At 43.7% G+C, this 123,373-nt stretch overlaps 3 protein-coding genes across 4 annotated transcripts; 1 reads left to right on the forward strand and 2 right to left on the reverse strand.

The window, feature by feature from the left end:
* Positions 1 to 30,098: 30,098 nt before the first annotated feature.
* Positions 30,099 to 65,098, forward strand: Metap1 (methionyl aminopeptidase 1). The gene is made up of 11 exons (XM_032897255.1): positions 30,099 to 30,623; positions 37,339 to 37,390; positions 40,303 to 40,415; positions 42,290 to 42,350; positions 46,156 to 46,247; positions 47,663 to 47,746; positions 50,402 to 50,540; positions 54,872 to 55,003; positions 56,962 to 57,105; positions 61,560 to 61,625; positions 63,535 to 65,098. The coding sequence occupies exons 1-11, from the start codon at positions 30,510 to 30,512 to the stop codon at positions 63,690 to 63,692; spliced, it is 1,155 nt and encodes a 384-aa protein (XP_032753146.1). The 5' UTR covers positions 30,099 to 30,509; the 3' UTR covers positions 63,693 to 65,098.
* Positions 65,099 to 68,611: 3,513 nt separating this feature from the next.
* Positions 68,612 to 80,972, reverse strand: Adh5 (alcohol dehydrogenase 5 (class III), chi polypeptide). 2 transcript variants are annotated; one of them, XM_032897258.1, is made up of 9 exons: positions 80,855 to 80,972; positions 78,757 to 78,858; positions 76,878 to 77,019; positions 76,158 to 76,245; positions 72,881 to 73,100; positions 72,503 to 72,763; positions 70,135 to 70,270; positions 69,524 to 69,662; positions 68,612 to 68,876 (listed from the first exon to the last, which is right to left on the reverse strand). In XM_032897258.1, the coding sequence occupies exons 1-9, from the start codon at positions 80,864 to 80,866 to the stop codon at positions 68,852 to 68,854; spliced, it is 1,125 nt and encodes a 374-aa protein (XP_032753149.1). In that variant the 5' UTR covers positions 80,867 to 80,972; the 3' UTR covers positions 68,612 to 68,851. The 2 variants fall into 2 exon arrangements, with proteins under 2 accessions (XP_032753149.1, XP_032753150.1); XM_032897259.1 differs by lacking the exons at positions 76,158 to 76,245; positions 76,878 to 77,019; positions 78,757 to 78,858; positions 80,855 to 80,972 and adding an exon at positions 75,435 to 75,533.
* Positions 80,973 to 88,565: 7,593 nt separating this feature from the next.
* LOC116896208 (all-trans-retinol dehydrogenase [NAD(+)] ADH4) lies at positions 88,566 to 104,904 on the reverse strand. The gene is made up of 9 exons (XM_032897257.1): positions 104,825 to 104,904; positions 103,523 to 103,624; positions 102,413 to 102,551; positions 100,963 to 101,050; positions 98,925 to 99,156; positions 97,363 to 97,623; positions 92,864 to 92,993; positions 91,823 to 91,961; positions 88,566 to 90,502 (listed from the first exon to the last, which is right to left on the reverse strand). Exons 1-9 carry the CDS (start codon positions 104,840 to 104,842, stop codon positions 90,478 to 90,480), a joined length of 1,134 nt encoding a protein of 377 aa, XP_032753148.1. The 5' UTR covers positions 104,843 to 104,904; the 3' UTR covers positions 88,566 to 90,477.
* Positions 104,905 to 123,373: the final 18,469 nt, after the last annotated feature.

The following is a 123,373-nucleotide window of genomic DNA, read 5'->3' on the forward strand; positions in this document are numbered from 1 at the left end:
GAGACGACATTTGCACCAACCAAAAGCCTTCTCTCTGAGTCAGAGAGTTGGAAGAGGGAGAAGCCAGTTACAGGGAAGCAGAGGAGTGACCCATTACCAGCAAAGTAGTGTCTGCTACAAAAGATGACCCCAGACAAGTGCTTAACATCATGCAGAGAAGAGTTAACTAGCCAGAATGACCAAATAAGACCTTGTAAAATGAATGATCTCGGGTAGCAACAGAGTGAAAGAGAAGGCTGTTTTCCAGGGGTAATTCGAGAACATGGGAAAGATACACATCAGTGTAGCAGCAACAGTAATGTCTGAGAAACAAGCAGGTTGAGGGGTCATGGAAAGATGCTGACATCTTGTGCTTGTGTGGGTGTTTGAAATTTTTAGAAATCTGTGGCTATATGCATTTGTAGTATATCAAAACTAGTAAACTGCAAGGCCCAAATTTCCTTCAAAGTTTTGTAGGCAGTGGTGTCCTGAGAACAGAACGGATGTCATGTGTAATGAATAGCACACCAGAATCTACAGAATGTAATGTCATGTATTTGAAGTCTTTGAAATTGAGGTGTGTGTGTGTGGGGGGTTCTACTCTTTAAAGAAGAGAACGGATAAATAATGTTCAAGTGGATATGATAGGTAAGGAGGTTCTGTGTGATCTGTCTGAGAGATTGTATATTTATACAGTGAAAGGAATTCCAGTCAGTAAAAATTTTGATGAGGAAACGGTAAAAATATTTCTTATAACAATTTTATTCATTTTTATTTTCTGTGCATTGGTGTTTTGCCTACATGTATGGGAAGGTTTTGGATCCCCTGGAACTGGAGTAGCAGACAGTTATAAGCTGCTATGTGGGTGCTGGGAATTGAACCAAGGTCTGTCGGAAGAGCAGGTAGGGCTCTTTAACCACTGAGTTCCCACCTCTCCAGCCTGTAAAAATATTACTATGGCTGATAGATCTATAGCAAATAAATTAAGTCATTGCCACAGAAATGCTGAGGGTGGAGATTTAGTGTTTACAGAGCTACAGAACAAGGCATGTTGCGAAGAGACAGGGGTGCATAAGGAAACGTGTTGCCTGGTTACTAGGAAATGACCTTTGTTTTACAAGCTTGTAGCCAGCCTGTCAGATGCTACTCCAATCTGAAACAAAATTTCACTTCAGAGTGGCTCCCTCCTTCCTTTTCCCAAAGAATCACTAAAGTGATTGCTTTTCATTAAGTGAGGGTAAGAGCCCGGGCGCCCCTTGCTTTTTATTGCGCGCCTGGCAAATACTGCTCCTCCTGGTGTTATAGAGAGCACAGAGACCCCCGGGTGAAAACGAGCCAAGACCTTGACCCTTCCTTTCTGGTAATTCTAATTTATTAGCTCTGTCTGATTGGATGGACCTAAAAGATGTGATGTGGCAGAAGAGAGCAGTAAATCCACAGGAATTCATCGCTTGGAAACAGCCATAGGGGCGTGGCAAGGCCGAGTGATTTAGCACACTGAGGACCAAAAGCCATTCACCACCTCACATCTTACTTGCCTTCCGGGATTTGCTTTCCAATATAAGTCAGAATGCTACAGCGAGACCGATCTGGCGTAGTGGCAGATAACAGCCTGGGGTGCTACTGAACGGCTTTACTTCCCCAGTTCTCTCTGACCAGCGAATATCCTGGAATTAAAGCAGCCCCTCTTGTACCAGTAAGTCTGTAGGCTTTTAGTTAATTCATGGGAAATTTAAAAAAAAAACCTCTCCTCCCCAATAATAAGTAGAAATTACCAAAATTCAGTTAAAAATAGCTGTAATTTTTGGTAGACAAAATTGAATTGTGATTTTTTTAAAGATTTATTTATTTATTGTATATGAGTACACTGTAGCTGTCTTCAGACACAGCAGAAGAGGGCATCAGATCTCACTGCAGATGGTTGTGAGTCACCATGTGGTTGCTGGGAATCGAACTCAGAACCTCTGGAAGAGCAGTCAGTGCTCTTAACCATTGAGCCATCTGTCCGGCTCCGTGATTTTTTTTTTTTAACCTAAGATCCAAACCATATTTTTTTCTGAAAAATTCTTGTCATTCCAACAGTGAAGGTCTTTCCTCTTATTACTTGTCAAAGAATAAGAAAGAATATTTTAAGATAGATAGATAGAGATAGATAGATAAATAGATAGATAGATAGATAGATAACGTATTGAGAGAGAGCAAGAGATAGAGATAGAGATAGAGAGAGAGAGAGAGAGAGAGAGAGAGAGAGAGAGAGAGAGAGAGAGAGAGTCCATATGGAACCCAAGGATGGACCTCAGATTGCCAAGTTTAGTGTCAGTAGCAAATGCCTGTGTAGACAGACATCTCATCTCATCTTACTCATTTTACTCATTTTAACTGATTTTTATCATGTGTATACACATTTGCATTTTTCACATGTACACTCTGAGAGTCAGTTCCATACACTTCCTCTTTGCGTTCCGATGTTTCTTCCTTGGCATGCAATAATCTTCATTTGTCAACCTAACAGGACTTGAGATGACCTAGGATACTCTTGTCTAAGGAGGTCTAGTCGAGGAGGAAAAGCCAACCCGAGTGGGCACGGCACCGTTCTATCATCCATGATCCAGGATTGAGGGAAAAGGAGCAAAGGAGGGCTGGCTGTTTCGATGGCTCAGCGTTTGCCATTAAACTGGCAACGTGAACTCAATGCCCAGGACCCGTGTGGTGGAAGGAGAGAACTGACTTACTCAAGTTGTCCTCTGGCTTACGACAAGTGTGCATGTAAGCATGCATGCAAACGTGTGTACCCTCATACACAGACACACTTAAAGAAATTAATTTCCAAAAAAAAAGAAGAAGAAGAAAGGAAAGGAAACAAACAAACAAAAAATGATAGAGAAAGAGAGCACCACCCAGCATTCATCTGTCTCTGTGAGCAGACTGCAGGTTTTGTGGCCAGCTACCTCACACTTCTTCTCTAGTCAGAACTACTCTCACCACCCAGCCGTCTGCCTTTGTTAGGGCTTCGATTGCTGTGAAGACACCATGACCAAGACAACTCGTATAAAGGACAACATCGGGGCTGGAGAGATGGCTCAGCGGTTAAGAGCGCTGACTGCTCTTCCAGAGGTCCTGAGTTCAAATCCCAGCAACCACATGGTGGCTCACAACCATCTGTAATGGGATCTGATGCCCTCTTCTGGTGCGTCTGAAGATAGCTACAGTGTACTCATATATAATAAATAAATAAATCTTAAAAAAAAGAAAAAGGACAACATCTAATTGGGGTTGGCTTATAGGCTCAGAGGTTCAGTTCATTATCATCAAGGGAGCATGGCAGTGTCCAGGCAGGCATGACGCTGGAGGAGCTGAGAGTTTTACATCTTGTTCAAAAGGCCAACAGGAGAAGACTGGCTCCCACATAGCTAGGAGGAGGGTCTCAAAGTGCACCCTCACAGGGACACACTTCTTCCAACAAGGCCACACCTCCTAATAGTGCCACTCTCTGGACCAAGCATATTCAAACCACCACACCTTCCCTACCCTGATGGACTTTACACATGTAAATCTGTGATTTTCAACCTTCCTAGCGCTTTAATAGAGTTCCTCCTGTCGTGCGGACCCCCCGACCCCCAACAATAAGAATATTTTCCTTGTTACTTTATAACTGTAATTTTGCTACTATTATAAAATGTAATAGAAATCTCTGATATGCGACCCCTCCAAAAGGGGTCACAACCCACAGTTGCGGTTGAGACCCTCCAATGTAAACGGTGAGACAAAGTTAACCATTCCTAACCTAAGTGGGTTTTGCTGGGTAGTTTATTATAGCAATGAGAAAAAGAAACAGTCACCTCTCTCCTCCCTCTCAGACAGAGGCTGTAATACTCCCTCACTTTCTCCAAGGCCAGCCCTGTCGCTGGCTTGCTAAGCTTTGTCCATGTCTCTAACTAATCCCTGTATTACCATTTCCCCTAATTACTCAGGTTACCATCCCCTCCCCCCCCACTTCTTGTTACCCTGATACTGTAGTGGTGACTGTAAGCAGGTAATATAGCTTTGTGGCATAGTAATTGTGAAATCACATTTTTTTTTTCATATTCATAGGTTCCATCCTGTCTCTTGGTCCCTGACCCAAAATTGCTTGTTAAGCCAATATTACGTTCACAATCAGTGGCTGTCTAGCACGTAGTAAAATATACTCTGCTGAGAAAACCTACCTTGGATTCTGTAGGAAATAGGCAATTCGAATTTTATTCTGTAGTCAACAGAGAGCAATTGCAAGCCTATGAAGAGTGCCATAATTAGGCTGGTGATATAAGAAGGCACTTGCAGCGGCTGCGTGGAGGGAGGACTGAAGCAGGGAGGCCAATTAGGCTGCTGTTGCTATAATTTAGATGAACAAAGCGATGAAGGTCCCAGAGTGCAATTAGAGTAGAAATAAGAAGGACAGGGCAGGTATCACAGGCTGTTGTTGCTGCAATAAAAAGACGCTGAGTCAGAATAGCCCGGGAGCTGCCTCAGGGGCGCAAGGACTCTTGCCGGCCCCAGACCTACCTTCTCCTGCCTTCCAGGGATCTCATCAACCTTCTCCAAGGGCTGTGAAGGAGGGACTGGAGAGGCGACTTGCAGGTTAGGAACACATACAGCTCTTCCAGAGGACCAGAGTTGGGTTCCCACTGCCTACACCAGGAGGCTCACAGAAATTACAGCTGTAAGGGATCTGATGCCCACACACACACACACACACACACACACACACACACACACACACACACACACACACACACACATCATTTTACAGGGACCAAAGAGATGGCCCAGAAGTTAAGATCCCTTGCTGCTCCTACAAAGGACCTGAGTTTGGTTGCCAACGCACATATGGAAGCTAGTAATTTGTAATTCTAGTTCCAGGGTATCTGGTGCCCTCTTCTGACCCACAGCATCAGGCCAGTGCACATAGTGAGCCTAGAGGCCAAACAATCCTACACATAAAGCAAAAATAATAACAGTAAATAAATCTTCAAAGAACTATGATTGACATAAGAACATACTAGTTACCAGTGGAACATGGTAGATAGACTTATTGCTGCTTTATAGATGCTTTTATGATATTCATGATAGTTTCCACATTAAAAATAATATCTTTAACTTCTAAACTATTTCTCAAATATAGGCTAAACTGGAGAAAAAGTAGGCAAGACCATTAGAGGTTGTGAATTCAATCTCTAAGCAAGACTGTCTGAGACGATTTCTAAATTACATGCCAAGGCCTACAGAATTCTCAAATGGACCAGATTCTCACACTGTCTCTTCCAAGGCTCACAGAGGCAATTATGCTAACAGCCCACGTTTGCAGAGCCTTGGCCGAGTGCCAAGCCCCACTGTATGCCTGCTCCAAGGATTAACTCACTTTAATCCTAACAGGCTCACTTTACAGATAAGGAAACTGAGCCTCACAGAGACTTTAAAAGGCCCAAGGGCAAAACCTAACAGGCAACAGAAAAACTGGACATATCTGGTTTTAGAAGTTGGTTTTGTGCACCGGATGTTGCAACCTGCTGCAGTGGCCATTGTGAGTAAGCATCTATCCTTGATAATATGGAACATGAAGAGATGATGGGAAGTCACGAATTCACCAGCGATATTGGAGGGTGGGACGTAAAACTCAGACTTGTACAGAATTACCCATGGATGCAACAGACCAAGTCTGATGCCCAGGTCAGAGTCAGAGAAAATCGGTTCCTACAAATTACCCCTTGACCACCACAGAACACTGTAGCATTCAACAACTGCCTATAGAATAAACAAATAAAGTTTAAAAAAATTAGAAAGTACAAGTTATGGCACAAAAAAATAATTCCCTAAGACAGACAGACACACACACACACACACACACACACACACACACACACACACGCACACACACACAAAGCAGTTAATGCAAATGTCTGTAGGTGCGTGCCATGAGTTTCTAACATCATAAACATGTGACCATTAGTCATTGTCATAGAAAATTGGGCAAAGAAATGAAATACTCAAAAGTAAATAGACCAAGGCATTGGGTTGACCTAGTGCTGATGGGAACGGTATCTGCCTGGGATGTTTTACAGTCTCTGAAAATTATGTGCACACAGACATTTCCATCTAACAAATCTTCTTATGGAATCTATTCAACAGACCCACATGTAAGAGGACACATGTATATCGCACCATTCTACCCCTTAAAAAGTTTCCTTTATCTCTCTTTCTTTTCTTTTTTTTTTCTTGTCGTTGTTGGTTTTGTTTTTGTTTTTTGTTTTGTTTTTTGGTTGGTTGGTTGGTTTTGTATCTTTGAGGCCAAGTTTCTCTGTGTAGCCCAGGCTGTTCTGGAACTTGCTCTGTAGACCAGTCTGGTCTTGAACCTGGAGATCCCTCTGCCTCTGCCCCACCAGTGCTGGAATTAAAAGCATGAGTCACCATCACCCAGCTTAAAGAAGTCTTTCTTGGGGTTGGGGATTTAGCTCAGTGGTAGGGTGCTTGCCTAGCAAATGCAAGGCCCTGGGTTCAGTCCCCAGCTCCGAAAAAAAGAAAAAAGAAAAAAAAAAGTCTTTCTTAAGTGCACGAAGACTCCAAAGTACTGGTCATAAGTTATTCTTCATCGACAAAACAGAACTGTTCGTAGTCAATTCCAAAGTGAGACAGCGCTCGGCTGGCCAGATGGCTCAGTGTGTGAAGGTGATCTCTATCCAGCCTGACCTGATCCTCAGGACCCGTATGGTGGAAGGAGAGAGCTCTCAGGAGCTGTCTGACTCTACATTCTAAATAAATACATAATAAATAAGTAAAAAGTAAAATAAACAACGATTTTAAAGAAGACAGCTGGCAGTATTTGATGGTGTTTCTTATAGATATTATGCAAAAAGCAATACAACCTAAAATATTTACAGTATATTGGAGTACATGTATATATTGGACACACACACACACACACACACACACACACACACACACAGCAGTTAGTGCATATTCCTGTAGGTGCACGCCAGATCCTCAGTTCAGTGTGTAAAGAATACCCATTCCTCGTGTTTCCCACCTTACATGCTGCATTTCTCCATCCCCCCACCTATTCTCTTCATGTGGAAGCTTGGGAATGCTGGCCGGAACAGTTACATAGTTACACCCGTTGACAACCGCTAATCAGAAAAAGATGCTCTTGCTTCAGCTCTACTCTTTAAGGGATTCTTCCCAGTGGCCCTCTAGTGGACATCCCTTTAAGGCTACTTGGGGCTGTTCAGTCTTAAACTCAAAATAGAAGGAAGATTACCAAAAATACCAGACTAGTAGGTTTCAACCTGGGGTGGGTTTTGCGTTTCTTTGCTGTTTGTCTTCTCTAGAGAGTAATCAGCAGGAAGTGGCGATTTCTTCAGCTGTTAGAACTCAGGGAAAGGTGCGCCTGGTATCTGCTGAACAGAACACAGAGATTCTATTAAACACCCTACTATGTACCACACAGTCCCTACATCCAAATGCCAACAACTTGCTGATCATTTGGTGAGCAGCTCCCACTGGGTCGTCATCCTCTGTGACTAGGATGACTTGGTCTGGCAAAAGGTCAGTTTTCTGTGCCCACAGTGTCACTGACGCTTCCCTTTCTACCTTCCTAACCTTCTCTCTCTGTCTGAGGCCAGGGTACAGGTATTGTGAGAAGACCCCCAAGGTTAGAATAAGAGGGGAGGGAGTAGATCCTCAAAAACTGAGAATTGCTGTTACTGGGAGAAAGCTAAATTTGTGAGTACAGTCCTGAGAAGAGAAAATAAAAAGAAATACTGGAATTTTCTGATTTACTATGTGTGAAGGACCCTCAGAGCTTGGGAAGAATCCAAGGGAAGCCATGCTGTGTTTTTAAAACATAGCTCCAGTCTGGAAGTTCCTCAGAAAATTGGATATTGCACTGCCTGAGGACCCAGCTATACCTCTCTTGGGCATAAACCAAAAGATGCCCCAACATATAAAAAAGACACGTGTTCCACTATGTTCATAGCAGCCTTATTTATAATAGCCAGAAGCTGGAAAGAACCCAGATGCCCTTCAACAGAGGGATGGATTCAAAAACTGGTACATCTACACAATGGAGTACTACTCAGCTTTCAAAAACAATGACTTCATGAAATTCATGGGCAAATGGAATGAACTAGAAAAATATCATCCTGAGTGAGATAACTCAATCACAGAAAAACACACGTGGTATGCACTCATTGATAAGTGGATATTAGCCAAAAAGCTTGAATTACCCAAGATGCAATCCACAGACCACAGGAAGCTCAAGAAAAAGGATGACCAAAATGAGGATGCTCCCACTCCTTCTTAAAAGGGGGAAAATATCCATAGGAGGGGATATGGAAGCAAAGTTTAGAGCAGCGACTCAAGGAATGGCCATTCAGAGCCTGACCCACATGTGGCCCATATATATACAGCCACCAAAACTAGATAAAATTGATGAAGCTAGAAAATGCTTGTGGATATAGATCTCTCCTGAGAGACACATCCAGAGCATGTCCAATACAGAGGTCAATGCTAGCAGCAAACCACCGAACCGAGAACAGGACCCCTTTGAGGGGAATTAGAGGAAGGATTGAAAGAGTTGAAGGAGCTTGCAACCCCATAAAAACAACAATGCCAATCAACCAGAGCTTCCAGGGACTAAACCACTGGACTGACCCAGGGCTCCAACTGCCTATGTAGCAGAGAATAGCCTTGTTGGGGCACCAGGGGAAGGGGAAGCCCTTGGTCCTGCCAAGGTTGGACCCCCAGTGCAGGGGAATATGGGGAGCAATAAGGGGGATGTATAGTGGGAATACCCATATAAGGGAAGGGGAGGAGAGGAAATGGGGGCTTATAGACAGGAAACTGGGAAGGGGAATAATGTTTGAAATGTAAGTAAAGAAATATATCTAATAAAAACATTAAAAAAAAAAACATAGCTCCTCTCTAAATGTAGTAGTAGATTTCTGCCGCTCTCTCTGTTGATCCAAGCTACTTCTTACTACAGTGGGTAACGGTAATGTAGACTTGTACCTGTTCAAAGTGCTGAGAATATGTAGTAGGACTATCTGTATCATACCCCCACCTCACCATGGACCGGGGAGCATCATGGAAGACGACTGAGAAGAATTAAGAGCCAGACGATGAGGACAAGTGGTATGGAATGGTGTCCTCTGGACAAGACATGGCTGTCAATGCTGTCCTCCATCCAGGACACGACTATTACACAGGACCTCCCAGCAGCTGTGGCTACCTGCCCAAAATCCATCCAAAAGCAAGCCAGTTACAAATTCCAGCATTAGTATTTAAATATATATATTTAAATCTTAAAAAATGTTCAAACTCAGTAGTTGGGGGAGGGGGGACTAGGTGTGGTGTCTTATCTCCCTCTCCTTTGATAAGTTATTTCTCTTCCAGTAAAATGAGCCAATTCAAGCCAAATTAGATTATATCAAACACGGGTTTGTTGGGAAGCTGCTCTAGGGCCAGTTCACTGGCCTGAGGCAACATGGAAGACAAAGAGAGAAAGAGCATGCGCACAGAGAGGGGTGGGGAGGGAGGAGAGAGACAGAGAGACAGAGAGACAGATAGAGCACAAAAATGTCTGAATTATATAGGAAAGAGCCTCTGGGGAAAGAGGGTTGGGGACAGGGTATGCCAGGAAGGCACTGAGGAATGCTGGGAGAACCCAGAGGCCGGTGTGGTTTGGTATGCAAGATATGTACCTCAACTGCTTGTCTCCAGGGTCTGAAACCAAACACCCTTGTTTGATCTACCTATGACTTTCCAATGAGACTTTGTTTCAAAAAGCTAAAAACAATTTTTAAACGATACATTGTTTTCCCCATTTTGGTCAATTGTGGATTTCTGTGGCAGACTCGCTCTGCTGAAAGAACAAGCTTCTGAGACACCTGGTGGTGGTTCCAGCACTCCGGAGGCAGAGGCAGTTGGATCTCTGTGAGTTTTGAGGCCAGCCTGGGCTAGAAAGTGAGTTCCAGGACAGGCAAAGCTACACTGAGAAGCCCCAATCCCATCTTGAAAAACCAAAACCAAGCCAAACAAACAAAACAATCAATTTATATGTGAATACAAGGGTAGGTATTTAGAATGTTACCTATGATTTTTAGAATGTTATAGATAACATTTTAACAATGGCTTCTTGTTCAAAATTCCCTCTCCAAGGCAGGTCATAAAAATTAGAATTTCTGTTCCCAAAGCATGTCATAGAAACGGTTACCTTGTTCTAGGCATGGTGGTGCATGCCTAATTAATCCCAGCATTTGGGGTCGGGGGAGGGCCAAAGGCAGGAGGATCTCTATGAGTTAAAGGTCAGCCTGATCTACATAGTAAGTTCCAGGACAGCCATAGCTATGTAAGGAGCTGAAAATTTTCCTTTCTGCATTGGAGTTGGTCAAGAAGAAATTCCATGGCATGTTTTATAAATTTTCTTTTTAAACTTATTTATTTAAAACTATGTATAAGAATGTTTTGCCCATATATATACATATATACCCATATATATGTATATATGTATGTGTATATATACACACACATACATACATACATACATACATATATGCACACTACATGTATGCTGTGCCCATGGAAATCAAAAGAGAGAATTCTATGGTTCTGAGCCACCATGTAGATGCTGTGAACCAAACCAGAGTCATCTGTAAGAACATGTTTTCGTTTGTTTGTTTTGAGACAGAGTCTCTCTGTATAAGAGTTCTGGCTGTTCTGGAACTCACTTTGTAGACCTGACTGGCCTCGAGCTCACAGAGCTTTTCCCTCTAAGCACTAAGATTAAAGTCGTACACCACCACGTTCTGCTGCAACGAGCACTCTTAACCGCTGAGCTGTTAACTCTCCAGCCCTCAAAGGACACATTTTTTGAGACAGACAAAAACACAGACCAACTATAATAGGTAACATTTGACAAGAACATTGTATGGCAAAGCTCTCGAGACTGGAGAGATGTGTTTGATGCCAGAACAACTGTGTTTATGAATAAGATACTGACAGAAGTCCACCTGAGAGGTGGGTGGTAGCTTGTGCATATCTGTGTTATCACCGTTAGGGTAATAATCAGATCCGAAGGATGTGGTGTGAGGTGTCCTACGTGCGTGTTTTCAAAATCCACTTAAGAAGTGGAATCAATCTCTCAGTAATTAATAAAGATGATGGTGGTGGTGGTAATGGTCGGTGGTGGTGGTGGTGGTGGTGGTGGAGGCAGTGGAGGCGGTGGTGGTGGTGGTGGTGGTGGTGCCATTGGGAAGGAGGAATAAGAAGACAGGTGATGTGTATCCTCATAGTACTTGGTTTAAGCTTTTTTTTTTTTTTTTTTTTTTTTTTTAAGGAGTTTTTGATTTTTGTGCCAGGCCCATGAGTACCAGGTTTTGCCACAAGGATGTCCCCCAAATCCTGGAACTCTCTCATTCTAAGCTCACATCTGTGGGTATCTCTTCAGTATGCACGACATTTTCACATTTCAAGTGTTTTCACACTGTATTCAAGGGTTGTAAGATGGCTTATCTGGTAAAAGCACTTGGTGCCAAACCCGACGACCAGAGTTCAATCCCCAGAACTTGCTGCGTGGAAACAGAGAACTGACTCTCCCGGCTGACCTTTGACCTCCTACTCGAGCGCTTTCAAGTACATGTAGTTCTAGATAAAACAAGTTAATCATGGATAATTTTGAAAGTCTGAAAATCCTTTAAACTTGTTTTTAACTTTGAGATTATTCATACAACAATAAAGGCATATCAGACTAGGTGTAGTGGTTCACGCACCTTTGATCCCAGCACTCAGGAAACAGAGACTGTCTGAGTTGCAGGTCAGCCTGGAGGCCCTGTCTCATATAAAATAGTGAGCTCCTGTCTCAAATAAAATAAAAAGCAAGGTACTAATCATTTATGCTTTACTATTAGGCAATTTGCTAGAGACTTTGAATGAAAAATTCCATATAATATACTCACCATAGCTCTATGAGGTATCAGTATGAGTCACATTTTCAGATAGGGAAACTGAGGCACGGAGAGGTTAAGTGCACTGGGTAGATCTGCACTGCCGACACTTGCCGAGATGTGACGTGAACACAGCTAATCCGCATCTGTAGGTGTTTTAGGGGTAAGTGTGATGGAGGAGGGAGCACACACGTAAGGGCCTGGAGAGTGAGGTAGAGATATGCCCAAGCCTGGAAAAATCTCATCTTGAGACGGGAAGGAGGAAGGATCGTTCCCTTCCTGTTCTAGGTTTGCTTGCATGTAGCCCTAACGACACTACCTCCTCCTCCTCCACCACCGGATGGCCAAATTACAGGCTTAAGCAACTGGAATTCCTCTTCATGCAAACAAAGCATTTCCAGCACCTCAGCCCCAACCAATAACATACTCGGCCCCTGAAAACCTCTACCCACTCCCCAAGGTTTATATAGCCCTAATTCACGGCGACTGAAGAAGAGCTGTTTCACTGAACTCCTTCTACAAGACCGGTTTCACTCCCTTCTCCATAAACACCACGCCCCTACTTCCCAATCACCTTCCCCCTACTTCCCTCACCCCAGACCCCTCCCACCTCCGGTCTATAGCACAGTCATTAGGTCAGACCCTTCTGGGCCAGCTAAGCAAAGGTGCCTGCATACCCCAAGGGCAGAAGCCGAGCTGAGCCTGAAGGACATTCTAGCCACTTTGTCCCACTACCTTGAAAACATTAATCAAAAACGTGAGGTCTAAGTTCTGTTTACAAATGCTGGTCGCTTGTTTGCTCCTTTTGACCGTTCATGCTATTAAAAGTACTCTTCTGCACCATTGTTCTTGTAGAGAACCTGTGTTCAGTTCCCAGCATCCATGCGGTGCCTCATAACCTCTGTAATTCCAGTTCCACAGGACCAGACACCCTCTTCTGCCCTGTGAGGACGCCAGGCATGCTTGTGGGAATATACATGCAAATGAAACCCTTATGTAGCACATACGATAAAATAAACAAATATTTAAAAAAGTGATTTGGAACATTTAAAAAAAACTTATAGACATTTTAGAAAGCAAACTGTGACACCATCTAGATATGTGAGTTTATCTGTAGTTCTTGATTTGTAATTCACTCCTCAAGGCAAAATAAACTAGAATTTCTTTTTCTTCAAAGCAGGCCATATAAGCTATAATCTTCTCTCCTGCATTGAAGTTTGCCAAGAAAAAAAAAAGAAGAATTACTTTCTCTAACCTCTCCTTCTCCTCTTTCTCCCCTGCCCCTCCCCACGTTTGCAAGGTTTCCTTGTGTAGCTCTGGTTGGCCTGAAACTCACTATAGAACAGAATAAACTAAAACTAGAATGGATCCTCCTCGCCTCTGGCATCTGAGTGATGGGATTACAGGCATATGTCCCCCATGCCAGGGTAAACATTTTATAATATATTCTTAGGTCTTAGAGACAGGTGGTCTTATGTAGCCCAGGATACCCCAAAACTCATTTTGTAGCCAGGATGGCTTTGAACTCTTGAACCTCTGCCCTCCACTTCCTGACTGAAGGGATGTACTACCACGACTAGCCCTAGGACTGTTTTGATAGTGGATGTTAAAAGCTTCCTTTGAAAGCTGGGCAGTGGTGGCCCAGGACTTTAATTGGGAGACAAAGACAGATACATCTCTGAGTTTGAGGCTAGCTTGGTCTCAGAGCAAGTTTCACGATCCAGGGCTACACAGAGAAACTCTGATATTTCTGAAGCAAGAAAGAAGGAATGTGGGAGAATCTGCATGGGAATACTTTACTAAGACTTATCGGCGTTAGCTTTTTGGGGTTCAGGAAATTGGCACAAAGCAAGGAATCTTCGTTGAACACACACTATAATACTGGACGTCTAGGACCACAAGAAGGAAAAACCTGATTGTGGCACTAGTCTGCTCTCAGGGTAGACTTTTTATATGAGAAACCATGCTCAGACGTTTAAAGGGCAGGGAAGGGATCAGTTGTCTTCCTAGACAAAGGATTATCAGCTAAGCTTAAACTCATTGGTCCTGAGTAAGGTAAGGGGCAGATGGGTGGTGAACAGGGGATTTCAGAACACTGAGATAACAGAACATGAGTATTATAACCATAACTCTTGGCTTATTAGTAGCCAGAGTCAGCCACAAAACACCAAGTGAGCTCCCGTGTAGATGCAGGAAGGGCTGCCCAGTGGTCAGCTCTGAGTCAAGTTATTTTAGACATAACGGTTCATACTGACCTTTGATTTGACAGTTTTACATAAAGCTTTATGGAATTTCTTAAGATTAGCAGCAAACCCCATACAGAACATTCAGAACATGCAGAACAAAACAGGGTGTGTGGTCAGCACTTCCTCGAGCCATCTGTGTCAATGACTGGCAGGGGTGTTACAGTGAGAATACGAAATAGCTGGCGGGCATGGAACAAAATGGCTACAGCTATGCTGGGGGAGGGGGTCAGACCATAAGAGTTCATACCTCTGTGTTTGGTCATCGTCTACATAGTTGTTTGAGCTTCAGTCAGTCAGGACTCTGAGACTTTGCAGACTGCTAATACGTGGAGAGATGTGCCAGGATGACGTTGCCCAGAGATCTCATGGAGGAAGCTTCACGACTCTTCCTGTAACCACCCAGCCCCATGCAATTCTTCTATTCCATTCATAATTATCCCGTGTAATGAACCTATAGACGTTGAAGTGTTTGCCTGCGTTCTGTGAGACACTTGAGCAAACTACTTGATGTTCAAGAAACCCCAATTTATGATCTGCCAGAAGCACAGGTAACAAAACTCAGGGCTGTGATGGGCCTTGGAAGTTGAGGGGAGGGCACGCCTTGGGAACTGGTTTCCTTCACTGTAGGATCTGCCACTTTCCCAGTACCCAGTATGGTGTAAGCACTGAGACAGATGAGAGGACACCCAGCTGGCATTTGCTGCTGCAGAATATATTGTTGGTGTTGTATGTGAGAATACCCGTTGTTGTAAAAATATAAAAAATAAAACAGTCTTTTTATCCCCCACTAGGTCCGTCACCACAGTGACCCAAGATGTCTGCTAGATCTCTTAAGTCTCAGTCACCAAAGCCTGACTGCTCCATCTTATATCACACTGCCAAAGGCCTCTGTCTGAGCCTGGCAGCAATCTCTCTACTTATCTAGTTCTCAAAGCAGGTTTCCATGCCAGAAACACACATCCCAACTCCACGACGGCCCTTGTCTCTCGCTGCCGCACACTCTCTTACACTTAAATCACTACATGAAAGAACACACAACACAATAACCTTTGATCCAATTGGTAAGATATAATTGCCCACCTAAACATACAAAGCCCTGTACACATCCGTCCCTTCAGAACATTCATAACAACCTGTAAAGGTACAGCATGGAATCTTAACATCAGCTTCCACATTGTCTCCGCCACGGCTTCTCTCCTTCCTCCTCTCCATTCCCATCTCCTCCTCTTCCTTCAAACTTTTCTCCTGCCCATCCTTCTTCCTTCTCGTCCAGTGACAGGCCTCATTCTATCTTGTACCTGCCTCACCTGTGACATCACCTCACAGATCCCTCTGTATTAGTCAGGGTTCTCTAGAAGAAGAGAACTGATAGAATGAAAAAATATATATTCATATATAATATATATAATCACTCGGTGGACCCCGAGATTACATACTGGAAGAAACAACTGTGTTTAGTTGTGTTGTGGCTCAACCCTACCCACACTCCTTTTGATTGGGTCCAAGAATTGCTGAAGAATGACACTACAGACACAAGTCGTACGCAAAAGCAAAGAGCATTTATTCAGCTGAATTTCCTGCACGCAGGGATCTCCCCATTTGGGAATGAAGACCCCTAGTGGGTCTGCAGGCCCAGCTTTTATTGTCAGGGGAATTCCAGTGAGGGTATGTTTTTACCTTGATTTTACCTTGATTGGTTAACTCTGTCTCTAGGGGTCTGACTGACTCTCCAATTGGTTAGGCTCTGGAGACCTCCCTGGGGGGTCACTTACTCATTCTGGCTACCTATTCTTGCTTCAGGCCAAATGACAAGGTGTTCTTGGATTGGCTGCCTGAGGCTGTGGTTGGGTGACCACAGATTCCTGGATCCAGGTTCTCATTTCTGGGAAACAAAAACTCAGGCCTGGTCTCTCAAACTGCCAGTTTGCAACCTGTCATGAAGTCAGTCTGGCTCTGACTGACTCAGTCCTCTCACTTTAATTCAAGAGTGTTGCAAGATATTTTATCTCACTGAGAGATCGTATCCTGGATAAACCCTTTACTAGTTGTGGGTTGGCTCAGCCCTAGCGCATACCTTTAATCTGAAGGTTTTCTGTTTATTGTGAACAAGATGGAATAAAGTCAACCATAGGTTAGGAGGAGGAACAAGCAACCAGTTGACAGGAAGTGAACATAGGGAAAAAAACAGAGAGTGAGAGGAAGTCAGGAATATGGATAGAGATGAACTGAAAGTAGAAAGGAGGGACAATCCGTTGGAAGGGTTTTGGGGACAGTGTGGAGAATAAGAACTGACTCCTTCCTTCTGAAAGGATGGTGGAGGAGGACGGCCAATTGGGTGTTTTCTCTGCCTCTCTGAGCTAGTGGGCTTTCACCACAGCGTCTGGCCCCCTCCAAGTCTTCATTTGGTAAAATTGAACATTTGGGATTTTGTTTTATAAACAACATATATGTATTTCTCTATAGCTCAGTGCATGAGGCCAGGTGTCTCAGCTGGCTTTCAGTACACCAGAACCCCACAGAAGTAGGCTCTAATGCTAGAGAATGGACTTTACAAAGAGACTGAGAACAAACAGGAAAAAAACAAAGAGCTTCCTTCTTCCATGATTTTTATATAAGTTGCCAGCAGACATACAGCCCACAGTAAAGATGGATTTCCCAACCTCAAAAGATCTGGATTGGAAGTGAGTTTTCCCACGTCAGACTCTTTAATTAAGAAAAAAATCTCTCACAGGCGTGACCAACTGCTTGGGTTTTATTAGTTCCATATAGCTATTATACCCTCCGAATATAGTCAGAGGTGGTCTTTGTAATTGAGAATATAGATGAAGAAACAGTCTGGGTTTGTTCTTCCTATATACAAATAAAAAGTGCTTCTCTGTAGAGGAGTTTTAATTCATCAGTGTGGCTGCTCTGGCAAATTATCATAGCCAAAGACCCCCTAGGTCTGTGTGATCTGCTGGAACGACACACACACCTTTCTTTAATCCCTCTGGCTGGTATACAGGCATGTTCTCAAACAATGTCAGTAAGGTTAGTTTGTAGAAGGAAGCAGTCATGTTTGAAAGTGAAGTCTGAATGAGGGGCAGATAAAGTGACAAACCAGAGAAAGTTTTTGACAGAATGAGTCAAAGGAGATAGGGAAGGCAGTTTTACTGGGAGAGTTTTACAGAGATAGGTTGCAGGTGAAGACAGAACAAGCCAGAGAATGAGAGGGGAGCCAGAGATTGGAATAAACGGCCAGAGTTAGAGGTCAAGCAGAGCAATTCAGTGGGAAGCTGAGAGAAGCCAGGTTGAATCAGTCAGCTTGGAGAGGAGTTGAGCCAGAACAGCTGACTTGAACCAGCCAGCCAGAGTTCAGAAAGAACTAGAAAGGATGAGCTTATTTAGTGAATAAAGTTACTTTTACCTTTTACAGACAAGAACTATTTAAACAATACAGACTAAAACCGTTTAATCAGTTGGAGTAGTTATTTATTTTAATCAGACTTAAGGTTAACTTTCACTTAGTTTGTAATGAATTGTTCTTGAATCACCAGTGAGCACTTTTGGTAATTTCATCCAAACTTCCCCACTGTCCCATTTAATTTTGTTTAGTTTGGGTAAAATATTCTAGGAAAATCTCATTTAGTCAGTTTCTATGGGTTATCATGGCATAATCTTTCTTTTCCTTTTCCCTTCCTTCCTTCCTTCCTTCCTTTCCTTTCCTTTCTTCCTTCCTCTTTCTTTCTTTCTTTCTTCCTTCCTTCCTTCCTTCCTTTCTTTCTTTCTTTTCCATTAACTATTGACAGCTTTCCAAGTCATTCGAACATTCCAGTGCCAGATGCCTTTGTTGTGAGGTATGCACCAGAAAAGACTACTTAAACATGGGTTAAGCCCATAGAAGGTCTTTATTAGCCAGCCAGCAATTACGAGGAATGTTCAGGACTCCACTGCAGTCCTGAGCCTTTTTTAGGGTTAGCTTTTAAGCCAAAAACCCACATCCTGTGTTGGCACATCAGTTAGCAAGAACAGTTAGCTACAAGCAGAACTAAAAAAAGACAAAAGGCAAGGTTAGTACGTTCAGGGGCTTTCCAGGAACTGTGGACGTTGATGGATTACGTCTTTGTTCCGGCAGATGTTGCTGCCTCTGTGCTGTGTTCCAGAGACTGAATGGTGTTTCCACCTTGACATTAGTCTTGCTGAGGTCTGGGTCCTTTTAAGGCCAGGGACCCTGCAACAACTTATTTGTGACAGAATTTGTACAAATTTGCTGAAAATTGACGAGCCTACAATATTGTACTGAATTGAGTAGGTAATCTAACAAACATAGCAGAATTTCTCCAACTTTCATTCCAGAAGGATCCCCCTGTGTGCATGTGAGTGTGTGTGTGTGTGTGTGTGTGTGTGCGCGCGCGCGCGCGCGCGTGCGCATTTGTGCGGGTGTGCAGCGTGCAAGCGTGCTGAAGGTCAGTGTGATCAGTGTTTTCCTTAACTGCTCTCCACTTTATCTTTGGAGTCAGTGTCTCTCAATGAACCTGGATCTCGCAGATTGGACTAGACTGCCTAGCCAGGAAGCACCAGGGATTCTCCTTCCCCTGCCTGCCCGGTGCAGGGATTGTGAGTGTGTGCTGCTCCATCTACCTTTTAATGTGGAAGATTGCATTTTCTACTTTTTATAGTTATTATTATTATTATTATTATTATTTTATTTGGTTTTTTTGGGACAAGGTTTCTCTGTATAGTCCTAGCTGTCCTAGAATTCACTCTCTAGACCAGATTGGCTTTAAACACCCAGAGATGTGCCTGCCTCTGTCTCCCAAGTGCTGGGATTAAAGGTGTGCCCCACCACTACCTGGAATCAGATTCAATTTCTCTGCTTAGAATCCAGAACCTGACTACTGACCACTAATTCATCTGCTTTAAAACTTGAAAAGATGACCAGAAACGTGTGGGACTTTTTGCTACCCATCTTGATTTAAGTCCAGGGACCTGAGGGATCCTGACAAGGTCTCAGTCACACTCTAAGAATAAAATACCCCGCAGGTAGAGGGATGATGGTACACGAGTGCAGGCTGAAGTAGAACATCTTTTGTATGTCTGTGTCTGAGCCCTGAGGCTTTCTGCATTTATGCTATTAATACAGAGAAAAGACCTGAGCTGGCTTCTGAGTTCCAAATGAATCACGGTCACTGCTGTGGCCGGCTCTCTTAAACCACAAACCATATAGACAAGATAGGAGGATCTTATTCTCCCAGATCAAAGAAGACAAATAGCTGTGTTAGAGCCTGACCCTTCCCCGACCGGAGCCGACGCAGATCAGTCCAGTCTTTACCAGTGCTAGCCACTGTGCTCTCTTGCTGCTGTGAGTCTCGGACGCCGTCCTATACGGTTCTGGCAACTCAGCTACTCTCTAGAGCTGCCGTTCCTGCTGTTGAGCAGTGAACTGGCGTCCGTCCATTGTCTTTCTTAGCCCCCGCCATTCACAGTTTCTGACTACTCTTGACTTTCATTGTCCCAGAGCTTCTGATCATTGCCTTTTCTCTGGCTTTGGCCTTTTCACTTGATGAGCTCTACTCAGCTGCCTTTCTTTGTGTGTTACCTACTCAGCTTTCTAAGAGTGAATAGTGACGTGGTCGTTCCACTATGGCCACCTCAGTTAGATAAGGCTAGTATCCCAAAGCCTATGCTTGCCCTAAAAACTAAGTTGTGGCTAGGGTTGGGGCTTGCAGGGATCTCACAAGGAGATGTGTTTGCAGTTGACTCTACAACCGTGCGATGATGATGATGATGATGATGATGATGATGATGATGATGATGATAATGAAAGCAGCAGCTTTTACTTCGAGGTAATTGTGGGCCAGAATTGTTTCAAGTATTTCGTCTTTAGTCTCTTCAAACTTTGAAATCATATTCCCACTTCACAGAGGAGGAGGGGGAAAGATGACTAGCGTGGAGCGACGTTTCTGGGATTGTGTACCCAGTAGCACAACCCTAGGATTTTAGCCCGTTGATCTAGCTTCTAACCACTGCATTTCTGATGCCAGTGAACTTCCCCAAGCCTCTGCTGGAGCTTCTGTGTGTGGCAGAGAATAGTAGGAGAATGCTAAAGACTCCAGCTCCATGTTAGCTGCGTCCAGTTGTAACTGGGGAGGATTTACCCAGCTGAGGACCCTAGAGGAGGCCAGCAGATTTTACTTCCCTTTGAGGAGGATGGGGTGGGGTAGATAGGTCTGTCTGATACCTATTGCTCCTGATGACAGTGGGCAAATGAACATTTATTGAGCACTTACAATGTTAGATTAAGTGCATATCACTTTACTTTTTTTTTTTTTTCCAGAGCTGGGGACCGAACCCAGGGCCTTGTGCTTGCTAGGCAAGCACTCTACCACTGAGCTAAATCCCCAACCCCCACTTTACATTTTTTTAATGAAGTTTCTCCACATGAGGTGGGCATTATTGTTTTTAGTGTTGTCTCTTTTTTCTCCCTTCCTTCCTTCCTTCCTTCCTTCCTTCCTTCCTTCCTTCCTTCCTCTCTCCCTCCCTCCCTCACTCCCTTCCTTCTTTCCTTTCTTATTCTGATACTGAGAAAAAAATCGAGCTGCCCACCCCTCCATATTGGAGGCAAGCACCCTGCTTCTGGGCTAAATCCTAGCTGCCCTCGGTTTTTGTTTATTGTTCTTTAAAGAAAGAAGTTGAGCCCTGACAGACTCATCACTAGGTTCTCTTAGAGTCTAATAGGAGGAATATGGGTACTAGCCCGGGAACAGGCTGGTGTGCTCCGCCTGCAAGCCAAGGGGGTGATCGACTCATGCTCTGGTCTACCATCGAGACCTTATAGCCCGTCTGATTGAGATTGCAACTCCATGGCAAACCATCTACTAGTCTTTGAGTAAGGAAGAAATAAACTCTTAAAAATTTGACTATCATTTTTTGACACAGAGTCCCTATTATGTAGCCTTGAAATTCTCATGTAGACCAAGATGGTCTTCAAGTCACAGAGATGCACCTGTCTCTGCCTCCCAAGTGCTGGGCTTAAAGGTGCTTGCTGCCAGGTCCAGCAGTTTAAAGTACTAACTGTGGGCGGGACAAGTGAGCTATGCCGTCAGAAAAGCTGGTAAGGCTGAGTTAGCCCAAACGCTGTGAAATTCAGAACTGAGTATGGTAGGCAAGGGGCCAGCTCCCTGCCAAACTCTACCTGCTCTGGAACAGGTAACCAACACACCCCACTGGGAGGCCCATAGATAGCAATCAGTCACTGGGGAAACGCCTGCGCTAGCATCTCATACTGAGCCAATGGGAAGCGTCCACCCCTATCGCACCCTACTCCTCAAGGTTTATCAAATCCCCATCCACACTGAGAATCGTCTGGGAGTGGCTGTTTTACTGAGCTGTAACATTTTGGGGAAGAGTTTTCTCTCCGGAAGCATTCATCGCTGGACCTTAGACTTGCATAGTAGGCCAGCCTCTGCCATTCCTACTGCACATCCTAACCGCCCAGGATTGCCTGCTGTCTACAGCTCCTCTGTCCCCCCCACCCCCACCCCGCTGCCGCCACCGATGCCACTGCTGCTGCTGGCTTTGGCACTGCCACGGTAGCAGGCGAGACCTGGGACCCAGGCTACCAGTTAAACTCTTTTTTTTTTTTTTTTTTTTTTGGTTCTTTTTTTCGGAGCTGGGGACCGAACCCAGGGCCTTGCGCTTCCTAGGTAAGCGCTCTACCACTGAGCTAAATCCCCAGCCCCTAAACTCATTTTATGAGTAATATAATAGTTCATCGACAAATAGAGAAGTTGTAATTATGTAGGCGGTCGTCTACCAGCCCAAAGGAAGGCCTCCGAAGAAATGAAACCTGCCAACACCATAATTGCGAATTCCTGGCCTCCTTGACTGTGAGAAATAAGCTCGTGTTGGCTGAGCGTCCAAGTCGGTAGTGTTTCAGTATGGCACTGCTTTACGTTTCAACTATGGCTTTATTTTGGGCAGTCTACGCCTGCCTCCCAGGAATCCACAGACACTGATGCCCCTCCCCCAGCCAGGCCAGTCCTCTGACAGTTCCAGTCTTTTGCCTGTTGCTGACAACCCTCACAGGAAGGCTTTGCTAATAAGCCACGAATTCATCAAACGTGTTTTTTCTTGAGAGAGATAGAAGATGACAATTTGATTCTTCTAAACATTTTCATCCCACCATCCTGTCAGGATCATGTCACTTCTCCGGTCAGCGGTGTCTGTTTTTATTTCTTCTCAAATAGGATGGAAGCCCTGGAAGGCTGTCTCGTTGGTACTGGACTTTTCGGAGTTTCGCAGAAGCATTTTATCTACTCCTATTTAGTTTATAGAAATGCAGGATCAAGGGCTTATAAATAATGCCAATGGTTTAAATTAAAAATGATGCTAGGACTTACAATTCAATGCTGCTCATTGTTATAAAAGACCTCAACAGTAATGAACACAGAATCACTTGAGATTCCCTAGAGATGCATTACTGATATTCTTGTTACAAAGGCTGTTACTGAGAAAGAACGCGCCTGAACGTAGCTAGTGTTTGGTAGAGAAACACGGTTTTATTGTGAGGTGGAAAAGGAGCTTGTGTCGTATTATTCATTGTGATGTTGATGAGACTGGGCTAAAACAAAGCAAAGTGGATGGGCAATCCAAGGTTGCCCATTGCTAGCTTTTGAATCACGGTTAGATTAAATAGCATCGCATAGTCCCCAAGGCCATTCTCACAGGAGCAGCTGTACTCACAGGGCTGAAGTTGTGTTCTCACAAAGGCATCCTGACCTTGGTGGTACGCTTGACCTCTTCTTTGAGAACCTCTTGGCCAGTGCCCTACGGATTTCAACTCTTGGATGGCTTTTAGACATGCCCAGAATACAGCTGAAACACAGCCCTGCCATAGATCAATGCCTATGAATGCCTACTATAAAATCCTGATTTACATGCTACGTGGTGTGGCTGTGTGAAGCTACACAAACACTAACCAGAAAGCAACGGCCAAAGAGAACCACTTTGCTAAGACAGGGACCAACAGAAGGCAGCGAGCTCAGCACTGCCACACAGTGTAAGTCTGTGACAGAGGTGTCTGTCGGAAGCCGGCAGATGTATTTGCCAAATAGATGCTCGTCTTTCATTTCCAAGCCCATTCAGTATTGTGTGCTTATCTAATCCGTCTACTTGGAAGACATAACAGATCCTTAGTACAATTTGCAGCCAAGTTGGAAGTATGAAAACGGGTAGTGTTTCCTCTCTCTTCTCGCTAAGCCATTGCTATAAATATCCGCGGACTGTCAAGGGCTGTCAACTCTGAGTAACCAAGGGCTACCTCCTAGCAGTGTCTTCTACCCTATAGATGATATATATATCTTTCATAGTTAAAATGAGAACGTTTGGGGCTGGAGAGATGGCCCAGCGGTTAAGAGCACTGAGCGCTCTTTCAGAGGCCCCGAGTTCGATTCCCTGCGGCCACATGGCGGCTCACAAGCATCTGTGATAGGGATTCGATGCCCTCTTCTGGTGTGTCTGAGGACAGCGACAGTGTGTTCACATGCGTGAAATAAATTAATCTTTTAGAAAAGAGTTTTAAAAATTGAGAAAGTTTGAAGTTTGCATTGAATTGATGTATATGTCAAATATGTCAAATATGCTACAGTTTTGCTTAAGTCCAGTGACTCAGTTTCCCGTCTTTATTGCAAGCACTCAAGACAGAAAACCAGAGCAGGGCCGACTCTACACCTCAGCTACAAACCCACTTGAAAAATTACTTTTAGTTCAACTTGTCTGTAATCGATCTTGGAATTGTGTTGTGATATGCTGTAGACTGTGTCGTGGAGAGGAAGTAAATCCTCTGAGCCTCTTGCCAACCCAACCGGGCCAGACGATGCTACCTGCCATCTTAATAGGCTTGATGGCGTTGAGGGAAACCAGATGTGAGCCACGTATTTCCAATGAAACGTTGCCGGGTTTGACTGACATTTACTTTCAGCACTCCCTTTCCGACGACAGAGTTATCTTTAACACAAAATTCGTGTCAATCCATTTCCAGGCTGAATTATAGAACGAAGCCCCTTTTTTGTTGTTGTTGTTTGTTTGCTTGTTTTGTTTTTTTTTCTCTTTCAGAAACATACTTTCACTAAGACGCTGGATTTTCTTTTTTTCTTTCTTTCTTTTTTTTTTTTTTTTGTTTTGATGCTGGATTTTCTAATATTTTGGGCTTCCTTACTCTCTCTTTAAAGCCCCAACCCCACCCTCAATGTGGCTGCTTGCTGGTCTGATTTGCCGGTTTAAATATTATGGCGTTTTCCTTCTTTCCTATCTCTTATGGGCAGCTACAGAAGTTTACATCTTGATTGCCCTGAAGTTTTCTATTTTAAACTCTAATAAAATTGCCCTTGAGCATCTATTTGAATCTATGATTAAATTCTTTTATTAACCAGACCGAGAACTTCGAGAGCACCCAGATTTCACCTGTATCAGGAAACCCTAGAGATGGATTTACAGGCAACGCTGAGTCATCTAATGTGGGTGTTGGGAACTGTCCTCTGCAAGGCTGGTAAGCCTCCTAGCTCTGAAGTCATCTCTGCCCCCTGACTTTTTGTTTTGTTTTGTTTTGTTTTTTTAAAGTAAATGTTACCTAAAATTGTTGCTAATTGTAACAACAGCACTGTGTCATAGGTTTAGAAGTAGCACAGAGTAGACATTGTTAGATATTGATTAACTGGAACCCAGAAGGTCAGCAAAAGTTTAATGGGCTAAGTAGTCTTAGTGCTAGGCTGGATCTTAAAGAAATAGAATCAAGTGTGGTATCCCACATTTGAATTACTAACATTTGGGAAGCTGAGGGAGGGCTGGCATAATTCAAGGCCAGCCTGGGCTACAGTTAGTACAGCTATCCAACCATATCATGGAAGGACCAAAACGAGGAGCTGCCTGCAGAGATCATTAAGGTGTAGCTTTTCTGAGTCCTAACTCAGAAGAATATAACTTTACATCTCTTTTTATTTTACACACACACACACACACACACACCACACACACACAGAGTAGTTGTTTCCAGACTCACCTGAAGAGGGCATCGGATCCCCATTACAGATGATTGTGAGCCCCATGTGGTTGCTGGGTTTTGAACTCAGGACCTCTAGAAGGAATCAGTGCTCTTAACCACTGAGCCATCTCTTCAGCCCTGTGTTACATTTCTTTATGCCCCTCTCTCCCCAGTACTGGCCAAAGGCTTTTCCTGCCACTCTGAGTTTTGTCACTATTTCTCCTATGCCCTTTATCCTTTTGCCATGTAGACAAGAAGCCTCAGGTGCCAACGGTGTGGCTGTCGCCCTCTTTTCTGTTTCCCTTCTAGTGGCTGCCAACATTTACAGCTTTCCTGCCTTGTTTTTCTCTAAACTCAGGTTTCCTTTTGAGTCAATTTTTAAATTTTTATCGGAAAGACTGAGGGTAATAGAAGTAATGTATTTTCTATCAGAAGTGACCTACAGGAACTTAACCTTTGGAAGGTTACTTTTGGTTCTTTTTTTTTTTTTTTTTTTTTTTGTTTCTTGGAAGGTTACTTTTGAACCGTCACCTCCTTGTAAAATGGTGTTTCCACAAAGGACTGCACTCTTGAAACTTGGTGGCCTGGAGTGCCTGACCTGGTTCCTTATTTTCTTCATTTCCTTCTCTCTGATTGTTTGAAAATTAGACAACTTCCAAAGCATATGGGATCAGACTCCACCCAGTGGGGAAAAGACACACTACACTGGAGTTACGATAGAAACCATCACATTTCCTGCTCTGCGCTTGCTGCTTGAATGAAGCAACACACTCTTTTGTAAAAGTAAATGCTGCCTTGCCAATGGTGAAGAAGAAGGAGGAGGAGAAGGAGAAGAAAGGAATGGTAGGAGGTCAGGAGAAAAGAATGATGAAGAAACTGTAAGAATGAAACTGAAATTGCAACGTATTCAGCTGACAACTAGGCAATTAGCGATTACGAAGAGGGCCAAAGCCCAACGTAAGGACTCATGACAGAAGACGTTCACAAATTAAGCCAGAGCCATACATAAACATGTTTTGAACATTGTAGGTGACGATCTTCAATAGCTTTCTGTTTTTTGAAATATGTGAATTTTGAGAGTATAGGTCAGTTATGCTACACACACACACACACACACACACACACACACACTCCCCAGTTTTGGTTTGATATTTCCTTCTGATTAGGATCAGTTATGTATATATGCCAGCTTCTTCATGGTTCATGTAAGAAAACGTACAAAATTGATTTGTACTTTCCTGTATGGTTCACTTAGACAATGTGTATCTCCATTATAAAGTTACTCTCTTTCCTTTCCAGTGTTTTGTAGGGAATTAAGTAATGAGAAGATATGGTGAGCTGTAAAAGCTCTTTGATCCAGCAAGGGATAGAGGAGGAACACAAAGTTCTAGGCTGTTTATTGATACCTTTATAGTAAATAACAATTAAAAATAGCCTATATTTCTATTATTAGTGTATTTGGTTTAGTAAATTATTCATATACTAGAACACATGCAGTTACTAAAGTATGAGACAAAAGTGTATTAGTAACAGTAAAAGTAAGTTTACAATATAGTAAAGAAAGCAAGCAAATACACTGCATTATATGGTCTGGTTAAAAATATATTTTATAAATTTATTTATTAGGGCGGTATATGTGTGCATTTGCACTGTGGGATGTGTGGTGGTTTGAAGACGATTTGGCCACAATAGATCTAGGTGTTTGAAAGCTTGGTCCATAGGGAGTGGCACTATTGGAGGTGTGGCCTTGTTGGAGTGGGTGTGGCCTTGTTGGAGTGGGTGTGGCCTTGTTGGAATGGGTGTGACCTTGTTGGAGTGGGTGTGGCCTTGTTGGAGTGGGTGTGGCCTTGTTGGAGGAAGTACATCACTGTGTAGGCGGGCTTTGAGGTCTCCTATGCTCAAGGTTCACTCAGTAATGGAAGTTTCTTCTTGGCTGCTTTCCAATCAAGGTACAGAACTCAGCTCTTCCAGCACCATGTCTGCCTGCATGCTGCCATGCTTCCTGCCATGATGACAATGGGCTAAACCTCTGAAGCTGTAAGCCAGCCCCAATGAAGTGCTTTCTCTTATAAAAGTCTGGGTCATGGTGTGTCTTCACAGCTATTGAACACTGGCTCGGACAGGATGCATGTTGGGAATCAGAGGACAAGTTTATGCAGTTACTTCTCCCCTTCCGCCTTTACATATGTTCTGGGACTTCAAGTGAGGTTGTCATGTTTGAAGGGCCAGCAGTTTTCCCACTGAGCCATCTTGCCAGTCTTCTCAATATATTTTATACATCCCAGGACTTGAGCCTTTCCCAGTTGTGACCCTATCTACCCGACCTTAAGTATAGAGGTATATACAACGGTATACAAATCAGACATTCACTGATGGTGAATTCCAAAACATTTATTTTGATTCTTTGGGCCCAGTGAGATGGCTCTGCTAGAAAAGGCACTCAATGCCGAGTCACTTGGATGCTGTGTGTTTTCCATCACTGGGACACACACGGTAAAAAGAGAAACGACTCTCCAACTTGTCCTCTGACTTCCAAATGCCTGCCACAGTGTAGGTCAACACAATATACACACACTATTTTTTTCTGTGTGTGTGTGTGTAGGATATTTTTTAAAGAATATTTAAAATATATTTTAATTATGTGTACTTTTGTGAGTATATGTGTATATACAGATCATCACAGGAGGCAGAAGAGGAGTAGGATCCCCAGGGGCTACCTCACAAGGGTGCTGAGAATTGAATTCCAGTCCTCTGCAAGAGCAGTGAGCTCTCTTAAATGCTGAGCCATCTCTCCAGTCCCTGGAATACTTTAACATGATACTTTTTATTAAAGATAAAAGCAAATTTGCTCTATTGAGACATGTGTGCTTGTTTATTCTCCATAAAGAAATCTTGAGCTGGGGGTGGTGGCTCTTGCTTTTACATCCAGCACTCAGGAGGCAGAGGTGGATCTCTGTGTTAGAGGCTCACCTGGTCTATAGAGCAAGTTCTAGGACAGCCAGACCAGGACTACACAGAGAAACCCTATCTAGAAAAACCAAGGAACAACAACAACAATGGGGGAGAGAGAGAGAGAGAGAGAGAGAGAGAGAGAGAGAGAGAGAGAGAGAGAGAGAGAGAGAGAGAGAGAGAGAGAGAGAGAGGAAGAAGAGGAAGAGGAGAAGAGGGTGAGGAGGAGGAAGAAGAGGAGGAGGAAGAGGAAGAAGAGGAGGAAGAGGAAGAAGAGGAAGAGAAAGTAGGGGAGGAAGAGGAGGGAGAAGAAGAGGAGGAAGAGGAAGAGGAGGAAGAGGAGGAGGAAGAGGAGGAAGAAGAGGAAGAGGAGGAGGAAGAAGAGGAAGAGGAGGAGAAGAGGGTGAGAAGGAAGAAGAGGAAGAGGAGGAGGAGGAAGAGGAGGAGGAGATCTTGGCTGAATATCTGACACTATAGGTCACAAAGTATCTTTAGTTTTTCATAGCTGAGTAGTATCTTGATTTATAGTCGTCAATGCTGAGAATGCCGCTTCTCATGGTACAAAATAGCAGAAGTCTATTTTGGTCTGTTTTAAAAATTGTTGGGAATTCTGTCTACTCCAAACCAAAATCCACTGAACCATTTTTAAAAATGAAATTCAAGCCAGCGACTCAAGCAGCAATGCATGGAAACAAAGATTCGATGCTCTATTCAGAGTTTTAGCCACCACAGGATTGCTGCTATTGAGGCAGCTCAATCCAAAGATAACCGATTTGATGCACGATGAAGAATGACGGCAGGAGAATACTAGCCATCTTCGTCTTCTTTAACGAAACCACGATGCTTAAGAGCAAATATGGTGAAAGTACGGTGATTCACAGCACACACTGGTCTCCAGCAGTCTCGTCCAGGCAGTGTTTGTTGCTGCCTATGCGGCAGCACCCGCGATGCAGAGTGTACGTGCAGTGGGTTCAGAATCAAGGCTGCAGAGGCCACAACGCACAAAATCCAAGCAGTTTGCGTTTAATTTTGAAATAACTTTTGGTTGTTAGGATTTCAAAAACTTTACTATTCCCAAATACTCTGTGACTCCACATTTAGAAGTCGAGAGCCACAGTTTAGGAAGCTGGGATTTGTTCAGTTACATGTCATATTCAAACATATACACATATGTAGTCACTAATTTCCTCAATGTATACATTTTTATTAGATGTTTTTACAGTGGCTATACAGCAAAAGTTACTAAAGAAAATAAGAGCTTTTCTGGTTTATTAAGGTGGAAAAGATTAGAAAACAACAACAACAACAAAATTCACGGTCTGTTGTCTATTGATTTTGTGTATTGATGTTTGTATCTGATAAACTCTAAAAGCTTTTACTCTCCCATTTCTTTTCTCTTTTGGTTTGGTTCTTGAGACAGGGTTTCTCCTGGTAACCCTGGCTATCCAGGAACTTGCTCTGTAGACCAGGCTGGCCTCCAACTCAGATCTGTCTGCCTCTGTTTCCCCAGTGCTAGGTTTAAGGCATGTGCCAGCACTGCCTGGGTAACCCCCTCAGCTCTTGATTGGTAGAATTTTCTCAAACTATAAAATCAGATCATATATATATATATATATATATATATATATATATATATATATATATATCTCACTAGTATTGAACAATCTGGCAGTTACTACATTACTGATTTCAATGGCCGGGTGTGGAAAGAAAGGCACAAGGAAGGGCGGACTTCAGTCCCATCTCGGCCCATTGATGATTTTTTAAGAATGAGAGTATTTTTTTCTTTTTGAGGCAGGCACTGACAGAGAGAAGCGGAACTCAGAAAAAGGAAATACTTTCCAAGAAGCGCCAGGTGAACCAACCAGAGGAGCCCACGCCCTTCCCAACCACTTGCAAGTCAAGGAAACACTGAAGGCTCAAGAATTTCACTGTCCTGTCCCGACGTCACTCCCGAGGCGCCCAGTGGACAGAAGTGGGGTGTGGGGTCTCCGTGGACCCTACGTGGCATCGCCACCGCTGCAAGGCTTTGTGCGGGGAACGCAGAGCCTGCGGGAGGTTGCGGGAGGCTGCGGGCGGGGCACCACTACGCGTGCGCGGAGAGGGCGGGACTGTCGGGGGTCGGCTGGACGGGAGGGGCGGGACAGCAGGTGAGCGCGCGCTCAGGGGCGGGGCGCTGGGCGCGCGTGCGCGGAGTAGGCGGGGCGCGCTGCGTAGGGGTGGGCCCTACTCCTCCGGGTCCGGCGCCTAGGCCTAGGATCTGAGCTCCTCCCCGGCTGGGTCGCTCTCTCTCTCTCCCCTCCCTTTGGCGGTTCCTCCCTCCTCCGGCAGCCAGGCAGCATGGCGGCGGTGGAGACACGGGTGTGCGAGACGGACGGCTGCAGCAGCGAGGCCAAGCTCCAGTGTCCCACCTGCATCAAGCTGGGCATCCAGGGCTCGTACTTCTGCTCGCAGGTAGCCGCCCACCCCGCGCCCCTCCGGTCCTCCGCCTCTGGGCCTTGTCGCCTCCCGCTTGGGCCTCGGAGCGGCCCGGGCCTCGGGAGCCGGCCGCCGGGGCTCGCGGGGGCGGAAGCTGACCTGCGGCGGGTTCGGGCCACGCATCCGCGGCCCCGAGGGCGGCCAGGTGTGTGCGCAGGTAGGGACGCGCGGGAACCGGTAGCCCACGACCTCCGCCCGAGCCGGGGTCGGGTCTGGACGCCGCGGGCCGCGCTCCCGGGTCTTCTCTCCCGTGCCTGTGCAATCCCTGTCTGAGACGGAAGCGACCTGCCGGGGCCTCGGGGTGGCTGCAGTCTCCCGTAGAGGAAGAGCTAGTTTCAGCCCCACTTCTTTTGTGTTTTACTACCATGCTTTGACATTTAAGCAACTTTGAGTGTAGGCGTGGGGGGGGGGGAGAGGTCTGTGTAATTCATTCTTTTCCGTTGGCATCTCAGATTATTAATTTGAGAACTGGTAAGGTAAAGGGATGAGTCACTTCTTTTACTGAAGTTCCTACGGAGTAGAAAGGACAGTTCCCTCAAGGGTTGTGCTTTAAGGCTCCGAGGTGGACGTTTTTGTGCAAGTGAGCAAACCTAGCAGTGAGTGGGGCCCTGACAGAAGTGTGTGTTTATTGAACGGTATTTGTGTTGCGTTGTGTTTCAGGACTCAGAATAATGGCAAGGCAGCAGTAGATAGTTATTATGCTCTTAGTTACAGTTTGTTGAGGACAAGCGTATAAATACGTTGACAATAAATTGACAGGTTCCTGGGAGACGAGAGTTAATCAATAGTCTAAAGGCTTTGGCATGCTAATTCTTCTGAGATCTTGAGTAAGTGAAATTAATTTCCCAAATTCCAGTGCTACTTTTTACAGACAGAATGAGGATACTTTCCCTTCTGTATTCTATGAGATTGTGCTGACAATAAAATTAAGGAAGACACTGTAGCCCTGTAATTTATGACGTTTTGTTCTTTTAAAGGATTCCAGTACAATTTAATGCTGGTATCTAGATAAAGTTAAATAAGACTAATTATGTCATCAGTTGTAGTGACATATGCCTTTAATCCCAGCACTTGGGAGGCAGGCAGGCAGATCTCTGAGTTCTAGGCCAGCCTGGTCTACAAGCAAGTTCCAGGACAGCCAGGGCTCCTTAGAGAAACCCTATCTCTGAGGTGGGGTGGGAGGGTGGTGAGAGAATAGTTATATGAAAATAGCAAAAGAACTATTTTCTAATATAAAGTAGATGAAAAAAAATAAATGTAAGATAAAACCTATGACTGAAAGCCTCAGCATTTGTGGATAAACCATTGCAAGAGAGCGTCACTGTTGTGCAGGTCTTGCTTTTAGAGAGCATATGATCCTTGATCTTGGCTGCCATCACTTTCCAGGCATTGAACATGGCAGAGGGAGACATATTGCTTGATCTGAAAATAACCTTGGAGCTATCAACCCAGCTCAGGGCCTCTTGGGGTGTTGACATTTTCCAGTTTAACTTACTGAGTTCTGTGTGGAACCTGGATATAAAACAAAACTTGGTTATGAAGGTTGGGTGCCATCTGAACAGATCAATGTATCAATATATCCAGTTCATACAGTGTAAGTTGGGAGGTGCTGGGTGTGGTGGCATATTTCTTTAATCCCAGTGCCTCGGAGGCAGAAGCTGATAAAGCTCTACAAGGCCAACCTGGTTTATATAGTGAGTTTTAAGGCCAGCCCTTCAAACATGATGAAATTCTTATCTCAAAAAAAGGAAGAAAACAAACAAACAAACAATGGCTGGGCTGAAGAGATGGCTCAGTGGTTAAGAGCACTGGCAGCTTTTCCAGAGGACCTAAGTTCAGTTCTCAGTACCACATGGTTCTCACAACCTTCTCTGGCACCAGGCAACCTGGTACACAGGCATACTTGAAGGCGAAGGCGGAGTCCCCTTACACATAATATAGAAATGAAATCTTAAAAACAACTGGGTGGCATACATGGATTGATGTGTACTGACGACAGCTCCCAAATTGATTATCCAGTCCCAAGAGGTCAGCTCAGAAGTCACATACACATAAGGATCATTGTATGGACTGAGACAGTGATATTTATGTTTAGACACGAACATACTCACGCAAGCACACGCACACACACACACAATTACAAAGTAATAGAGACAATGGAATTAAGAGCAAGGTGGCTTATGGGGAGGGTTGGAGGGAGGAAAGAGAAGGGGGAGAGCAGCATAGTTATAAATGAAGACATTTAAATGCTTACCAGCTTCCTGTTCACCAGGCATGGGTGGCATTCTGTTGTAAAGAATAGGACATCTAAGATTGACTCAGAATGGTAGAATGAGTGTAGTCTGTACTGGGGTCTGTGTGTATATTACTAGTATTCCTGTTATCCATGTAACTAAATATACCAGAGCAGCTTCTGATGTCTTTCTGCATTCCTATTACCTCCTCCCATGGCTAGTTTGTAAATTTTGTCACTGAATCAGTTGTAGTAGAGTTCTTTTCTCCACTGTAATTCCCCACTTTATAAACACACCATTCCAACAGAACCAGACTTGATCTTAGTGTCCAAGTCACTTCCCACTGTTGGATCATGCTTTTTTTAGTAAAGAGGTTCTTTTTTTTAAAAAAATATTTATTTAATGTATATCAGACACACCAGAAGAAGACATCAGATCCCATTACAGATGGCTGTGAGTCGCCATGTGGTTGCTGGGAATTGAACTCGGGACCTCAGGAAGAGCAGTTGGTGCTCTTAACTGCTGAGCCATCTCTCTAGCCCAGTAATGAGGTTCTTACGTACTGTTTTAGGTGTTCTGACTCCACCATTAGAGCAGCTCTTCTCACACTAGGGTACCTTCTGTAGTTATGGGCTGTGTCCATATCTTTACTTACCCAAAATGTTACTTGTCCTCGAAATCACAGCTGTGGTGAGCCCCAGTAGAGACCTTGATGCAGTCACTAACTTTTTCTAAACACAGTTTACCTGGTGCTGAGCCTAAGGCTTTCCCTCGCCATTGGGCATGTTCTCTTCAGTTTTCCCCCTTCCTCTCATTCTTCAGTTCCCTAATCCTGGAACACTAGTATGCCATGCTAATGACCTGCAGTTACCCTATCCGTTAAGCAGTGTTTGATCAGGTGAGCTGTCCTTCTAGCCGAATGCTCCTTCCCTGTTTCTGTACTTTGGAGGCAGTGAGTGGTCAGCACATTTGAATGAATGAGTAACTGTCTGAGAAGGAGAGCAGGGGCTCCTCTGCCGGGTGAGGTCATGCATGTAACCTCTGGTTTTCATTATCTTTGGAAACAGGAGCACTAAGAATTCCTGTCATATGGTTTTGATAGGTAAGGCACTGACCAGAAAAGTAAACTATATAAATAATTTTAATAAAAAAATAAAATCGTTTTACCTGAGTTGTTTCATTTTAAGAAATTTTCTTCCTTCAATGGAATAAGACCCATTATCCTTAAAATTGAGCTTTCTGAAGGTTTTGTGTTTTCTACTAAGTTAACAGCAGTTCTCTTCACGGGCAAGGGTGCTGTTTGGTTTTTTGAGGTGGGAGCTGAGGTGTATTCTTTGTTGTGTTTTCTGAAGTTCCTTGTGTCAATGTGTGCTCAGTTCATTAAGCGAAGATGAAAGCAGTGGGCCCGATGTGGAAAGTGGGGTTCTACCCTTGCATCACCCTTCTAAAGGATGGATGGTACGCTAGACAAGGTGTCTGCTGACTGTGATGGCACTAGCGTTTCCTTCTCTTCCTTCTCTCCTCCCCCCCCCCTTTTTTTTTTAAAGCAGGGTTTCTCTGGGCAGCCCTGGCTGTCCTGGAACTCAGTGTGTAGAGCAGGCTGGGACTACGCAGGTGCTGGGACTGAAGGCACGCCCTCTGGGCCAGCTAAAGTTTGACTCTCTTGACTGCTGTTACGTAGCTTCTGTTCTGTTCCATCAGCCGAGAAGGACATAGTGTGCTACTGTTTGTGGCCTTCAGAACTTAGAAAGTCAGTGACTGTAGCTAAGTGAGAGGAGATGGCATTGCAGTGAGCTGTCTTCCCTGTGTCCTTCTGGGTGGATGGTGGATCCTTAGAGTTGGGAAGAGGGTTAACAAGAACATGTAACCAGTTATATACCAACCAGTGTTTGGTATATAACTTTTAGATGCTGATCGCCTTGTTTATTACTTACCATGTGTAAGCGTGTTGGGTCTGCATGTCTGTATGTGTACAGCAGGGGTGCTGGTATTCTTGGGAGTCAGGAGTGGTCATCAGAACCGCCGGAACGGGAGTTAAGGATGGTTGAGTCCCCAGGTGGGTGCTGGGAACTGAACTAGGGTCCTCCACAACCTCAACAAGTGTTCTTACCTGCTGCCCAGTTGCTTGGGCTCCAGCCTCATGTATCGAAAACAGATCTAAAGAAATAAAAATATTTGACAGTATTGGCTAGGACATTTGGGTACTTTATTTATTTATTTATTTATTTATTTATTTATTTATTTATTTATTTATTTTTTTGAGACAAATTCTCATTATATAGTTCAAGCTGGGTCCTCCCAGCTTTTTTATGCTGGGATTACAGGCACATGTCCAAATTATATTCTGGACATATTCTTTCAAAATAGCAAGGACAGAATCCTAACTGTTCAGTATGTAGATTACTAGTTCATACTAGATGTGCGTGTCAGTGAGCTGGTCATCACCCCCACGGCTCTCCCTGGTCAGTGACTCTACTGCCTCTGTCTCTCGGCTCACATGGAGCAGGCGCTGCCTGTTTGCTTCTCTCACATCCACATATGTCCTGTACCACTTCACAGAAGAGGATGGTCAGAAGGAACTGACCAACCAGAAATGAAAATAAGACAAATGATAAATGGGATAATGTTGATATGAAAATAAACTAAATAGAGAGCTGTAAAAAAAACATGTTTTTGGGGAAGCTTGATAAATGGCGATAAAGGACATTTGCAGCTCCTGCAGAGGACCTCGTTTCTAGCTCCCACAATGGGTGGTGACAACTGCCTTACAATTTGAGCTCCTGAGGTTCTCCTGTCCCCTACAAAATAAGTCTTTAAAAAATGTCGGTGATGTGGGAATTTTTACATTGCAGACTTTCCAAAGACCATAGATACGCAATCAGAGGAAAGGGGAGTGTGGTGTTCCTGTCTGTGTGTGCGTGTGTGCGTGTGTGTGTATGTGTGCGTGTGTGTTTGTCCTTGCGTGTGTGTGTGTGTGCGTGTGTGCGTGTGTGTGTGTGTGTGTGCATGTGTGTGTGTGTGTGTGTGTGTGTGTGTGTGTGTGTGTGTGTGTGTGTGTGTGTGTGTGTGTGTGTGTGCGTGCGTGTGTGTGTGTGTGCGTGTGCGTGTGTGTGTGCGCGTGTGTGTGCGTGTGCGCGTGTGTGTGTGTGTGTGTGTGTGTGTGTGTGTGTGTGTGTGTGTGTGCGTGTGTGTGTGTGTGCGTGTGTGTGTGTGTGTGTGTGTGCGTGTGTGTGTGTGCGTGTGCGTGTGTGCGTGTGTGTGTGCAATAAATGTTGCAAGTATACCATCTTTGGGGAGTGGCACCAACTCATGCTGAGGTAAAGTACTGGGTTAGGCATTCAGCAGTAAATATAAGACGGTTCCTCACCATCTTACAATGCATGAAACAAGTAGTAAGATGAACATTCCATAACTAATTCCATAGTTTAAGTTATAAAGAAGTACATAGTGCTTTGAGAAGGGAGGGATATGGGAGGGTGAGATTATGTTAATGATGAGTCTGTTCTAGCAATAATAGATACCACAAAGGCTTCAGACTAGAGAACACCTACAGACTTGAGCACTTGAGAGAGCTGGTTTCCAGATGTACCCAGAGTTAAGACCTTTTTTTTTTTTTTAAAGATTTATTTAGTTATTATATATGAGTACACTATGGCTGTCTCCAGACACACTAGAAGAGGGCATCAGATCTCATTACAGATGGTTGTGAGCCACCATGTGGTTGCTGGGAATTGAACTCAGGACCTTTGGAAGAGCAGTCAGTGCTCTTAACCACTGAGCCATCTCTCCAGCCCAAGACCTTTTTTTTTTTTAAACTTCCTGAGAGAAGAATTGTAGAGGTGGGATGGTTGTTTTTGCCTTACAGTTTAAGAAGGGATATTGTCCATTATAGCAATATATAGTAATAACTGATGGGCCAAACATGAGGTGGGCTGGTCACATTGTGTCTGCAGTCAGGAAGTGGGACCAGGCATCAGATCTCAAGGTTAGCCCCCAGTGACCTACTTCTTCTCACAGGGCTCCTCCTTAAAGGTTCTACAACCTCCCCAAATAGTAATACCAGTAGTTAGGGAGTAAGTGTTCACACAGTATGCAGGGGTGGGGCGGGGTAGGAATACTCAGGTATCAAAGGCACTATATACTCCATGCAAATGCTCTACCACTGAACTGAATTGATACTATGAGTTGATGTCAGTTATTAAGCTTTCTCTAAATATTTATGTTGCAAACCTTTGTGTTTTAGCCTCTGTGTTTGTTTGTTTGTTTATTTTTGAAGTGTAGTCTCAGTGTGTAGTCTTAGTTGGTGTAGAACTCACCGGCATGCCCCTGCCTCTGGAAGTGTGGGATTGAAGAGCTGTAGTACTGCCTGACCAGTCCTATTTCTTCTGTGTAACAGTCCTTAAAAATGTTTCTGATTAAGGAAGGCCTGACACTGATGTCCTTGTTTGCTCTTTTAGGAATGCTTTAAAGGAAGCTGGGCGACTCACAAGTTACTACATAAGAAAGCAAGTAAGTAACATTGCTTATCCTTGTGTCCATTGCCATGAGTGGGGCTTTTGTCTTAGTGTCAGGACTTCTTTTAGTTCAGAAAGTATTGTTTGAGAGTTCTGAAAGCATGATCCTGACATCTGGAATTACTATTTTTTGGTATTATGTAATAAAATGTCTGAATTATATCTGCTTACTCTTGTTTTGTGGTTTAATATGAAAACATGAGATCTTTGCTAAGGATCTAGCTAGGCCAGTACCTGATAGTGCCCTAATCTTATGACACCCTCTTGTCTTTGCTAGAAATGTTTGCGTATTATAGGCTGAGGATGTGGTACTTGTTGATTTTACTTGGCCAGATCTCTGTTGCCCTGTAGCTGATAGTGGTCTTAAATTCCTGGCCTCCCTGTTTCTACCAGGCATGTGTCACCGTCCATACCCTGCTCATTTTGGGAGGTATCTTATATGACCCCCAATGAAACTATCAACTGTGTCTTAGCTATTGTCAGCTTCACTGACGAGATGTTTATTCAGGATAGCCTTTCTGTGTCAGCTAGCTCCTCATCCTGTAAGTTTAGTCATTAGTGTGGCTGACCTGAGACAGCCTGCCACGGTGACCTGGAAATTGACAAGGACTTGCTATGCATAAAGCAGTACCATCTGATGGGATGGCTTGCCCAGGTAGTGTGTGGAGGTTGGTGTGAACTTTGTCTTAATGGTGTTGGTGCTTTGTACTCATCTGCCTGTTTCTGGGTGTTAGTTGGTCTAATAAAGCTTATTAGATTGCTTTATCTGAGGTTAGGCAAACCAACTTTGAAGGAAAAGGAAATAAAATTCTGAAAAAATATATTTTTCATGATGGTATAAAGCAGTATCTGTGTTTAGTGAGCGCTCTGTGTTATCCACAGGAGGGAATTTAGTCTGTGAGTGGGACCTACTGTAAGCGGAAGTTCACCAAAGCATAAAGGAAAAGATAAACTGCTTTTGGTTTGTTTCCTTGAATGGATGTATATGGCTTGGAGGTCATGTATTTTGGGCCTAACACTGAATGAAGTCTGATGCTCTTGGCACACTGCCTGTATCTTATGGACCTGTGGCATTGTGGTTTTTGAGAAATAGTGCAGCATCCTTTGCTTTCAAAGCAAAGCAGTTTACAAAGTTTTGCTAGCAGCCTCAGCTCATCTCAGGATATTAGTGCTTGTCTAGCATTTGGGACAGATGACATGGATCCTGAAATGAAAGCTTACTTAAATTTTCAGGTGTAAATTTCAAGTGAGCTCTGTACAGAATTAGAAAAGAACCCTGTGTTTCAGCTCTTGTCTGTCTGGATGGCTCTGTGTTGTCTGTCTGGATGGCTTTGTGTTGTCTGTCTGGATGGCTTTGTGTTTTCTGTCTGGATGACTTTGTGTTGTCCATCTGGATGGCTCTGTGTTGTCTGTCTGGATGGCTTTGTGTTGTCTGTCTGGATGGCTTTGTGTTATCTGTCTGGATGGCTCTGTGTTGTCTGTCTGGATGGCTCTGTTGTCTGTCTGGATGGCTCTGTGTTGTCTGTCTGGATGGCTCTGTGTTGTCTGTCTGGATGGCTCTGTGTTGTCTGTCTGGATGGCTCTGTGTTGTCTGTCTGGATGGCTCTGTGTTGTCTGTCTGGATGGCTCTGTGTTGTTTGTTTGTGGTCTGCTTTCAGTTCTTTGAAAATAGACTTGTAGAAGGGCAGGAGTGCAGATCAGCATGGAGGTTTGGATGTGAAAGGTTTCCCTGCCTTCCTTTTTCCTTCCTCCTCCCTGGGAGTGTGGCTAAGCGGTTTTTTTTTTTTGGTTTTGTTTTTTTGTTTTTTTTTCATTTATCCTTACATGCAACATGTGTGGAAGGAAGTCATTTTGGGGGATATGGTTTTCTTTGTCTACCGTGTGGGGTATTGGAGACCAGATGTAGGCTTGGCAGGCAAATGCTCCTTTGTACCCTGAGCCACCTCAACAGCCTTGGAATCTAGAGATGTAGCGCCTGCTGCGGCTTGAACTTCATGATCCGCCTGCCTTGGGCCCCCAATGCTGGGATTACAGATTTATACAGATTTATATAGGCTCAGCAAAAGCCTGAATCCCAATTGTTCTAATCTAGATTGAAAAAGACATATTCCCAGAGGCTCCTGTTTCAGACAAACCATCTCATGCTAATCTTACCTAAAGCAAGCATCAATTGTCATTTTGAAGAATTTTCAGTAGTACTTGAATCTAGTGACAGTGAATGGAGTCTCTTTTTGTCTTGGGGTCAGAAATAGTTTATCTTTTATTTTTTTTTTAAGATTTATTTATTTATTCCATGTATGTGAGTATACTGTCACTGTCTTTTGACAGACCAGAAGAGGCCATCGGATCCTATTGTGAGCCACCATGTGGTTGCTGGGAATTGAACTCAGGTCCTTAGGAAGAGCAGTCAGTGCTCTTAACCACTGAGCCATCTCTCCAGCCCCAGAAATAGTTTTATATTGATTAAAAACCTTCATTTAAAAGCCAGTGAATGGTTAAATTGGAAATGTTTTTTTATGTAAGTTTGCTTTGAGGTGATTTAAAGATCACTGATATTCAATAATAAGAGAATAGAATTCAGCTGTTAAGTCTGATTTCAGATGGGAAGGTATTGTTCCTATTTGATTCCTAAAATTAACTTTGTATGAGTTGATATTATAGAGTATAATACACACACACACACACACACACACACTCTCACTCACCGTTGAAAGCTGTTTTGTTTGAGACTGTACAGTATGTGTCTAGGTGGTGCTTCTTCCCTGAGATCTGAGAGTGTCCGAAAGCTTTGTTAGGTTAGATCGGATGCTTGCTGGGTTTTTGTTTCACTAAATGAAAATTAAAGTAAGCCGCTGTCTGAAGCATCCTTTCTCTTCTTCTGTTTACGTCTGTCTATCTCTCTTCCAGAAGATGAAAAGGCAAAGCGAGAAGTATGTTCCTGGACTCTAGAAGGTGATGTGAACACTGACCCGTGGGCAGGCTATCGGTACACTGGTAAACTCAGACCACATTATCCACTGGTGAGTATGTAAAGTAATTAGAATGTAACATTGTGTTTAAAGCAATTTTCAGTCTTCTGAAATTGCTGCTTGTAATTTTATTCCAGTGGTGAATTGTGAGCAGGGCTGTCTTCAGAAAGGAATGTCCATTCTAGCTTTCATGTCTTATTATTTAGGAGCTAAGAGGGACCATTGGCAGCTGTGGAAGAAGTGGAAAGTTTTTAGATGTAAAGACGAAAACTTCATTAATTCCATAGGAGAATGGTGTATGGTACTGCTTTTCTACAATTCTTTAATATGACCCATTGTAACCTAATTACAGTGGCTTAGGTACCACAACTGTTTGAGAATTTCATTCATAAACACAATGTTTTCTGTTCAGACTCTCTTCTAACTCTTCCATTGTTTCTCTACTACGTTTCCTTCCTAACATCATGGACTTTTAAAACAGTGACTGACTCCACTTAATTCTGCCTGCGTACGCATGGGTAGGGCTGCCCACCAGAGCAAAGGCAAACTGTCAGGGACTCATTTCTAGCAGGCATCAGCTGCCTAGAGCTCCTCTGCCAGGGGTGGGACTTCATGAGCCCCTCCTTCAGCCCTACTGCAGTTTCTGCTGGTTTGATCTTGTAGGAGTTGTTTGCATGCAATCACAGCTGTTGTCAGTCCTTGTGTGCAGCAGCCTCTGGTGCACAGTAAATGCTCCCTCGCTGCAGATACCCACCACCTCTGACTTGTTGGGGAAAACCTTAAATCCAGTGATAAATTGAGTCTTTTTTTAAAGATTTATTCATTTATTATGTATAGAGTTCTACCTACATGTACACTTGCACACCAGAAGAGGGCATCAGATCCCTTTACAGATGGTCGTGAGCTATCATGTGGGAATTGTTGGGAATTGAACCCAGGACCTCTGGAAGAGCAGCCAGTGCTCTTAACCACTGAGTCATCTCTGTACCCCTGATAAATAGAGTCTTTACTCCCAAAGCATTCGTGCCACTTTTGAATTGGGTACATGGAGTGAGCCTGCTCATTACTGTAGCTGGAAGGGTTCATAGCTAGCTAAGACTGTCATTATTTTCCAGAACTGTGAAAACTAGACAGTAGATGAAGCTTCCACTTCAGTACAAGATTAGTTTCTTCTTAGGACGAGTGGTTTGATGTTTGGAGACAAGGTCTCTCCACATAGCACTGGCAGTCCTAGAATTCACTTTGTGTAGACCAGGCTGGCCTCAAATTCACCTGCCACTGACTCCCTAGTACTGGGACTAAAGGCATGCGCAGCCACATCCTCTGGGGTTTTCTGGAGTTTTGAAATTTGCTATCCTTATATATTTGATTGGTACCTTTAAAAAGACAAATGTGTCTTCAATATAAAATTTGGAAGAATTCTGTATTCTCCCTCTAGGAGGGTTTACTTTACTCTGAGATGCCACTTTAATGCTATTATCTATCAGTTTGGAGCAACAGGGTCCCTGCTGGTGATTTCTAATTTCTTTTTAAAGATTTACTGCTTCTATTACTTAAATTATTATGTGTTTATATCTCTGTGTGGGTATGAGCACAGGAGTTCTGTATCAGGAGAGACCAGAGGTATTGGGTCTCCATGGAGTTGGGGTTACAGGTGGTTGTAAGCCACCTGATGAGCATGCTGGGAATTGAACTTCCGTCCTCCTGAAGAGCTGACTCTTAAACCCTGAGCCATCGCATATATGTGTCACTGAGGCTAGAAGATAAACTTAATCCCAGTGAGCGAGACACGAATGCTATGACATTAACATGTCAGCCAGAACTAACTTTATTAAAAGCTTTGACTTGAGTTCTTTAACTGTCTTCCCAGATTTATCTTCCTTATTAGTTAACTGGTGTCGAACTTATTTCACTCTTGCTTTTAGATGCCAACACGGCCAGTGCCCAGTTACATTCAGAGGCCGGACTATGCTGACCATCCCTTAGGTAAGCTCTTCTTGTAGAGTTTCCAGTGCTGGATGTAGAGTGTAAACATAGTTTCTTTTTTTAAAGCCACATTGGAGCTTTTAAGATAAAGTTTTCTCGGGCTGGAGAGATGGCTCAGCTGTTAAAGGCTAGGCTCACAACCAAAAATATAAGATAAAGTTTTCTCCCCTCATTAGGAATATATCCAATTCCGAAAACAGTGGTTATGTGGCTACTAAAGAATACATTCAGAAAAATACTGTATTTTGTGTTAAATGAGCTGCAGGATGGGAGGGAAAGGTTTGTATTCTCTTTTTGCTCTTATCTAAATTAAGGCAAATTAAGTAGATTTTGGAGGCCTGAGCAAATGCCTTACTAAAAACCGTGGGCTGTAGCAGTGAAAGGAGGACTAGTAATGGTGGTGCTAACGGTAGCTGTGATGAGCGTGATGTGACGGTGATTCCGTAATAGTAACCCATGTTTATTTTTGCTTAACTGTGTGTCAGGCACTGTGCCAAGTTATTTGCACGTGTTACTCCATTTAATACTTTGAACATTTCTGAGGTAGGTTCTGTTGTGTTCTCTGTTTTATAGATAATATTAGTGAGACATGCAGAGAGGATGGGTAATTTGCCACACAGGTCAGTGGACGTAGTCTCTGACCTTTGGATGTGTACAGTATTTAGGTTGGACTAGGTGCTAACTGGTTTTGCATGTCAGAAAGGAGGAATGGTTGAATGCCAGCAGTTTTACATGATTTATTTATTTTAAAATTTAAAACATTACAAAATTTGGTCTTGAGACATGATTTTCCTACCTTGCCCAGGCTGGCCTCACGTGTACGGTCCTTCTGTTTCAGCCTCCCGAGTGTGGGGTTACACGTCTGTGTCACCGTGTGCAGCTAGTGTGCCTGCACATATTTAGTTAGCTGCATTGCTCCTTAAACTCACGGAGCCATAGTATTATTTTTCTATATGTAATCTCAAAATTTAGTTAAATTCATTATAGATAAAATAAGGAAAAGACAGTAAGAATGATAAAATAATGTGGACTTTTGTAACTTTATTATTCTTTTGAGTATAGTAATAACTTATATTTTAAAAATGTATATAGCAAATAGAGAAGTGTTTTGCATTGAAGAGAAGCCCTGCTCCCTAGAGGCAGCTGCTTTAAGAACATCCCTCAGATATTACGGGCATACATTAAATCCAGTTAAGAACATCCCTCAGATATTACGGGCATACATTAGATCCAGTTAAGAACATCCCTCAGATATTACGGGCATACATTAGATCCAGTGCTGTTTATATGCGGAGTGAACACACCACATATACCTTCTACATTTTAGTTTTCTTTTAATGTTAATCTATTATCTTGGACATATTCCATATGAGTTCATGTAAGTGCTTTGGTTCTATAATTTTAATTTCGTCGTGTGGGTGTATCATAATTATCAACTAGGTTCCTTAATAATGAATGGTTGGATTAGATTATTTGCAGGGTTTTGCTTCTGTGAATTTGATTGTAGTTTCTATTTTTGTGTTTTCATCTTTGTCCACATGTAAGAGTTTTTTTTTTTTAAGGTTAATTATCTAAAGTAATTGTTTGAATTAAAGAATGTATATATTTTTATTTTGAGGTATTAGAAATTTCAGAACATTTTGCCAGTTATTGCCCTCATTAAAAACACGAGCATGCTTCTCTGATGGAGCATATGCTAAAATTGGAATGATTCAGTGAGGACCACAGTGACCCTGTGCGAGGGTGGTCCAGTTGAGAAAAGTAAGCGGGAGAACTGGCTTCTCTCCCACTCTCACCGTGTGGTTTTCTGTCATGTTAGTCTTGTCTTTATAGACCTGAGAGTTGAATCGTTGTACCTATATTTTGTAGCTTGCATCTTTTAATTCTAAGGCTTACCATCTTTTCATGTGTTAGAGGTTGTATTTTCTATCCTTTTGAATGTCTACTCATAGACTACTGATTCCCCACCCCCAAATTCCTAAAATATTCTTTCTACGTTAACAGTTCTCAGCTGAACACTTCTATTTTGTCATTATACATTATTTGTATTATATAATGACACACTTTCAGTGCTTGTGTATGTTAGCAAGATAAATGTATCTTGTATTATTATATTTAATTCTTACATGTCTGTGGTTGACGTTTGATTAATCTGTTTGACCAATCATGTGCCATGGCCAAAGTTGGCCATTAGGAATGTTTTCATATGTGCACACCTTGCTGCTGTCCCCTTTGCTTTTTTTCAGAATTTTCCTGGGTATCGTATGTTTCTTTTACTGTACTGTTTATAATAAGCTTGTCTTGATATCAAAAATATCTTGTTGGCATTTTTAATTAATTAGTAATACAGATTAATTTTGGAAGCATCGATGTCTTGATAATATTTAAGTGTTCTGTTTAAGAATAGGGTATGTTTTCTGTTTTATTAATCTTTTTTGTTTTTTGTTTTTTGTTTTTGTTTTTGTTTTTGTTTTTTTTCCGGAGCTGAGGACCGAACCCAGGGCCTTGCGCTTGCTAGGCAAGCGCTCTACCACTGAGCTAAATCCCCAACCCTATTAATCTTTTTTGGATTAAAGTGGAGTTTCCAGAGTTCCTTTTTGAAACTCTTACTTTTTTATTTGTTCTGGGTACTTTAGTGTTTACTAGTTTTTAGCTTGTTTGTATTCTGGTAGTTACTGATTTTTTTTTTTTTTTCTGGAGCTAAGGACTGAACCCAGGGCCTTGCGCTTGGGCTCTACCACTGAGCTAAAAATTTATTTTATTCTATGTATATGAGTTACACTGTAGCTGTCTTCAGACACCCCAGAAGAGGGCATCGGATTCCATTACAGATGGTTGTGAGCCACCATGTGGTTGCTGGGAGTTGAACTCAGGACCTCCGGGAGAGCAGGCAGTAACGTTACTGATTTTGACATTTTAACTGCTAACATGATGAATGCTGGTTTTCATCCATATGCCACATGCTTCTCTTCTTGGGCTATGTAGTATCTGGAATTGATAAAGCTTTGATCTTTTCCTGTAAGTGTTATGTTTTTCTTTCTTTCTAGTATTGCCAGAATCACACTGTGCCAGTGTTCTCTGGTGTCCATTCCTGTCTGACATTTATATTTTGAGGTGGTTGATGCCCACGTTGTGAGGATTATCATTCTGGATAGTCATTTATTTTCTAATATTGAATTAATAACCTTGTATACTGATGTGATTGGGGGCTGGAGAGCTAGGCCGTATGAAAGGACCCAGCTCCCCGTAACTCCTGTTTCAGGTGATCCAGTTCTCTCTCTGTCCTCCACGGCAGCACACACATGTGGTATGCACATAAAAAAAATTACAGAAAAATTTGTTTGGGGAGCTTTAATTTGAGAGAATGTCAAACACGATTGATTTGTTACATCCCTCTCTACCCCCAGGATTTTGAAGTAATTGCTATGTTGACTATTTCTTTTAAGTCTCTGTAAAACTTGAATTAGACTAATAAATTCATTAATGATTATTTGGGCAGTATTTTCCAAACTTTTAATTATAACTCAAGTGAGAAATGGGTTTTATGATATGATCTATGTGCATAAGAACAGTAATCAGACATTTCGCAGCAGTATTTACCTGGGGCTATGTAATAGAATCTGATACTTTCTATACCTTTATAATTTCTTTTATTAACCTTTGTGTTGAAAATACTAAGAAAATACTACCCTTCCCCCGCCCCCGCCCATGTGAACTAAGTGTATGTAGGAGAGTCAGCTGCGGCCACCTTCTGCGACTTATGTGCTGCCGGATTATACTCCTGTGTGCTGTGTTTCCATTCCAGGAATGTCTGAATCCGAGCAGGCTCTTAAAGGGACTTCTCAGATTAAATTACTCTCATCTGAAGATATAGAAGGCATGCGACTTGTGTGCAGGGTAAGAGTTGTTCTTTCTTCCTGGGTACAGCAGGGTTAAGAGCACAGACGGGGAGTCTGTGATTTGTTTACCTTGTAAATGCTTACAACCCATCCCTTTCACTTTTTTTTTTTTTTAAAGATTTATTTATTTATTATATATGAGTACACTGCAGCTGTCTTCAGATACACCAGAAGAGGGCATCAGACCTCATCATTGATGGTTGTGAGCCACCATGTGGTTGCTGGGAATTGAACTCAGGACCTCTGGAAGAGCAGTCAGTGCTCTTAGCCACTGAGCCATCTCTCCAGCCCTTCACTTACTTTCAAAGCATCTTTTTATATTTAAATAATCTATTTAAAATAAGCTAACAGCAAGTCATCTGTAGTCACGTTTTTTTATTAACTTCGTATTGTTTGCATGAACATTTACTGAACTGAAAAGGTTGGGAGATGAGCATGACTTTACTCCTCCATCGAGCTTGCATCACTATCATCATCACCACCACTTCCATCATCATCATCACCATCACCACCATCCACAACCGTCACCATCATCTATTTTATGCTTATAGAGAGGGTTTCTCTGTGTAAGAGTTCTGACTGACCTGAAACAGTCTGTAGAACAGGCTGGCCTCAAGCTCAGAGCTCTGCCTGCCTCTGCCTCCTGAGTGCTGGGATCAAAGGCGTGCACACCACACCTGGCTTTTTTGTTTTTCTTTTTTGCAGCATTATTTTTTTTTTTTTTTTTTTTTTTGGTTCTTTTTTTTCGGAGCTGGGGATCGAACTCAGGGCCTTGCGCTTCCCTAGGTAAGCGCTCCACCGCTGAGCTAAATCCCCAGCCCCTGCAGCATTATTTTTTAAGTAGAATTTTTATGCTACTTGTCATTCTGAATTTACAAATATTCTAGCACAGGACAGAGTCCAAGGCTCCCACCCACAGGGTTATACTAAAGTCTTGTGAGATACTTGGAGTATGGAGGGATGGGTGGACTAGTTAGCTGGAATCACATGCATATATTTTTCTAAAGAAGAAAAGCCTTAGATGTTCATTTATGGCTTTTGTGCAGCAGTATTTGAAAAGTGATTTAATGTTAATTACTTGGAGAGTTTTATATTTTTTCACTTGCTATGATTTTTTTGAGGAAATCACTGTTTCCCTTGATGCTCCCCATTTTAGAAATGTCAGATTAGACCTTCATCAGTTAATTGTTTACCTGATTTAAGATATACATCTTCATTAGTTTACTTATAGTAAGTCTGTTTATCTCAGCTTTTATGTAAATTTGTTTTTACATTTATATATTTCTGACAATTATTATTGCACACAAAATGACTTCAGATGACTTCATCTGACTGATGTTTTCACAGGACAAAGGCAGTACAGCGTATAGGTTCTTTTATTTCATCTTGAGTGTATTTAGTTTTCCTTTTCAGCTTGCCAGAGAAGTTTTGGACATTGCTGCTGGGATGATTAAAGCAGGTGTAACTACTGAAGAAATTGACCACGCTGTACACTTAGTAAGAACTTTACTTTCTTACTTCAGAAGCTTCAAATTATTAGATTTTTATAAACTTCATTTTATAATGCCCAGAATAACTTTTAAACTAATTTAAAAGCTTACTTTTGCATTGTTTTAAATATGAGTAGCATTCCACAGCTTTTATATTGGTAAGTACATTCTGACACCTGCAAGTGGGAAAAAATAACTTTTACATTTGTATGGACATGTTTGTGTCCTTTATTCCTCGCTACTGTTAGCTGATAGGGAGTACTTAGTGTATAGTAAGAGATCACAGTGGTGGCTTAAAGTACATGGGAAGATGTGTGTGGCTTCTGTGCGCACACTGCTGGACAAAGGACTGGCGTGTCTACAGATTTTGATAGCCAGCCAGGAGTTGAGGTGTCCAGTCCTCCACAGAGGACTTAGGCAAGGCGGGGTCTGAGATGCTGAGGTCTCAGAGGGCGCTTAAGATACCTTATTCCGAAACCTCGGCCTTTTACTTCAGCTTCTGTAGAATTGATTAACCAGTGTTTCCAACAAACCGTACTCCTATGCCAGGTATTCTGAAGTGCAGAATAAGCTGCAGGAACTGGGCTAGAAACCACCATTCCTTTTGCATACACAGAGAAAGGAAATATGCAGATCACATAGAGGGGTCCTGTCTGAGTCAGGTTCTCTTGCTGTGAAGAGACATCATGGCCACAGCAGCTCTTACAGAGAAGCATTTAATCTGGCCTTGCTTACATTTGCAGAAGGTTAGTCCATTACCATGGTGAGGGTAGGGGGGGGAAGAGGAAGAGGTGGGGGGGAGTAGTAGGGGAGGGGAGGGAGAGAGAGAGAGACAGACAGGCAGACAGACAGAAAGGGGGGGAGTATCTAGGGGAGGGGAGGAAGAGAGCCACCCCTAATGACACAGATCATCCTCCAGAATTCTAACTGGTGACTCAGCATCCAAGTATGTGACATACGAGGCTTATTCAGACCAGCAGATTATCTTTAAAAAAATCTTCACTAACAAGACAAGAATAGATCAGAAATATTTGTAGTATATATGACATGGATATATCTTTTTGTTTTAAAATAAAGATTGCTTGTTAGCATCTTTAAGATGTGGACTAGTGCATCCGTCCTATGTCTAAGTTCATAGACAGGTGAAGCAGTGTAAACATGGACGCTGGGTTCTGACAGTGTCTGTAGCCATCCATTATGTGTGAAGGAAGGGTAAGGAGGAAGCAGACATCCCTTGGCATTTCCACGTTGAAGCAAATGTAAATGGGGACAACTTTCCTGAAGGGATTTGACCACATGTCTCTCTTGAGCTTCTGAAAGTAGTTTAAAAAATTAAAAATGCTGCTGGAGTTTTTGTTTTTTAACAGTTTAGAATTTATTACATTTATTTATGGTTTGGTTTGTGTGGGTGGGAGTGGGTCAGAAAAAACTCAAGAAAGTTAGTTCTGCCCTGTCCTGTGGTCCTGAGGCTGGAACTCAGGCTGTCAGGCTGCTCCCAAGTCCCTATCTCCCAAGTCAGTTGTTATGCTGGCCTGAGGCGACTTTTGATATGGGGTATTGTACACGATGATATATCACAAGTAGGCCTTTGATCACCTCCCGTGTGGGTCAGGTACCTTCACATTTAGTCATTTGATGTCGCCAGCATCCTCAGGAAGTAGGTGCTACTGTCACCTCCATTTTATAATTATTCAAGGTCATGTGACTTACAGAGGACGGAATCTGTGACACGATAACTGCAGAAGTACTCCCACATCAGGGAGGCACCGGAGGGATGCAGTTGTTGCGGTGAGAGTATTTTCTACCTGAGGGAGCTTCAGGTAGACTGTAAGGTAGAACTTTAAGTAGACTGGCTACTTAAAGATTTCTAGAAGTAGTGGAATTGCTAGTAAAGTTATGGACTACTCAACAATTAGTATTTTGTGCAGCTGTTAGAAAGTTACTAGACTGAAAACCACACAGTAGCAGGACACAGAATTTACAGCAGCACACCGATGGCTGCTGCAGAAAGATTCAGACAGAATTGTTTTCTAAGTCCATGGAATGTAGTGATGTCAAAGTTGCAGGGGTACTTAACCGTTTCTTAATCATACACATACTCATTTCTGTTTGTGTGGATTAGTGGCCTTAATATAAGAGGCTGTTGTTGAAAGTGCATGTTAATGTGTTATTTTTCCTAAAAATATGTTTCACAAGCAGTAGTTAAGTCAGAATAGAATCTTCATATATATTTTTATTATGTCAGTTTCTCTTTAGCATGCAGACCAGTAAACTGGTTTGCATACAGCCTACTAGGCACTGAACAGATACTTTCTGCCAGCCAGGCATGGTGTCATCAGATGTGTAGATAGTCCCAGTTTCTCGGCCTATAAGATCTAAAGAAAGCTTGAGGGCCGTAACGTGTGTGTGTGTGTGTGTGTGTGTGTGTGTGTGTGTGTGTGTGTGTGTTTGTTTATGTGTTTGTACAATTCATGCACATACACATGCACACACATACATATACATGTAGACCTATCAATATTCTCAAGTAAAATATAATATCAGTTCTTTATAGTAGCATCTGTCACAAAATTCTTTAGATTTTATGATCTGATTTATTGCATATGTAGTTTTTTCTTTTGTACATTCCAAATTATTTTCTCTGTATTTTCATTTACTATAGGCATGCATTGCAAGAAACTGCTATCCTTCCCCCTTGAATTACTATAACTTCCCAAAGTCTTGCTGTACCTCAGTGAATGAAGTCATCTGCCATGGGATTCCAGACAGGCGGCCTTTGCAAGAAGGTGATATTGTTAATGGTAAGAAATGTGACATTTGTCATTGTGAGCAAAAAAAGAAAAAAACCTTTAAAATTTCAGGAGTCTGTTAATGGTTTCTGTTTTCTTGACTTGAATTTTCCCTATTTAAAACTCAAGTGTTGCTCAAAATTGAAGGAACTTTTATTTCCCTTCCTTCCTTCCCTCCTCTCCCTTCCTCCCCTCCCTTCCCCTCCCTCCCTCCCCTTCCCCTCCCTCCCCTTCCCTCCCTCCCCTTTCCCTCCCCTCCTCTCCCTTCCTTCCCCTCCCCTCCCTTTCCCTCCCTCCTCTCCTTCCTTCCCCCCTCCCCTTCCTTCCCCTCCCTCCCCTTCCCCTCCCCTCCCCTCCCCTTCCCCTCCCTCCCCCCCTTCCCCCCTCCCTTCCCTTCCCCCTCCCCCCTTTCCCTCCCTCCCTCCCTTCCCCTCCCTCCCTCCTCCCTCCCTTCCTCTTTCTTTCTTATTTATTGTATTTATTTACTTTTTCATTTACTTATTCTGTTTATTTATCTACGTACCTAGTATCTCTGTCTGTCTGTCTACCTACCTACCTACCTACTTGCTTACTTAACTTATCTATCTGTCAGTCATCTGAGACGGGTCTGTCTATACTGGAACTGTCTTTGTAGACCAGGTTGGCCTCGAACTCATAAAGATCTGCCTGCTCCTACCATACAGAGTGCTGGAATTAAATATATCCAACACTGCCACCCAGAAGGAGATCTATTTCTAAGGATTGTATTTGTTGTGTTGCCTTCAGCATATATGTAGTGTGCATTCTCTACAGCCTGTATTTCTTCGTAGCCTATTTTACATGTGATTGGTGAGTAGGCAGAAGTTGTCAATGCAGGAGTAGTGTTTGAGCCTATTACATACTTTGTTCTTTTACCAGCGTTTACTAATGATTACGCAGAGGTCAGGGTAGGTTTTCAGGAGAGATGTTGGGGAGACTCTTCGTTCAGTTTATAAAGACCTTAGGTGCAGAGGAGAGCTCCCACAGAAGGGCCTTGTGGAATGGAGTGGCCTTGGACTCCTGCACACTGCTGCTGTGGAAGCACCGCCCGTGTGGAGGAGCCACAGTAGTGTTTCCCTCTGGGATTGAGTGTCAGGGTAGGACTCCCCAGAGAAAAGCAATCAGCAGTCCCACTCAGCAGTGAGGCCCTCGAGCTACACTGTGTCTTGGCCCGGATGTGCTCTGGTGCAGTAGTAGCACAAAGGTTGTGGGAGTAACCAGCCACTTTGACTTGATTTAAGAAACAAATGCGTGATAGATAGTGTTACTGGGTCAAAGAGCCATGGCTGCCCAAGTCAGAGGCCACAGGGAGAACATACCCTCTGCTGAGTGGACAGTAACAAGTGATACCTAGGTAGGTTCCTACCTTACACCCACAGATTAGTACATCTCTCAGCTCTCATCAGGGAAGCTTCTCTCTGTAGTACATGGTGATTAATACAGAGACTCAGAGCTAGCCATCATGCAGAGACATATATGAGATTGGAGTGCTTAGCTTTAAATGGGCTATCTGTATAACACTTTCATCCCTTACCTACCCCTGCCCAGGCTCAGGGATCACGTCAGAAGAGGGGACAGAAAGCTCCCAAGAGTCAGAGGCTGTAGACATCTGCAGTGAAACAGCTTTGACTGGATATGACAGGGACATGAATTCATAGCCCTTGTGACCGTATACACAGACCTTTATAGGATCAAGTCAGCCAGAATTGCAGCAAGAGGGGCGGAGGAGACTCAGGAAGTTCCCCCCTGAGCTGAGCAGCATCGTTGGCTTCTGAGTGAGGAATGTGGTGCTGGAGATGCTACTCATGCTGCAGGAGATGGGCCTCCCCAGGCGTAGGCCGCAGTACTAGGAGGGCTCTGTGTAACTAGCACTGAGTAGGGAATGGGAGAGAGGAAGGAATAGAGCATGAGTTTACTCAAAGCACATTATATTCATGTATGATGTTCCCGAACAATAAAAAAAAATTAAAAATGGTAGGCTTCCTTAGACGTAGTTGTGTGCATATAATGTATAATTATATATGTATATAATTTAGCTTATATGTTGAAATGCTTATAATGTAAAGCTTGCATGCATGAGTGTGGTCTTTTTATAGTTTAATGTATTTTAATAGCAAACTTACAGGGACAGCACAGAAGACAGACAATATTAAAAGCATGTATTTGCATGTAGGACAACTCTGTTTGTAGAGTACAGTGAATCTACTGTATGATTAAAAAGGCTACAAACACCATTTAGTTGTCCTTAATAAGACACTTACTTATTTAAAAAATCCAAATGCTGGCATTGTCCAGAAAATTTTAACAGGTTTATTTATAATTGTTATAAGGTTGAACTGTTGAAATGTGTTCACTGAAGCATTTTGCTTGCATTAATGCTTTACATCTTGTATTTATATTAAAAATTCACACACAAATGAACGTGGAGAAACTGTCAATTCCTGATTCTGTCCCCTGTGTTTCCACTCGATATCATAGACTTAGGTACCTTTGACCTCATGGAAAAAATATATAACATCTAGAACTATTGATAACAGGAAGAAGAGGGAAAATTTTTCTGAGAATGAAATGTTTCCCCTCATAGTGGACTCTTAAGCATGTTCTCCCCGTATGTGGCGTGCTTGCTGGATATCTTTTGGCATAATTGTTTCACTTTGGCATGGATAGCACACAGATTGGTCTCTTCAAAAAGGCCAATCAGATAGGCCTCACTTGTCTCCTGCAAAGCACCAATCGCTGTACTCTGGGGCACAGGTCTGTTTTGAGGTCCTGAGCAATTTCTCGCACCAGACGCTGAAAGGGGAGCTTGGGAATCAGAAGTTCAGTGGACTTCTGATAGCGTCTGATTTCAGAGTGCCACAGTACCGGGCCTGTAACGATGAGGTTTCTTCACCCCTCCAGTAGAGGGCGCACTCTTGCGAGCGGCTTTTATGGCCAGTTATTTCCTGGGTGCTTTACCACCAGTGGATTTGCGGGCAGTCTGCTTTGTACGAGCCATGGTTTGGGCACCTCCTTACTTACCCCCTTCTTCGGCTCAAGCTCAGCAAGCGAGAGGCTGTGCTGGCGTTAGAGCAGCCCTGATGACAAGTGTGCTCTTGTCTGTGTTCACCTGTGCATACTTAATGTGCATATAGAGATGACCTTCGGATGTTTCCCTCTACTCTCCACAAAGTTGTCTGAGGGCACTCTCAACCTGGACCTTACTATTTTAAGTAGCTTGCTGTCTAGTGCATTTCCAGGATCCCCCTGGCTGCTGTTCCCCTGGGGCTGGGTCCCAGGCATGTGCTGCACACCTGACGTGATTTACATGGATGCTGGGGCAGGAGCTCAGGTCCTCATCCTTTCTCAGAAAGCACATTCTCCATGGAGCCCATCCACAGCATTTCTACTCTCAATGAACCTAGTGTTTTTAGGATCCAAAGAAGCAAAACTCTAAATGTTAGAGGCTGCACAGACTGAGTGGATTAAACATGATACTGCCTTGTTATAGTTGTTATTACTGAGTTAGGTTCCTTGTTCATAAACATTTCATAGGTTTTGAGTTCAGCCTTGATTTTCATATAAACTTACTTACTTTCTCTTTTTCTCTTTCTTATTTGCAACAGGGTCTCACTGTATAGCTTCACTAGCCTTGAATTCAAATCCTTCTGACTCTGCCTCCTCTGTATGGGATTAAAGACGTGTACCACCACACCTGGCTAACCTCATTCTTTCTGTGTTATGTGTACAGATTATGGCTTAGTGAGGAATGAATTGTCTACTCTGCAGGGTCACATGGTGCCTGAAATCTGTGATGTAAGGATACTTATTTAGTGTGTTCTCTAGATAGATAACGGAGTTTATTGTAGTGAGACCGTGTAATGCAGTGGTTTCTTTAAGCCTAGGGTGAAGATGGATGGTACTTACAGGTGGGTGAAAGACAAATGGGGCTTTAAAGATAAACTAGAACAACGTGAACTTATTCTTGTGTTCCAGGTGGAGGAAGAGTGAGCTGAAGATAAGTGGAAATGTTTTCTGTTTAATCATCAGTTCAGTGTCACTAACTGGGTTATTACTCTGAACTGCTGTCTTCTATGTAATGTCCTCTGCCACAATGGACCTCATTACTAGCATAAGGCCCTCATCTGCTTTGCACTGCGTGGCCATATTCCTGTTCTCTACAGTTAGTTTCTTGAGTTGAATCTCCACTGAGGGCTTTCTCTTAGGCAGCTACACTCACTGGTGACTTAGAGAATGCAGATGGAACTGTCCCTAGGTCACATGAAGATGTTCTGCTTGGTGAGAATACAAATGAACATGGGCTCTCTCTGCCTTCTCCTCCCCAGTGGACATCACTCTCTATCGGAACGGCTATCACGGGGATCTAAACGAGACCTTTTTCGTTGGCGATGTGGATGAAGGAGCACGGAAACTCGTTCAGACTACATATGAATGCCTGATGCAAGCCGTGGACGCAGGTCAGCCCAGCATGGCCGGCACTGGTGCTGCATGGCGGTGGGCCAGGTGCCCCAGTGTTCAGCGCTCATCAGTGACCTGGCCTTAGACTTCACTTCATTTCTCATAGGGAAAACAGGACAGGGACTGGGAGGCTGGGGACGGGCGAGCCTTCTTTTTTTTTTTTTTTTTTTTTTTTTTTTTTTGGTTCTTTTTTTTGGGAGCTGGGGACCTAACCCAGGGCCTTGCACTTCCTAGGCAAGTGCTCTACCACTGAGCTAAATCCCCAACCCCGGGCGAGCCTTCTTTATGCCTCTTCTGTTCTTTGCACGGCTCTTTGCTGCAGGCTCCTTAGTACTTTAGGGTCTGTCTCTCTCTCTGTACTCTTCTTTAAGCTGTGTACAGGGTCGGAGCGCTCAGTCTCTCTTTTTTCTTTACTTTTATCTCATGTGCACTGGTGTTTTACCTGCGCGTATCTGTGTGAGGGTGGCGGGTTCTCTGGAACTGGAGTTGCAGTCGTGAGTTGGGTGCTGGGAATCAAACCTGGGACTTCTGGAGGAGTAGCCAATGCTCTTCATCACTGAGCCATCTGTCCAGCTGTACCTCCTTTAAAACACTGTTTAAAATTAGACCTATATATGTGTGAACATGGGCGTATAAGCCACTGTAAGCCTGTGGGTGTCGGAGGACAACCTGTGAGTTCCTTCCTGTCACTTGGGCTCTGGGTTTGGACCTCAGGTCCCGAGGCTTGGCAGCAAGGGCTCCTGTCCAGTGGGGAGGCTCTGAGGGCCTTGTGCTCGCCTCGGCTCATCATCGCTGCCCTTTTCTTACCGAGTTCCCTTGGTTCATAGGCATCAGGACCGTTTAATGTTATTTTGGACATTGGTGGTTTCCTGCTATTGCAGTACTGCATATAAGTGCGTAGTCTCAGGCTTAGTCTGTATGACTGTCTTGGCCTTTTTTTGTTTGGGGGATGGCAGAACAGGGCTCATGGTGAGGCTACTGATAAAAGGATAGTTGGGAGTAATTTTCCAGAAAGTTCCACGGCCTTTGAAATTTTATATTTGTTGTGTTATCCTTCTCACCACACACTAAAACTCTGTCCTGTCATCAGCAGAGTATTGAATAGAGTGGGGTTCTTTGACCAAGGCATGGTTAAGTCTAATAACATTGGTCCTTTCGATTGGTTTCAGTGTACTGCTTGAGATATAAGAAATGATGAAGCTTTTACTGAGTCTTTAAAGGCTACATGGGTTCAAGTAAAGATGATAAGTACTTGTGTGGGGAAGTTACCTTCCCCCAAGTCTAGTCACTATTGATTACTTAGAAACTTTAGAATTTAGGTGATATTATAAGAACTTTAATGTTATTATTTATTTTATTTATTCAGTTTTCCACTATTTTTTAGGTTTTTAACTAAATAATTTGTTCAGCAATGTTGACTAAAATATCCCTGTGGCTGGTTCCTCAGACATTTAATTATATTATTAATTACATGGGGAGGATTTGTATCCTGTAGGGGAAGTTTTACTGAACCCTCTGGATGAAGTAGCTTAGTAAGCTGAGGAAGAGAGGAGGGTGTGGAGGAAGGGAGTCCTCTCTCTGCCTTCCTGTCCTCATCTGCTAGTGAGCCGTTCCTTCGCTGGCCTTAGAGCCCGCCTGTGGGATTCCAGCATACATTGAAAACCAGTTGTTCTTGGACCTCTCGTTGGTAGACGGTCATAATTGGACTAGCTGAGCGATAGTGTTTGTTCTTAGAGAAAACAAAGGGTGCTTGCCTTGGCCCTATGGTGTTCTCTTTTTTTTTGCGTTAAAGAATGTTTTCCTGATTTTGAGTCAGCTTTGTCATTTACTGGCCATCTGGACTTCCCTGGGCCTTCATCGTAGAGTGAGGCATGAAGGAATAGTGTTAACCAAGATCCTCGCCACAAGGAAACCAACCGCTCTGCCCTTCCTCACAGCTCTTTCCTTTTCCTTCCAGTGAAGCCTGGCGTCCGATACAGAGAACTGGGAAACATCATTCAGAAACACGCCCAGGCAAATGGATTCTCAGTTGTTCGAAGCTATTGTGGACATGGGATCCACAAACTTTTCCATACAGCCCCCAACGTACCACACTATGCCAGTGAGTGCTGTCCTAATGCTGGTTATTTCTATTTATGAACAAATACTCAAGTATGAGTCAGGGTCTTTTACTTGGTATTCACTGAAGTAATGTGTAAGCTGTGAGTATACCCTTTTCCTCCCGATGTTACCTGCTCAAACACAAGCTGAGTCTGTCTCGCATGACAGTCTAAAGTGGGTGGTCTTCACCTCATCTCCTCAGGTCACCCTGGGATTATCTCCTAGTAGAGGGAGAGTAAGTATGTCAGGAGAGGAGGTGCTTAGACTTTTAGTCCGCCATCTTGGGGTTGGCATAAATCACCTGTATTTGTTTCTACTTGGAGAACTTCAGTGTTAGTTATGTCGGGCTGCGGGGGACGTAAATAGGAGGTACACTCCAGTTGAGTACACCTTGAGAAATATAAATTGATTTTGGCAGTCAGTGTAGTTGTCATGTGAGTGTCCTATTTCTGAGGTGAAATCAGTTGATCTTACTTGGTTTGCTGGGAGCTGTTTGTGTATTACTTACTGGTTTAATAAAGGAGAATAAGGTATTTATTTCCTGTTGAGAGTGGTGTAGAAGAAAATCACAGGAAGTCTAAGACATTGCGTTCCAGCCATTTGCAGGCATGTGTCTGTTCTCAGTGTTACAGGAGTATATGCAGTTACACACATAATTCCTGTGTCTCAGAACTTCTGTGAGAACACTCAGTAATGTCTTTGTGTTGAGTTTCTCATCCTGCAGTAGTAGGGTATGATGACATCCAGGGATTGTTAGCGATTGAATTGATACCTGGGAGCACTTAGAATTTGGCCTGACATTTGTGACCTGGGTGTGGAATGACAGTGACGGTGATACATGTTTGGTCCTCACATTTCTATTGCATATTTTTTATTTACATTTCAATATTTTATTTATTTATTATATATGAGTACACTGTAGCTGCCTTCAGACACACCAGAAGAGGGCATCAGATATCATTACAGATGGTTGTGAGCCACCATGTGGTTGCTGGGATTTGAACTCAGGACCTCTGGAAGAGCAGTCGGTGCTCTTAACCACTGAGCCATCTCTCCAGCCCTGTCCTCACATTTCTAAACCATCACTCTCAGCGTTGCCTGTTATCCCAGTGTCGAGTTGAGCGAGGACTGTGCCTGCTGGTCAGGCAGCACCTCTGAGCTGCATCTCCAGTGTCTTTCAGCGCCTTGTCAAAGCATATGACAGGCTCATGTAGACACTGAGCCATTGCTCAGAATTAGGCAGTCCAAGGAACAAATGCCAGGGCTGACCTATGGGACCAGTTTTTTCTCCTGAGTTTAATGCTTCCCACAGTGAGGACTGAGTCCTGGGCATTAACTGAAGCATGTGGCTGCAGGAATGAGAGAGCAGTGCAGCGGAGGAGCACTGTAGACTCCGAGTTGGGACCCAAGCCAGACTTGGCTGGAGGTTGCTTGAGGACTAGGAACAGGCAGTGTGAGAAAGAAAAGGTGGGCAGGGAGGACGCTTTAGAGCTGGTTTGGGAGATGCTCTCTTAGCTGTGACACCACAGTCGAAACTTGGAACACACAGCAGATGTGACTGTTCACCTGGGGTCTGAGGAAGCTAGGGAAGAGAGCGAAAGGTGGAAAGGATGGCCTAATTGGGAAGCAGAAGAGGACTGGCACGGGAGGGGGCAGAGAGTCTAGAGGGCTGAGTATAATCAGAGTGCATCCTATAGAGGTGTGGTACTGTCATGAAGTGAGATAGGAAAATGTTCACAGACACACATGCAAATATGAATGCCACGAAGCTGTAGTTTGGGAAGACTGAATTGGCAAAGGGGTCTGGGTTGTCTTAGAGTGGAAACCATTGCATATAACTGGTCTCGTGGGCAGTGATACTGTGACCAGCTGTATCCTAGGTGCATGAAGACGGAGAATGAGAGGAGACCCCTGGCCAAAGCTGGAGTGTTGCTGTGGTGCAGCAGGCAGGGTATCCAGTCGGCGCTCACTTGTTGACCACGTCATTGCATGAGCATTGGAAATAACTAGCAACTGTGCATGTTAAATGCTGAAGTAACCTGAGTGCCCATTCTGTTCTCAATACTGAAGTACGGAGACTACAGAGAGGGAATGAAATTGTCTTTCCAAGTACAGGGGCAACAAGCTGTTTTAAGTCTGGATTAGTGAGGCTGAAGACAGTGACGTTTGTGGGAGTGGGGGTCCATAGTGGTGATGCAGCTGAGACACCTTGGATGTTAACACGTTTACATAACTATACACAAGGAAGGAGGCCTGGAGAATGGCTTCCTGGCTGAGAGCACTGGCTGCTCCTCCAGAGAACCCAGCTTGTCTCCCAGCGCCCACATGGCAGTTATTACTGTGTGAAGCTCCAGGTGTGATTCCAAATCACCATGGTAGAAATTGGGGTGACAGCGCCCTGCATTTGCATGTGCACTGAAGCTGCTGTAGAGAGGTAGAAGACACGAGCTTTTGATTTTTCGTTTTTTAAAGACAGGGTCTTTCTGTGTAGCCCTGACTGTCTGGAACTCACTAGACCAGGCTGGCCTTCAACTCGCAGAGCTCCTCCTGCCTTTGCCTCCCAGGTCCGGGGTTATAGATGCTTGCGCTATTCTCGGCTCACCCTCAGGTAACCTGTGTTTGTCGAGTGAGTTGTTATCAAAACTGGAACTTTGATTCAACATTCTTTGACGTGAATAGTGAAACAGCGGGACCGGAGTGGAGTTTCTACCTTAGCTATGCTGTAGCAGCAGTCTGAGGTGCAGAGTACTGTCACCCATTAGTAGCTGTGTTAAACGCACTCAGTGGGGTTTAACCTGGTATCCTTTGGAGCCCATTCTACTTCATATATCCTAATACTTAAAGTTATGTAAGTTATTGAGATCCACAGTACTCGCTGTCTTAGTTTTGAGTTTTGCAGTGTCCTTTACATCGAAAGTCCAGCTCTGCTGGTGTAGACAGCACAGCTGCAGGTCCCTTCACGTAGGTCCCTTTTCTGTGACCACCACACAGGAGTTCTTTTTTTTTTTTTTTTTTTTTTTAAAGATTTATTCATTTATTATATATAAGTACACTGTAGCTGTCTTCAGATACACCAGAAGAGGGCATCGGATCTCTTTACAGATGGTTGTGAGCCACCATGTGGTTGCTGGGAATTGAACTCATGACCTCTGAAAGAGCAGTCGGGTGCTCTTAACCGCTGAGCCATCTCTCCAGCCCCACACAGGAGTTCTTAACATTTTGCTTTGATAAACCAACCAATTCCTTGTAAATCAGAAGTCGTAGGCCATTTTGAGAGAAAGTTCATATTATTATAAAATCTAATTTTTACAAGTTATAAAATATATTATAAATTATAAAATTAATTATAAAACACCAATTTTTAGAGTTCTTAATTGATTTATGCTTCCAGGGCTTGACATGAGTTTAAATACAAGATTTAGAGTTCTCAATGAGTGTACTTTTGCAAGCGCAAGGCAGTGGAGCAGCAAGGCTCCTGTCCCCTAGGAAGGGCTAGAATGGGGGCGTGTGGGTGAGCTTCCCTCACACCGAGACAGTAGCCTTTGCCCCTGAGCTGGAGCAAGTACAGGTTATGTTTGTACCATGTGTTCCTGCTGCTGGGAAACCTCCCGTGGGGAGAGTCCTGTGCTTGCCCTCTGGTGGCCAGCTGGGCAAGTGTGTATGTAGCTGGTAACGTCAGCATTTTTTCATACTTTAAAAATTTAAATTTAAGCCAGTGGTCCATATTTGTCAGGGTCTTCCAAAAAAACTGTTTCTAGTTTTACATTCTGGCTTTGGAAATGGAGCAGGACTGGACACGTCTCATGGTGGCCCTGAAAAATACAGTTTGTGAACTTGGACAAAGGCCAAAGTAAATTCAGTTTGTTTTCAGATAGAAACAAATGTCTCCTCATTATTTAAACAAATCGCCTGCTATGCACAGTTTTACTTCCATTTTGATTAAAGATTGCTTACAAACCTTTGTTTCTATAATCCATGCTCCATTACACAAACACACTCCCCTTCCCGAAGAGGTGACAGGTGTCCAGTGTATGATACAAAGCACTCATCCTTCCGTCCATAAGTGGACGGGTGGGTGATGGGTTGTGTGCTTCTGTTTGACAACCGATAGCACCTCCAACATGCCCACCCGGGTGCTGGGAATTAAGGTGCACTCCCACACCCAGCACTGGGGCCTTCTCCAATCTGTATTAGCACAGAATAGGGTCGTGTATGTTAATTAGTGATGGTGATTGTTGCTGAGGCCTGTGACCATCCCTGTATTTTACTGGAGAAAGCATAGGCAGGCCTAGAGTAAACTGACTGCAGACGGTGGCTGTTGGTGGTGGCCTTTTTGCTGAATGAGACTGAGGCATTGAGTATTGGAGGGAATTAGTGGACACGTCAGCCCTATGTTGATTGAGTTCAGTGCCTGCTGGGTTTGCTGTCATTTGAGACATTTTCTTTTAATTTCAGAAAATAAAGCGGTTGGTGTGATGAAGTCGGGCCATGTGTTTACGATCGAGCCGATGATTTGTGAAGGTAGGTGTATGTGTTTCTAATGCTCTGTTTGTGACTTAGGGTTTACTGCTCTGAAGAGACCTCATGACCACTCTTATAAAGGAAAACATTTAATTAGGGCTGGCTTACAGGTTCAGAGGTTTAGTCCATTATTGTCATGGTGGGGAACATGGCAGACATGGGGCTGGAGAAGGAGCTGAGACTTCTACATCCATACTGGCAGGCAGCAGGAGGAGAGAGACACTGGGCTTGGCTTGAGCGTTTGAAACCCCAGAGCCCACCCCTAGTGACACTCTTCCTCCAGCAAGGCCACACCTACTTCACACCTCCTGGTAGTGCCATTCCCTGGCACCAGTCACTCCAACACATGAGTCTCTAGGGGCCATTCATATTCAAACCCCCGCACTTTGTAACATTTCTTTTCCCCTTTCAATGTTTATGTATCCAGTTTCTGCAAGTGCCCGTGTTGGATGTGGAGGTGTGGAGGTCGGTTCTCATCCACGTGTGGTCCAGCAGTCTACTTTAGGTTGTTAGGCCTGGGGTCAAGCCCCTTATCTGCTGACTCACCAAACCTTGCAACGTGTTGAATTTTAATGTATTTCTGCTTACTCATCAGATCAATAACTGGTTCAGTTTTCTTCAAAAGGCTTCATTCTTCCTATTGGCACACAATTGGTGATGTGTAGAGAATTGAACATCCTAAGCGCTTCTAGCAAGATGATAGTTTGTATATGGTCTTACCAAACGATGACTTATAGTAGCAAGATCCTACATCAAGCCTCTGTAGAAGTTCTTGCTTGATGTAGGAGGGTGAAGAGGAGACACAGTCATAGAAGTTAATTTCATTTTTGGAGAAGGTGTTAGAGGAAACAGATCCTTGAAGAGTGTACTTGCCTCGGTCACACAGTGGATTATGTGGCAAAATTTGCCAGACTGGTGAGCCATCACAGTCAACACTCAAGTCGTGTGGTTTCATGCTGCATCACAGGGAAGCACATCACAGACACACAGTCTCTGGTAGCCAGTCTCTTAGGATCCTCTGTGATGGCACAGGCTGTAATGGTGGGGGCATTTATCAGATTACAACTGGGAAATAGTTGGGCCAGTTCTTCAGTGGGTGTGGCAGGGCAGCATGTTGGTGCTGCGGGCAGCGAGTGCTGAGCCCTCTGTGGAAGCACACCCTCCAGGTGTGAGTACTTAGTGACCAGACCCAGATGTCAGCCTCACCTTCTGTTTTTCAGGAGTCCTCCACTTTGTTTTTGAAATTCGCCTCTCATTAGGACATGCCAATGGCTAGGCTGGCTGCCAACAAGCCCCGGGAGAGGTCTGTCTAACACCCAGAGCCTGCTAGCTTTTTACATGAGGCTGGGTATGAACCTCAGAGCCTCATGCTTTTAAGGACAGGGCTTTGCCAACTCAGCCATCCTCTCCTCATGTTTAGCCCTCAGAACCCTGTTTTTCTTTGCCACTGTTTCTCTGGTTCTCAGGGTTTTATAGTACAGTCTGTTGTCAGCCTCTAATTGTGTGCCGGTCAGTTATTTACAACCCAGGCGTGACTTGCGTTCACCCTGGATACTTCAGCTCATTATTCTGGAGAGTTGCCAGGTCAGAGTTTCCGCTCAGTTTTGTGGGAGGAGTTGTTATATGTTTGCTGAAAGGAATTCTCATACCTTTATTTTGGAAATGCCATCTTCACTTGATATTGAGAAATAAAAAAATTGTCAGGTTGATACACATGAGGAAATTCAGACATTGTTACTTCATTAGTGCTACAGATGGAATGAAGTTGGAAAGGCTTTGGCCAAAACGAGGCGTCAAGAGGGATCTGGATGGCGCGTTTGGCTCTCATTTCCTCTGGATGTGTACTTACCCAGCACTGTCTGTTCAGGAATGTGAGTGCAGAACTAAGCGACTGTTTTCACTTGTTCAGGTGGATGGCAGGATGAGACCTGGCCAGATGGCTGGACTGCAGTGACGAGGGACGGCAAGAGATCCGCTCAGTTTGAGCACACTCTGCTGGTCACGGACACTGGCTGTGAGATTCTCACCCGGAGACTCGATAGTGCTCGGCCTCATTTCATGTCCTAGTTTTCATTTCTCTCAAGATGCATAACATCCGAACACCATCTCGTACTGTGCATTTTATTGAAAGTACAGAAATGAAGTGTTGTTTTGTTTTTTTTTTTTTTAAATCGCTCGTTTTGTTTTGACTGTGGATGAGAGTGGACTACAGCATTGGGTGTGTGTCCTCAGGAGCAGAGAAGAATAAAGGAAACATTGCTTACTTCCTTCCGTGCCTGGCCTCACCCCCTCAGTTTTCTGTACTGTGTTTTCTTCTTTGCCCCTTGCGCACTTGACCTAAATCTGCCCGTCATTGCGTTGTCACTGCCACAGACCAGCCGCCAAGGGCCAGCTGCTGTCCAGGAGAAGGTGGAAGATGAGAAGTCTTGAAACTTTAGCAACATGTTGCTCCAGATTTTTATTATATATTGATATATATGGAAATATATATGCATACATTTTAAATTCCATACACGTGATTACTGAACACTAGATGACTGTCGGTCTGGGTTGATTCTGCTTTGACAGGATATCTGTTCTCATAAATGGATCCATAACTCGTTAGTGAGTAATTCCTAGTCAGGACCTGGTCTGCTCCCCCCACCATGCTGGTTATTTATCTTGTCTGTCTATAGGGAAGCCTGCAGTGTGGACGGTGTCAGTGAGGGAGTAGTTAAACTCACTTGGGAGGTTCTCAGACTTGTAAGGTCTGGTGTGTGGCAGCAGCTGTGGGGAGTTTTACAACGCACTGCTGCTTCAGACCTCAGTTTGGTCAGATGTGAGGGAAGAAGCCCCCTTTCTTCAGAAACTTGGGTTGTAAGGTACCCCTCTGGAGTACTCAGAGAAGAATGGGCTGTCCTGTGGCAGGTGAAGGGGAGGATTCCAAATGTCCCCAGTGGGAGCACAGTTGTGGGTGGCTGCGAGCTACCGTTTTGTAAATGACAGCAGTGAGAAAGGAACGAGTTGCAGTGCTGTAAGCACTCAGTATGCATGCTGCTACCCTGTGTGCAAATGCACCTCACCTCTGTAGTTGAGAGTCTCGTCAGAAATGACCGTGGTGCCTGGAATCTGGGCTCCTCAGTGGTTGTTCAAATACAAGTGGAGACACCAGATGATAAAGTTGTCATGAGAGTATCCTTGATTTCTGGTTGTCTCATGACTTTATTCCAGTATACTTTGATACCACTGACACATACTTCAAGACATCTTTCCCAGAGTGCCTCAGACCTTATTGCTTTAAGAGAATGATGATAATGTTTTCATGACTTTATTTTAATGATTTAGTAAAGTGATTGAATCTGGTGTGGACTTCTGGGTGTGTGTGTGTGTTTAAAGTTTTTATCAAACTGTAATATTTGTGAATGGAATGCCTTGTAATATGGATGTTAATATAATATGTAAAGGGAGATTAAACGTTTGAATGATTATCCCACCTCCTCTAGTTGCTTTTGTTGGGATTTCAGAGGGAATCGATGGGAGTGAGGCTAATTCTGTAATCTCACCTCATTGCCATTGGAGCACCTTTTCAGGTATATTGCTGTACCATAACTGCATGTCCTTCAGTCCAGCAAAGTGCCAGCACCACTGGAGATGTAGCTGTGACAGGGGAGCTTTAAGACCAAGAGTGTTTAGGGGAACATTTTATATTTTGACAGAATTGTAACGGGGGTGGGATCAGTACCATTAGAAACTAAAGCTCCAGGAACAAAATCTTGATGTAGTTTCGTGAAAAGATGGTTAGACATGCACGCAGGGATGCTTTCCTTGATTTTTAAACTTGGGCTCAAGTCTAATCTTGAATTAATATTGGATTAAAAGTATTAGATTTAGTTTACAAAACATCTACGTTCATTCTTGTACAACCCCAGTTAATGTATTAACTTACTCTTAATTAACTCTTTTTTTGTCAGGGCTGGGATTGAACTGGTGGCCTAATACTCTGTAGCGACACAGCGACACAGCGAGGTTAAGCTCTTCTTCCTTTTCCATCCAGTCCTTGCACTCCTGCAGTTATAATTTGAAAGACAAAAAACATCTCTGCCCTTTGTGTTAGTGCTTTTCTTGTTGCTATGACAACACTCAACCAAAGCAGCCTAAGGGGAGTTGTACCGTGGGCTGACAGTCTAAAGGACAAAGTGAGCCCGGTGGCAGAGCATCCACCTGCTCACGGTCACCTTGTGTCCCCAGGGAGTAGGCAGGTGATGTGGTGCTTGCCTGGCTTCTTCATTTCTTCCTTATATTCAGTTCAGGACCTTAGTTCATAGGATGGTGCAATCTACATTCAGCACAAATTTCTTTCTTCACCTCAGAACTCTGCAAACACTCCGAGGACTCCCATAAGTGTGTCTCCTAGGTGACTCCAAATCCATCGCATTCCTTCATTTTATATATTTTTTTTTGCTGTTAAGTAGTTTAGAACCCTTACACCAACATGTATAATACTCATCTCCCACATGTTTTAAATTATAGACAAGAAGGCTAGGGATTTCCTATTGCCAACTAGTGTTTTCTAACTCACTTCTGGTTTTGTTAAAATGGACAGAATCCTCTGTAAATCGGACTACAGAGAGCTTAGCAGCTCCATCACTTGCTTGATGCACAATCATGAGCGCCAGTGTTGTGATCCCAGCATCCATGTAAAAGCCACACGTCCCACACAAGCCTGTAATCCCAGCAGTAAGGGAGGTTGCTGGGGCCAGCGTAGGTAGAAAATGTTAGAATAAAAACTTAGAATAAAATGTTATTCTTGGTGGATTTTACCACCTTTGCTTCCCATGTCTATGTGCATACTTTTCCCTGACTTGGCCCTTGGGGTTAGGACCCGGTCTTTAAAAGGGCATTGTACTTTACCTGTCGCTACTTCAACCTGCATTTCTTTAAGGATATTTGTGCCAGGGGTATAACTAGTTGATAGAGTGCCTGACTAGCACACGAAGCTTTGTGATTTAAATCTCAGTAATTACCCCTGTAACTCAGTTACACAGACTTAGTTTCCTCTAAGTATCCTTCCCTGTTTGTCATGTAGCAGTAGTTGTTCTTGTTCTAGAATAACTCCCCTGTCCTTAGCGTTTTAGGAAATTAACACTTGAAAAATTGTGTCAGTAGCATATAAAAGTCTTAATTCTCATGAGGCTCCACTGAGAAATCTGGACGGAAGACTTCACAGATGGCATGCGGAAGACTTCACAGATGGCATGCCGCATTCATTATGTCCCACATGAGCTGTTGATCGCTTGGTGTCTACCCCTCCCTACTTTTCTTTAGACAGTGGACTGAGAGGAGCTACCTGGAGATAATACAGATATCACGCTTATGCAATGACTTCAGAATTCATTGATGTCCTTGTCTGCATTTGCCCGACAAGATGGTTTTCCCAACTCTAGCATTCTATTTCCATTTATTAACATTTTACGAAGAAGCACTAACGTATATTATCCCTTTATTTTCATTAGCGGACAGTCCACTGCTCCACCCTTAGCAATCCTCTCAACCCCAACTATCACTGTAGCTCATATTTTTGTTGTTTTGGTTTTAGAGACAGGGTTTCACTGTGTAGCCTGGCTGCCCTGGAACTCGCTCTACAGGCCAGGCTCAGAGTCTCAGACATACACCGGTCTCTGCCTCCCAAATGCTGGGATTAACCACCCACAACTCCCTACCCATTCGACTTTGCTTTTAAACCCACTGAGTCCAATTTATGTTGCCCAAGCACTCAGTGGAGGCCTGCCCTGGGGTATGACCCAGCTGCCATGCCATTAAATGACTTCATCTGTCAGCCACTCCCAAAGGCAGCTTCCTGTCCTCACATTCCTGTCCTCATGCGGTCTGTCCAGCCTGAGCTTGTCTTAGGCGAGTTGTCACAAACTGCTTTGAGTCTCTATGTGCAGATTCTAGGTTTTGTCTGGGAAAGTTTCCTTGCATCACCACCCTTGGCTCTTAAGTCTTCTATTCCATCTTCCAGAAAAGTCTGAGCCTTGGAGAGGTGTGATACGAGCATCTCATTTAGGCTGACCACTCGAGGGTGTGCAGAGGATCGAAAGGCATCCCCGTGTCCAGCTTTTTAAAACCTTGGGAACTCTTTTCTTGAGTAATGAGGTTCTTAGCTGTTAGTTATTCTTCCCTTCTCCACCTGACTCCCAGTAGTGAGCCCAGGATGTTGTTTTCAAGAACGTGTGAGTACATTAGCACTGTGATGATTTGAGAGACACACAGGACCAGACACCAGGGATCCTGGTTAGAACCAAGGGGACAAATTAGACCTTTGTGCCCTGATGTCACAGCCTAGCAACAGTTTATATGACAATATGACTCTGAAGCCAATTGCATTATGAAGAGCCAGGTAGGTCACCAGCAGTGAATTCAGGCCCTCACTGTTTAAACTTAAATCAGTGTATCTGAGAGCCAAGGAAAGAAAGGATAGGCCATGCATCCGAGCACTCTTTGTGATCCCAGCACGGCCTCCTATCTTGGGCTGTTGAGTAGTTGAATAGATTTAAGTGGGGGGGTAATCTGGTGCTGCAGACTGTGTGCCCCTCACTTGAACCTGCGTATGTCTAATGCATGTGCATGTTTACCTCACTCACGTGGAACTGTCAGTGTTCAGTTGATTGGGAGACCCTGCACTGTTTTGTTCTCAAAATTGTACTGAAAGAAGCCCGGTGGAGCAGGCACGGCTGCCCCGCTGGCCACTGGGCTGTCGTCAAGATGCTACTGCATGTTTACTGTCAAAACAACTCTAAATAAACTTAACAGACGTTTCCTGAATACTTAGTAGTATACATTTCTAAAAGGTATTTGCTGAGAAAGAATATTCTGATTTTGGCTTGTTAACTAAACCCATGTGGATCAATTCAAAGTCAGTCTTCATTTTGGGTTAGCACCGTTTCAAGACCCGGCTAATCATCTCTGTACTGGGCAGCCTCTAAGGAGATGGCGAGATGCTCGACTTTCACACAAACACAGAGTGTATTTTTATTACGTAAAATGCTGCATTGGTGAGCAACAATTATTTGTGTGGAGAGCTCAGAAAGGCACGGCGACCAGTTGCCTCATTCATGATTGCAGCCACGATTTTGCACCTTCCTTCTAGTGGGTCCTGATCTAAGTGGCAGTTAAGCTTGTAAATCCTGTCTGTTTCTATCCAATCACAGGAAAGAGTGCAGGATGGGCAGTACTCTCTTCAGAATTTACATCTTTAGAACAGTTCGAATGCTGTGAAGACAGAAGCGATAAGAATTAAAATTTGAAAGACGAACTACAAAGAAGTTACATTTATTCTCTGTGTGTATGTGTGTGTGTGTATGAATGTGAGTGAGCATGTATGTGTGTGTGTGTATGAATGTGAGTGAGCATGTATGTGTCTGTGTGTATGAATGTGAGTGAGCATGTTTGTGTGTGTGTATGAATGTGAGTGAGCATGTATGTATGTATGTGTGTGTGTATGAATGTGTGAGCATGTATGTATGTATGTGTGTGTGTATGAATGTGAGTGAGTGTGTGTGTGTGTGTGTATGAATGTGAGTGAGCATATGTGTGTGTGTGCCTCAATGTGAGTGAGCATGTATGTATGTGTGTGTGTGTGTGTGTGTGTGTGTGTGTGTGTGTATATGAATGTGAGTGAGCATGTATATATGTGTGTGTGTGTGTGTATGAATGTGAGTGAGCATATGTGTGTGTGTGTGTGTATGTGCACGCGCCTCAATGTGAGTGAGCATGCCTGTGGAGGTCAGGCCTCTTCTGCCATGTGGACCTAGGGATCAAACTCGGGTCATCAGGCTTGGCACCAGGCACCTCCTTCTGATCCCCCTCACGGTGATCAAATAGTGATTCTGGAACACACAGGTAAATTGAAACCTCACCTGTTTCCCGAGTGCATCAGATCAAAGGCTTTGTTAATCTGGTCGAAGGACAGATTGCCAGTCACAAATTCGTCAACTTTTATCTTTTTGGACATATATTCAGACACCAGCTTCGGGACACTCTCCACACTCTTCCAGCCTAAAAGAAACCACGTCCTTTTAAATATGACAGTTTCTAACTTCCTGGTGGCACGGAGGCAGTTAGGGATTATGGAGACATTCTAACACTGGTGCGAAGTGAAGGAGAGCCCGACACATCCTTAGCTGGGAAGGAGTAAACAGTTTAGAGTGACTGTTCTTTTCCTAAATTATAGTTACTTAATGCTTGCCTGATGGATTAGGCCTGAAGAGGCAGCTACACTGGAGGCCGAGGCAGAAAGGGTTGTCTCAACAACAAAAAAAACCAAATAAATCACAGTACTCTGTAGAGAGCACTTGTGGGTGTGTAACTGGCTGATTCTGAAAGCCTCTTCAAATCTCCCATGGAACAGTAATTCATGAGACCATAACAACACATGTCATGGTTTGTGTTAATACAACAATGTGAGACTAGATTTTAAATTACGCCAATGAAACAGGGTAGAGAGAAGTCTACGCATCCACTGAGTTACCTCCAAAGGCAGTGCCTTTCCACGTGCGTCCTGTCACCAGCTGGAACGGACGAGTGGAGATTTCTTCACCCGAAGCGGCCACACCAACCACCACACTGACACCCCAGCCTTTGTGGGCTGCCTCGAGGGCTGATCTCTGCAGGCATGGAGATAAGAGGCAATCACAGGAGCTCACAGCCTGCACTGAGCATCCCTCGTCCCCAGAACCCTAGCAGAGGAGGAGTGACACACACGCAGCCTTTCAAAGAAACGGTAACAGAAATCCAAACTTAATGTTTAATAATTTTAACTTTATTGAGTTAAAATATTTATATTTATCAAGCATCTTTAAAAACTAACCTATTAACAGAAATTGAGCAAATCTAAAGCTTTTATTTGCTTTCTATTTTAATTTACATCATATATGCACATCTAAATGAATGACTCTAGACTACTTCTCTTTTGTGAGTTATAGAAATCAGCTACACATAGACTCAAATGTCAGCCCCGAGACTAGGAGAAAATATAAGGAAAATATAGACATTAGATGGGGAGACATTTTTGGGGTAAGATCTTTTTTTTTTTTTCTTTTTTTCGGAGCTGGGGACCGAACCCAGGGCCTTGCGCTTGCTAGGCAAGTGCTCTACCACTGAGCTAAATCCCCAACCCCTTGGGGTAAGATCTTAAACAACATAGGAAGCAAAAGAAGAAATAAACAGATGGGGGCACAGCAGAGGGAAACAGTGCAGGGGCAGAGCACAGCATCTGACGATGGGCTGATACCCAGACTTTACAAGAAACTCCTAAAACCTTAACAACACAAGGCCAAGCACCCTGAGCAAGGGATAGAAAAACACATTTCTCAAAAACACACGGACAGCAAATGAATACACGAAAAACCGTTCAACATCACCAATCCAAACCACAACACATCAACTCGTTCCAGTACGAATGACGGCTGTCAGGCTGCAAAGGAACTTTCTAGAACTCTCCCTGAAAGAAGATGTAGCAGGAGTTGTCTGAGCTGTCCACCCCTCTGGCCTCAGCATGCTCATTGGCTACAGGAAATGAAAACCATTGACTGATTTTTTTGGGGGAGGGAGGAGGCTCAAACACAATGCCATCTAGGAAGGCCAATAGAGAATCTAAATGAGGGAGAAAGTTCGAACAGACTTCTCAAGCATCTGAGATTCTGATCCCAACAGAAGGGAATCTATGACAAGGGAGGGAACAGGCAAGTAAGGACGGCGCACCTGGGATTCGGGCCATGGCATGGACGATGGTTTCTGGAAGAGGAGGAAAGACAGAGAAAGGAGAGATGGGAGTGTACACCAGCTCTCAGTCACCCTGGAGAAGGTCCAAAAGAAAACAGCTCTGCAAGAATGGGACAATGTGAAGGCCACAGGTAAGAAAGGAGCTGGTGAGAGTGTTGGCTCTGGGATGCCAATGTATCCTCATCAGATAGGACGGGCATTCAGGCTGTGCGCATGGGTGCTAGGGTCATGGTGAACAGAGCAGCCTCAGACAGACTGAACTGCAATGATGGTTCAGGAGGAGATTCTCCAAGTCCATGGTGACAATGAGATATGGCTGGAAGGTAACACTGTTTGCTGAAGGAGACCAAGCACCAGGACTGGAGCCAGGGGATGCTGTTGGGTCAGAAGAGCTGGGCTGTTTCTATTTTTTACTCGATGAGAAGATGTTTATTTATGGGCACAATGTACAGCTTCCAAAAGTGAACACCCACTCTTCACAAGCAAGTCACACTCATCACCTAACATCCCAGCCATGCTGTCAGGCTGCCTGAGATGGGCAGAGGTGAACGACACGAAGACATGCCAATACACCACGAAACACGTGATAGAGACCATGTGTTTCCACATCAAGTTGAAGCTAAACTTCCTAAGGATAACTTCTCTTCCCATAAACTCTCCTTGCCTGACAGACTCTTCCCTGAGAAGGGAGCGATGAAAGGTCAGGTAGGCACAGCATTCATACACATAAATACATCTAGAAGTTTTTTAAAAGACTTCAGTGCAAGAAGCTGTCAGAAGTGACTGTAGGACACTCACTATTTAATGTTGGCAACCTGCTATTAGACCTGCTTCCTCTGCTTGAAGACCACGTCAGGATGCGTGTGCACATCCAGTTCCAAGGCTCATGCTCTCCACATGAAACTTTGCATTTCAGTAAGCATGCACTCAAAGACAAACATGTTTGAAATCCATCTTTCCCAGAACCCCTCTTCTGTCACTCCCCACTCAATAGTTTCAAGTAGCTATTTCCAGCCCCTGCTTTCCTCAGAAGCAATCCCTATCAAAGCGTTCCTCCCACAACAAAACCTTTAATTGTGAGGACACCGCACCTCAGCCCATGCACACGCACTCACCATGACCTTCACGTTACCGATACACTCAAAGGAGAAGTCCACTCCGCCATCTGTCATCTCGATGAGGACTTCCTGGATGGATTTACTGAAATCTTGGGGGTTAATACATTCGGTGGCTCCAAATTCTTTGGCTTTTGCGAATTTATCTTTATTGATGTCAATACCAATGATCCGGGACGCACCAGCCACTTTACAGCCCATGATCACCGCCAATCCAACTCCTCCCAGGCCAAAGACGGCACAGGTAGAACCAGGCTCCACCTACGATCAAAGACAGTCTGTCAGCCGCCTGCTACAGGCAGCCTCACAGGCCGGCCCTGGTGTGCCAGCAGTGTCTCACTGGACTGAATGAAGCCTGAGCCGGGGCCAGTCTCTCACCTTGGCAGTGTTCACAGCGGCCCCGTAGCCAGTTGAAATGCCACAACCGAGAAGGCAGACCTTATCCAAAGGGGCAGAAGGGTCAATTTTAGCAACAGAGATGTCTGCCACCACTGTGTACTCGGAAAATGTGCTGGTTCCCATGAAGTGAAAAATAGGCTTCCCTTTGCAGGTAAACCTGCTGGTCCCATCGGGCATCAATCCTTTCCCCTGAGTGACTCTAGAGAAGAAGAGGGAAAATGGAAGGGTAAACTCATTTCCTTAACACTGTAGAAAAAAAATAGTTTTAAGAATGATCAGCAAATACTCAGAGAAGTATACTAAGACAGAAGACTTCAACCGTCCTAACACTTCCTCATGCCGTGGTGACACCAACCGTAACACTGTTTTCATTGCCTTTCCGCCCTGTTTGCGACAGGGCGTCTTTACTACTGTGTTAGTAAGGCTGGGGGAGCAGCCGGACTGCTGGGTCTCCTCTTCCTATTTCCCTAGGGGCACCCTGGGAGCACACTTGTGGCTCTGCTGCAGGCTGATGTGCTTTCTGGGGAATCTGAACATTCCTCATCTTCTCAGTCACAACGTCCATCCTCCCTAAACACAATACCCAAGCTTATGCTCAGATGAGTAATCTAAAATACACACATGAGTAAATATATGAGTGAGGAGACAGTTCTTCCATACGCTGCTGTAGTAGTACAAAGTCATCTGTTCACAGTGGAGAGCTGTGTGTGTACATCTCACACCTTACCAGCCAATCAAATCACGGGAAACCACAAAGAGAAAGTAGCACGCACACCTGACACACTCACCTAAGGATGCAGCACTCATTTTAACAGCCGCACCTTGGTGTGACCTAGCACCCACCGATAGGCGAGTGAATAAACACGGGTATTTAGAGTGGAACAGGACAGAGCTAGGCAGAGTAGACTTGCACTCAGGCACTCAGATACTGCTCACCAGCTCACAGCTCAAGCCTCCTGATCCAACGACACAGTTCTACAGGGACGCTACCTGGACAATGGTGACCGCTGCAGGAGTCAGGTATTGACTTGGAAGAGACGTGAGGGGCACGGGGGCACTGTTAGGGACCTCTAACAATTTCTGGGGAAGGATCTATCCAGCAGGTATGTACGCATGTATACATTCACTGAGCTGCACATTTACAATCTGTGGACCATGGATGCTGTAGGGAAGTATGTTCTACTGCAATAAAAAAAGGTGACAAACAAGATCTACACGGCCTCAAAGGGTCTTCAAGTGGCTCGCCACACCTTACAACAACCACCCTTTCTGTGTCAGGGGGTTTGTTATCTCCCATAGGAGTCACACCAATCTTATGTGGTAACTTTTATTACTCTGATTTAATGGGCAATAAAATAGCTCATAAAAGGACTTCATTTCACTTTTAAAAAATGTCTTTTTTTGCAAATTTAGCTGACTGTTACAGAAAGAGAATGTATTCAGAAAAATCTGATTCCCTCTTCTGCCTGCTCTTCTTTGACTCTTTGAACAAGATCATACAGTCTGGGCTGGCTGCAAATCTGGGTTCTTTTCCTGAGCGTGGAGATTACAGGAACGGGCACCATGCCTGGTAACAAGCTTTGTTTTATATCTTGATGGCTGCTGATACGAGGCATGCTGTGAGATTTTTGGGGCTTGGTTTTCTCATCCCTGAAAAAGCAGAGCTTGGTAGCACTAACAGCAAAGCCTCTTTAAAGACAGATTTAAGAAACTCCTGGAAAATGGGCTGTATAAATCACTAGTTACTTGCTATGGTCTTATTTTTGTATGTGTATGGGTGTTTTGCATGTATGTATTAATGTATGTATGTATGTATGTTATGTATGTATGTATGTATGTTATGTATGTACACCATGTATGTGCCCGGTGTTCTGAAAGATGGCGTCAGTTCCCCTGGAGCTGGAGTTATAGAAAGTCGAGAGTTACCATGTGGGTGTTAGGAATCAAACCTGAGTTCTATGGAAGAGCAGCTTGCCTGAGTGCTTTTACCTGCTGAGTCATCTCTCTAGCACCATGAGCTCTAAGAAGAAAGAAGGCCAGAAGATGGCTCAGCAATTAAAAGCACTTACTGTGCAAGCATGAAGACCTGAGTTCAAGGCCCAGAAGTCACGTAAAACACCTGGCACGACTCTATAAGCTTGTAACCATAGTGCCAAAGGGAACGAGGAATGGAGCCAGGCTGACCCAGGGGCTTACTGGCCAGCAGAGATGAAATGGAGAGCTTCGGTTTAAGAGATTCGGTCTCAAAGGTATGGGCTGCTGAAGTGTAACTGTTTCCTCTGAGATTCAAACATTTCATTCTGCAGGAAGGTACACAATTCAAAAAGCACCAGGAAATCCCTGAAACTGGCCAGATTCATTAGGCTCCTCCCTGCCAGAGTAAGCAATAGAAGTTGAGAGTCCCCTGCAGACAAGAGAGCCAAGCTGCAAAGAAGACTCTCAGATCAGAGCAGCTGCCTAGAAGCAGCAGGAGTCAGCTGAGCTGCCTGGAGGAGGCTTAGATTAGCGTTACTTGGAAAGGACACTAACTTACTTGTTAGTTACAGTCCATGGCTCCTGAGGCACAATGTGCCTTCCAGTTCCCCAGAGCCCTATGTATTCCCTCAGGCAGTGAGGTATCCAGGCCGCTTTCTGTTTCTCTGTACACTTCCTTAGTAGTCAATAAAGCAAGGAAGCATGACGGGACAATTGACTGTAGCCATTAACCCTGTGTACCCTGTGTAGCCTGCAAACTTCATTGTCTCCTGGCAACTACAACTGTATTGATCCTCACAATTGCCATTATATTGTTTCTCATGAAGGCATAAAAAGCCTGATTGCTTTCAATAAAACTGCCACAGCTTCCGTTGTGTTGTGGACCCTCCAACTGGCGTGACTTAGTTTCTCAAAGCTGTACCAGGTGACCTTGGCCCGGTAAGTAAGTGCATGCTGGTGCGGCTGTCTTTGAGTAGTTCCGTTCCTCTAAGTAACCCTCACCCAGACTCCTGTAAACAACCCCAATAAAACTCCACCATTTCACCATGTTGGACTTTGGTGGTATCTGTACTTCAGTCTGTTGTGGGCTTCTATCTGGGATGAACAGACATAAGCTGAGTCTCCCCAGGAAAAGTTTTGTCACACAACTCAGGGAGCAGGGAGGAGATAAGCCTCACTGATGAACTGCTGTGGACTCTGCGTGTATCACAGACATGGGTGTATTAGATTTTTTTTTTTTTAAAAAGCTATAATATATTAAAAAATATAAGAAGACACTGACCTTATTTTCTGGCAAAGGTTTGTTTTAGGATTCAGACAGAACTTGCACTCTCCACACTGTGGGATGTATAGCGGAATGACGGTATCACCTGAATCAATCAAACGTGAAGTTATTATTATCCTGAATAGAGCAGGTAGGTTTAAGTCAGTAGTTCTCAACCTGGGGGTCGTGGGCCCTTGGCTCTTTTACAGGGGTTGCACAGCAATTATTTACACTACAAGTCATAATGGCGGAAAAATTAGTTATGAAGTAGTAGTGAAATAATTTTCTGGCTGGGGTAACGATAGCATCAGAACTGTGTTAAAGGGGTCACGGCATTAGGAAGGTTGAGAACCGCTGCTCTAAGTGAACACAGCAGAACTCTTACTCTTGTCAGCTGATACAACTCTGGAAAGAAGCAACCTCAAGGCTTAGAAACATTATTTACAGAGCATGGTTCAGACACTGACCAGCCATGCACAAAAAGGTAGTTTCAAAGTTTTTGATCTAAACAAAACTCGAAGTAATGGAGAATGATGGGGTATTTCAAAACCAACAATTCATTGTTGCATCTCTGAAAGGCTCCCTAACTTGCCCAAATTGGTTTTGGTAATATATTTAAAACTGTTCAAATGAAAAGCAGCCTGGAAGATCAGAGTTAAAACCAATCCAAATACTTGTTGTTGTCCCTTACAGAAACAAGCCAAGACCATCACAGGGTGGTTTACATGCCTTCCTTACCTGCCTTCAGCTTAGTAACCCCTTCGCCAACACTCTCCACAATGCCAGCGCCTTCATGTCCTAAGATCACGGGGAAACACCCCTCGGGATCAGCTCCACTCAGGGTATAGGCATCGGTGTGGCAAACGGCAGTGGCAATGATCTACCAGGATGGTAAGAGAAGAGGCATCTAAGCGTGCACACGCGGCTAGAGAGACAAGTCGGGTACAAGGCCCTGCTTCCTACTATACTGCAGATCTGTAGCTATGCTCCTTTTATAGATTCACTTCTCTAAAACTAGCATGTTTATAACCCACGGCACCTTCAGACCTGGTGGGCTTCCTGGTAGTGATGAGGACAGCGGTGCACTGATACACAAGGGGGTGGCACAGACCCTTTTCCTTTTTGGTGTGTGTGAGCGAGTAGCGGTAAAGCCTAAAGCCGGTGGCTTCGCGAGCACTGTGCCTTCAGTTGTAAAGAGGATCGGAACAGCTGGGGCCACCTCACTGCTGGCTTCCTAAGGGAATGCGATGCCTACAGAGACATCGTTTCTGAGAGATGCCTGTCTGTCTGGCCTCTGCCAAGACTCAGAGCTTTCAGTGGACCTTTAGTAGTCCTTTTGCTGACCTACATAACTTCTACTCACATAAGCCTTTCATCGCACTCTCGGGCTTCTAAAAATCGTGTCTTGGGGCTAGAAAGCTGGCTCGGTGACTGAGAGTGCTACAGCTCTGGCAGATGATGCAGTGTTTGGATCTCAGCACCCACATCAGGCAGATCACAACTCCCTGCAACTCCTCTGGCCCCCAGTGTCCTCTGCTCACCACGGGCTCCTGCATGCACGCAGAGTATATAATCTCAATCAGGCACTTAAACATATACATTAGAGAGAAAAGCAATTAAAGGAAAACCTTGTTCGTGTCTCTGCTTTTCTGCTTCTGCTCTATGTATCCATTCTTGCTGAAGCCAGCAGTTTCCCAGGGATGAAAGCTGTCATTGTACCCACACCACTCATCTTAGTTCCTAATCTAGGACGCACTGTCTTCCGAACACGAACATCAACACATAAAGTATTGTAAGGTTTCAGATTTTTAGCTCTTGGCTGAGAAGGACCTTGAAAAGCACTAGGCTTTGTGCTTTGCAATGGGAGGGACACAGGCTAGTGTGCACAGTGTGCCTAGTGTCGCACTGAAGTAAGAGACTCTTTACCTTCCAGGAGACATTTCCCCGGAATGTTAAGGAACAAGCACATGCACTGGTTATGACTTTAAAGCATTAACTCGGTGTCATAAACAAGCAGAGAGCAGAGAATAAAACCAAAGTTTTACAGACGTCAAGGCATCAAAGGTCTCTCCGGAATACTGCCTTCTTCCTCTCTCTATAACTTCTTAACCAAAGTGGAGGGTGAGGAGCGGCGGGACAAATGGATCAACAGAACCCTGGCCTTGTCCACCATGGGCAGGGCAATTTAAAGCTCCGCAGGTGAGGGGACTTCATTTGTTTACTGCTCTCGTCAATCAAGAACCTCTTTCCACTTTCCGAAGCAACACTGAAGACCGTGCCTATTCTTTGATTCTAATACAACGCCAACGCTCTTTGTGTGTTACGGGATTAGCAGAAAGGGGAGGGTCATATAGAGCCACCCTAAACCCAAACTATGAAAGTTCTATTGTGGCAATCTACTAATCCACAGGCTTGGCTTCTTAGCCCTCCCGAGAGCAAATACAAAAGGACAGAGAGGACTGCTTTGAGGGAGGGCAAGGGGGAAGACCGTGATTCTGTGGCTGGAAGGTTTCCAATGACACCGCCCTTTGGGGTTTCTCCTCTGCGGCCCTCAGGTCTACTCATCTATCCAGACACCCAACTAAGCCTTCTCCCACAATGCTTAGCTGGACGTTACCTTAATTCGAACTTCATGAGCCCGTGGAGGGGCCACTTCTATCTCCTCTATGGAGAGAGGCTTTCCGGCCTCCCAGGCGACTGCAGCCTTACACCTGATCACCTGAAGTGGGGGAAAACAGAGTAAAGTTTATTCTCCCAAAATAGTAATTACTTCACGGGCAACTCAGATATGATGAACGCTAATGCTAGTGCACCAGGCTGTGGAGATGGTTCCGTGCATAAGCTCCTGCTTGTTGCAAGCACGAGGCCCAGAGTTCAGCTCCCCAGCACAACACCTGGAGGGAGGGGCCTGCCTGTAATTTCAGCACCCAGATGGTAGAGCTCTGAGTTCAAGGGAAAGACCCCGACTTGATACATGGTGGAACAATCGAAGAGGACTTCTGATGTCGGCCTCAGATCTCTACCTGCCCGCTTGAGAACATGCAAGAACACACTCTCTGGTTTTAGGCTTTCATATAAATAATATAGTGAACAATGTATAGTTAAAGGGCCAGATATAGTGAGGTGAACTTTTAGTCCTAGCACTTGGGCATAGGCAAGTGGATCTCTGTGAGCTCCAGGAGGGCTAGATCTACATTTGAAGTTCCAGGACAGATAAGCCCTCATGGAGAGATCCTATCTCAAACCGTCCACCCCCAAATACCATCAACCACAACAAATATATATGTGTATGTACACACACATATATATTATATTCAATATATATAATTGAAGGGCTGAAGAGATGGTTCAGTGGTTATGGGCAACTACTGCTCTTACAGAGAACCCCAGGTTCAGTCCTATGCGTCCCTACTCTCACAACTTGTAATTCTAGTTCCAGAGGGCCTGTGCCGCCTTCTGGCTTCCACAAGTTCCTGCATGCATGTGGTGCACATAAACACACACAGGCGCACACACACATACATATTTTATAGCATGTGGAGGATGGCAGGTGGGGAAGAGGAGGAGGAGAAAGAGGAGGAAGGAGAGGAGGAGGAGGGAAAGGGGGAAGAAGAAGAGGAGGGGGAAGAAGAGGAAGAGGAGGAGGAGGAAAGAAAGAAAAGAAAGATGGGGTGTAGCTCAATGGTAGAGCACATGCCTTGAATGCACAAGGCCCTGGATTCGATTCCCAGCACAACAAAGGGAAAGCCAAGCAAAGAACAGCAAAATCCCACCCGGGTTTTGTCACTAGGTTTGAGAGTAATTCAAGGCATCACAAGTTTATTATTATGCATCCTAATAATCTTTTCCTTGGGATAGCTTATACATCATCACTTTAGTGCAATAATACTTCACAGTGGGAAGGATCCTAAGAAATGTCCAAGTGGGGGATGTGTAAAAATACCAGAACCATCTTTTATAACTGTGCTAATTAGTGCATTAGCTATTTGCCACGGGTAGAAAGAACACTAGAAAGAGGTAAGTGTGAGCTGAAATCGGGTATAATGTAAAAATTTGAAAGCTTCGAAGAGTGGAAGAAATCTCAATTTAAAAATACCGACATCGTGGAAATAATATTCTGAGTGTTAGGTTGGGTAAACATACCACTAGAATTAATTTTATGTGGTTCCTGGAAAGTTTACAATTCCATATGCAATTTTATATCGTGCACCTAAAGCAAGGAGCTGCCACAGCGCTTACACTCCTAACCACGGAACCAAACCTAATGAGAAATGCTGGGTTTTGATCAGTTCACTTGATGCTTATGAAATGTGTTGACAGGCTAAAGGTTGCAAGTCACTCAATGGGTTTACTGGAGATGGACTTGAAAGTCAATAACGTGATTTGAAGAAAACAGGTACACGGTTCTGCACATGGAAAGCGAAGGCCGAAGGGAGAGCCTAACTTTGCTTGGTAGATTTGAGCACCGCCTGCGCTCCAGATCTGATCCTGCAAGCGCGATCCCAGCAAGTTACTCCATCCCGTGGGACCCGCGCGGGCCTCTTCCCACCCAGCTCCCGCGGAGCAGAGCAGAAAGCAAAGCTGCTCCCCAAGTCGTGGGGTTGAAACAAAGCCTTCTTGCCCTCGCAGCGGCTGCGCTCGCCTTCCCGGGCGGGCAACGGCGGGCCACCCGGGCGCTCCCCGTCTCTGCTCAGGCCCACCGCGCGCCTCCATACCTGGTTCGCCATGTCCGCGAGTTAGGGATCGAGCGAGCGCAAAGGTACAAAAGTGTAGCGGAATCCGGGTATGGGCCCGGCGTGCGTGAGGGGAGGGGCTGAACGCCGGAGGCGTGGCTTGATGTAGGCGGGCTTACGTGGGGGCGGGAGGAGGTGTCTGTGCGTAGAGCGGGACTTGGTTGGGAGGCGGGCCTAGTGCCGGAAGGGCGGGGCTTGCGTATTTGCCTCTGTGCTCCGTTGCTGCAAAAGCTATAGTTTTTGTACAGGAGCAGCGAAGCTCTTTATTCCCCGTTGGCTTGTTTGAGTCTCTGCAAAGCATCTCTGTGGTATTTCCCTGTCTAATTTTACTGCAGCCTTTGTACGTTAGGAGTGAGAGAAGTATAAGGTGTGGTGACCGGAAAGCACGTGTAGAACAATCCAAGCTTTCGTGTGTCCCTGTCTGTGGTCCCCTTCACTTCCCGCGCGCGCGCGCGCGCGCGCGCGCACGCTCTGCTGAGCTAATGCAGACCCTTGTGGTTTGCGCGTCTGGGTCCAGGATGAGTCAACATTGCTACCCTGTACGACTTTGAAACTCCTGATAACTTGGAACACAAGAGGGAGATGTTTGCCCATCCTAGAAACTGCCCCAGCTCAGATTCCCGCAGTTTAAGACAGGGTCCTGGTATTTCAGGGGCCACAGGACACGGAGAGAAGTTTGAAAGAAGGTAACGAGGGAGCAGAATGGGCGCCTTTTAAGAGTAGACCAAGTACTATATTGAATAAGGGAGAGAGAGGGCAGCTTTGTCTAGTCCCTGATTTTAGTGGGAATGCTTCAAGTTTCTCTTCATTTAGTTTGATGTTGGCTACTGGTTTACTGTGTATTGCTTTTACTGTGTTCAGGCATGGGGCTTGAATTCCTGATCAGGACTTTTAACACGATGGGGTGTTGAATTTTGTCAAATGCTTCCCCCCCCCCTAGCATCTAATGAGATGAACATGTGGGTTCTTTTCTTTGAATTTGTTTATGTGGTGGGATTACGTTGATGGATTTCCATATATTTGAACCATCCCTGCATCCCTGGGATGAAATGCCTATTTGATCATGACGGATGATTGTTTTTGATGTGTTCTCGGATTTGGTTTGCGAGAATTTTATTGAGTATTTTCGCATCAATATTCATAAGGGAAATTGGTCTGAAGTTCTTTCTTTGTTGGGTCTTTTTTTTGGTTCTTTTTTTCGGAGCTGGGGACCGAACCCAGGGCCTTGCGCTTCCTAGGCAAGCGCTCTACCACTGAGCTAAATCCCCAACCCCTCTTTGTTGGGTCTTAATGTGGTTTTGGTATCAGTGTAACTGTGGCTTCAATGGGTTAAAAAAAAAGTACATCAACTGTATAGAGACCGAAGATGCTGCATTTGTCGATGTAATCCCAAATGTTGCTTGTGTTGAAATGTATCTACTAAAACACCTCATTTTCTCTCTTTTTCAAGGCTTATTTCCTGAGAACACACCTTAAGGGTTGACATTCTCCATGGTACTGTTCAAAGTCCTTCCCTCACTTCACGCTGACACACATCCTGGCTTATGTAATAATTATAAGATGATCACCAGAGTCTGTCTCCAGTCAGGGAGGCTTTCCTTTTTTTTTTTTTTTTTTTGGTTTTTGGTTTTTTTTTTGGAGCTGGGGACCGAACCCAGGGCCTTGCGCTTCCTAGGCAAGCGCTCTACCACTGAGCTAAATCCCCAACCCCTCAGGGAGGCTTTCCTAAATCCCAGGCTTGGAAGTGCCAAGCCGTGCTTAAAACTCAATTTACGGGCTGGAGAGATGGCTTAGCGGTTAGGGGTTAAAGAACACTGACTGCTCTTCCAGGGGTCTTGAGTTCAATTCCCAGCAACCACATGGTGGCTCCCAACCATCTGTAATGGGATCCGATGCCCTCTTCTGGTGTGTCTGAAAACAACTCCAGCATTCTCATATAAATAAAAAAATAAGAAGAAAAAAACTCAATTTATATAAAACTAGTTTTGTATTTTCTCCTTAAACCTTTCTCTATATCTTGGTGTTGATAGGGTCCATCTACTTGCCCCGTCAGAAACCTGAGAGTCACAGCTTCTCCGTCTCCCTTGGTCCCTGCATTTGTTCTGTCATTAAGCTTTTATCTCTCTAAGCTTTTATCTCTCCCATCTTGTAACTCTTCTCATTTTCTATAGTCCAGGAAGCCTCTTCCCTGATTTCATTTGATGCCAGATGCCTGAATCTCTAACATACCTCTAAATTAATGTGCCCCCTTGCAGTCTTTCTAAAACATTGATTGATCAATGCGTTTCCTCTCCTCCTCTCAGATTTGAGTCAGATGGGTAGCATTCGAATGCCATTACCCTAAATACCTAAGGGCAAAGGTAGGGATAAAATTCGAATTCTATGGAGATCGCCCCCTTGCAGGTTTATTATTTCAACTTTACATTTTTATTTGGACTTCCTTAAACTGACACACAACAAAAGTCCAGTCGGACTTCTGATTTCTGCTTTGACAAATATGGTGTCTTAGTCATTTTACTGCTGTGAAAAGACACCATGGCCACAGTAACTCCTAAAAAAGTAAGCATTTAATGGGGGCTTGCTTACAATTTCAGACAGTTAGACCATTATCAGGGCAGAGAGCATGGTGGTAACCATGTACTGTACTGGAGAAATAGCTGCTGAAAAGTGCATTCACGGAGGGGGTGAGGTGGGGGGAGGGAGGAAAATGTTTCTGGGCCTGTGATATACTTCCTCTAATAAGGTCACGCCTCCTAATCCTTTCTAATGGTTCCAGACTCTGGTGATTAAACATTCAAATATACAAACCGTTTTCATTCATTCAAACCACCACACATGGATATTGTAAGTTATACCCCAGTAAGAAGTTGAACAAGTTGAGGAATTCACAATTCTTACAGAAGTGACGTCACACTCGGAGAACTGATGCCCCCCCAAATTAGAGACAGGAACAGAGAGAATCAATCACAGTGCATCAAACTAGAAACTCAGTCACTGCAAGAAGCAGCACAGGAGCCGGACACTGAAGTGTGACTGACATATTGCTGGAGGGTCTTTGAGTCTGACATTTGTAAACTATGGAGGAGACGGTCATGTGGAGTGGAGGGAAGTATTCTCATACTTTTATTTTCATGATTTCTCAGGGAAGGAGGGAGAAAAATTTTCCTACGGTTTCCTTAGAACGACCCTTTCATGGGGATCACATATCAGGAATTCTGCATATGAGATTTTTACATTACAATTCACAACAGCCAAATTATAGTTATGAAGTAGCAGTGAGATAATTTTATGGTTGAGGTCACCACAATATGAGGAGCTGTGTATTAAAGAGTTGGTTGTAGCATTAGGGAGGTTGAGACCACTGCTCTCGAGGGAGTAGAAATGCAAACATTTCTGTTCTTAAGGAAGCTTGCCCTCAAAAATATTTGACCAGGGCTTAACTCAGCATGGGTTCTCCCTGTGCTCATCCAGTGGCGGACAAGGGAGATGGGTCGGCTTCAGTTCTCTGTAGCTCTAGCATTCTATACCTTTTCTGGGGCTGAGAATAATTTAAAAAAAAGAAAAAAGAATACAGCTGAGAATAACTAACATTTATAAACTCACCTAAAGACTCAGATAAAATAAAGAATTAAAAACTGTAGAATGTTTTCCCTTTTTACACAGTAAATTATATCTGTCTTTTAATTTAAAAAAATTGAAAGGCACACAGAAAGGCAAACCACAGTTTGAATGAACTTGGCAAGCCTCAAAACCAGATGCAGGGGCTGGAGAGATGGCTCAGCGGTTAAGAGCACTGACTGCACTTCCAGAGGACCTGAGTTCAATTCCCAGCAACCACATGGTGGCTCACAACCATCTGTAATGCGATCTGATGCCCTGTTATGGTGTGTCTGAAGACAGCTGCAGTGTACTCATATATAATAAATAAATAAATCTTAAAAAAACTCCAAAAACCAAAAAGCCAGATCCAGAAGATGGCAGGTGTGCTGGAATGATCAGATCATGGGTTTTACTTTTTCTTTTGTTGAAAACAGATTTTTCATACAGTACACTCTGGTTACACTTTTTCCTCCCTCAACTTGTCAGAGATCCTTCTCACCTTCCCCCAGTTTGAATCTACAACCTTTCTGTTTCTTGTTGGAAAACAAGCAGGTATCTAGATGATGATGATGATGATGATGATGATGATGATGATGATGATGATGATGATCATAAGCTGGCATAGGACAAAACAAATGAGCAAGAAGAAACAGAACCAAAAAAAAAAAAAAAAGCATGAGAAATACATATATACAGAGACCCAAATAGGAATCCCATAGAAGCAACCAGAAGCCATGATATATACACAAAGGATCTGTAAGTTAAAAAAAAGGCTGGCAAGACAGAGAACTCTGTTGGCCGTCTACTGCTGGGTATGATGGCACATGTACTCAATAGTGCTTTGTGTCCCCAGTGAAACTTTGTTTGGTCTGAACTAATTCTTCATTCGTGAGTGGTTATCAACTGGAGATAGCTTCAGGGTTAGGGGTGGGAGCTTGTGTCCACGTGCCCATCTCTCATCTGGCTCTTCCCTGAGCCCCGAGGGAAGGCTTTGATGGAGACATCCACTTAGAAGTGTTCCAGGTCTCTTACTCTCTCTGCACATCGCCCAGGTGTGGGTCTGCGTTTGTTCTCATTTACTGCAGGGGTGCGCTTCTCTGATGGTGGCTGAGCAAGGCACTCAGGTTTGAATATAGCACAGTGCTCGGAAGTCATTGTATGGCGATGTTTCTTCAGCAAAGAAGCAGTGTTCGGTTTTCCCTTAGGTACCTGGGCTATCTGGTCTCATGTTCTTGGCCACCTGAGCAGTGCTATGGAAATCAACCCAAAGCTTATGTTGTTCTGTGGTTCCCACTGGCCCCTTTTGACAGCGACCCAACTATGATGTAGCTCATTTCTGATACTTCATTTGATGCTGAGAGATGTCCAGTTGGGTACCTGTTTCCTCTGTAATTTGGTGATTTTATTTAGCTCGCCTTCATATATGTATATATTTTAGGAAGCTTCTACTGTAGTGAGTTTCCATACAACCACTCAAATGGCCCTTAGTTTTAGATACCCTTCCCCCTATTTCCTCCCACTCCCCATGATCCTCCCATCCATGTATCCTCCTGACCCCCATCCATCCATAACTATACTGTTTTCCCTTCCAGGAGAGATCCATCTTTCCCCTTGATCTCAATTCATATGGATAAACAAAGAACCCAGGGTGGCTAAAACAATCATTTAGAATAAAAGATCTTCTGCAGATTTCACCATCCCTGATTTCAAGCTGCACTACAGAGCAATAGTAATAAAAATCACATGGTATTGGCATAAAAACAGATTGATCAGTGGAACAGAAGATCCAGAAATAAACCAACACACCTACAGACACTTGTATTTTGACAAAGAAGCCAAAACCATACAATGCAACATTTCCTATATCTATCTTTAGTTGAGTTTTATTCAAGTTTCTAGCTATTATGAATAGAACAGCAATAAACATTGTTGAACAAGTGTCTCTATAGTACAATGAAGAGTCCTTTGGGATTTGCCTAAGAGTGATAAAGCTGAATTTTGAGGTAGATCTATTTCCAGTCTCCCGAGGAACTGCCAGACTTATTTCCAAAGTGGCTGAACAAATTTAGACTCCCACCAGCAATGGCTGACTGCTCTTTTTGCCCCTAAATCCTCAGCAGAATGAGCTGTCATTTGTTCCATTGATCTTGGCCATTTTGATGTGTGTAAGATCAAATCTCAGAGTTTGATTTGTATTTCCTTGATGACTAAGTCCAGTGGTTCTCAACCTGTGGGTTGTGAACCCTTTGTGGGGGGTTGCATATCAAATATCCTGTATATCAGATATTTACATTACAATTCATTTAATCTTTTTTTTTTTTTTTGGGTTCTTTTTTCAGAGCTGGGGACCGAACCCAGGGCCTTGCGCTTCCTAGGTAAGCGCTCTACCACTGAGCTAAATCCCCAGCCCCTACATTACAATTCATAATGGTAGCAAAATTGCAGTTATGAAGTAGCAATGAAAATAGATTTTGTGGTTCAGGGTCATCAAAACATGAAGAATTGCATTAAAGGGTTGCAGCATGAAAACCACTGACTAATGATGTTGATTTCCTTAAGGGTTTCTCGGGCATTTGAGTTTTCTTTATTTAGAATTCTCTGTTTAGATCTGTACCCATTTTTAATTTTGTTACTTTCTTGTATCTAGTTTCTTGTGTTCTTTATGTATTTTAGATATTAGCCCTATATTGGGTATGGAGTTGGTAAAAACCATTCCCCGTTCTACAGGCTGCTGCTTTGTCCTATTGACTATGTCCTTTGCCTTAAAGAAGCTTTTCAGTTTCATGAGGTCCCATTTATCAATCATTGATCTTAGTGCCTGCATTAATAGTGCTCTGTTCAGAAATTCTTTTCCTGTACTGATGAGCTCAAGGCTACTCCACCTTTCTTTTCTATCAGGTTCGCTGTATCTGATTTTATTTGACCATTTTGATCCATCTGGAGTTGAGTTTTATGCAGGATAATAACTGTGGGTTAATTCGGATTCTTCCACATGCGGCCATCCAGTTGCCCAGCACCATTTGTTGAAGATGCTGTCTTCTTCGCAGTGTATATTTCTGGCTTCTTTATAAAAAACTCAGATGTCCATAGATGTGTGGATTTATGCTTGGTTCTTCAGTTTGGTTCCGCTAATCAAGGTGTCTGTTTTTATGCTAATACCATGCTGGTTTTATTACTATAGCTTTGTAGGACACATTGAAATCAGAAATGATGATAGCTCTAGCCGTTCTTTTTTTTTTTTTTTAATTAACTTGAGTATTTCTTATATACATTTCGAGTGTTATTCTCTTTCCCAGTTTCCGGGCAAACATCCCCCTAATCCCTCCCCCTCCCCTTCTTTATGGGTGTTCCCCTCCCCATCCTCCCCCCATTGCCGCCCTCCCCTCAACAATCTAGTTCACTGGGTGTTCAGTTTTAGCAGGACCCAGGGCTTCCCCTTCCACTGGTGATCTTACTAGGATATTCATTGCTACCTATGAGGTTGGAGCCCAGGGTCAGTCCATGTATAGTCTTTAGGTAGTGGCTTAGTCCCTGGAAGCTCTGGTTGCTTGGCGTTGTTGTACATATGGGGGTCTTGAGCCCCTTCAAGCTCTTCCAGTTCTTTCTCTGATTCCTTCAACGGGGGTTCTATTCTCAGTTCAGTGGTTTGCTGCTGGCATTCGCCTCTGTATTTGCTGTATTCTGGCTGTGTCTCTCAGGAGCGATCTACATCCGGCTCCTGTTGGCCTGCACTTCTTTGCTTCATCCATCTTGTCTAATTGGATGGCTGTATATGTATGGGCCACATGTGGGGCAGGCTCTGAATGGGTGTTCCTTCTGTGTCTGTTTTAATCTTTTCTAGCCGTTCTTTTATTGTTTAGGATTGCTTTAGCAATCCTTGGTTTTTGTGTATCCATTTGAATTGGAGAATTATCCTTTTAAGGTCTGTGAAGAATGATGTTGGTATTTTGGTGGGGATTGCATCGAATCTGTAGATCTCTTTTGATTGACAGAAATAGATAGCTGCATGACTTTTACTGGTTACTATCTAGAGTCTTCTCTTTAATCCCAGATAGAGCATTAAGAGACCAAGAAAATGAGTTAGCCCCAAGTGTCAAGTTGGTGAACCAATGGGTTTATTGGACTTAATTAAGTCTGTTACAGGTACACGGTCTGGGGTTGGCAACCTAGATCTTTAATTGTAACACCAAGGAGACAGAGGCTGGTGGGTCTCTGTGAGTTCCAGACCAGCGTGGTCTACATTTTGAGACAGGTTTCTAAAGCAAAGCGAATCAAATCAAAATCAAGTCAAACATCAGTCATCAAAACCAACCAAACAAAAACCGTTAAGCCAAGAGATACACCATCCTCATGAAGCAGTTGGAGGGGTAGTGTATGTGTCCCTGTAACAAGACTTACTTTAGTTAATTAAGTGCAATTCACAGGGGATTGGATGGCTGGAGGGCCTGCTCTCTGTAAGGTGCTTAGGGTTAGAAACATGGCCCTATCTTCAGGGGGCTTATAGCAGAAAGTGTTTGAGAATCACATTATATAGTACATATGAAGGGACCCTTTATAATGACAGCTTTGATGTCAATAGAAATTGCTATTCTTCCTGAGTTCTTTCTCTCAGTGAAAATGGCATCTAGGAAATGAAAAATTGAAAGGGACACCAGAGGGTGCTGTGGTAGCATTTTGAAAACGAAGGTGCCAAAGGCATAATGGCTATGTGGAAACTGTTTGTGCTTTTCAGACAAATGTGTCATGGTACTGTGATTAGATTGCCTTCTAAACTTGTCTTCCCACACTTACTAAAATGGATGGATATTGTCACTAATATTCGACCTACAAAACCAGCTTTTTGCAATAAGACATATATATGCCTTGTTATGTGGGGGAATACATATTTTGTTAGTAGGTTTAATATCCTGAAGATGGTGAATGGTATATGTGCATTAAAATTGTCACCTTTGGACTAAAGCATTTGCAAATAGAGAGCAGGACAGTTCTTTATAACAGTGGAAAGTGCATTGCCCCACAGACCATTACCATAATATTCTTGGGTTTTCCCCTTGGAGGGAATCAAGTTCTAGTCTGGTACAATGGTCTGACACTCTAGAAATGTAGTTTGTGTTGCATCTAGCCTTTCAAAAAGCAGCATTCACTAGTGAATGACAGCATGTAGGAAAAGGAGCCGCTGTCAGAATGTAGACTTTCATGTATTTTACTCATCGAATACTGCATTATTTGTATGTGATTTTTTTTAAAAACAGTATCTCAATCTGTAGTCAAGCTTGGCCTTGATTAGGGAGAAGACTAATGTAAATTTTTTTTTTAAAAAAATTCCACTCAAAACATGAAATCTGCTTCCAGATAACGTCTTCTACAGATTAACTACAGGGAGCCGCATCCATGGAATTTATGTGGTATGGTCTCCTACACATGACCTGGACAATGACAATACCTGCTGAGATTCCAGTGTAGACAAGGGAAATCTCACAAGGCACACCCCCAGATGACAACCTGCAGACAATGGCTATTAAGAGAGGAAGACCAGTCTTCTCCAGGAAAGAGTCACCCAGTAGGTTATCCAATCCCAATTGGTTGGCCAACTACTCATGGAGAACATGATTAACACTGAACAGACTGAGCGATTTCTATCTGTGTTTACATCTGTGTACATGTATGTATGCAACAGTGGAAGAAGAGAGGTCATGAATTTGAGAGTTAGGGGAAGGGATGTGAGAGGTACGGGTGAAGGGGGGCCATGAGATGGAAATCACCTAAGTACAGTGCTCATGTATAAAATTCCCAAAAATCACCACCACCACCACCAACCCCCCCACACACCCTAAACAGCAGCAAGCAGAAAGAGTGACTATATAATTTATAGTTCATTTGTGTTGATACGAAGTGTGAATACATGCTTAAACTCATAGCTTTCCTTGGCTCATCGTGGGAAGTGGGAAGTCATCCGGACAAGCCCGGATCCAATCTGATGACATTCCAAGTTCCTCCTGGCGTCTTCAAAAGGTCAGGATTGTTCGGATGCTGATAACAGTAATACAACAGTAAGTGATACTTATCTGAACATTTTATCCAAAGTCCACGGGCTGGTTTTCTTTCCACTTTAGAGTTTGATCTAGTCTTTCTTTAGAGACACCCTTTAAAAATCAGCATGATTTATGTGCAACAATGGGGCTCGGTGTGATATTTTAGGCATGTATACAACGCTCTTTGGTCACATTCACCCCATCCCCCTTCTGGCTGCACGCCTCTCTTTAACAGAAGCCCATGCATCGTTTCTTTATTGTCATCTTTCTCCATCCGTGACATCCATAATATTTGTGACCGTGTTAATACACTGGCAGGAAAGTTGGAGTTTTCTTTTCCTGTGACATTCATTCTCTGTTTGCAGCTCTTACCACGTTGCCTGTCACTTAGTCTTCTCCACTTTATTTACCCCTCCTCTTTTTGCCGTGTCTTTTAAGTTCTTTGCCCCATTTCTCTTCTAAATATCATCATTCTTGGTGTTTACCCTTTCTTCCATTAATAAAGGCTGTAAATTAACTAAAACAAGTAATCCCAGTCTTACACAGTCCCCAGACCCTTGGAAGCCCTCATTCTGAGCACCAATATAGATTAATACCTAGGAACCAACCCTGAGATGCACAGTACAGCTAAAACTGTTGGCCAAATGGATGGATTTAACAGGAGCCCTGGGACAAGGTGAGACAGTGGGAGTTGAAGGGCTTGTGTGTACCTGATTCCTGCCACTCTCTGCTCATATCTCAGCAGCTGCACGGGGCCCTGACCATGAATGCTCCTTGTCAAATCACAGAGAACAATTCTAGACATGGGCATACTGGACAGGGGAAGGAAGAAATCTTTCCTTCCAGGGAATAACCAGCTTGGTTAACAGCTGTTTGCGAGAAGGAATTCATCTATCAGCTTATGCCATTACTGTATACTGCATAGTCTATAGCACTGTGCAAAAATGGAAGCTTTTCTTTTTTTTCCAAATGGCCGTTATCTAATCTGTTAAGTGTCTACATCTATCTGACGATTTTGATGAGTCAAGAGACACCTGGCTGGCTGTTAGAGTAAATGAAAATCATAACGATGGTTCACTGGTTAGGAGTGTTTCATGCTCTTGCAGAGGAACCAGGTTCAGTCCCCAGCCCCCACCTCAGATGACTACAGTTCTACTCCCAGGGGGTCTGACATCCTATCTTGGCTTTCCTCAGGCACCTGCCTGCTCATGGTGCACACAAACGCACACAGATAACACATAAAACAAACAAACAAAAAGTCATGAACAGAAATCATAAAGGACTTCTAGTCCACTGAGTTATAAACTTTGCAGTTTACCTTTTTCCTTGGTTCATCAGGTCAATCGCGTCGTTGATTTTGTCAAAAGGTAGGGCATGGGTCACCAGTAAGTCCAGATCGAATTTCTTATTCTTGTAGTCAGTAACCAGGTTTGGGACAGAGTCTACACTTTTCCAACCTGTAATTTGGCCACAATGTCATATGAAGAATGGCACGCCATCTGACATTACAGAAATAGTTTATTTTTTCCTTTAAAGACATTTTAATGGCATTCATACATGTGCATAATGTACTTTGCTATTATCTACTCTCCCTGAATGTTCTCTCTTGTTACCTGTCCAACTCCTGCTGGTCCACCTTTTAATGTCTTTGTTTTGATCTACATAAGAGTGTTTGTTGAAGAGGTGAAATTATTAGGTCAGGTTTGGGTTGCTTTAAATACATACAGCTTCACTCTCCCCTTAATTTTATGGCTTTATTATATTTAAATGTTTTCCTTTGCCAGGTAATGGTGGTGTATTCCTTTAATCCTAGCATTTGGGAGGCAGAGACAGGAAGATCTCTGAGTTTGAGGCCAGCCTGAACTAGAGTGAGTTCCACTACAGCCAGTGCTACACAGAGAAGCCGTCTTAAAAAAAAAAGTTTTTCTTCACAAGGAAAATTAAAGATTGTTATCCACACCAGCTAAGAAATTATCTTAATTAGACCAAAGTTTCTCCTTTGTTACTCTCAGTTGATTGGTCCATTTCAATGCCACTTGATTCCCCCTCCCCCCTTTTCTTTTGAGATGGTTCTTGTTACACAGCTCAGGTAGGCCTTGAATTTACTATATGAAGACTTGTCTCAAACACCTGATCTATCTGCCTCATCCTCTTGAGAACTGGGACTATATGCTTGCATCACTAACCTAGCTGCTTAAATTGAATTCCAATTTGTAAATTATAGTCATATTTGCATATAAACTTCATTTACTTTTCAAATCCCGGATTAGTTTTTGTACACTCAATGTTTATACAAATTATTTTTTGTTTCAAAACTTTTAATAATTTCATATTATAGCAAAAAAAATTAAAAACTGACCACCAAAGAACGTTCCCTTTACAGAACGGCCCAATATCATGTCCACGGTGGATATATTCATTTCATCAACCTTTGCTCCGACCACAGTGCAGGACCCCCAGCCTAAGACGGTGCAGTCTACAGCTGCTTTCTGCAATGTCAAACAAAAGATTACCCGGGTGAGCAGAAAAATAGACATGACCTCTAGTGAGACTGTATCCAGTGCTCCAGGGGACATTAGTACTATGTTGCCAGTTACAAAATAGGATCAAGTTCAGGGTGTCAACACATCATTCAATGGACTTTGAGACTCTAGTGTTCTGTTTTGTGTAAAATGTACAAATCATTTTTAGTACATCAAAAAGATATTAAAAGGGAACAGGACACATTTTACCCTGTGCAAACACCATGGTTTGGCTGAAGCTGCAGCTTATAGCAGGGATACTGAGAAACGCGACCATAGAATTAAGAAGAATCTGTAGGGCAAGAACTTGAATCAGGAATGGTTTGGCAGTCTACCACAAACATTTACTAAGATAGGAGATTCCAGGGGCTTGTGATGAAAACACTGAGAAGTTTGAACTAAGTGATTCTGTAGAGCCTGCGAGATGAGGCACACACTGATTACTTAGATCTCAGACTAGGATAAAGATGGAGAAATGCTGTTTAAAACTGGGCAAAGATACTAGAAAATAAACTTTGTTTCCATTTTAGCCAACAGTTAGAATGTATCCTGCCTGCTATGCCTGCACTTGCTGAGATCTTGAGGCCGTGATTTCCAGCTTTCTTAATTGCCGAGTCACCACGTGGTCTTTAAGAATAGCCCAAGAGAATCACCTAGACATAAGGTAATCCTTGACTGAGACAGAGAACTGCTGTGTTAGCCTACTGTAAGTCTGGGGCTGATGGAAAAATGCTAAGAATTGAAGATGTAAGAATCAGTGTGGAAGGCCATTCCCTGTAGAAACCATAGGCAAATATAAACTTTTTGACTGATAAGGAAGACAGGTATAGACCCGGTTGGTTCCACACTGCTGAGCGCTGAGGAAGACAGAGTTGTTCTCGCTCCTGGAAGGTGACACATTCTAGAAAATTAGAATGTGCTTTGAAGTTTTTATTTTAATGTGTGTTTATTTCCTATTTTGAAAATTCCTAATGCTTGAAAATCAACTCCAAGCTGGAGATGGTGGCACATACTCATAATCCCTGCTCTTGGGAGTCTGAGGCAGGAGGATTGCAAGTTCCAAGACAGCTACATGTAAGACTCTAAAACCAAACCAAAACCAAACCAAAACCAAACCATCAAATCACCAAACCAAACTAAACAACCCTCCCAAAGCCAAACCAAACTAAACCAACAACAACATCCCCCAGAAACCCAGCGATGACAACAGAACAACAGCCCCCTCCAAACTACTACTTAAAAAGAAAAGTGAAAAAGAGAGATTAACCCTTATATAGCCCTGGATGTCCTGGGCCCCACTATTTAGATCAGGTTGTTCTTGAATTTACAAAGCCCTGCCCGCTTCTATTGCCCAAGTGCTGGGATTAAAGGCATGTGACACTGTATTCACTTTCTGTATATTTTGTATGACACAGAACATTTTTATCTTTACACACGACATAGAAGAGAGGAGAAGAGTCCGTGGGTGTCACTTTTCACTTTAAAGTCAATGCCTACAGGGACTCTTTAAACACTACTGTTCTTAAGGAGAACAGCGATCGAAGAAGACTCTTGGACTTCAACCTTAGGCCTCTGTATGCACACCCACATACATGCAACATGCATACATACATGTAAGCATATCACACACACGTGAGAAAACAGAAACAACCATTACCATGTTTTAAAGGCCTTTCCTGCACTGTGTTTGCATTTCTGACCTTTCCTCTAGTTCAGCAGTTAAGTTCCTGACAGTAAGTTAGTCTGAACGGGGATTGTATGCAAATACAGGGTTTTATTTAGTAGTCAGATGACTCTTGATAAGAATAGGTCTTGGCTGCATGTACTGGTACATATTTTAATCCCAACACTTGAGAAGCAGAGGCAGGCAGAGCTCTGTGAGTTCAAGGCCAATCTAGTCTACACAGTGAGCTCCATGACTTTGGGGCTATGCAGTGAGACCCTGTCTCAAACAAAGAATGCTTTTGTTTGAATTGGCAAAACGTTAGAAACTTGCTAATGCTATATAACTTTTGAACTCTTCTGTTAGGTTCTTTAGGCTGCTTCAGAAAATTAGAGGTAATTTAGATCCAATTTATACCTATAATTAGAAGTTGCTTTATAGGGGCTGGAGAGATGGCTCAGTGGTTAAGAGCACCGACTGCTCTTCCAGAGGACCTGAGTTCAATTCCCAGCAACCACATGGTGGCTCACAACCATCTGTAAAGAGATCTGATGCCCTCTTCTGGAGTATCTGAAGACAGCTACAGTGTACTTATATATAATAAATGAATAAATCTTAAAAAAAAAAAAGAAGTTGCTTTATAGTCCCCAAACATGATTTTTTAGGTATGGGAGGTTTTGGTTGAAGACTTAAGTATTTCATCTTTCAAGATAAATCTATCTTGTTTCATCTGAATTCTAGTGAAATTCTAATTCATAATCTAAAATACCCGTAAGTCAGCCAGTATTAGAACATGTAAATTTAACAAGTTAAAATTAACATGCTCTATTAACTGACTTATATCTCTGTTTTTATTTGAAAGATAACAACAACAACAGCAGCAACAATGACAAAAAGTGACAGTGAAATTCCCCCCAGAACTGTGGCACAGAGCTCAGACTCAGGCGAGTGTTGTAGATAACGGCTCAGGCATGCATCCTAGAGTATGGCTCAGGCATTGATTCTCCACAAAACAACAAAATCCTAGCAAACAACAGGAACTTTTAAGAAGTCTGTACTGGATAGTTTTATGTTATCTTGACACAAGCTAAAATCATCTGAGAGCCGAGAACCTCAATTAAGAAAACGCCCTCATAAGATCAGTTGTAGGCAAGACTTGTAGGACATTTTCTTATAATCGATTGATGGGGGAGGGCCCAGCCCATTGTGGGTGGTGCCATCCTTGGGCTGGTGGTCCTGGGTTCTATAATCAAGAAGGCTGAGCAAGCCTTGGGGAGCAATCCAGTAAGCAGCACCCCTCCATGGCCTCTGCATCTTGGAGCTCCTGCCTACAGCTTCTTATCTTGTTTGAGTTCCTGTCCTGGCTTCCCTCAGTGAAGTATAAGCCAAATAAATCCTCTCCATTGTGTTTGGTCATTGTGTTTCATCGCAGCAATAGAAACTAACATAATCATAAGCAAACAAATACACAAACAAACAAACAAACAAAGACTGTGGCGGGTGAGCTGCTTTTCACTGTAAAAATGAGCTGTGGGAAGTGAAGAACGTGGATGTGGGGCACTGCAGGGTGCAGGGTGGGAAACTCAAAACACTGCATAGCAGCACAGGGTAAGAATCCCTGAATGCTGCTGATGTTTAAGCCTTTCCTACCTGCAAGATGCTGTTAGGCGGGGTGTGTGTGTGTGTGTGTGTGTGTGTGTGTGTGTGTGTGTGTGTGTGTGTGTGGCCTGTGATTGCTTTTTTCCTGGATTCCATTCTCTTCCGGAGAATGCCCTACTCAGGTAAGACCTAGGGAAGGAAACACCAGAAAGTCTATTTCTTTATAGCTTTTATTCCTTTTAACCATTTCTAAGAGGAGGCTTAGTAACCAGGCTGCACGACAGTGTCACTCAAAAGGAAAAACATCACAACTCCTTCCCACTCACAGCGAAACAGGAAGAACCAAGGCAGAGAACTAAGGTGACAAATTCTTGGTCAGCGGGAAAGTCCCCTGGCTAAGTAAAGGGACCCCCAAGTTATCTCTTAGCAATAGTTCGAATCATCATGGGAAAAAATATTTGAAACTATTGTTTTCCGCCCAAGAAGAGATCCTAGAAGAGAGAGCCCATGGAAGTATGGGATATGGCTGCCATCTTGGAGGCCTGAACGCACAGAGTACACCGGCATAGGGAAAGCGCTCACGTGACCCGGACTTGGTCTGACTATGCCTTTGAGGGAGTCATGCGCGGGCCTCCTGTGAGCTGATAACTGTTGGAATCTTTAGAGATCCCTAAGGGACCACACATTCTCCCGCCATCAGACCGTTCAGGTGAGGTGATACAGATGGGAGAGTCACCCAAGTTGGCCTTGTGCTGTGTAGACTTTTTCAGCTTCCAAAATATAAGGTAAATAACCCTCTTCTCCTAATAAGCACCCCAAACACAGGTAGTTCATGACAATAACGTAAAACAAACCAGTAGAAACCACATCAGTGAGCTTCGATGGAAAGTTAGCATGGCTGAGGGAGTGGGTGGTGACCTACAGCAGACGGTTCTTTTCTGTCTGCCTTTGCAAATATTAAGAAGGACATCTACTGCTATAAACATGGCTCATTTCCCCTTGCTATTTTGGTGATTAAAGAACTTATTAGAAGTAAGAATCAAGGACTGGGGATGGGGGGAGAAGTCCACGTACCAAGGTCTGAGCTGTTCCTGCACAGTCCAGGGAGAAATCCACACCTCCACCCGTCAGTTCAGTGATGACATCTTGGACAGGTTTGTCTAGGTCTCTGGGATTAAGGCAGTCAGTGGCTCCCAGGGCCTTGGCTTTTGGGAACTTCTCACTGTTGATGTCAATAGCTATGATTCTGGAAGCACCTGCTATTTTACATCCAATTACAGCAGAAAGACCTACACACCCCAGGCCAAAGACAGCACAAGTGGAACCAGGGGTGACCTGCAGGCAGGAAAAGTACAGAGTGATTTAAAGTTGCTGATCTTAGCTTTTTCTTTCGTGAGCGAGGGCAAGATGAGGACCCAAACATGTAAATGATGTTGATGATGATGATGATGATGAGGATAATAATAGAATGCCTGTTATAAAACTCTGACTGATGTATCCAGTCATGACAACTTGCCAGTGTGAAGACAGATACTTTCCTATCAAAATTTGTAGAGTTACTCAAGGATCATTCACATATCAGTTTAGAAGGAGCAAGTCCAACTGGAAAAAATTCTCTTATTTCACCTTTTCCTTCAATGATGTCAGAAAACAATTTAAAAGTCCACACAATCTCAAAGGAGTTGTTTTTTCCCCATTGAAATTGGGTCAGATGCATGTATATTTCTGCATCTCTATATTTCTCTCTCTCTCTCTCTCTCTCTCTCTCTCTCTCTCTCTCTCTCTCTCCCTTCCTCCCTCCCTCCTCCCCCTCTTTCTCTGAGACAGGGTTTCTCTGTGTAGTCCTGCTGTTCTTGAACTTGATCAGTAAACCAGACTGATAGATAGATAGATAGATAGATAGATAGATAGATAGATAGATAGGGATAGACTGATAGACTGACATATATCTGGCGTGCTGAGTAAAGTCAGCAGGGAGAGATGGGAAGAACCCTGCAAGGCTTCAGGGATGCCTAGGAGAGCTTTTCTTTTTACCATCTTGTCCACTTGACTGTAACCTAGTTAGCCTTAAGAGATTTCCCAGGAATACATCTTGCAAGAATATACTCTCTTAAAACCGCAGAGGGATGGGAAATTGGTAAATTATTATTGATTGCGGGAGAATAATCTGTAGAATCAGGGAGAAAGTAGGGTGACTAAATGGAAATAGCGGGGGTCCTCCATTTGCTGTTGTCCCCAGATGAGCATTCATAGTCAGAGGTCATGTTTAAATGGGCTTCATATAAATCAGGGGACATCTATATAAAATCAGAGTTTTATATATGCAATATAATTTAATATATTCATACCTATTAATATTATTATTTAGAGACATCTAATAATGCACATGAAATCACAGAGGCTAAGGTAGAGATGTTAGTTCAATGGTACAGCACTTTCCTAGCAGGTGCGGGACCTGGGGCTTAATCCCCAGGACATATAAAAAGATAATCACAGAGGTGGTAAGTGATCTAGGTATTTATAGTCTCAGTAAACAACACAGCCAGAATGCGAAGACGGCGCTAACTCCTTTACACAGTATTGTCTTCCAGTGACCTCTAGCAACCTCAGTAACAGCCTAGCATTTAACACTGTACCTTGGCAGTGTTGATCGCAGCCCCGTAGCCTGATGTGAACCCACATCCAATCAGACACACTCTCTCCAAATTTGCCTCATCGTCCACTCGGGCAAGATTGGCTTGTGAAACCACAGTGTACTGAGAGAAGGAACTGACTCCCATGAAGTGGTAAATTGGTCTTCCTTTGCAGGTAAACCTGCTGGTTCTGTCTTCCATGAGCTCCTGATCAATAGTAGGGTATTTAAAGTTTCTAGAAAAGGAAAGCACACAATGGAGAAGATATGCCAGACACCATAGGTTTGTGTTATGCAATTGAATGGAAAGGCGGGAAAATAATTGATCTTTTTTCCATCCATACGTAGCATTTCTGAGTTACGCTAGCATTAATACCAACAGACCTCTGTTGAGTGCTTTCTGTATGTCAGGAGCTCTTTTAAGGGCTGTGTTATTAATTCGTTTTTTTTTTCTGATAGAGAGCTCCAATAAAACTAAAGACAGAACAGCACAATGACCCTCCAGACCCTAACCTTCTAGCTTCATTAACTGTCAAGTTTCACCTGTCACCCTCCACAACACGTGCCTCTTCTCCTATATCATATAATTTCAACTGTGCTGAAATATCTCTGCACCTGTTTCTCAAGGATTCCTTTAAGTTGGCACGGTGGGTTTACTAAGATGTCTTTCCAACTTCATCGCTCCCTTGTGGAACTGGAGTCATCAGCCCCATAGTTTCCCCCCCCATGAGTGTTGCTGATCATTCTACTGAGATCCAGGTTAACGTGCCTCTCTGTTTCAGCATTGCCTCTTAAATCCAAAATTTTTAATGAACCGTCTGATTCGGATTTTACATTTTTTTGTGGGACTACTTTGAAGGTGCCGTAATACATCTAGAGGGAGTCATGATATCTGATTATTTCTTTTTTTAATGCGATTAGAATTCACGGCCATTGTCTAAATCCATCATTTCATTAAAGGATGAATGGAATTCAGTCCTGAAAACTGACATTAGTATCTTCTTGTAGATGGAGAAACAGAGGCATAGAGATGAGCGATATGGTTTTAATTTGTTTTTATAAAAGATTTGCTTGTTATGTATGTGTGTGAGTTTATATGTGCCACATGTGTAGGTGCTCACAGAGGTCAGACGAGAGCATGGGATCTCTGGGAACTGGAATGACAGGAGGTTATGAACGCCTGTGTAGGTGCTGGTAACTGAATTCAAGTCCTCTGCAAGACCAGTGACCACTTTTAACTGCTGAGCCCTCCAGCCCAGATTTTACCTTCCTAGATAACAAGCTTCAGTCAGCATTCAGGACAAGCACACCTTCAATAAAATCAGTCTGAGGTGACTAAGATCTATCCTGTTGAGCCCGAGTGTTTGTGTTAAGAACCTGTTTTCAGGACCGGAAGTTGCCCTGGAGTAAATTAATGTGCCTTTCTCTATTCTTTTTCGCTTCTCTAGAAGTAGATGTGACTTTAACTTGGAATGTACCACTCCAGTGATGTGTTTTTACTTTTGTTACAAACACACGTAACCATAAACTCTGGTACTGTCTTCTTGGGCCATACTATATAATATGTCCTCTAGCATTTTTTTTTATTATATATAAACTGTCTTCAGACACACCAGAAGAGGGCATCAGATCTCATTACAGATGGTTGTGAGCCACCATGTGGTTGCTGGGATTTGAACTCAGGACCTCTGGAAGAGCAGCCAGTGCTCTTAACCGCTGAGCCATCTCTCCGGCCTATCCTCTACCGTCTTGCTTCTCTCCTTTAACATGTGTAAAATTAGGCTACTGTGTATATTTTAAGTCTAGCTATTTTCATTTTACGGGAGTCCACTGTGTGACTGCATAGCAGTGGATCAAGCTATTCTTTCACTGAAGGACAGACACTCCAGTGGTTTTTATGCTCTTACAAGCCACTCTATTCAGAACAGTGTCTCATAGGCACACAGAAGTAGCACCAGGAAGTGGAAGGCTTTCATTTCTTCACCTCCATTTATGTTTGGCCAGTTGTGTTCAAGACAATGCATGCCTACTGATGCTCTTACCTGAGCTTCCCACAGAGGTTCGTGAGAGGACTCAGACAGAGCTTGCACTTTTTGCACTGTGGTGCGAAGAATGGGATTACTTTGTCACCTACGAAGGAAGGCCACATGTTAGGCAGTACCTCCGATGTCGGTGTTGTGTTTCCGGAAGCACAGCTGGGCTGTGAATCAGTGGTAGAGACCTTGCCTGCTTTGTGCAAGGTCTCAGGCTTGATTCCTAGCCCCCCAAAACCTTCTCTCAGATAAACCAGTGGAAAACATTTTTTCATAGCATACATTTTTATATTCAACGAGAATATAAGCAGCAAGATTATTTTATTTCAGTAAGATTGGTGGATTCTTTCAAGTCCTGCACTTTTTTCTTTTTTAATCTGCTAGGCAGCCAGGTAGTCTGGACTGGTACTAACAGGTGTGGAGTTCTGGCTGGGAATCTGCTCCCTGAAGTCTCTGTGTATGACCGTTGTTTACTGTCTTTTCAAACACACTCTGTATGAATGCAGAACACCATTGGAGGACTCAGGAGGTGGGACATGCTAGGCTAGGACACTGCCTGTATTGTACCTTTCAGATTCACCTTTAAATCCCACGTTTTCTAGCTCCCCGTCCAATTCCCATTTAACGATGGCTTTGGTTCTCTGATGACCACAGTGGTGACAATTCACATGTGATCGGCAGTTCACGTGTGGCAGCACCGTGAGCATAATCATTATTAAATAATTTGACTTCTCACATCTGCCATTTTGGAAAAGAGACATCCAAGTCCAGTCACAAAAACCATTGTAAGTGGTACCAGTCATACAGCCAGTCAATGACACAGTCAGGACTAAAGGTTTGCACTGGTCACGCTTTCAAGGCTGCAGGTTTTTGCGCTCATACTTGGAATGAAGAAATACTATTATACCTCCTAGTTTGAATGCAGGGCTGATATGACTCACCAGATTGTACATGGCTTGCACACCAGTATGCCCTGTATATGTTATAAAATATAATGAGCCTTTAGCTTGCTTCAGGGTACTAGCTTTTATCTTATGAACGTCCAAGATGACACCTAAGCTAACATTGACATGTGTGGCGCTTTCCCCTTAAGCCTCCCTCAAGCCTTCCCTCTTTACATAGCCATAAAATAAATTTCCATTTCACTTGGAGGAAGGACCTGTGAACCACAGAAGCTCTAGTTTACATTAACCAGAGAGCTTTGCTTTACTGGACATTTCCACGGTTTGTGTAAATAAAGTGGCCTTATTTTTAGAATTTTATTAGGCTGTTCTGTTTTCAAATATCCCACTTCCTTGTTACACCATGACGGACTGTGTCAGAGCCCCTTTGGGGAAGATGAACTGGGTAAGCAAAGCGGAAAATCCCAGTCATAGCCCCCAAAGCAACGGCAGTTGTCAGGAGCTATCGTGGAAAAGGCTAGGGCTGCCTGCTTCCTTGAAATCAGGAGGTGGAGTACCTGGTTTGAAGTTGGTCACTCCTGGCCCAACGCTTTCTACAATTCCTGCACACTCATGGCCGAGGACTACTGGGAAGAGAGCTTTCTTCTTAGGATTGGTGGCATTGATGTCAGTAGGGCACACGCACGTGGCGATTACCTACGAAGGAAGGCAGATCTGAGTTGTGGTTCTGCAGTGTGTTCTTGGGTCCAGCGTTATCTCGAATTATTACAGCAGCCCTAGAAGTCAGTAAAAGCATTGCATTTCGAGGGAAAAAGAGGACATGTAAAAGGTACTAGGCCGTATATATTCCTTTCTTCCTAGCATCCAGTTTAATTTGCCGGTTTTCATCGTTTCTGGAGAAAAAAAAAATCACAGGGTTGGTGATGTCATTATCCCTAGGAGACAAAGATCAAAGATAAAAGGGAAAGAGACTAGACACCAGGCGGTGATGAGGACATAGGTCTGCATGGTGGAGACTGCATGGACTGGAGTAGAGGAAATAGACCTTCTGTAGTTAAAAGACACTAAATCGCCCTTTAACTTGTCCCAGTGTGATTCTTCAGATGTCCATGAGGCTTCTTCCCGCATCCTCACACACAGACCTGTGATGGGTTGGTCTATAGGAAAAATGGATGACTGTGGACTTGCTGTTAATGGTTCTGCTCTTTCTTCCCTACTGACCCACCCCTAATCCCCTAGTCCCTCTTTTTGGCACCCATGGCCCTATGTGGCCCTCTTGGGGAGGCTCTCCAAGTTCTTAACCTCCTTTGCTTAGGGTTTTCTCTTTCTCCTCTCTCCCTCCCTCCCTCCATCCACTTCCCTCCTCTCTCTCTCTCTCTCTCTCTCTCTCTCTCTCTCTCTCTCTCTCTCTCTCTGTAATATTTCACCATAATTAGCATTTGGAAAATAAAAAGAAAACCTAACTAATTCCAACACAAAACAAATTACTTTGCTAACACTTAGGGTTGGTATCAAGATTAAGACAGCTGAATTAGATTTCAAACCCATAGTGAAAAAAAAAAGAATGATAATGCCTCCTTTTAAATCTGGATTTTAAAAATATAACTGCCCATAGGGGAAAGTCAGTGTTCCAGGCCACGTCTGTACTGGCTCACCCACCCACTCACCTTAATTCGAACTTCATGAGCCTTAGGAGGAGAAACTTCAATTTCTTCAATGCAAAGGGGGCTGTCAGTTTTCCAGGCAATGGCTGCCTTGCATGTAATGACCTGAAGGAGAAAGGAAGGAGAGAGGTAAGGTGGACACTGAAGGCGAGGGAAGGAAGGGAGAGAGAGAAAGAAAAAAAAGTGTTATTATGTACAAAAAAGGGGTTGGTAACGTACTAACTCCATATAGACTTAACATTATTTTCAGGAGAAGAGATCTTAACAAAAAATTAATGTCTATGTTATAACAATTGTAATTTTTATATTTTGAGAAACACATATATGGAAAATTACCCCGATACTGTTCCTACATATTGGTCTCCATAACAAAGGCTCCATAACAATAAGGCTTAAGGTTTTGGTAGGTAGCCAAAGGCATTGGTAATCAGCTCGGAATTACCTGGGCTGAGGTCGGTAGGTGTGTTTGTTGATTTGCTACTCAGAGTGTGGTCTTTGGACCAGCAGGTATATCACTCTGGGGTTGTTAGAGAAGAAGTCCCATCCTAAATCCACTAACATCATCAACTAAGGTCTCCAGATGGTAAAACACCTGGGAAGTGAGGCTTACACAGTCAGTTTACTAGTAGATTGTAAGTTAAGTAAAAATTGTTCTCTCTGCAAGACTTGAATAAAAGTGCATTAAAAAATTAAACACCTAAGTTTTTATAATTAATTCCTACATTATAATTTTAATTACATTTTTAATTTAAAATATAAGTAAAGTTGAAAGAAAGTTGAAATGAAGTCTATAATTCCTTGTCCCGATCACTACCTAACTACTGTTGTAAATTTCTTTGACTATTTGAACACTTGCTTCTCAACAGTTCTTAGGCAATGTATAATTTGGGCTTAAATTGTTATTTTTATATCGCAAATGCCGTGTATATTCATTACAAGAGATTTTGAAGTGGAAGAAAAAAGCCCACCTCTACGTTTATCACTTTCTCCTTACATGGAAAAGCCTTTGTGTGTTCTCACATGGACTCTACTTTTCCCATCCCTTCACATGCTTTAAACACATTTTCTGCATGGATAAGTTATTTTCTCCCAGCCGCCCCCACCCCCTTTAAATCACGTGGGACACCCTGGACACTTTAGCAATCAGAGTTGTTTTGCCGCAGAGCAGAGTTCTAGCTTAGGGAACGCTCCTATCCCTTCAGCTGACTTCGGTCTCTGTGCCTGGAGTGTAACCCGGAAGGAAGCATCTTCAGCAAAGACACAGCAGAAGAAGCAGCCCGATGCTGAGAGAGGTTATCCGCTTACCTTTCCCTGGGTGCCCATTTTCCTTGGGAAGCTCGCTTTGGAAGTGTCCTTCTGACTCTGGCCTTTCACCTCTACCCAGAATGCTCTGTGTCCTGTGCTGTGGACTCTGGATAAATAGCATTCGTGCTGGCTGGTTCTCCAATCACAGCCCTGCCTGACTTGTGCTGTGACATTTGTACTGTCATAGTTCATCTATAAACACATCACTCCTAGCTGGCACCGAGGTGTTTGTTTTTAATTAGGTTTTTTTTTTTTTACTTTTATCACAATATATCAAATAGACAAAGTGCATTAATTGTGTAAGGCTGAGTTACAAGTAGCTACTAAGCAAAGGTCATTTCAACTGTTCTGGAACTTCCCTCCCACCCATTCGTTTTTTTACACCCTGAGAATTTCCTTACACATTTGTGGTTTTCCTATCAAATAGTTTAATTTTGTTTATTAACAAGTTTGTGTGAATAGACTCAAAATGTCTATCTCCCCACCCCTTAGTTCTGTTTGTTGATGGTTCGCAGTGCCTTTATTTATTTATCTATTTACTTACTTACTTACTTACTTACTTACTTACTGTGTTTGGGTATTTTGACTGCATATGTGTCTGTGGTACCACATGTGTGCTTGGTGCCCATGGAAACCGGAAGAGGTTGCTGGAACCCCTGTGACTGGAGCTATAGGCAGTTGAGAGCTGTCGTGTAGGTTGTAGGGTTCAGTTCCTAACCCTAATTAAGAGTGGCCAGTACTCTTAATTGCTGAGCCATCTTTCCAGTCATTCACAATGGCTTAGTTGTAGTTTATTTTCTTACCGTTGAACTCTCTACTGTATGAACCCACCATAACTCATGCACCCCCTTTCCTCTCTGGTTCTTTTCTTTCTAATCATGGAGAGTCAGCGGCTACATAAAAACTCTCTTCCTGCGCCCTGCTGCACACACGCTCCAGTTTGCTTAGGGGACATTCAGGGCTGACACAGACAGCGCATGCTAGCAAGGCAGCACTGACTGTTGGACAAGGAAGCGCTTTTGCTCAGGATGCTGAAAGCCACTGGCTCCAAAGCTGCCAGAGCTGCGTGGCCGCAGGTGGGGCACCCTTTAGTCACTGATGGAGAACAACACCCACTGTCCCTCGCTGTGGCTGAGGGGCAGCCCCAGTGGCTCTGGGTCTCGCAGTGTCCTCTAAGGACAGGAGGAGTGCTGCAGCCTGGAGGACCAGTGCCTACCTGAGCTACGTGGGGTCTGAGCACTGGTGTCATGGGCCAGAGTTCTCCAGAGTCACACGTGATGGCGGTTTGAGAAAAGGAATGTCTCCAAATGGTTATCAACTCACAAAATTTTTAACATTATATTTTATCTTTAAGTTTACAAACTTAGACCAATGCAAAAAATCATGTATCCTCTCTCACAGAGGCTGAACCACCAAGCAGAGAGCATGCATGGGACAGACCTACGCTCCCTACACATATGTGACAGATGTGTAGCTTGGTCTCCGTGTGGGACCCTTGACAATGGAGCAGGGGCTGTCCCTGACTCTGTTTCCTGCCTTTGGATCCCTTTTCCCTAACTGGGCTGCATGTCCAGCCTCAACAGGAGAAGATGTACCTAGTCTTACTGCACCTCCATGTGCCTAGGCAAATAGGCTGACACTCATGGGAGCTTCTTTCTGGAGAGAAAGGGAGGGGAAGGGGTGGGGGTAGGCAAGGGGAGGGGAGGGCCTGGTAGGAGAGGACTGAGGGGAGGTTTCAACTGGGATGTAAAGTAGATAAATAAATTAATAAAAAAATCCCTAGTTATACTTTCCAGACAGACCATTGTATAAAATGAGCCTTATATAGTCAATGTTTTGTAATATTCTTCTAAAATAAATTTTATTCATTATTTAAAAATATCATCTACCCATCATCCTAGACGGTGTGTAGAGGAGTTCGCTGTCCCCCAAGTTCCTCGTGCTGTCTCCTGCTTCAAAGTTCTGCCCCACAGTTGACTGTTTCTCTCTGAGGTCTGGCTGCCATCTTCTGACTTTATCCTGGCTGACAGCTCCTTTGTTTACTACGGGAGTTCCCGGATGTGCAACTGTGGTGGTCAGAGCAACTCATGGTTACAGAGTGACTGGACCTCTGTGACTGGATGCAGAAACCTCTGCTTAGGTCAGCAGAGTTGAATGTGATACCGTGGTGGTTTGCAAGGATGTGCAGTTCTTTGTGATCTTGATTTCCCCGATTATCACCGAGGATGAGCACTTTGGTGTCTGAGGTCAGGTCACACAGCGTATAAATGACTTAAGGGGACGACGGTGTAAAGATCGTCATTATGTGGTGTTCTTTCCTTATAGACTCTTAGCTGTTTCACATATTTAAAGTTGTTTGTCTTATTTAGTGTGTATGTCTGTGTGTGAGAATGTGTATTTGTGTGCATGCGTGCCTGTGTACGTGCATGTGTGTGTGTATATGTGTGCGTGTGTGTGTGTGTTTGCGTGTGTGTGTGTGTGTGTGCGTGTGTGTGTGTGTGTGTGTGTGTGTGTGTGTGTGAGAGAGAGAGAGAGAGAGAGCTGAAGGGCTCAGTTCTCTCCCTTAACGATGTAGGCTCTGGAACTTGAGCTCAGGTTTGGAGGCAGTTGCCTTACCTGCTGGTCCGTCTCACTGACCCTGGTTTACATATTTTGCATTTTGGTCATGTGAAGGTTCTGTATTGTGTGGTTTAAGAGTTTGGTGTATTTTTGCCCTCTTTCTTTGTTCTCTTTATGTCAGTTTTTCATCTTCTCATCGTATTCATTAGCTCTTCTCGACTTCAGTAGTTTCATACTGAATAAAGCTATTTTACTCAACTTTTCAAAGTACAATTCATGCTTTCTCTTTCACATGCTTTCGGTTTGTTTGTCTGTTTGTTTGTTTTTGAGGAAGGTTCTCCTTCTGTAACCCTAGCTTTTTTGGAACTCATTATGTGGACCAGGCCGGCTTGGAACTTACAGAGATCTCTTCTGCCTCCTGAGTGCAGATTCTTATACCATGCCTGGCCTCTTAACTCTCTTACCAGTCACCTTAATAATTCATTGGATTCCATCTTTATTTTTCTATTTAAACCTTTTTAAAAAGTTGTTACTAGTCTCCTTGTAAAACAATCAAACAAGCCAAACCTTCCAAAGACCTAGCTTTTTATAAAATTTCTCTGCAGCGTGACTTTTTCTGGAATTTATCATCTCTATGTTCTCCACCACAGTTCTTCTTCCCTCCTCCCTCCTCCCTCCTCCCTCCCCCTCCCTCCCCCCCTCCCTCCCTCCCTCCCTCCTTTCTTCCTTCCTTGTTCCATCTCTTTACCTGCTTCCTGTTTCTCATCTCTTTCTCCCCTCCCCCCCTCCCCTCTTCCCCTCCTTCTTCCTTTCCTTCCTAGCTTTCTCTGTGCTTTAGGCTGGACTTGCCAATTGCATAGTAAGAGTATGTCTCTCTCTCCCTCCTCAGGGTTCTACAGCTCCCTTGGCCAGAGTCTCTACAGCACTGAGAAGCTCCGTGCACCCCCTTTAATTTCCTTCTTCCCACTGTTGCTAATCTGCGGATAGGCTTCTCATTATGTCTTGTTTGCACTGTTGTAGCAATCTTGATACTGAGTCTCCTTTGGCACAGCTCTATCTGCAGTCCCTGTTTCAAAACGTTAGATTCATATCCATAATAGTAGTTTTAAAAAAACATTTTCACATTTTTTTTCTTGGTAGTAGTTTAAGTTAGAAACGTTTTCTTATCTAAAGGCATGCAGAGCTGTCTAAATCCTACCAAGTCAACGGTAAAACTCACCCAGACTTTCAAGGACATTCATCTCCATATTAAATTATATTGACTCTTACCCTTCAGGTTTCCTAGTTTGTGTTTTGCCCCTCACCTTCCCTTCTCTGTGACCTCCCCTGACCCTCTAGCTTCTGTGCTGATGTGACTGGAGCTGTCCGGTAGCTGTCTTGTGTACTGAATTCTGAGACGCCCTTCAGACATAACAGGCTCTGTTTCACCCACTCCTTCTTGCCCTGCTCTTTAAGAACACGATACCCTCATGAGCCCAACCGATGCCATGATCACAACCTGTTGTTTGTACCCATTTATACAATCCCATCCACTACAAGAAGAAACTTCTCTGGTGATCTATGGGTATGACACATCATTAGGATTCAAATGATATTTTAGTTATATGCTATGTCTTTCCTACAGAATCTCAGAGTCCCGGAAGACAACAGATACTCTAAATGTTGGCTAAGCTGTGTGTGTGCCTTGGGATCACACCAACACCATCAAATATCTGCATTAACACATCTTCCTGTGAGCTTGTCATAGTGCTACCTTTCCACCATCATCTTTGCTTCTGTTTTTAACGTAGCTCAGTATCTCTGGCTGTCCTGGAATTCACTATGCAGAGCAGACTGTCCTCGAACTCACAGAGATCCTGAGTGCTGGGATTAAAGGCGTGCACAACTACACCAGGTTTTCAACAGCTTCTTTGAAGTAAGTGTAAACTGAAGTTCCCAGAACTAAGTTATAGGTAGGTTGAAGGGTCTGGAAATGATGAGGATTTGATCCCTGGAGCCCATGTTCTAGGCCCATGCTTGGCACAGTGGCATTTGCTTGTGACCCAGTCACTGGAGAGAGGTAGGCTCCCTGGGGTTCACTGGCCAGCTAGCCTGGGTGAGTCTAGGCCGGTCGGAAATCCTATTTCAAAGTCAAGAAAGTGAAGAGTGTTCTAGAAGATTTCACTTGAGGTTGACCTGTGTCACCTCACACACATGTGCACCTCCACCGCCTCTCCCATCGACACGCACACTGAACATGCATTAAAATAATATCATTGTCCTTAACACAGTGGGATGAATCTTTGGCATCTGGCTTGGAGCTGGGCACAGCAGCAGTACCAGGACTCAGAGAAGAGCACGGGAAACTACAGGTCAGGCCTGAGTGAGCCGTGATGGGGAAAGGCCAGTGAGCAATCTGTGAAGGGCTGTTCCCTGGGAAAAGCAAACCCTTTCCTGCCTTTAAGCACAGTTAACATGTGAGTTATGTGGATGCCTAGGCTCTGTCATTTTTCAGTGTTCTTTCATTTTTAAAAATCAGTAGATCTCTAGAGGGTCTCATTTGAAGAAATGGAAAACATTTTAAAGAACCAAGAGGCAGGATCTTCAAGGCATTTTTCCCATGGTTGTCCTCCAGGTTCTTAGCCTATTTTCTGAAGGCACACACCATGTCTACATCTGACTCCCCATCCCTGTCCCAGTCATTCCCTGTAGCGATATCCCAGCCCCCTTGAGAACTGACTCAGGAGGGTCACTCAGATCTACCTGCTCCTTAAAGGTCACTCACCTAAGTTCACGTCACCTGGTTTGCAGTTCTGGTGGCTTCCCCAAAACCCTGGCCAAAGTATTACTTGAATTTCAGCATAAGGTTAAGAGTATAATATGAAATTCTGTCTATCTATCTGTCTATCTATCTATCTATCTTCTATCTTCTATCTACTTAGTATCTATCTATCACTGTACAGTTTGTGGAGTGGCAGCTTTATGGCGGAGGGGTTCTAGGACCATGCCTTCTATGCTGTCATTGCTGGGTAACTCTTCTTTCAGGTTGGAGGCCCATCTCAAAGATTGATTTTGTCACTTGTCAAACATACATGGGATACATGCACTTGTAATCCAGGGGTAATCATTGATTCTTAGAGCACGTATGACATAAAACTACGTGGAAGAAAAGAGAGGTCGGTTTACCACACGAGTAGCATAAAGTCATGATGTGGCTTCCATAAGTTTATATTCTAGAATGTTGAAATCCAGAACGGTGAAAATGGAGCTATTGACTCTTCAGTACCAGGTCTGATTCCCAGAAAAAAGTCTCTGAAGGACCCATTCTGGCAGGGACTCAGTTGAGTTCCTAGCTGAGGACCTTTGTTCCTTCAGTCTCAGTCCCAGGGGAAAAGAGAATCTCTCTCTCTCTCTCTCTCTCTCTCTCTCTCTCTCTCAGGTTAATTTTATAATGAGGATGGTGGCCATTTTAAGCTGCTTGTTTCCTCACTGACGTGAAGTAGTTGCTTGCTTTTGTTAGTGAGTCTTACCTTTCACTTCACGTGCAAAATCCTTCAATGTAGGGACATGTTTGCTCAGTGGAGCAGGAGCTCTATTTGAAGTTTGTTTGATTACAAAGTTTATATTTATTGTCAAGCTACTATTTTTGCAGTTTTAGGCATTTGATAAAATTTGGACTCTGTAATTTTCCTCTCTTTTATTACTGGTGGTTAGAATTCTGAACTCTGGGACATTGTCAATTCACCCTTATTATTTAAGTTAATAATTGCCTGGTGATATTGATATACTGGTCCTGTTTGGAACTCTGGAATAAAAGATAACATTTTTCTTCTTCTGATGAGTATATACAGAATAACATTGACATAGCAAGTAAATATAATTTTCCTAATCATTCAGGTTTCAGATTATACAACACCTCTTCAGGGGAGAGGAATTCTTTTCCAATGTTGGTGGGATTGCAAACCAGTACAGCCACTCTGAAATCAACCTGGAAGTTCCTCAGAAATTTGGAAATAGATCTACCTGAAGACCCAGCTATACCACTCTTGGGCATATACCCAAAAGCTGCCCCACCATGCCACAGAGACACGTGTTCCACTATGTTCATTGCAGCTCTTTTTGTGATAGCCAGAAGCTGGAAACAACCCAGATGTCCCACAATGGAAGAATGGATACAGAAAATGTGGTTCCATGGTGTGGGGAGGTCTGATGGGGACATTCCTTTGGAGACAGGTGAGGAGGAATGGGATAGGAACTGTTGGAGGACAGGGTGGGGGATAATGACTGGACTGTAAAACAGATTTAATAATAATAATAATAATAAATAATAGGTTCAAAACTTAAAAAAAAATCCTAGGTATGGTGAGGGCTGAGAGAAGGCTAATTTTGGACATTGGTTGGCCCGTTCCTTTTGACCCTATAATGATTGTACATAGTGGAAGAAACCTCCTTAACAAACTTAACAGGAAGGAAGGAAGATCCAGGCATCCTCCAATCAGTTCAAGGCCATGCTCTTACTGACTTGAGTCCCCTCACTACATCTCAGCTCTTGAACGTTCCCCTACCTCCCAATAGTGTCATGCGCTGGGGATCAAGGTCCTAACACATGTACTTTGGGGAGACACTTCCCTAGAGGGTCACACGGTCTACTTGGATGACCAGACCCATCTCACTTCTGATGGTGAAGTATCGTTTCCTGGCCTGTGTTATTTCTGACTCCTATCCTCCCAGGAGCCCAGGGAATTTCCTGACTCTTATCTGGCTTATTCCAGACACATCTAAATTTCCCTCCCCCTGTCTTTGTAGCCCCTAAATCATGATATATTTCTTACTACCTCAGTGAAAGGGCTGTTTTCCTTGAAGTCACCCAAGGAATTTAGTCAGATGCCAGGCTTCAGTTCTTATAGACCGCTACACTGCCTGCTGCCCAGAGCCTCTTGACTTCTTCGTGGTCCCGTCAAAGCAGTTCTGGCTTCTCAGCCCCATTGCTTGTGGGCTAGTGTTCTTATCTCAGAGTAAGGGGCTGGCCTAGAAGATGGAAGGGATGTTGGATCTTAGGGCATCAGGTCCCCAGGTCCCGATGGGGGTTCCCATTTCAACCTCTCCCTTCCATTCTGCTCTCCTGGCCTAGGGGGCTCTTCATCAATCTCGTTTGGTTTTCTAGGCCTCACAGGTACGTATAAACCAAGTCTGTATTTTTCTTTGCAAATTATTTTCCTAGTCAAGGAAAGACTTGACCTTTGGCCTTATTTCGTGGCCTAGAAACCATGAGGGGTGTAGGGGCATCCTCCAAAGAGAGTTAGCGTGTCCTGTGAGTCATTGACCTTAGGGCGGCTCCTCCTGGTCTCTAGGCCAGGAGAGGCTGGAACCCCGTAACAAGGGGAGAAAATCAGTGTCTTTTACTGGCTTATTTTGTTTGCACAAAATAATGTTTTTCATTGTGAGGTTTTCAGGCAAGTAAGCAAGTTTTTAACCCCCCTCCCCCATTGCCGCCTCCTGTCCCTTTGCCTCCCGAGGCTGACTCCTTCCCTAGATAGTGTCTTCCTCCCCGTCCTTTAAAATGATTTACTTTTGTTATTTTAAATTTTATCTATGTGTACATCTCTGTGTGGGCAAGTGGACGTGAGTGCAGGAAGTCATGGAAGGCAGAGGCAGCTGATCCCCTGAAGCTGGGGTTCTAGGCATTGTGAGCCACCTTTTATGGGTGCTGGGAACTGAACTTGGATCTCTGAAAGAGCAGAGCCATCTCTCCAGCCCTAACTATCTTGTTTTAAAAATATTTTTTTAAAAAAATCATCTGCATGAGATGTGAGAGAAAACTTGACATTGTCTTTCTGTTCCATGCTTACTTTCCTTACTGTGACGATTTATAGTTTATCCATTTTTATTCAATCAGCACGATTTCATTCTTATGGTTAAGAGAGACTTTACTGGGTATATGTACATATTTCATTCCCTCATCCATCCATTGACAGATAGATAATAGGTTGATTCTGTAGCTTGGTTGTGAATAATGCATGTGGTGATTTGAATGATCATAGCCTACACAGCCTCATATATTTAAGGCTTAATTACCAGTTAGTGGAAACTGCTTAGGTCTAGGAGGTGTGGCCTTGTTGGAGGAGGTGTGGCCTTGTTGGAGGAGGTGTGGCCTTGTCGGAGGAGGTGTGGCCTTGTTGGAGGAGGTGTGGCCTTGTTGGAGGAGGTGTGGCCTTGTCGGAGGAGGTGTGGCCTTGTCGGAGGAGGTGTGCCACTAAAGGCTTTGAAATGTCAAAAGCCCATGGCAGCCCCGTGTCTCTCTTCTTACCTGTAGATTAGGATAAAAGCTGATGTTCCCACGCCATGTTGGCTTGCTTCCTGTCGTGATGATTATGGACTAACCTAAAACTATAAGCAAGTCCCCAATGAAATGATTTTCTTTATAAGAGTTGCCTTACTCATGGCGTGTCTTCACAGCAGTAGAACAGTAACTGGGACAGCGCATCAATAAACAAGGGTCTTACGGATCCCCACAGTATGACGACTTTGATTCCTTTAGGCATGAACTCAATGGACCAGTAGCATAAGCTAGAAAGGTTCAGGGCAATCTGTAGTCCAAATTCTCAAGATAGTCTCATTTTAGTCCCAAGATTCACCTCATTTTCATCGGGGCTCTGACTCTAGTCTTAGAGATTTATTGCAATACAGATGAAAAGTCTGCAAGTTGGATAATCTCATGGAAAAACCCTAAGCTTGATTTCCAATCCAAATCTTCTTCTAATGATGGGAGATCAGCAGAACTTAAGTTCACTGCGTTTTGTTCCCATCCCAGTTCACCACAAGGGAGACTCTTACAGGAATGCATCACAAGAGCATGCTGGGGGATTACTGCCCCCTGAATTAATGCCTACACATCAGCAACTTGCTGCTGGACAGATAGAACACGCATGCGTTATCAACGTTTTTTGTTGGCTGTGAGTCTGACAGCATAGAGGTTTAGCTTAGAAGGTCTCCGTTCCATGTGCTGACCAGAATTGCTGTCACCTCACGGCTCATCTCTGGGAGAATCTGCTTCCCAGTTTTTCCTCAGGTCACCAAAAGGCCTTGAGGTCAACTCCAGCCTCACAGGTTCTCTTCTCAGGGCTGCTACCCAAGATGCATCACGAAACAGGTTCACCACTCTACATGCAAACTGATTCTCCTACTTCGCAGAACCCATTGCATGCACTGAGGGTCAGGTACTCCCTCTGAGTTTTTTCTCATCTCATGGGCAGGAAGAATTTCCCCTCTGCTTTGCTGCCTGCTCATGATAATGCTTTTTATACTGAATTTTAATTATTTGCCTATCTTAGATATTGGGCTGTCCCAATCCTCCAGGACATAGACTAATAAATGGTTAGTGCTGTGATTAGTTAACTGACTATCAGAGCTCAGTTAAAAGACAAAAGAAAAGCTAGTGGACTACATTCGGATCGTGAAAGTCATTCTGGTGGTGGGTTGTCTGGCCTTAGAAGGAAGTTAGAGAGGAACAGTTGGGAGCAGTCAACATGGTTTGAAGTCACAGTGTAGGGGAATGATAAATGCCACCACCAGGGAGAAAGCTAGCACTAATTTACAACACTTAATAGGAAATTGAGATAGACTGTGAAAGTGAAAGCTTTAAACCATCACACAGGTGGAGGAACCTCAACATGGTGGCAAGTCAGGATTTCCCAGGAAGGTGCTACTAAGACCCAACTCTTGAGGCTACTCTGAATATCTCTTTATGATTGCCCTCTCTTACTGAGGCTTCCAGTGGAGGGACTTGGAGTTAAGTGAATTGCTGGCCACATTTATTGTCCCCTTCTGAGGAGTGTTAAGTAGGAAACTTCTGTAACCTTCTCTTCAGGGTGTGCCTCCCAATGAATGACAAGACTCTATTCACTCCCCCCACCCCCACACCTTTCTGAATCTGGAGAGGTTGGAGCTGCCAAATGCTAACCTTCCTTGACCACTGAAGAAGGCTGAAGTTTCATTGTCAATACAGGAGAGAGGAGAGCCATGGAGTTATCATAAGGGAACAAAGGGTTAAGGCTGAGCTCATGTGTTTCAGGTTAACTTGAGTTCGATGAATGTATTGGTGCCATGCCCAATTTCAACAAACCCCAAGTTGTATGCTAAGATGAAATGTTGCTTTCTGCATACTGACAGAGAGGCCCCATAGTTGAGGAATATATCACACAGCTCACTGGAGAGGCTGAGCTGGTGCCTGAATGGAGTCCTCACACTTATATTCTCATGACTTTGATGTGAGAAAGGACTTTACAGGCTACTGAAAGAGAACATGGAGACCAGCCCAGCCATAAAACCTTTGCGATACAATCTGTCCTGCCTACAGAGTATGCTAGGACAATATTGGCACAGGGCTGTGAGTAACGAACCAATGCCTGGTTTGACCTAAAGCCCAGTCCATGAGAAGGAACTCATACCAGACACTGCTTAGGCAACTGAGAACTAGAGGCTAAATAGCTCAGAAACATAAGGTAAAACCAAACAGGATGGGGGGAAAAGGAAAGAAAAAGAAGAAACAAACAAGAAAATAATCCCAAGTGATATTCTGCTCTACTCAGACCAGAGCTTTATCCGGTCACCACCAGAGAGGCTTTCTTCAACAGCAGATAGGAAGAGATGCAGAGACCCACAACCAGGTATTATGCAGAGAGGGTGGGCATCAGAATCAAATTCCTCTCCTCAGAGCTCAAGGAACCTCATGGAAGAGAAAGATTATAAGAGCCAAGGGGATGGAGGACTCCAGGAGAACAAGACTTTCTGAATCAGCTAAGCAGAGCGCATGTGAGCTCACAGAGACAGGAGCAGCCAGCAGAGGGACTACGTGGGTCCGCACCAGGGCCTCAGTGTATATATTACAGCTATTAGGTGGCATTTTTAATGGACTCCTGCCTGTGAGAGCGTATGGGTCCTAAGTATTGTACCTGCTCTTGGGACTCTTTTCCTCCTTTTGGATTGCCATGCCCAATTTCAATATGATAGCCTTTTTCCTTCATCATATTGTATTTTACTTCATCATGTTTGTTATTATCTCTTAGAACCCATTCTTTTCAAATGAGAGACAGATCCGGAGGGGAGAGGATATGGGGAGGATCTGGGAGGAGCAGAGGGAAACAATAATCCTGATATAGTGTATGAGAAAAGAATGCCTTTTGAACAATTCAAGGATACCATTTTCAGTAGCTTGTTACACACCAACGTGAAGGGTCCCTTGTGATTATGCAGGAGCCGATGGTTCTCACTTCCAAGATATTAGGGAAGAATGCAGTGTCGCTGCTGGGCATTTGCCTGCTCACTGTACCTCAGTAAAGGGCCTTTATATTTTAGACACACTTTGTTATGATTTGAGTGATAGCTAATGATATAACCATTCTTTCAGATAAAAAGTAGAAGAGACTCAAACTTTGCATGATCTAGGCATAATTTATTTGGAGGCTGTGTACCTGCTTACAGTATGGGTCTGGGATTAGATAAGCCGTGACAGAGCCTATAAACCATCCCGTGTAGTCCTTACCAGAGAAGCACTGTGCCTAGAAATTGCAAAGATGTGGTTTGCTTGGAGTTGGGACTGGATCATTAAATGGGGCTGAAGTGGTGGTGCTTAGAGAGGTTTATATGACCTTACCTTGAGAGTTAACTTTCAGATAGCAACAGTGGTGAATAGTTATGTACTGACATTGAAAGTCAATGCTGGTGTAATACTTTTGATCAGGAATTAGTAGGAAGAAGACGGGAAGCTGTGTGAAGTTAGACGTTTTCAATGAGCTCCAGCATGAACAGGTGCATAAAGAAGCAGAGTTGGGTAGGGTAGCGCTCGTACCTGTAACCTCAGTACATGGAAATTTATGGCAGAATTGTAGGCTGAGGCAAGCCTGAGCCACATAGTGAAAGTCTGCTCCCCCAAGAGGGGAAAGAATTGGGTTCTGTTAACATCTGCCTGGGAAACTCTTGACTCGTGATGGGATTCCACTGAGTTCACACTGTTAGGACAGTTGGTTTAGGGGCAGAGCAGACAAGAAGAAGGTTTGAAATGGAAGGCAGGGGCAGGGTGAGTGTCGATTTCCAGCTCAGACTTGGGAGGATGGAGAAGATGCCTCATAGTACCTCCCTCCCTCTGTGTAGGGAACAGGGATCTCAAAGGAGAGGCCCGGAGCTCACCTTATGGTGCCGCTCAGCTTGGGGAATCACTTTTTTTTTAAATTTTTTTTATTAACTTGAGTATTTCTTATTTACATTTCGAGTGTTATTCCCTTTCCCGGTTTCCGGGCCAACATCCCCCTAACCCCTCCCCCTCCCCTTCTATTTTGGTGTTTCCCTTCCCCTCCTCCCCCCGTTCCTGCCCTCCCCCCAACAATCACGTTCACTGGGGGTTCAGTCTTAGCAGGACCAAGGGCTTCCCCTTCCACTGGTGCTCTTACTAGGATATTCATTGCTACCTATGAGGTTAGAGTCCAGGGTCAGTCCATGTATAGTCTTTGGGTAGTGGCTTAGTCCCTGGAAGCTCTGGTTGCTTGGCATTGTTGTTCATATGGGGTCTTGAGCCCCTTCAAGCTCTTCCAGTCCTTTCTCTGATTCCTTCAACGGGGGTCCCGTTCTCAGTTCAGTGGTTTGCTGCTGGCATTCGCCTATGTATTTGCTGTATTCTGTCTGTGTCTCTTGGGAGAGATCTACATATGGTTCCTGTCGGCCTGCACTTCTTTGCTTCATCCATCTTGTCTAATTGGATGGCTGTATATGCATGGGCCACATGTGGGGCAGGCTCTGAATGGGTGTTCCTTCTATGTCTGTTTTAATCTTTGCCTCCCTATTCCCTGCCAAAGGTATTCTTGTTCCCCTTTTAAAGAAGGAGTGAAGCATTCACATTTTGATCATCCGTCTTGAGTTTCATGTGTTCTGTGCATCTAGGGTAATTCAAGCATTTGGGCTAATAGCCACTTATCAATGAGTGCATACCATGTGTGTTTTTCTGTGATTGGGTTACCTCACTCAGGATGATATTTTCCAGTTCCTCCATTTGCCTATGAATTTCATAAAGTCATTGTTTTTGATAGCTGAGTAGTATTCCATTGTGTAGATGTACCACATTTTCTGTATCCATTCCTCTGTTGAAGGGCATCTGGGTTCTTTCCAGCTTCTGGCTATTATAAATAAGGCTGCTATGAGCATAGTGGAGCACGTGTCTTTTTTATATGTTGGGGCATCTTTTGGGCATATGCCCAAGAGAGATATAGCTGGGTCCTCAGGTAGTTCAATGTCCAATTTTCTGAGGAACCTCCAGACTGATTTCCAGAATGGTTGAACCAGTCTGCAATCCCACCAACAGTGGAGGAGTGTTCCTCTTTCTCCACATCCTCGCCAGCATTTGCTGTCACCTGAGTTTTTGATCTTAGCCATTCTCACTGGTGTGAGGTGAAATCTCAGGGTTGTTTTGATTTGCATTTCCCTTATGACTAAAGATGTTGAACATTTCTTTAGATGTTTCTCAGCCATTCGGCATTCCTCAGCTGTGAATTCTTTGTTTAGCTCTGAACCCCATTTTTAAATAGGGTTATTTGTCTCCCTGTGGTCTAACTTCTTGAGTTCTTTGTATATTTTGGATATAAGCCCTCTATCTGTTGTAGGATTGGTAAAGATCTTTTCCCAATCTGTTGGTTACTGTTTTGTCCTAACCACAGTGTCCTTTGCCTTACAGAAGCTTTGAAGTTTTATGAGATCCCATTTGTCGATTCTTGATCTTAGAGCATAAGCCATTGGTGTTTTTTTTGTTCAGGAAATTTTTTCCAGTGCCCATGTGTTCGAGTTGCTTCCCCACTTTTTCTTCTCTTAGTTTGAGTGTATCTGGTTTGATGTGGAGGTCCTTGATCCCCTTGGACTTAAGCTTTGTATAGGGTGATAAGCATGGATCGATCTGCATTCTTCTACATGTTGACCTCCAGTTGAACCAGCACCATTTGCTAAAAATGCTATCTTTTTTCCATTGAATGGTTTTGGCTCCTTTGTCAAAAATCAAGTGACCATAGGTGTGTGGGTTCATTTCTGGGTCTTCAATTCTATTCCATTGGTCTATCTGTCTGTCTCTGTACCAATACCATGCAGTTTTTATCTTGGGGATCACTTTTATGCCAACTCTGTTACATTCAGAGATGAGCATAATGGGTAGGCTGGACTGGGTATGTTCTCATTTCCTGACCAGTCTGGAATGACAACGCTATTCGGTTTAGGCATAAGATTCTATTTCGCTCTTCCAATGTCAACAGCACTGTCTGATCCAGTAGTCCCGAATCTGGCAGAGCCCATGCTAAGGAAGTCTCTTAGTAGAAAGGGCAATCCTGTTCTGTGGACTGGGGCCAGGGGTTGTTAAGAGAGGTTTTATAGGTAGAGAATAAAGAAGGAAGTCCCACCCTAAGACAGCTGTCAACGTCAATCCTGGGTCTAGGGGAAGAAGAGCTTGTGCAGAGTCAATGGGTCAAGAGAGGGTAAGATATCAAAAACCACTCCTCAGTTATGTTACCCTCTTAGCTACTTCCGGTTAGAAAAACATCTATGGGACACGTTAATAAGAGACTGAACGTTTATTGTCCCTTTCTGAGGAGTGTTAAGTAGGAAACTTCTGTAACCTTCTCTTCAGGGTGTGCCTCCCAGTGAATGACAAGACTCTATTCACTCCCCCCACCCCCACACCTTTCTGAATCTGGAGAAGTTGGAGCTGCCAATTGCTAACCTTCCTGGACTACTGAAGAAGGCTGAAGTTTCATTGTCAATATAGGAGAGAGGAGAGCCATGGAGTTATCATAAGGGATAAAGGGCTAAGACTGAGCTCATCTGTTTCAGGTTAACTTGAGTCCTCAATCAATGTGGGGATGTTTTCTTTTTTGAAGGATTTATTTTGTTTGTAGTTCTCTCTCTCTCTCTCTCTCTCTCTCTCTCTCTCTCTCTCTCTCTCTCTCTCTGTGTGTGTGTGTGTGTGTGTGTGTGTGTGTGTGTGTGTACATATGAGTTCTGAAGCCTGCAGAAGTCATAGGATGCCCAGGAGCTGGAGTTACAGGTGCTGGTGAGCCACCTGTTGTGGACACTGGGAACCAAACTCAGGTCCTCTGCAGAGCAGCGTGTATCTTACTGCTGAGCACGCCCTCCAGCCCCGGGAGCTTTATTTCAAGTAATTATATTTCTTTTTAATCTGAAACTCTAAGCCCAGATAAAATACTTTCTTCTCTCAGGTTTCTTATCAAACGGAAGTAACTAGGACAGGGAGCTTTATTTCACTTAACAATTAATGTATTTTTATTTCTATGTTTTTAAAAATAGATTTATGTTTTCATGTGAATGGATATTTTGACTGCATGTATGTCTGTATGCTGTGTACATGCTATGTCCATGGAGGCCAGAAGAGGGCACTGGATCTCCTGGAGCTGGAGTTACAGATCATTGTGCACTGCCGTGTGTGTGTGTGTGTGTGTGTGTGTGTGTGTGTGTGTGTGTGTGTGTGTGTGTGTGTGGTGTGTGTGTTTGGAACTGAACCTGAGTCATCGGAAAGAGCGCCCAGTGCTCCTAACCATGAACCATCTCGTCACCGTCTTCCACTTACTTTTCACGGGTGTATAAAAGTATAAAGTCACACACAATTATGGAGAAGCATGTGATTACACTTTAGGATGTTATATTATTCCTGAAAAATAATTTCTGTATGAGAACAGGGTTTGAAATCCTTTCTTTTGGAATGTGAAGCACACAGTGTGTTATCTGCCCTCACCTTCCACTGTCAGGAGCACACCAGCCCTTCCTTTACCATGCTCCTGAACTAGCCTGCGATTGCATACTGCCTTTCACTCAGGTGACAGCTGCCCTCTCTGGGCAGAGGCCTTTTGGTTGGTAATCACACTTGTCTAAGTTTTCTTCGTTTCCTCTGCCTAGGGTACGTCGTCCAAGAATCCCTTGCCCATTTTCAGGCTCCAGAATGGTGCCCTCTGTTTCCTTATAGTAGTTTAGTGGTTTCAGTCCCTCCACTGAAGACTTCAGGGTGTTTAGGGTTCACTTTTGTAACTGGCAAGGGGGCAGTCTAGCTTTATTTTTTCCATGTGGGTTAAGTATCTTCTTTCCCATATCTAATTTTCCTAGGACCAATGATTGAAAAGACCCTCTTTCCTCTGATGTATCTTCGTAGTTCCTTCTAGGCCTGCTGTGTTCAGTGTTTCTCTGGCCTCGCTGCTTGGTTCCATTGATCTGTGATTCTGGTTTCTGGCTGAACTGTGCTGCTTCGGTCACTCCGACTCAGTAGTGTATTTTGGGGTACAATGGCTTCTGCTTTGTACTTTATGGTCAGGATCACTTTGCCTATTTGCATTTTTGAGGTTTCACACAGATTTGGAGGCTATGTTTTATCTGTGAGGAATTTTCCTGGTGTTTTGTTAAGACCGCACAGAATCTGTAGGTCTCTTTGGATAGCATGGACATTTAACAATACAGATTCTTCTAATTCTTCAATTCGTGAACAAAGAATTTTTTCATGTTGTATATATTTAAATATGTATGTATTTGAGACATGATCAGTTTAACACAATCAAGCTGTGTAGAATTTGCTATGTGACCAGTCTAGTCCTGAACTCCCACAGTCTGCCCTTCTTGGCCATCAAGATGCTTGGATAAAAGAAGTGGACCACGATACTCTGCAATGTTTTATACTTTTTTTTTGACCCAATTGGTAAGATGTAATTGCCCACTTAAACATACAAAGCCCATCCATCCCTTAAGAACATTAATAACAACCTGTAAATACACAGAGCAGAATCTTTTTTTTCCCTCCATCTTTATTAACTTGGGTATTTCTTATTTACATTTCATTTGTTATTCCCTTTCCTGGTTTCCAGGCCAACAACCCCCAGCCCCTCCCCCTTCCCTTCTATATGGGTGTTCTCCTCCCCATCCTCCCCCTATTACCACCCTCCCCCCAACAATCACCTTCACTGGGGGGTCAGTCTTGGCAGGACCAAGGGCTTCCCCTTCCCCTGGTGCTCTTACTAGGCTTTTCATTGCTACCTATGAGGTTGGAGCCCAGGGTCAGTCTATGTATAGTCTTTGGGTAGTGGCTTAGTCCCTGGAAGTCTGGTTGGTTGGCATTGTTGTTCTTATGGGGTCTCAAGCAGAATATTAATGTGAGCCTCCATTGTCCTGCCACAGCTTCTCTCTTGTTTTATATTTTTTATTGTAGGGATATTTCACCTTTGATTAAATTGATTTCTATGTTGTTAATTTATTTGCGAGATCAATCTCACAGCAGTTGTGAGATTGTCTCCTTGACTCCATATGAGATAACTTGCTGTTGCCATACAACCACACCGTGGGTTCTGGGGGTGGTGGTTTTGTGACCTAAACATTCGCCCATTTGTTTATCAGTTCCAGTAACTTCTCTGGTGGGATCCATACAGCGTGGGAAAGATTCAGTGAGTGAGGAAATGTGCATCCCTACATAGGGACCTCTGTGCCATTGGAGCATCTTGGTGTGCCCTCCTCTGCGGACTCTGCCACTGGGCGACTCAACTCAACCCTCACAGCTGTAAAAGGGAGACTGTATTCCAACAGCACTGGGTCACAGGGGAAGATTTCGATGGTGTGAACAGGTGAGAACTTGATACAAGATTGTTGCTGAGTGAATGAAAGGCAAGAAAATAGAAAAGCATTGCGTGGTGGATTCTTCTAAATCTCGACACGTGGTGACATATGTAGATCTCGTAGTTATGGGAGCAGGACACAGCGGATACTGAAAAACGAGAAGAAGAAAGAGAAAACGTTGGGGAAATTCTGAGGCACCATGTGGTTTGGATTCTAATTCTCTTAGATCTGTAAACTAGAGTCGCTTCCCCTGATATTGGGAAAAATTGAGCACAGATTAACAAGCTGGGAGAAAAATGGAAAAAGCAACATGCAGTTCTCAGGCTAATGGATTAGGTGAGGAGCTTTCACTGGGCGAAGAGCTGATGTCATGCATGG

This window comes from Rattus rattus, chromosome 3, assembly GCF_011064425.1.
Source record: "Rattus rattus isolate New Zealand chromosome 3, Rrattus_CSIRO_v1, whole genome shotgun sequence".
In the NCBI taxonomy this organism is placed as follows: domain Eukaryota; kingdom Metazoa; phylum Chordata; class Mammalia; order Rodentia; family Muridae; genus Rattus; species Rattus rattus.

Excerpts from the sequence above, each read along its gene's own strand:
- Metap1 (XM_032897255.1), top strand. The coding sequence starts at position 30,510 with ATGGCGGCGGTGGAGACACGGGTGTGCGAGACGGACGGCTGCAGCAGC. Across the intron at positions 37,391-40,302 it reads GTTACTACATAAGAAAGCAA|AAGATGAAAAGGCAAAGCGA; the intron begins GTAAGTAACATT and ends TCTCTCTTCCAG. Across the intron at positions 47,747-50,401 it reads TTGACCACGCTGTACACTTA|GCATGCATTGCAAGAAACTG; the intron begins GTAAGAACTTTA and ends CATTTACTATAG.
- Adh5 (XM_032897258.1), bottom strand. Across the intron at positions 77,020-78,756 it reads CTCATGAAGTTCGAATTAAG|ATCATTGCCACTGCCGTTTG; the intron begins GTAACGTCCAGC and ends CCATCCTGGTAG. Across the intron at positions 70,271-72,502 it reads TCGGTAACGTGAAGGTCATG|AGATCAGCCCTCGAGGCAGC; the intron begins GTGAGTGCGTGT and ends CCATGCCTGCAG.
- LOC116896208 (XM_032897257.1), bottom strand. Across the intron at positions 102,552-103,522 it reads CTCATGAAGTTCGAATTAAG|GTAATCGCCACGTGCGTGTG; the intron begins GTGAGTGGGTGG and ends CTTCCTTCGTAG. Across the intron at positions 97,624-98,924 it reads CTGCGATCAACACTGCCAAG|GTCACCCCTGGTTCCACTTG; the intron begins GTACAGTGTTAA and ends TCCTGCCTGCAG.